Source organism: Clinocottus analis, unplaced genomic scaffold (genome assembly GCF_023055335.1).
Source record: "Clinocottus analis isolate CAN_PGR_092001 unplaced genomic scaffold, fCliAna1.0.p SCAF_23, whole genome shotgun sequence".
Lineage (NCBI taxonomy): Eukaryota > Metazoa > Chordata > Actinopteri > Perciformes > Cottidae > Clinocottus > Clinocottus analis.
Window position 1 is genome coordinate 6,845,698 of NW_027175965.1, and position 144,179 is coordinate 6,989,876.

Sequence of the window (144,179 nt, forward strand, 5' to 3'; positions counted from 1 at the left end):
TTTCAGCAGCTTGCCCGTTAGTAACACTTCCATTCGTATCCACGCACTCACACGGCAGCTCGTGTCCCTCGTTCAAAAACAAGCTGGCCATCAAGGATTATTTCTGGCACCTAGACTGTCAGCACTCATTAAATCTCTGCCAGCGATATAAAACATATTTTAATTTTAAACTGGATATGACCACTGAAAACACATGACATCTTGGGGCCACAGCGTGTAGCTTCAGAGAGACACACTATAGCTGGATGTAATGTGTTTTACAGGTTTATCCCCAGCACTACATTTATTTTCCACCATATGGCTCCGCACATTTGGAAAGAAAACCACAAACCAGCGGAGCAGACAGACTCTTTGGCATGCGATGTTGCTTTACAGCCAACACATATGTTAAAACAGGAAGGAGGTTTCAAATGACCTCACATCTGTGGCTGGATGATGTACCGTGGTTGAAATGGGTGTCCAGTGATAGATAGATGCTCTTCTTTTCTAAAAAGAATAAAACTTCAGAGGAAAAGGAATACGATTTTTAAAATGTTCCAACTTTCCCCGTCTTTAAGACCGGTCTACAGTGTGGTGCCGGCTTCATGGTGCTGTCTCTAAGCGATGGGGCATTGTGTGTGCATGATGTGTGTGTTGGCACAGTCTGAGCATTTCCATCGGACCAGTGTGGTGGAAAGTAGAATGAAAAGAAAGTGAAGAGGAGGAAGAGGACGGAGGACGGAGGAGAGAGGAAACACTTATTTGGCTCAAACAAATGGATGTGGCTGTGTTTAAAATCTGACTCTAGCTGCATATAAAGATATATTGACAGCTAGTTCTTGCAGAAAGTGGATTGATCGAGAACAATCCTGCTGCTTTATTTCCCTTATTTGTCTTCTTTTGCGCATGAATCATCAACTGGTGAGGATGCTGGATGAGGAACAGCTTTAGCTTCAGTCTCAGACTAGCTTGATATCATAGTCATCAAGCTCATATGTAAGACCCAAAGATTCTCCTTTACATTTCGAGTAGTTTTTTAAAATAAATATATCTTTACAGTGTATGAGATGTATGAAAAACGATGCCAGGACTGTTTGATACAACAGGCTGTGTCGGGCATCTAACATTAACCTTTTTTGGTATTAACTGAAATGTGTCCGAACTAAACGTATGGAAAACATCAATCGTTTTTTGGTATATAATCTTCACTAAAAGGACAGAGATCAAGGGAAACATTTTAGATTTTCAACTATAATGACTAGAGAGGGATACAGATGTGCATATGACACAACACTTTTAATTCACTATCAGCTTTTACAGAAGGTCATATATGGAAGGACAGAGGAGAGGGTAAGCCAAGCCTTTTACGGAGGAGGTTTATTTTTGACACGGTATCGTTACTGTAGCATTAAAGGTAGTATGCTCACCCTCCGCCATACCCCTGCAGCATTAACATGACTAACTGCAGACCGGTAGAGATGCAGTTATACTGTGATGATTGAGCGAAAAACGCTTTAAAACGTTTGGAACTTTATTGTTATATAAAGCTGCGCTCAGGCAGGCAGTTGACAAAAATATATATCTCTCTCTCTTACACACACATACACACACACACACACACGCGCACAACACACAAATCCTTTCCATGTCAGTAGTCTTGGAAACTCCTGAAGATCAGACAATATTAGATTTGCTGAGAAGAGGATGCTTATGTAAGCCACAAGAAAGGCTGCAAGAAGTATTGCTTCTCTTCTCTGATTGTTTTAGGTCTTCCACACATTTCTCAAAACGTCACCAGTAAAGCTCTCAGCTCAGGGCGTGCAACATCCACCCAGCCAATACATTTACCAGTCAACATTCACACAGACGGGTTGGTCTAGCCATTTATACACGATGCAAGCAGGCAAGAGGCAAAAACAATAACGATGAAATTAGTAAAAAAAGATTATCATAACAGCAGTGCAGTCGTCTCAGGAGGGAAAAGTACAGGCATATGTAGTTAAGGTTTACACCAATCAGGCACAACATCTGCTTAGAAAAAAGTACACAGATTAACATAACGTCAAAAGAAGAAAAGACAAATATTCAGCCATATTCAGTATTTGCCTACAACCACTCACGATTAGTACCTGATGCGCAGAGTAGCTGCATTGCGATTCAGTGAATATACAATATTGCAGATGGTTGGTTAAGCACTGAAGGTATTTAGCTCCACAAAGACACAAATGCTAACAGCGGGTACATCATTTCTCAAGAAAGGGAAGGTTTGACTAACCTCAGTGGTCTATCTTGTATTGTAACATGTGCTACTCTTTATTCAGGCAGCTAGAAGTTTGGGGAGAAACACGTTCACATGTTTTGACAAAAGGTGTTTTATATTTATGTTTTGTTAATATTGTATCAAGCAATACCGTCTATAACCATCAAGAGTTCAGTTATATTGTATAAGACAAAGAGTTTATACCATAAATTCAATTTGTGACTCATAATATAATGGGTTGACAGGGGAATACTTTGGTCTTTAAATAACTTAAATGCAGTATAAGCAGCTCTATCAGTGCTGTATTCTTCAGAGCAATATTCTTTGAGGGGCTTTTATATATATATATATATATATATATATATATATATATATATATATATATATATATATATATATATATATATATATATTGTGCCCCTGGGTTTGAATTATAGATTAGGTGTGGATTGAAATATTGTATTTTATGAGTATTATTATTCTGGATGCGTAGGTCAAATCATAATTGAAATCTTGTCATTAACTATGGTAAATGTACCATGTCAAACAATTTAATATCATGTTTCAGCTCTCCGGCGGATCATCTTACTGTGCTTTAGAAAATAAAAGAAATCAGGGACTAGAAAGGAAGACCCTGAGAAAAGATGTTTACGTTTTAATTGTGTGTGAGGCAACCCAGTTTGGCATAATATGGTCACAATCCTGAAATGTGCATCCACCTTAATACTGACATCAATATTTTATAGAAAGTTAGTGCAGTCACAGGAGGAAACAACAAGACAAAACTAATTATTCTTTGTCAGTCAAACCCAGTGTCTTCCAACAAAGGAAAGCTTCACGATGTGCATTTCACAACAGCAGTTCACTCTTCCTCCTTTTCTATCCAGCAGTGGTCTGGTCTTTGATGTTGCCGAGGAAGTCTCCTCTGTTATTATCCTTCTTACAAAAACGTCACGTCTTCTTGCGACTGCACCCACCGCCAGTGTGCGTCATACTCGAGATGCATTTTTCCGTTCATTTTGCAAGTATCCAAGTCAATCTTTCCGTTTTTGTACGGTTTGAGTTTGGGGCTCTGGCCGGTTCCTCGTTTCTCGTTCATGTCGAGGCGAGTTGGGCTGCCTGTTTGTGTGATCCTTTTCTCCAGGACGCCGTTAGCCTTAACAACTTGTGCCTGGGTTTTATCCTGAATAGCGGGGCTTCCTTTAACCGTCTCCGAAGAATCCTGCTCGGGGCCCTCGGACTTGGCATGGCGGGAGCTGACGGGAACAGCTGGTTTACCGGTTCCCGTTGCGGCGTCCGCTGTGACAGCAGTCCCCGCTTTCCCCTTCATCCCATTGCCAAGCCCGGTTCCATTTTCATTTGGCCGAATCCCGCTCCCAGCACCGAAACCAGGCCTCACCCCTCCCCCGGCAGCTGCTGTGGCCGCGGCCGCGGGACCTCCCCCTGTCCGCCCCCCGCCAGCGGCCTCCGAGACCAGTGGCGCGGTGGTGCAGATGACCGACTCCGAGCTGGAGGGGCAGTACTCATCCATGTCATCCGCCAGGGTGTCCAGGTAGCTGCCGATGGAGATGTTGTCCAGCTTGTCGTTGGGGTCATGCAGGCTGCTCCAGGAGCCTCTCCAGGAGGAGTCCGGGCCCTCGCCCAAGCTGTACTGGCTGCTGGTGAGGCTGCTGCAGCGGCTCGTCAGCGTGCTGCGCTCCTCCAGCAGCCATTTCACCGCCTCGATGCCTTCGTGGACCGCCAGCAACTGCTGCAAGATCTTCACGTCCACCGAGCGCAAGTGGATCTGCGGAGGAAGAAAAATAGGGGTTTATGGATGATGTTCAAAAGTTTAGGACTTTTTTTTGATTAAGTCCATGTTTTGATATTTTTCAATATAAAAAACAAATGTTGTTCAGGAGAACCAGACAAACTATAAACCTGGGGAACCAGCATGACTCTGCAGATGTTTATTTAAGCATTCATTCTTGGCTTCAGAGGCAAGCGCAAACACCCTCATGAACACTCTTAAACCTTTGTAGATTACCATAATTGGAGATATAGTATACTGGTACGCAGCATCCACTGTGGAAACAATGAGGTATAAGGTAGAGCGAAAAAGCTGAGAGATGGAAATATAAGAGAACAGAAAGAGATACAGAGTGGAGAAGTCTTGTTTTAAACTGTTTTAAAGGGACACGTGGCCAACACTAACTCTTCAGGAAAAGTTGCTGAGAGATGGAAATGTGATACAGTGGAAAGTACGACATTTTAAAAATAAAATCCGGAAAAAAAATCTTTAAAAAGATGTCTGCATGTCTTGAAGATGGTGAAAACTACTCATGCATTTAGTTATGATGTCGTCTGGTGAAATACATCAAGTGATGATAAATCCCAAAAAATATCCACTGGTGTCTTCTAACGTGGTGTGTGTGTGTGTGTGTGTGTGTGTGTGTGTGTGTGTGTGTGTGTGTGTGTGTGTGTGTGTGTGTGTGTGTGTGTACGTGTGTGAGTTTGAAAAAGCTAAATGATGAATAAGAGGAATAAGACAGCTGCAGTCATGGAAAATTCCTCCCCAGAATACATTAGCAGAGGTCTGCGGTGAAGTGCAGGGCCAAGAGGTGATATATGGCCCCGACATTCAACGCTATCCGCCCCTTTCTGCAGATAACCAGTCTCTCTCAAAGCTTACACTTTTAGTCTATCAGTATCTCAGGACCCGCCACCTAATATTATTTTTCTTTATTACTTTCTTCTGCCTTTCTGTGGTCAGTTAGATCTCGTCCAACTCGATCTAGTCTCTTTCATTCTTTCTGAAGGCGTCTGTGGCTCGTTTTTCTGGAGTCATAACTATGTATGTGTATGAACAGCGTTTGTTGCCAAACCAAGTTTGTGCCTTTTGTCTCACATCATTAGAGATACTTTCAGATGTCTTTCATACAAGATTACACTTTAATTTTATTTTAATCTGTCGTTTCTTACCAAATTACATTTTATATACATATTAGCATCAATGGTTATGTCTTCAATAAGCGTCATGCATCATTGTAGATGTCGTCTTTTGTATGTTTTTTTCAGGATCCCGAGAACAAAAACACAACTCACTGTCGTTGTGTTTAAGAGGGTCCATCAACAAGGAAAGCTGTGTATGTACAGAAAATAAAACGGCTCATATATCATATGTGTGGGAGGTGGCTGACCTTTGTTTAAACCATTCACCGTTCAAAACATTCGGGCTTTGAAGGGTAAAACTACTTTAGCACATGTAGTTGTGTTTAACCCTCGACCTTCTCAGTATCAGGCCATGTCATACTGTAGACGGGTGATTTGGATCAGTGGTTCCCAAACTGAGGATTGTAAGCTCCTGAGGGGTCCAAAACTGACATTAAGAAAATCTGTTGTGCTTTTTTATGTGAAGTATTGGATACATTCACCACTTTAGACTTCTAAAAAAACCTTCAAACTATACAATCATAGAAAGAAAAATGCATCTTTGTCCAAATGAAGGCAATGACCTTTGTGAGGTCACAAAAGCTGCTTAATGTAAGGACGAAAAAGCCTAAGGTTGGTAACCATCCGTTCAAATACTGCATCCTTATATGTTGAATATGGGTTGAATATTACAGCCTATAATGTTACCCATGGATATGTAATATAGGTCAAAGATATTGACTCCCCAAACCTAAACCGTAACCACGACATGCTTAATCCCAACCCTAACCCAAACTTTCACCAACGCAGGACTTTAATTTGACCCCAAAACAACTCTTAATCCAAACAGACATGGATGGTTAAGCTTGTGGGGACTAGCTTGTGGTCTCCACAAGGCTAAAAAAATAAACAATCATTTTTCCAGCTACACCCCATGCTAGCGCTTAGTGCCACCTCACACTGTAGCTCTCTTAACATGCCATGAGCTCAGGTTTCTTCAACTTTAAGTGCACTTATTTGGACAAAATCTTAAAACAATGTAATGTAACGTGTGCAAAAAGATTGCTGTCTCCAAATCGATGAATACAGGAACACCCACAGGCAACCACACGTCACCGAGGATGAAAAAAATGGACACCTGGAACAAGTGAGATGTAGCAGAATGTAAATAAATGAGCTGTGCGATCAATGTAGCGTAGATCTGCTGATGCCAAACTCACGCTGTTAGCGTTACATTACAACTGGCAGACACAGCTCTGACATCATGGAGGGCAGATAAATAGTGAGAACAATATAGAAGATGAATATATAATATATATATATGGTTATTTGTGCAACTTTTCGGTACTTGAACTACAAATAAAAGCGCACATTGCAGGGAGGACCGGCAGACAAAGACTATCAACCACCACAGCTTTCTGCATGTGTGCGTGTGCGTGTGTGTGTGTGTGTGGCTGTAAACCGTCTGGCGTCCCTGGGCACAGTCAGACATTTGGGCGGGGTTCAGGTTTGAGGTTTGAGATCTGTTTCAGCTGGCGGGGGCCGAACCCTAACGAGGGTGGTAGTAAAAGTAGCTCCATGCCCGTCAGCGCTGAGGTGGCACATGCTGACACGCTGAGCGCTCCACCAGTCTGCCCTCACTCTGCTGCCGGGCTGTCTGACATCGTAGACGAATCCGTGGTCGCTCTCACACTTCACTGTGTCATTCTTAATTAGAAAGGCTGCGTTTGACTTTCTATCCTATTCAGCAAAAGACAGCGATTCGTGTGTCACAACCAAACCAAACCATTGAATCGACATGGAGACTTTGACATATGAAATACATGCCAGCACTGTGTATTCGGACTGTATTGTTATATTCAACCCATCAATAAACATGCATGTCAAATTAATTGGTACTGTAGATGCAGCTGATTCGGCTAACAGAACAACTCATTTGGTAATTTATTCATTCATACAGTTGTGAGTATTTGTTTTGTTTTTTATGTGATATTAAACTGTGTATCTTTGGGTTTGGACATGTTGTCCAGACAGAACAAGCATCTCAAGGTGAAGCTAATCAGATCGTTCTCTCTTTTAGGGGAATGTGTACAGTACGAGTGCATTTTGAATCAGTTATTGACAGACTGAGTGCCTAAAAACAGACATTCAGTCACGATACAGTGCACTCTGATGACGAAGCTGAAGCCTGATCGATGACGCAGACTCTCTCATGTGGGCAAAAACAGCTTCCCAAAGTCACACAGGTAGCTGACAGACTGCTGAATCACTGCCAGCAGGAGCAGCACAAACACACACGCGTTCTGGCGTACAGCAGCAAAATAAACACCCCTCTCTCTCTCATGTCCCCTGGTGTCACTGTCTGACGTTCCACCTTCCCGATTTAACTCTGTAGACGTCCATCGTCCTTGCAGAGTCTCTACAGTCTCAACAGACAGAAGGTTGGCCCTGTCTCTCCGTAAACCTCCCGCTGCTCCATCTGCCTGTGTTCAGCTCTGATCGCTCCGTAAAATGTCCACTCATTCATGTTTTTTGTCTAACTTTCTCTTGTGTTTCTGTATTCGACTGATCAAAGTATTGTTTGTGTATCGCCTTTGTTTCGTTTGTCATTGACAAATTGTATGTTTTACGACAACATGCACAGTACAAGTCGGACCGAATGAAAATGTGACAAAATGTAAATACCGCCTGAAAAATATGCTAAAGCGATGTTGTTTTTCTCATAGTTCTTCAGTGCTGCAGTTTCAAAAGCTGGTGTGAAAAGACTTTCTGCACAGCAGCTTTAAGAAGCCGCTGTATTGTCCTTTTAGTTTAATGTAAAATGAAAAGAAAATCTAATGTAAGTAAGAATATTAACACAAAACATGACACTTCCTTCACCTGAACAAAAAACACTTCCTGCTAACGTAATCCAGCAGCAATTGTGCTTTCTCTTAGAACATATTTAAGCTAATGTGTAGTACATAACATCTCATAGGCAGGATAAAGGAGCTTGATCATCCAGCAATAATTTAATTAGACAAAGTCTTTGAGAAGACAGCCGGTAGCCTAATAGAGAAAGAAGGCTGAGATTAAATAGACTAGATTTTGATTCCCCACAGCTCAGCGCTGCACTAAAACATGACTTTGCAATGTCATCCGTCTGCCCAGAGGAGGAAGAGAGAGATAGAGAGCAATGGGGGGAAAAGCTGCAGAGAGATAGAAACAGACATGGAGAAAGAAGAAGAGCGACAACACAACATTCACTCTCCCGTTGATAGCTGATCATGTCTTAAATACACAAAGCAGTTAGAATACAACAGGCCTTTAGTGCTTGTGTGCGTGAATGTGTGTGTGTGTCTGTGTGTGTGTGTGTGTGGCTGACGGCCAGTCTTGTGTGCTTTCAAAGGAGTGTCTCTGTATCCAGTAAATCTGTTTCGATCAGAGGAGAGCGTGTCTTCTATCAGAGAGCTGCAGACAAATGCACCAGACAGAAGCTTTAAAACTGCTCTCACACTGATATACAGCAGCATTAAAATCATTAATAACAACATTTATTTGATTTCAGCTCACAGTGCTGTAAGATGCTCAGAGGCGGTGATGTTAGCAGGCAGCCTAAAACCAGATATCTTGACAGCTTGGAAGATCAGACAAAAAGCCTTTTCACTAATGAAGTACGCTCTCTACACGTGTCTTTATTGGATCTTTTCTTCTCTGACATCAGAACAATGGTCAAAGTGCCAGAACATTAGTTGATGAATCAATTTAGTGGGATGACAGAAATCTAATCAACAACATTTCTGATGAATCAATGAAATGTTTCAGCTTCTCTGAAGCAGAAATGCCATCCTTGCATCATCTGGTCCCCAACATCTGGTTTCCTGACGGTCTTTTTAAATGGCAAACTGACCATCACGTTTTCAAACTCGCAGTCACAAGTCTCATGCATCGCCATGTTTTCTTGGTGTTACCACCAACGGTTGATCCATGAAATACAGTGATTTGACGATGTGCCCAAACAAATCGGCACTAAACAATTACTCCACAGCACTATTAGTGGTCCAACCCGACACCACAGGGTATTTTTGATGTATAAGCTAAACATGCAAAGAGAGAGAGAGAGAAATTGTACAACAATTGCCTTACTTCTCATAAAAATAGTAACTCTGGCTGATGAATGTGTCTTTATTGTGTGAAGTTTATATAAAAGTTAAAGACAGTGTAAAGAGTACAGAGACAGTTAACAAGAAGCAGAGCCACATCATGGCCCACACACACATACACACACACACACACACACACACAAACATCCTTCATCGTATAGCATGCAGATGGTGCAGTTCACCGTCACCATGTTGCGCGGTGACAGGTACAGTAGAGTAACAGATGGCTGTGAAACACAGACCCACTCACAAATATGTGTGTGTGTGTGTGTGTGTGTGTGTGCGCGCACGTGAAAGCTTTTCCGTTTGGCATTACTCTGCCGACACTCTGCACATGCTCAGCACATCTTACTAAGCAGATTTCTGATGAAAGTGCAATGCTCAGGACTGCTTTTCTGTTCTCCTGTTACATCCCACCACTCTCAGAGATGACTTAGGCAACCACACACACACACACACACACACACACACCTACACACACACACACACACACACACACACACACACACACACACACACACACACACACACACACACACACACACACTGCTCTGTGTTGAAAGTTAGCCTCCCCTCTCCAGTTAGGAAGAGGCTCTTCATCACTTCTCTCCCAGTCCTCCCTCGTTTGCAGCAGAACTGATTAAACTGTTAACAAATCAGTCTGGTACTCTGCTCTCGACAGATTTATGGAAACTCTCTGGATGCTTTGTGAATCCAAACTGGGAATTTTAGTCAAATATACACATTGAAAATGGCTGACATTGAAGTCTGCAGCTTACAACAGTTTCTTAATTTCTCTTCAACATTGCAATTCTGATCGTCTAATAACTGTCATAATTCTCTACGAAATGGATAGGATGATGGAAAATGGAGACTAGATATCAGCTTGTTTTTGTATTCAGACCGAACTGAGGGGGATGATGTCACTGGAAGGATCCAAACTGATACCACCAATATAATATTCAGATGTTCTTCTGATCTTGGATTTGATAAGGGTTTTGTGATGTGACTGTCGAGACTCAACCTCCACCTCTACGTGGAGGTTGATGGAGGTCCTTGAAGAATGAATTCAATTGGGAACTTTATGGTAGAAACATTCAATATGTAACTTTTGCAGAAAAGGTTTTATGCATGGCTGAAGGGGGGAATTGTGAATAAAATCTTCCAACAACTGCAAATTAGAGGCTAAAATGAGAAACTGGGAGCGTTTTGATCCTTTTGATTGCCTCTCAACGGCTCTCAACATGGCGATGACTGCAACAGGGCTGACGGGGCTTCAGTGCATTTGTGTTACCAGAGGTTGAAACAGGAGGTTAGTGCTACGCTTTAGCTTTGGCGCTGTCGGTCAAGACGGTGCAAACTGAAACAGCTGTTTGAATCGAGAGCGGCGGCCCTGAGCGAGCCAGTGGGATGTTATGTGAGCAAAGCACAGAGAAGCTCTGACTAAAGCACAAAGAGGCACAGCGACTTCATTCTCTGCTCAGGTACACATTTATTTGTACTTAGCAAATTGTTGTTTGCTATTATATTACATATAATATAGCTTCAAACAACAATGTGCTATTATATATTGGAGAGAGGGCCAAATAGTATTTATAAGCCTTCTTAAAAGTGTAGCTGGTAATGTTTGATTAGGAAAGGTTCAGTTACAGCGGGGTAATCTCTGTTTCCTCTTTCAGGGTAGGGTTAGGGTTAACAATGTACTAAACTAGGTTTAAGGTAATTTACAGTAGAAGCACTGTCACCATTGTCCACCAGAGAGCACTGACATGTTGATTTTTCCACTGAAAAGTGCTCCCACTATGTCTTATGTAAAAACAAATCACAAATGAATTAAGTACATACTAAATAAAACGTTTTTACAGCTATTTCTTATTGAAAATATATTGTTTCTTTGTTACAGATAAAACTGTAATGCTGATAAATGTGTAATATTCACAACAGCAGTCCAGTGGAGCAGATCTGGCTCTCAGATCACTAAATCACTCTGATTTCTCATTTACTGTGAGGACTTCATTAAATGACACCATGACTGTAGGAAGGAATGCCACATCCTGAAAAAAAAAACGTTCAACAGCCTGTCACACTCAAGCGCAAGCACGTACACACACGCACACGCACACGCACACACACACACACACACACACACACACACACACACACACACACACACACAACAGCACTCTTACCATTTCCATCTTCAATTTCCTGATCTTTTCATCCAAACTCTTCTTTCCCGTCTCTTTCCCGGTGTCATGCGCGGTGCTCTGCTTGGCGTCTCCCCGGAGAGAGGACGCATCTTCCCGCATCCACCTGAGCAAACCCTCGGGGGTCTTCCGTCCGATTTTCACCTCTATGTCTTTCAGATCTGGGATGGTCTCGTTGGCAGTGCCCTCATCCATCGTCTTCGCGTGTTTAAGGCAACAAAGATCCCCAGGATTACGTCCTTTTCGCTTCTTGGAAAGTGTTGCCTGGCAGGCTGCGAGAGTCACTTCCTACGGGATTGTGTGGCATCCTCCAGCTCCAGCTGAGTTAGACTGCGCCAGGAGAGCAAAACAACTGACAGCATCAGCACAACAATTATACAATGTTCTCACAGGAGAATAATGCTCAGATGCTTTCCTAATTCAGCTGCAATGTCGTCAAACGGATGAAGCCCGTGCGTGTAAAGAAAGCTACGATCACCAAGTTAAAGCTGTTGTTTGTTGTTTTTTAAATCTAATTTTCGGTTTATTCCCCGTGTCTTATTGTTCGGTTCCTCCACAGCGCTTGACACAGCCTCCCGGTGTCCGCTGTCTGAGCGCTGCAGGCCGGTTACGTGTCTGCTTGGAGATCCTTACGCGGAGCCACATTGCGCAGATTCCACCTGCATGATGACAGCGACCAGCAGCCGCAGAGTGGGAGAGGAGAGGAGAGCCCAGACTGCAAAGTCACCTGCAATGACATCATAGAGCTTCTGGTGGGACTTTCAAAATAAAACACGTGTAAAGGAACACGTTGGAGTCATATGGACTACCAAAATAAAAGTCACCACTCTGCCGTCCAAACGGAAATGTTCACTGAAGAACTTTTACAGGGGTGGATTGTCACTGAGAAGATTTACTGGGCTTGGATGTCCTGATTTAACATTTTACTTAAGTAAAACAATTACATACTCAAATAGACTCAAATCCAGCAGCTCAGAGACACCACAGTTTAGTTTTACACCATAACAGTTTGTTTGACAAACCCCAACCCATATCAATAATTATCAATGTCATGTTTTCCATTTCAAAGACTTTTGCTGGAGCAGACTATAAAATCCAACGTTTATTTGCCAATTTTTCAAAATCTGAAAACTCAATGCTGCTTTCAGATAATTGCAGTTTAAAGTCCCTGTGCAGTGGGATGGATGGAGTATGGCAATGGTCTGAGTCTCTAAAGAATATCACATTATCTCAATACAGTTGCACACACTCACACCCTGTGGCTCTACGGGACAACTTTCGTCCAGCCTACAAAGACTTAGTCCAGTCAAAATGGTCCTGGATCTCCTTATGTGGATCTCATGTGGAAGTACTGTGGCTGCCTCACCACATCATTATATATGCATGATGAAAAAGGAATACCATTAGTCCTCAATCTTGGTGAAATTGTCTACTAAGATTTCTTGGAAATATTATGTGTTAATGTAAAGCTAATACACACAGAGAAGGAACAAAGAGACATTTAGTGTGGTGTAATTTGCAGTCAGAGACGGCCTCTGGAGAGCTGAAGAGTTGCTTTTCACTGCAAACGCTCACTCGGGCTGCCAGAGAGAAGCTGACTAAGAAAGGAAATGCAGTCTTAGACAGTGATGGGGTGGCTTAGAGAGGCAACGGCCTTTCAGCTACTCACTAATTACATATACACGTTTTCCTTGAGGAAAAAGGGGATAAATGGGGAGTCCGTAGTAAAAAGGGAGGTGGACATCTGCATTGAATAACAATATGTTAAAAGCAGGATTCATGATCAAAAGTGGATTAGTGTTGTCTCACTGGGCCTGGATACCAGAGAGAGGCTTCAGTTTGAGAGATGGAGAGAAAAGCTTAATGTATACTTAGTCATTAAATCCCTCTATTCTTGATACGGCTTTGGACCAGACAAAAGAGTGAAGGTGTATCAAACACACTGATAACAGAGGAGAGCTCAGTCTAGAGAGAAGGTATAAAGTCTGGATTAATGAGGCTTTTCTGTGATCCGTTGTAGTCGGTGTCACATCTCGTGAAGGGCCCCCAATGTCCTGACTGTGCTCCTGTCAATGTAAATGTAACTTCTCTGCAGAGAAGGTTTCCAGAGAACTTTGATGCTGCGAGGCGGCCATCTTGGCTCCCGTACTGTTCACAGGCAGCCTTACCATTCTTATCCCTGAATGTCTATTCATCACAAGTTACATGCTGTTCTTTGTACCAGAAATGAAGACAGACACCAAAACAATTAAGTAGGTTAGCAAAGGGTTAGTTTGAAAGCCAAGTGGACCTTTAGCAGAATATGGGACACATATCCTAATCCCCTTTACAGGGGAGTACTGCTAAAGCCATACAGATTATTAGGGGTTAACATCTTCCCCATAATACCTTTGTTTTGTCATATAGGATGTAAACTCCGACAACAAATATCCCCTTGGGGATTAATAAAGTATCTATCTATCGTTTAAACTGGAGACTTTATGAGCAGAATGCTGTTTAGATCCTGTCTTTGGCTTTGAGGGTGCACAGCTCCACAAACTGGCATCTGTAACCATCGTGTTACCACGCAATCAGCCCGGTATCCACGCTGGCCACCATGGCAACGCTTCTCGAGAGGAGAAGATTTTCAGATTTCTGCACACCCACGTGATACAAATCGAAAAAAGCCGGCCCACGAGGAGGCAAATGTGCAGTACTAAATACAAATGATGCAACACACTCTGACAGTAGGTGTTACACAACTGGTTCAGTGCGGCTCAAACCTGACCGATATTTGTCTGTAGCTCTGCATGTTCTCTTCTTATTTGCATTTCTTTTGCACAAAGGGATCACATTTCTTACTATGTCAAAGTGCTGGATTGTTAGAAACACTCCTCTGGTTGACCTGCGTGGTCCTGGTGGTCCACTGTTGCCAGCTGGCACCCGTTCACGCAAACTGATGGTGTTTCAGAAAGCTCTGGCCTCCATCTTTGAGAAACTTTGACTTTGTTTGATTAATCTAACATCCTCCTGCCGCTCGCCCTCCAACCTGGGCCCCAAAACTGTGATGAACGGCTATGAGACTTTTTAAGGTCCCCCTCGAGGTGTTTTCTAGATTGTTGCTTCATTTTTGAGTGTTGGACAGTGACTGCGCAGGTTTTGGCGCACACATGTAAATCTGCTGAAAGCGAATCGTTCTGTGTGCTCACATTAAATATATGATTAAGACTGGGATGACTCTTATTTGACTCTCATGAGCCAGTGTGCAATTTACACACGTGTGATGTTGAAATGTGATATGGAAATGAATGGAAATGCAACATTTTAATGCATATGCCAATATGATCCATGAGTATTTCCCTACAATATTTGCAGAACAGTGGGATGAATATGAACGACTGCAGCAGTTATTTATAAAAACCCATTTTTATGAATCCTACGAAAGGTAATGTACAGAAGTAACATGAAGTTTCATTGAGTTTCCTTCAGCACTGCGACAGTCACACTGATCCTGATGGTTCACATTCTTCGGTGGCCCACAGCTGACGCTGAACTGAAGATTTCTTCAAAATAAGACTTCAAAACCTTTTTTAAAATACTCAAGACGTGGACAATATCATCCTGTCAGAATAGACTTCAAGGAATGTCAGCTGGTAGTTCTGTGTAAGACTCAAATAAATAAAAAAAAACAACGAAAAAAACAGACAAATAGCCAAACCGAGTTATACAATCTCCTTTTTGAAAAATAAACAGGAATAGAGATTTGTTTATTATTGAACTATAGTCAAAAGAGACAGTTGAAGTGGGAGTATCCATAGTTATGGTCTATTTCCCCATACACTAGCTATTCCACTCCTTAGTCACTCCCAAGCCCAACAAGCTCAACCTGTCTGAAGCCGGGTGTCGAGAGTTGGTGACAGTTGATTGAGCTGTCGGCTGAAGAGGAGGGCGAGGTGTGTTCTTGCACAGGATCGTGGGTTGAAATACTCAAATGTAGTGTTTTTTATTGTCTCTTGTCTTTTTTTAAAAAAGCAGGTAGAGTAGGAGGAGAGCAGGAGGCCATGGAGGCAGACGGCACAGAGGACATCGAGTCCCTCATGGAGGACATGGACTACATACCCGGCCACTTTCACCTGGATCTCAACCTTAACTGTGAAGCCGTCGGGCCTGTGAAGCTCCGACTCAGAGACATTCACTTCAAAGAAGAGAGCCTGCGAGCCGAGCTGGATGATGAAGTGGGACATCTACAGTATGCTGGTCAAAATCTGCTGGGTTTTCTGGCTTTCCACCAGGAACACTTGGACACAGCTGAGGAAATATTCAGGTGATGACTGAAATCCTTTCCTCCTTTGCATATTCTTTTGCATATTCACAAAGCAAGAGGCCTTGTTTCGAGACATTGTTAATGCAAGATTTAGTGATGTGTTTTTTCTGTCGTTACAACAGAAGCACCACACAAGTTAAAACGTGTCTTGCCACCTACACTTATATTAAGTGAGCTGTAACCACAAACCACCACACTGAACTGATTGTCTTCATATCAGGAGAAAAAGCAACTGCCTTTCACCAGCTACAGTCAACCATTAACCAACATCAAGGCCACCCTGTGATAATTTCACAGTAATGTCATGTGCTACTTGGCAGATTGAAAAAGGCTCAGCTACAAACACAGGATGCTGCATAAACATATTGTTAGCATGAGCACACACACATTTGGCTTGTTTGACAAGTTTTATACGTATTTATCACAATTTATCCTCTAAAGCAAATTCCTTACACTTCAATAACAAACTAAATGTCGACCTGATGTTGATTTGGATGTTCAATTGGATTAATCGTCTTTTGGAAGTCTTTTCAAAATGTCATGTCAATCCAATCATATTTTTGCCAAATAAGAATAAAACATGATAGAATATTTTATAATTACTATCTCTATGTACCTTTCAGAAGCATTTGTAAAGAAGACCCTGGTAACCTCAATGCCTGGGCCAATCTGGGCTACGTGTACGACAAGCTGGGAAGAGAGCTGGATGCCGGCGAGTGCGTGGAGAAAGTGTCCCACCTCATGGGGCTGGACGCTGGAGAGGCCTTCCAGGATGAGGCCCGGCTTCTGGCGGCTCGCTGCCTGGCGGAGCAAGCTTACGTTCATCCTTACGACGTGGAGCTGGACGACGAGGACAACCTCAGAGACAGACTGATGGCAGCATTGACGTTTTACAACAGAGCCCTGGTCTATGGGGATCAGCTGGTGAGATGCACATACAGTGATGTGATGACATGAGACCACATGCAAAGTTGTGTTCATTTGGAAAGATTAGCAATTCGCCAATGTCTGCATGGCATGCAAGTCTAATATTTATTCCTGCAGAATAATGTCATTGTATGCCTACTGACAAGACCACTAGTGAAGAATATTGTTGTTTTTTCAGATACCAATAGCGGAAAAACGAAGCTGGTATTTTAAAATGGCGTTCATCTATATAAGGTACATCACAAAATCATCAAAAGTTCACCACTCCACTACTTACTGTGTAGTTTGTATTAAGTAATGTTCTCTCTGCAGACTGGACGACATAGTAAAGACCAAAGCTGACTCTGAATACTCCAGACTTCCTCTCTACAATAAGGGACTGAAGCTTCTCAAAGAAGCTCTAGAGTTGGAAAAAACACAACACAAAGGTAAACATGGTACAGTACATTTCTCTAATAAAACATCTGCTCTGTAGCTCTTTAGAGGTATTACGTTGAATGTACAACTCTACCAGTGATATTTGCATTAAATGCTGCAACCTTCTTTCATTCACACTGTTCATTGCATTCTTCATTCTTCAATCTAGAGGGAGACAAACAACAAATGCATTAAGTAGAACATAATAAAATCTCTGATTCTGCTCTCTCCCCTCAGCTCTCACCTGGTGTTTCATCGGCATCATGTTGGAGAGGAAGGACGAGTTCACCACAGTGCCCATGTCTATACATGACTGTGGCTACTCAGCTACTGATCCTCTGTCCTGCTATGCCACTGTGAGATAACACACACTTTAAGATCCATCACCAAATATTAGGCAAAGATCCACTCCTTATAATAAACTTCATATGTTCCTGTCAGGGTTCTGCAACCAGCATTTCCTTTATAATCAGATTGTTAGTACCACTATTGACACAGTTACAATGCTGCAGTTGAACTAACATTCACAATTCTGTCAGATTGGTGACTAAAAATCGACACACACTCACAGTTTAAACTAGAAAAGCCCAGTAGAGTGCAGATCTCCGCCCGGTGTGTCTGCAACAGCCACGCTAGTATTGTGTGACTGATTGAATACAACCCACAATTGGCCAATATCTAGACAGGAATGGGCTGGAGGGTGTCTTAAAACACACCTCAATCAAATGCAATCGGCTCAAAGTCGCCATATAAGACACTTCATACAGTTTTGACAAAAACAAAATTGAACCCATTTGGCCCAGAGTATCGGCTGGGGGTCGGAGATGCACTCAGCTGTGATTAAGACTAGTGAGTGAGGAATCAAGAGGCAATCGATGGCAGTAAAAACAGGCAATAACAGGTGTTTTGAGAGAGTGTGAGTCAACAACAACAACAGCTCCTTGAGCATGCAGCTATACTGGTCACCTTTAACGATTTCTATTTCTATATTTTCACCATAGCATGCACCATAACTGTGTGTGTCCTCAGGCTATACACTTGGCCGGTGGTGATACATTCACCCTGAACCTTCTGGCAACGGTCTTCATTCTGTTGGACAAACATGAGATGGCGACAGGGATCTGCAACATGGCCCTAAACGAGCTGCCAGACCCACAGCGCAACTGGGAGGCCTACTGCACCCGTGCCAAGGTACCGTAGCCAATGAAGTCGATGCAAAAACCAAGGTCGCAAAACCCAGTCAATTAGTATTAATTTAAACTGAGTGAAAAACACACAAAAATCCCATATTTGTACAATTAGTTCAAATAAGTGAGCTTTTGTGTACTATACATCGTTATTTGTGCACTATAATACGTTTATATGGTACAAGTGAACTTTAATACTTCAAATGCTGATTTAAAGTGATGATTTCCAAACATTTGATAAAATAAGATGTTCATAAAAAGATGTATGGTACAAGTTTTAGTACATGTTTTCCCTTTAGATCAATATGACGCTCTACGTCAGGGACTTGGAGAAGGTCAAACATGGGCAAGGTGGAATTCCAGACCGACAGAAACTAACTGAGGCCAAAAAAGACTTGGAAAAGGTCCTGGCTGTCCGTCAAAGTCTGCAGATTCACCTGGAGATGGCACAGGTAAAGACACAAACTACTATTGAGTAATGTAAATAGTTTTTTGTCACAACAACAGGATTTTCAGATTCAGTCTTTTCCTTTAGGTGTACTACTACATGGGCGTAGATGCACTCCAGGAGAGTCTTTTAGTGGACGAGGGGGCAGTGAACAATGCCTTGGTGAGTCTGTCCCTTGCCCTCCGGTTTAAGATGGGCGACAGCCTGCCAGTCCTCCACATGATAAGAGGACGCTGCCTCCTGCTGAAGGGTGAGGAGCAGAACGCCGCCGACTGCTTCAAACAGGCCCTGGAGTTAGAGAGACCGGGCAGCGCGGACACCACGGCTCTGCGCTGCCTCCTGCAGGCCCTCTTGACTTTGTTCATGCAGGGAGCTCCTCAGCCAAGCCTCGCAATCACCCAACTGGAGCTGTGGGTGAAAAAGGCAGAGGAGAGGTACCCTGAGGACACTGTGAGGTCCGTGCTGAGGAGCCTTTACAGGACTCGCACAGCAGAGGTCACCGAGTTATCCAGGGCTCTCATCAGGACCGGCAGACTGGACCTCGTGAGGAGTCTACTGGAAACGATGGTGCCCAAACAACAGGTCAAGAAGAGAACAAATACTTTATGAAGCAAATATGTGACTTGAAAACACGTGACCTGACCAGATCAAAGATGCAGCAATGAATGAACTTCTTGACAGCCTTTCACAGATATAAGCTGGAGCAGCAGTGGTGCACTGGAATTAAACTCTCTTTACTATAATTGTGTTTGTTTGTGAGCTGTTTCTTTTCTTATTGCGTTTTGCCCACAGTTACAGTGTTACAGCACAGGGGGATATTCCTTTTAAGCCTGCTTTACAATGTAAAATATGTTAAAACCTTTGAGTTTTCTGACAAAATGCCCTGTTTTCCCTTCTGACAGTGGCTGTGTAAACGACAGATTAGTTGTTTCCAACACAAGTTGTCTGAATGCTGCTGAGTAATATGTAAATCTCACAGTACCTCTTATCAAGTGGGATAGTTCAATGTTCCTCTACTAATGACCAGCAGATGGAGTTGTAAACCTTCAGGATGTAGCCTGGTTAATGAAATGTTCTGTTTGTGACTATGAATAAAAGACACATTTTTTTTAAATCTCTCATCATGTAATCCATGGTCTTGATGTACAAACAAGCGACACATTAGATGTAAAACTTAAGCTATTAATTAAACAGCGGACACGAGGTGTCACTGAATGGTTTGATGAGTGTGGATATGCTTTTGTCACTTGCAGTCATCAGATCGCAGCCACACCTGCAAAAGGTAACGACAAGGCTTAAAGCTCAATGATGCTTTATGATGCTTTAATGAGGAGGTGTCTACCTCCAAACACAAAAGTTACCTGGGCTCTTTATTTTTAATTCATTATATCAAAGTCCCGTTGTGGCCAATTCAACTCAAACGTTTAGTGCAGAGATTTTCTTGTGGAAGAACCAACATTTTTCAAGACATGTTAGTGATCTACATTGTTTATGATGCATACATACCATTGTGTAAGTTCTGATTCAGGTAAATATACTGCAAGTGTCTTTAGTTACTATATGTAAAATGTCTTTACTCTTCTTCAGCATATAGGAGTTAAAATCATAATATTTTGTTTTGGAAAACAGGATAATGGAGAAATACTGTAACGTCAAACAGGCTGCACTGAAACTAATTCAACTACTGTTTTAAAAAATAATAATAATTCTAGCGTGCAACACATAAAGTACTTTTGTGATTGTTCGACAGTCACAGAATTACAGAAGATGATGCCCAGGAACTTTGTGTCTGACTGGTTCGCCACTCCTGTAATACATCTAAAACAATGAGCACAATGCTCTTAATGGGCTCTCCCCATTTGCTATTTACACAGAGGTTCAGGTTATGCAACATTGTTGGAGCTTTACTCCTCAAGATGCTTCAGGTGCCACTCCTCACACAGGCTATATTCTTTCACAGACTGCGAGGTGACAACAGAGGCTCTCAACCTGACCAGGTAAGATTTTTAAGTTTGCTGATGAGATGTATCTTTCTTTTAAACAGAACAAGAGAACTTCATCTTAACATGTTGGGACAGAGAGGCAGTTTATGAAAAGATGGCTCCATTTAACAAAGAAAAGTGTGACTTCTGAAGGAAGCTGTTTAGTCAGAAGGAGGCAACGATCGGTGTTCAGCCGCTGTGAAGCACAAGCCTCTGACACTACGGATATTATGATCCATATGCAATACTAATATTAGAATTAACATATTCTAAAAAGGCATTGTTTGTACGGTTTTGGTTCTGATATCGGTGCAGATGTCTTAACCCTTGTATGATGTTCATTTTTTTGTTACTTAGCAGGTGTTGTGGGTCTGTTGGACCCTCTGTATTTAGAGGTTTTTAATTCAACACAATCAAACAATTTTATGTTAAAACACTCAATGGAAGTTTTCTTCATCCCAATTAGAAGCAATATAAACAGCCAATATGGGGACTTAGCTAGCTATTTGGGCTGAGCAGCTCGTTTTTTTTAATAATGAAAGAAAGCTCGGCCAGCACGACGTTTACACAGCCAATAAAAGATTTGAGGAGGCACTCTCATAAAGTCAATATGATTCATGCATGAACAGAACAGTAGCAATTCATTTGAAATATACTAATTGTCTTTCCAGTGTAAATGAAGTTATATGAAATTTACTCTTCACATGGAACAAGAAATTACATTTCTGTTCAGGGCAACTCAAAATACATTTTCTGATTGCGGTGTTCTCAGGTGAATTGTTCTCCACCTGAGGTAAAGCTCCAGATCCAATGGCGCATTCCTTAAACCAGTGGAACTCGGGTCTCTTTGACTGTTGCGAGGACTCAAGTTCTTGTAAGAATCAACACCACAACTTTCAATCACACGTATTCAAAATGCCTTCTTCAATCAGCATCATAAAGCCTCTTCGACTAAATATGACGTGCATATATATGTTTAGGTTGTTATGGTTTCTGGTGCTGCCCGTGCCTCGCCTGCACGGTAGCAGGAACCTTTGGAGAGAACCGTTGTCTGCCGCTATGTGACATATGCAGCCCGGCCATAACAGCGGCCGTTGGGCTGCCTCTGTGTGTGCCTCCTGCAGCCTTGTCTCTACGGGTTGGCATTCGAAACAGATATGGCATCAAGGTAAAACTGAGGGTGTTTGAATGCATGCTTCATATATAACTAAAACAAATAATAATACATTTTCAAGAATACATTTTACTTTAAAGCTTTAGACACATGAATTTATAGAATGTACTTTCACAGACATTCACACGTTTGTCCTTTTCTCTGTGGACGTATTAAAACTAAACACCATTGGACGTAATGATTCATATTAGATATTTCATATTGACAGTAATGCCACACAAATATCCTGATCCATGTGTTTGCTCTCCGCAGGGCTCTGCCTGTAAGGACATAGCGACTTCCTGTTTCTGTGAGTGGTGCTCCTATTGTCAGATGCATCGAGAGTTAAAATTTCGCAAGAAAAACAAGACCGTTGTTGTCAACATGCAGCCTCCTCCAGTGATGATGGCTCCCGGAGTGATGATGGCTCCAAATCCTGCTGGTTTTGTGAGCCAACCAGGATATGGTTAATTCATACTGAACCTGGTGTGCTCTGTCTTTCACAAGACAATTTGATTTCGCTCGGATCTATTATTATCTGTGGTGTGACAATGTTGTAGGTGTTCATCGTACAAGCTGATTATTGTGTTTAGGTGTGGGAGAACACAGTGTTTGTTTAGACAGTGGTATTAAAATTGTGATCATTTTGAATTGTGTTTCCTTGAAATCTGTGCTTGCTGGGTAAATGTCAGTCCCATAATGCTATAATATTGATAATCAGTTGATTGTAGGGTGGAAATTGAAAAGTCCCCAAGATAAAGAAAATTTAAGCTTCAAGCGTGAAATAGCACGAGAGCTCTTTCACGCTCTCGTGGTCTGCATCTGTTTCGTGGACATTATCAAAAGCGTCAAAATGGCTTTGTGAAGCATTTTAACACCCACGAGTTGTGTCATTATGTGTGATCTGCAGCAATAATCACATCAAAAATAAGGAATAATTCCTATCCAAATGATTGCATTTAGAAAAACGTTTTTTGTGCAATTCCTAGAATCCTGTGACATGATTATGGTAATTAGGGATAAGATATTTTTCTGTTTTTATTAAATGAGACAAACTCAGTATTGTATCTTTTCTTTTTTTAGTCAACTTTTTTTTCCGAAAATAAAAAAGTGGTCATAATCATACTAAAACAGATCTAGCTCCTCAATTACAAGGGCTATTTGAATAATTTAAAGTTATATAATACAGTAATAACCCTTGTGAGATTATGTGTGTGGTGCATACTATTTTACAGATCAAAACTTAACACAAAATTACCCATATCTCCCTCATACAAGAACCCAGATGAGACTGACAGCCTGTTTAGCTAATCAAAATAAGTAAAGTAACCCATTTTGCAAAAAAAAAAAAAAAAGGGGAAGATCTGTTCTCACAAGAAATTACCACATTTTCTTCCCGGACCTTGAACGCACCTGAACCTCCACGCACGTGAAATTACCAAGCAAAGCCTGGTGGGACATCGTTATAAGCAAGTATGTAACTAATATTTCAGATTTTCATTCGGGTAAAAAAACATTTGGATGGATACAAATGTTGAGGAAGTGGCGGCTGTTTGGCCCACAGTGGCTGTGATGGTGTAGGCGGACTCTTTAGACCCAGTAGCTCCTAATCTTTTTAGAAAGCTAATCACGTGTAGCATTATGCTAACAATTATACTTTCCAAAACTTTGGCAGCTCCCTCAGAGTCATTTTCGAGACATCTTCCTTATGGCTTATGCTCCTGCTTATTGTCAAATTATGTTAAAATCGTGAAAAATGTACTTTTTACTTAGATAACGCTACATAATGAACGCAGTGTTCTGAGCACGTGGCAGTATTTCCTTTGATTCAGGTGTTGAATGAATGAAAAGTACTTTATTAATCTCCAAGGAGAAATTTTCTCCTTGGAGATTAGCTTCATCAGTGTTCAACACACAAGATTAGCTTCATCAGTGTTCAACACACAAGATGCTTCTCCTAAATTCATGACATTGTTTCAGCTGCAGAGAGGCCAAGACAGTGTTTTTTTAATGGATGCTCATATTAAATACAGTATATATATATATATATATATATATATATATATATATATATATATATATATATATATATATTGTGTACTACCGTGTCATTTGCAAGTGCCTACATCATTTCAAGTGTTGATTGTAAAAAAAAAAAAATGTTATTTCTATATATATATATATATATATATATATATATATATATATATATATATATATATATATATTGTCTAGCTGTACGACACAAGCAAGATGCCTCTTCCAAGACATCATTTCCTTCCTTCACAGCTTCAGATTTGCCAAATAAGTGCTAACGAGACATCATGTACATCTTTATCCCATCTTTATCCTCACAGTTAAGATAAAGTGTAGTCTTCCATTCTGTAAATGTGATTTTCACTTTCTTTTGTAACAGTCCCACACAGCTGTTTTTGACAAGGTATATTAAGATGGCCACAAAAACAGAAGCGTTTCTAAACGTCACCAGATGGATTGTTTAAAAGCCTTTTTTCTGAAACGGAAAAAGTGGTCATACTCATACTAAAACAGGTCTACCTCCTCAACCCCAAGTTTCTTTTGAATATTTTAAAGTGATTTAACACTCGTTAAATAGTGATTTGACTAGTGATTGTACATACATAACTTAACACAAAATCACCCGTATCTCCCACCAGCAGTGTTTGCAGTTTTGAAATGCCAACTTTGAGACATTGAGTCCAAAACATCTGCCCTCACATGAAAAGCCACTCATTTACTTCCTGTAACTCAAACCACAATTTCTGCTGCAAACGAAACTGGAGCACATGCAGCTACAAGCAAAACCTGGTGGGATATTGTTTTCAACAAAAAGTATGTAATATTTCAGTTTTTTCAGCCGGGGAAAGGAATAGTTTTGATGGAAGTGGGGGGTGTTTGGCCCACTGTTGATTTGATGTTAAAGGCGGACTCAGTTTTGGAAAATTATATTTTCTAAAACTTGGGGAGCTCTCTCAGAGTCATTTTTGAGAAATCTTGCTCATACTTATGGCTTATGCTCCTGCTTATTGTCCAATAATTTACTTCTTATTGTAAGGCAAGGACTTGCTGGTTCTTTAGAGACCAACAAACAATACGTCTGAGATGCTAGGGACTTATGACCAGTACAACACAAGATATGAGCTCTTAAAAAAGCATAAACCACTGCCTATGGGTCATAGTCATTGTTTAGTACACAATTAAAACATGAAACCAGATCATCCGCCAAATCCGCCATATGAAAGTAGAGCTCCAATTCCCAATTTGGGGTTAAACATTAAGATACACAATATAAGGTGGCGTTTTGTCATTTTGATTTGTATAATTTTTGCTGAGTTGTTATTTGTGTGTTTACAGGTTCATTGTTTACAGCTTGTCGCTAAAGTTGTCCGACAGAAAATGGCGGCACGAAACGTGGAACACTGGGAGAGTGGGCTCTGTGACTGCTTTGAGGACGCCAGCACCTGTAGGACTCAACAACACAACGTTGACACACACTTATGTCTTTAGAGTTTCTTCAACTCAGTTGGTGTATCCGCGGGCTTTTTTTTTAGGTTGCTATGGTTTCTGGTGCCTCCCATGCCTCGCCTGCACGGTTTCAGGACAATTTGGAGAGAATCGTTGTCTCCCGTTATGTGACATATGCGTCAGGGCTTCAACGACGGTCCTCGGGCTGCCTCTGTGTGTGCCTCCTGCAGTCCTGTCTCTCCGGGTCGCCATGCGAAACAGATATGGCATCAAGGTATGAAGCTGACGGGATTCCACATGACAAGTCCAATAAAAGTGAAGCCATGTTGATTAACATATGTTTTTTTTGTTGCTCTGCAGGGTTCTATCTGTAAGGACATTGCTGTTTCCTGTTGCTGCGAGTGCTGCTCCTGGTGTCAGATGCATCGTGAGATGAAACACCACAAAAAAACTCTCACTGTTAACGCTTTGCAGCATCAAACAATAATGCAAATACAGCCTGCTCCGGTAATGACGGCTCCGGCATACACAGGAGCCGCGTATGCTCCTGCATACCCAGGAGTCACGTATGCTCCTGCATACCCAGGAGTCACGTATGCTCCTGCATACCCAGGAGTCACGTATGCTCCTGCATACCCAGAAGCATACGCGGCTCCTGGGTATGCAGGAGCAGTGGCTCCTGCATACCCAGGAGCCACTGCTCCTGCATACATGCCCCTAGTGGCTGATGTTGTGAGCGATCCAGAAGTGATCACTAAGGAACCCTGATCTCTGTGGGCCTTTTTTTCATAGTCTGTTGTGTCTTTAGAAAGACATATGTTTCATCTTAGATCATGCTGCTGTTTGTTTTGTATTTACCAGCGAAGATTAAAGATTATTTTGAATGGTGTCTCAGTGATTATACGTAACATTGCACAATATCATCTACATGTAATGTAGTGCGTTGGTCTGTCTTGAAAAGGCCACTAGGTGTTGCAGTGTTTGCAGTTTGAAGCGCCAACGACTCAAATCTTGAACACAAATAGAACGAAAGCCCCAAAGCTTCATTTGGCCGTCACTAAAAGTAATACAAATTACTTTGTATTACGCAGCGTCACCTCGAGACGTTAGCGTTTAACGTTAGCTTGCTGCCTTACAGCGAATTAAAACAGGCTCATTGACGTACACGTTGTCCCTTTTCTTATGTCATTAACTGATAGCTGCTACATGTTAGCGTTCTCTCCTCTCAGTTGTCTTCATTTAACTTTCTATAATTATGGATCTTGAATTTGTGATCAGCATTTGCTTTCAATTAAAAAATAAAGATAGTACAGATATGAATAATATGAGTACAGGCATGAATAAACACTGAATTCATTATTTATTATTTATTTATTAATATTTATGCAATTCATAAACAGACATAAATGTTTCATTCTTGATCAATAAGCTTGGGTTCTCATACTTTCTAAATTATGGAAGTATTAAGAATTTATAGATAAATAATAAGATTATTTGCAAAGTGTAAGTAACTGATTAAAAAAAAAAGATTAATTCAGGTTGTTAATACTCATTAGTTAAGTATTAGTTAAGTATGTTCTGTGACCTCATCTAAAATGAGGACTATCTATAATTCAGTCGTTACTACTCGTTAAGTATTAGTCAAGTAATATACAAAGGAAAACAAAACCGTGTGTTCAGAACAGTATGTTCATTAAGGTTTGATGACATCACTGTGACACATGTTACATTGTTCCCTTCAAACAAAGAAAACAAAGAAATTCCCGGACAGTTATTATAATTAAATTAGTTTTTCTACTGGTCAGTCAAATTAGAAATATTGATCAAGAATAAGTCACAGAGGAAATTTTAGTTGGTGCCAACAAGAATTATTAGTAGCACTTTAAAGCCATAGTAATCAATAATATGTATGTTCAACATGCATATTATAACAAACTATGGAACACTGACGGGCATCACCCCCAGCACCATCATATTAATGTTCTTTATTACTTTGTGTTGTCTATATTTCCCTTTTCTGTTGAGAAGATAGCTGAGAGCTTTGAGCCGCTGCTTCTAAAAGCTTTGTAAAGCATAGATAGTCTTCACTTTAGATGAGGTCACAGAACATACTACTTTATGAATTCAGTGTTTAGTCATGCTTTACTAATGCTCAATCGTGTGTACGTATTATAAAGTGCTACCAATAATTCTTGTTGACATGGACTAAATGGAAAAAATGAAACACCTTTTTCCTCTGTGACTTGTTCTTGATGGATATTTCTAATTTAACTGACCAATAGCAAAACTAATTTAATTAGAGTAACTGTCCAATGTCACATGTCAAAACATAATGAGCATACAGTTTCCTTTGTATTAATAGATTCAGGTTTTGCAGCTTCGTCAGATTTCCAACACACAAGTTGCCACTCCTAACCCATGACATATTGTTCCAGCTCCGGGGAAGCTAAGAAGGTTTCCAGCTCTATCAGGTAAAACATGTTACTATATATATCGATATCCTAACGGTTTAATGGAAGCTTAATGGCATACTGAAAAAGTTAATTTACTCGATGAAGAGAAGTGTGTTGTCTGCATCACAAAAGTATTGATTTTTCAACACTACGGCATCCTAAATGTCATACTGGAGCTTATACATGTGTGACATCATAATGTTGGATATTATAGAATATATTGTTTAGTAATAGAAGGCTGATTAAGTGAATGATGAAAACACTTTCTTATTGGATGGAGTTATGAAGATATAATGGGCATACTATTCTCCACATGGAGTTTCGTTTTCTTCCCTTGTGACGATGTATTCAGGTTCGACAGCATTGTTACCGTCTGGCTGTCCCGCAGGTGAGATGTAACTTCTAATCCAAGACATCTTTCATTCCTTCACAGCTTCAGAGTTTCCAAATACATTTTGTCCGGTTCCACCAGGTAAGACCTTTCAAGTTTGCTGTACATCTTTATCCTAACAGTTAAGATGAAGTTTAGTCTTTCATTCTGTAAACGTGGTTTTCACTTTCTTTGTCAGAGTTTTTGACACTGTGTTAATTTAGATGGCCACAAAAACAAAGGCAATTTACTGACCAGGTTGATTTGACACTGCGGTTAAGTGAGCCCACATCAGCCGAGATTTTACTGTACAGTTTTGGAGAAAATTGAATTCAAATTCAGTTTCAATGACAGAATTATATTCATAATGTCACAATTTCCAATATTCAAACTGTTATAAAAACAGATCCTTAAACTTGTAAAGTGAAACTTCAGTGCAGCCTTGTTCAGGCTGATCTCTGCCATGCACACGTCTGTAGCCTTGAGATTTTACTGTACAGTTTTGGAGAAAATTGAATTTAAATTCAGCTTAAATTAAGTAATGATATTCATAATTTCACAATTTTCAATATTCAAACGGCTATAAAAACAGATCCTTACATTTGTAAAGTAAAGTTACAACGCTGTCTTGTTCAGACTGACCCCAGCTATGTCCATGTGTATGGCTTTAAGATTTGACTGTACAGTTTTGCAGAAAAGTGACTTTAAAGTCAGCTTACATGTAATAATGATATTCATGACGTCACAATTTCCAATATTCAAACAGCTCTAAAATCAGATCCATAAACTTGTAAAGTGAAATTACAATGCAGCCTTGTTCATGATGACTTGCTGAGTTGTTATTTGTGTGTTTACAGGTTCATTGTTTACAGCTTGTCGCTAAAGTTGTCCGACAGGAAATGGCGGCACGAAACGTGGAACACTGGGAGAGTGGGCTCTGTGACTGCTTTGAGGACGCCAGCACCTGTAAGACTCAACAACACAACGTTGGCACACACTCATGTCTTCAGAGTTTCTTCAACTCAGTTGGAGTATCTGTGTGCTTATTTTAGGTTGCTATGGTTTCTGGTGCTGCCCGTGCCTCGCCTGCACGGTTTCAGAAAAATTTGGAGAGAATCGTTGTCTCCCGCTATGTGACATATGCGGCCCGGCCATCACAGCAGCCTTCGGGCTGCCGCTGTGTGTGCCTCCTGCAGTCCTGTCTCTCCGGGTCGCCATGCGAAACAGATATGGCATCAAGGTATGAAGCTGACGGGATGCCACATGACAAGTCCAATAGAAGGGAAGCCATGTTGATTAACGTGTGTTTTTCTTGGATCTCCGCAGGGTTCTCTCTGTAAGGACATTGCTGTTTCCTGTTTCTGCGAGTGCTGCTCCTGGTGTCAGATGCATCGTGAGATGAAACGTCGCACAAAACATGTGACTGTTGTCACCGTGCAGCCACAAAACATGATGCAAACGCAGCCCGCTCCAGTCATGACGGCTCCTGCACAGCCACACCCAGCTGGATTTGTGAGCTATCCAGGAGGGATGTCCTACTGAGCTTTGGGGCCTTCTCCGTCGTCTGTGGAGTCCTGAGAAGGACATCTTTCATCTGAGATCATGCTGCTGTTTGTTTTGTTAAACCTAAATGTAAATACCAGTGAAGATTAAAGATCATTTTGAATGGTGTGTCCCTTTGGTATCTCAGTGATATACGTAACATACTGCACAATATCATCTCCATTGGTTCTCAACTGGTCTGACTCCGGGACCCAACATCAGCCCTTATGACAAGCCGCGACCCGAATCCAGGCACATGCTCAACTTTTCACATTTATTTCATGAAAAGATCGTTCAGTTTACGTACAGAATACGTATGCCAACATAAAAACAAGTTTAATTATCAAACCAAGTGACCAGCTGGTGGCGATGCTACAGAGGGAACTATTCCCTGTTACACTCAATTAGCTGCATTTGAATTAAAACCCAAAAAGTGCATATTCAGGACACAAGCTATTACAACATGCATAATAAAAGCCAGCGTACCTCGGCTTCTTCTTCTTCTTCTTCTTCTTCTTCTTCTTCTTCTTCTTCTTCTTCTTCTTCTTCTTCTTCTTCTTCTTCTTATATATTTGTTTAACTACTGTGCGCAGGACAATAGCAGGTCTTACCACTGGTGAAGTTTAAGTTTAACAAGAATAGGTGGTCCATTGTAGGTTTATTTATCTCAAAGCTAGTAAGTTAAATAGAGCTTAGTCACTAGTAGAATTGGATTACAGAACAAATACTTCAACTCTAACAGGTTTTCTTTTGCATTTTAGTCCCTTGAGTGAAATCAAGGTCTCGGCTCAATCAGTAAAGATCAGAAAAGACAGTACAGACTAATGTGTCTTCACTTAACTTTGTATTAGTATACATCTTGAATTTGTCCTCAGCATTTGCTTACAGTCACACAATAAAGATTGTACAGATATTTATTGTTGGCGCCGACTGAATTGAAAAAATCAAACACTTTGTTGCTTTATTTTTGATCAATATTTTCTAATTTGATGGAATTTGACTTAACATGGGTCATAGGGATGTAATCAAAAGGTAATACGTATTGTTCTGATCACGTGGTTTTTGTGTTCCTGTGATTCAGGTTTTGCAACTTGGTCAGTGTTCAACATACACGATGCCACTCCTAATTCATGACATATTGTTTCAGCTGCAGAGAGGCCAAGAAAGTGTCCAGCTCCATCAGGTAAAACATGTTACATCTCTATCCTAACGGTTTAATGACAGCTAGATGACTTACTGTAAAAGTTAATTTGATGAAGAGAAGTGTGATGTCTGCATGACAAAAGTATTGATTTATCAAAACTACAGCATCCTAAACGTCATCCTGGAGTATGTACATGTTTGACATCAGAGTGTGATATACTGTTGGATACTATAGAATATCTTGTTTAGTAATACAATGGTGATTAAGTGAATGATGAAAAAACATTCTTATTGGATGTAGTCATAGTATAGTATAGTATGCCATGCCACGATGTCATAAGAGATGAAATGAACAGCTGTTTTTATCCTGTGCCAAGAGAAACCGGCCTCTGGATTTGACACAATGTGTCCGCTTTGTTTCGCACCAAGACAATAGTTGCGATTTGCCACCCGAAGACCGTCTAGAAAAAGTGGACGTAGTTTAGTTGTTGCCATCTTGTTTTTTGTTTTGTTTTTTTGTAACCAAAAATTGGTGCAATGAATAAGACATTACTGTGGTGGAAAGCTGACAATAACAGATATCCCGTGTTGGCGAAGCGAGACACGACTTACATATGAATCCCTGCCACCGCAACGTCATCTGAGCGGCTGTTTTATGCCTTCTAGCATAGAGTGAGCCTGAAATGCTCCCATATTTGCATTGCAATGCAAAGTGTCTGAACATAGGGAGTAAGAGAGAGTGAGTGTGTGTGTGTGTGTGTGTGTGTGTGTGTGTGTGTGTGTGTGTGTGTGTGTGTGTGTGTGTCTAAGTGAGAGACCTGAGCTGTCAGAACTATAAATAATTCATTAAAAAAAAATCAAGACAAATCCAAATCCAAAAACTTAACAGGATAAGTTTGAACATCACTTTGAACGCACACACTCACAAACACTGACACTTAGACACACACACTCACTCTTTCTCACTCTCTTTGTTCGGACACTTTGCATTGCAATGCAAAAATGTGAGCATGTCCACATAATCCAGCGGCTGTTTCCTGCAGCAGAGAGCAGCCACTCGCATGGCGTTGAGGTGGCAGGGATTCGTAGGTAAGACTTGGCGAGCCTGGCCAGTGGGATATCTGTCATTATGAGAATCCATAACAATAACGGGTTTTCTTTCTCAGCTGAGGTCGACAACTTTAACCCCTTGCAGCCCTGTAATGGAGTATACATGTGTGGCATTATAGTGTGATATACTATTAGATATTAAATAATATATTGTTTAGTAATATAATAGTGATTAAGTGAGTGATGGAAAAACTTTCTTATTGGATGTAGTTATAAAGATATAATGGGCATACTATTCTCCACATGGAGTTTCGTTTTCTTCCCTTGTGTCGATGTATTCAGGTTTGACAGCATTGTTACCGTCTGGCTGTCCTGCAGGTGAGATGTAACTTCTAATCCAAGACATCTTTCATTCCTTCACAGCTTCAGATTTCACAAATAAGTTGCCCAGTTCCACCAGGTGAGACCTTTCAAGTTTGCAAATGAAACATGCACATCTTTTTTTTTTGTAGAATAATTCCTGTGATTTTCACTCAAAATTAAAAAAAGATTAAAATAAAAAAAAAGCCATTTAGTGACTTAGTATTGTGCTACACCCATTTTGCTATACCCATATGACTTAAACATGTTTACATATATTGAATATTTCTTTACTGCTACACAATTACATTTTCAGATATGTGCTCCAACTCCCAATTAGTGGTTAAAAATGAAGATATACACTGTAAGGCATCAGCGTTTTGCCATTTTGTTTTGCTGAGTTGTTTTTGCTGTGTGTCTACAGGTTCATTGTTTACAGCCCGTCCAACAGAAAATGGCAGCACAACCCTTGGCCCACTGGGAGAGTGCGCTCTGTGACTGCTTTGAGGATGTTAACACTTGTAAGACTCAACAACACAACGTCGACGCGTCTGTATTGCAGTGGCGGGCCGTGGAGCTTTACCTGTGCACTCAGTGCCTTCAGATCAGCTGTTTTAACAGCATCAAGCTGTGCAATGAGAACATAAGTTACGAGGGAAAAATAATTATAATACATGTAGTGTATTTGTGAAAAGAAGGCCCGGACGGCCCGCCACTGGTGTATTGTGTTTGGATTGCAGGCCTTATGTCTTTAGAGTTTCTACCACTCAGTTGGTGTATCTGTGTGCTTTTTAGGTTGTTATGGCTACTGGTGCCTCCCATGCCTCGCCTGCACGGTTTCAGGAAAATTTGGAGAGAACCGTTGTCTCCCGTTATGTGACATATGCGGCCCGGCCATAACAACACTCTGTATCGGGGTGCCTCTGTGTGTGCCTCCTGCAGTCCTGTCTCTCCGGGTCGCCATGCGAAACAGATATGGCATCAAGGTATGAAGCTGATGGGACAAGTCCATCAAGTCCAATAAAAGGGAAGCCATGTTGATTAACGTGTGTTTTTCTTGGATCTCCGCAGGGTTCTCTCTGTAAGGACATTGCTGTCGCCTGTTGCTGCGAGTGGTGCTCTTGGTGTCAGATGCATCGTGAGATCAAACGTCGCACAAAACATGTGACTGTTGTCGTGCAGCAACAAAACGTCATGCAAATGCAGCCCGCCCCGGTCATGATGGTCCCTGCGTACCCAGCAGCCCCAGTGGCTGGTTTTGTGAGCTATCCAGAAGTGGTCACTGTGTCACCCTGAGCTTTGTGGCTTTTCCATAGTCTGTTGTGTCTTGAGAAGGACGTGGCATCCATCTTAGATCATGCTGCTGTTTGTTATGGTAAAGGAAAATCCTAAACGTAATTATCAGTGAAGAATAAAGATCATTTCGAATGGTGTCCCCAAATCTTTTTCAATAGAATGAAAGCCCCAAAGCTTCATTTGAGTAATACACTAAAAGTAATACAAATTGACTAGCGAGCGGATCAAGTTATTTTAATTTTAGACCAACGATCCATGTTATTAAAAAAAATTATAATTTCAAACCTCATTCCTGATACCTCTTCCATCGCGTCTCTGAGGTCGGTAGAGGACGTGACTGTGACTCACCTCCAACGGCCTGTCATGCGCTGTCGCAGGTAAAGGTGAAAAAGTGGATTGTTCCCACGGTCAACTACATTCCAACATCTAACTTGGCAACATGTCAGACTTGTTCGTCTCTGGTTTCCACTTCTCACTGAGACTTTTAGAACATCTGTGAAGAATGACGTCCAAACTAATTTCCTTGATGGATCCTTTTAGATTACATTGCTTTTTTTGTTGATTTACAGACTTGTAGCACCGGGAAGAGGCTAACTTTGATTTTATGTTTACATACAAGCACTTACATCACTTGTTTGTACCCATTACATGTTCCGTTTATTTGTAATACAATATCACAATAAACAAGGCATTTTAATCTGTGTTCTGATGAATTGTTTGGTCAATTCGTTGAGATAAATTTATTCATTTTACCTACAGACAGAAGCACAAATAATACACGTGAATTAATTGTATATCCATTTATTATTGATATTTGATGTCAAACATTTGTTGTCCTGCTCTTGACTACAAGAACCATCCATATCTTCCATTATGTCTCTTTCAAGGGGAAACGCAGTCCACTGGAGTTGAATAGCAAATGTTGTCCATTAAAGTCTGAAGATTTGAAGGCCAATGTTTTTACAATCCTCGTATTTTCTTTCCTGTTAAAAACTGCTTCCAGAAAGACGAGCTCCGAACCAGAACGATGATGCTGGGAGTGCCAGACTTGACAAAAAACCTGCAAAGAGAACAAAGAACACAGTTAGTCAGGAAATGAGTGTAAATGGTTCATGTCAAGGAAGTTAGATTGAAGAATCCATGGTACAAATATGCTGTAGTCCTCTGAACTCTTATGCTTTTACACTTTTAAAAAAGGGGGGCGTGGCTTATCTCAGTGAAAAGGACTAGAGCTATTGTTCCTGCTATCGACCAAGGAAGAACTAACCACTTTCTGCGTTGTACTAGTTGTGGAAGTCCACAAAGCGTCTGGCAGAGCACCAAACTCGTGTTTGGTAGGAACACAGCAGTAGGCTGCTATTTCTTTTTTTTTTTTTACACACACAATATCAAAAATCTGAACTATTTTAGGCTGATCAAAACAAAATGGAGGTCCAGGTTGAATATATAAAATACAAAAAAATTTAAACACCTGACAGTTAATCAAAACGGAAAATTCTTGTTGGTATAAATGAAAATGAAATCACACTGTAAAAGCAGACGTGAGCTCCACGGACGTACCTTTTATGCTGCAACACCTTTAGAAGTGACGTCTCTGGGTTTATTTGGTAGAACGTGTCCTTCTCCTCATCTTCAAAGTACAGCTAGAAAGTGTGTGTGGAGGGGGAATCAAACGTGATCAGGATTAACAATTGATTATTGTCACGTCATCTGTTGATATGACCAGTTCTTGATCATGAAATATGATATTACGTCAGACAGTTATTCTTAAATAAATATCATAAAATATCAGTAGGCTGAGCATTTATATTCCACAAGTTTAAGGCTGCAGAACAGGAGCTCAGATATACCGTATGTGTCATAAATGACAAACAACGTTTAGGAAAAACACACAAACCTGCAAATTGTTTGGGTGGTATTTTCTGTCCGCGTCCCATGGTGGAAGTTCTTCTCCAAACATAACGGCCAGGTGATCTATGAAACTGAACCAGACACATTACAGCTGTGTTTCTAAATTAAAAACACTTAAAACGTTTAAATGAATTGAGTCAAAGGAGACGTAGAAACGTTGAAGTATGGAAAATCCCACAGAAATACACCACATTGAAATATATCAAAGGACAAGACAAAAAGGACAAGAGGAGCTTACCAGTTGTTCTCTGAGAAAGCAGAGATGAAATCTGTCTGCTGGTGCTCAGGATAGAGGAAGAGAACAGGCCAGTGCAGAGTGCGCTGCTCGTCCAGGAAGACCTGAGCCCCCGTGGCCTCCTGAGAGCCGAGGCCGTCCAGGTTCAGCTGCGCGATCTCTGCTGTGGAGCCTTCGTCCTCGTCCTCATCCTGGGAGTCTGAACCGCTCTGACGAGGCTTCACGGGCTGGAGGAGCTTGATGCCTCGATCCTGCGTAAAGCACACACACACAAATGTTTTACAATCATTTTAAAAACAGGCTCAGATTTGATTGGTTCACAATATTATCAATTTCCTTCCTACAGGTTTGATGCTTAACCGGGAGCACGTTAAGGGTTTCATTTTCTGTTTTAAATAGCACGATTACCTTTATAGCAGCCAGAAGAGCTTCTTTCTCAGCAAGAAGCTTTTTTTCTTTGATCTTGGATTTCCTGGCATCTCTCTCTGTTATTCTCTAGCATAAAAAAATGTACATGGCATTGTGTTGAACTGGATTTATTTTAATAATAATACAGACAAATTGTCACAAATCTAATTCAGTAAACCGCCCGCCCCCCACAAAAATCCCTGAACTAATGTATTTTTGTACCTTGTGTTTATCTGCTGCTGCTCTCAGCTCCTGCAGCTTCTTGTCAGTGGGATGAACCTTGAGCCCTTCGTCACACCACTGGACGGCCTCCGCAAAGTTACGCAGCGCTATACAACTCTGTGCACCTGCAGAAACACGTAAAATACATAGGAGTGTTTTGGTCATTATTCTATGCAGAGTTTTACTTTGGTTAAGATTAATATATACTACTATTCTGCGATAATATTAGAGAATATCTAAGCATATTCATGCTGATATTCTATGGCTAAACAGGCAGATATAACATACCTCTGATCAAGGCTTTAAGGTGGTCTGGTTTGATCTTTTTTGCAGCGACAGCGTCGTTCAACGCAGAACGCATGTTACCTGAGCGACAGAAAAGAAGATGAAATGAAGAAGGAAAGAAAAACATGCAGATTTAAACATTATTCTGCGAAATAGGCACACTGTAAACAACAGTATATTTAATTGTATATTCACATATTTTAACTACTGCACTATTCTATGCCTTAAGTTTCACGTATGTGATGTACTTGTAATGCACATTCTATGAGCACTGTTGGAGGGAGAAAAGAAAAAAAAAAGAAAAGACTTGTCAACAACTGCTTCACTGTAATTGTTGGGCATATACCAATAAATAACTTGACCTTTTTCTTTGTAAACCACCTTAATGGGTTCATGCACAACACACCATGTGTATACACGTGACAGAGACATCCTCACCCAGGTGAAAGTTTGCTGCAGCCCGGTTGGTGAGGAGGAGCGTGTCGAGGTCCTGGTCTCCACATTTCTTCTGCAAACCTGCGGTGTAGGACAGTATGGCCTTCTTGTAGTTCTTCTCCTTGAAAAACGCATTCCCTTCATCTTTCAGGCTCTTTGCTTGCTCTGGGGACGAATACGAGGACATGAACCGACGCGTTAACACATGATAGAGTCTACCAAATCTGTTTTCACCGAAGAGAAACTCCAGCAGGTGTTTCAAGAGGGACCAGCCTACCTTCTGGGGGTCTGTCTTCGTCGTGTATGATGGCCTGCAGACAAGCTAGCTCTGGGTATTTTTGTGGGTCAATCTCTTCAGGGGCTTTTTTCATGAACATAGGTACTCTGTCAAACTCCTGAATGGGACAAAAACACAGACCTCTCAATAGATGGACAGAAAACGAAGCGTTACCTCTAGAAGTTAGCGTTTCACGTTAGCTTGCTGAATTATGACACATTAAAACGCCTCATTGACGTAGACAAATTGTCCCTTGTTTTATGTTATTAGCCGATAGCTGCTACACGTTAGCGTTACCTCCTCCCAGTTGTCTTCACTGAAAGCATTTTCATATTGTTGGGTCTTGAATTTGTCCATGAACGCGTCCATGCCATCGTCGCTCTCATGTTGCCCCTCCGATGACGCCATTTTGGATCAAAATATATGCCAAAAGCGCTATTTTGTTGTTTATTAATCTTATATAAACAGTGACATGGGATTACAACCAGCAGCAAATCGGCTGTGTTAACGTTAACCACTTCCACAAGTTACCCAGCTTCTTGTTTATACATGTGCGTTAGTGGTCCCACTCGAAGAAAGATCCGTGCGGAAACAAAGTGCCAACCGATACATTTGGTCCGCCACCGCCCGAACAATAAAAGATGAATAATCTTTAACAACAATAATGTTTCTTTCAATGTGGCAAATCTACATTTTGAGATAATTTAACTTGGTTGTACGTTTTCTACACATCGTTTTGTATTTGTTAATGTAGTATTTTCATATTGGGGCATGAAAGTGGGGAAGACAGTACATTTCAAGATAAAAGTACTTTTATTTACATTACTGATACGCTACTTTACACTCACTTTATTTAATAGTCCATGCTCTACTTTGTATTTTGATTGTTTTGACAGCTACAGATTCATGCGTTATGCACAAATCAGAATGCAATTGTAAATAGTTAGTTACCATATTGAATTGTACTGTAGCGGTCAGATGCAGATATCAAGACACAACAGGAAATTGTAAATTATTTCTGTTCACCACTTCTGTTTGTATTTTCATGGGAACATAAAAGACTGTAAACAATGAAATTGAGTAATTATTGTTTATTACAACAAGAACCAAATGCAATATAATATCCTAAAAGGTTCATTATGAGGCTTTTGTTGCCATAATTAATTTATCATCAATTTCATTCATTAGGTGCATTTAAGGTTTACATAAACAAACTCCCAGTCCTTAGACAAAAAAATGCATTATACCCACAAACATCAAATAAAACATGTATTTTCACGTTCAGAGTCGTTATTCATACAGTTTCCACTCTTCCCAAAAGATCTAATAGTCCATCTTTACTGAGAAACATTGTCTCATCTTTCTCCTGACAAATCACCTCAAACGTGGGCGTTTCCTCCAGAGCTCTCGGTCCTACTACAATAACATACGGGTAGCCGAGTCTGCTGGCATCCTTCAGTCGCTTTCCAATAGTCATTTGTGTGCGGTCGTCAAGAACAACTTCACCTCTCAAATGAGGCCTGGTCTCTCCCAAAGTGTGAACCAGTTCTTCAGCTAAAACCGCCGCGTCCTCGACCTTACTGCCTTTCTTTGGGGGTAAAACACACACCTGGTAAGGGGCGAGAAGGCCTGGCCAGCGAATCCTCTCTTCTGTTGACAAAACTTCAAGGGCTGCAGCGAGAATACGGGTTACCCCAAGACCATAGCAGCCCATCTCTGCAATATCAGACTTGTTCTGTGCATTGCTGAAGCTGGCACTGAATATATGAGAGTACTTTTTACCCAGGTAAAAGGTGTGGCCGACCTCTATACCTTTTGACTCAACCAGTGTGCCAGTTTTGCACTGCGGGCAGTCAGTTGTGTCTGATGACATGGTCTCCACATTAGCAGAGAAGGAGCAGTGTCCACAGATTAGAAGCCGGTCCTCGCCGATGTCTGCTGGGAGCTGGAACTCGTGGGATAGTTTCCCGCCGATGTTTCCCGAGTCCGCCTGCACCTGAACACACCGCAGACCCAGCCGGGCAAAGAGCCGGGTGTAAGCCTGGCACACAGACTCGTAGGTCTCGTGCGCTGCTTCTTCACTCGCGTCGAACGAGTACATGTCCTTCATGTAGAACTCCCTCCCTCGAAGCAGACCAAACTTCGGCTTTGGTTCATCCCTGAATTTACGGGTGATCTGTTGATTAAAAAAACATGATTAAAAAATGGCAGCTTATTATAATAAATACACAAGATGATTAAAGGCTACCTGATAGAGGAGCAGAGGGAGCTGTCTGTAGGACAGAGTCGCCTGGTGAGCGACCAGAGTCGTCACTGCCTCCTCATGCGTGGGACCCAAGCAGTAGTCGGCTCCGTGCCGGTCTTTCAGGCGGAACAGCTCCTTTCCCATCAAGTCCCAGCGCTCACTGGTTTTCCAGAGCTCAGCGGAGCACAAGCTGGGCATGTCCAGCTTCTGCCCACCGATCACCTGCATCTCTTGGTCAATTAGTCTCACCTGTAGATTTAGGTTTGCAGTTATTACATGCGTATACAACAATACTAAACCAAAAGACTTTACTAAACCAAAAGACTTTCTAATATTTTATTATGTGTTATGGATACTGGACAATATATCTGTTCAGGCCCCTAAAATAATATTGAAATAAATTAATCTGAAAAGGAAAATATTATTTATATCTTGTTTATCTGTGTGGATTATAAAGCAGAAGATAAACAACATGCATATGTTTTTCTTTTAGTCTTTTGTTGCTAGTTTTCTAAATGTTAACAAATAACAGCAATTAAAAATAACATTAATAATTGCTGAAAACAAGACAGACAGACAATAAAAAATACATTATATACTTGTAAGATTCATCAGTCTTTGAATCAATCTTTTCTAGTTTTAATTTGTACAGCTGGGTCACAGATTAATGTCAGAACAATCTAAGTTTGTGGACATGACAACCAGATTCACCATGATTGGTTGATGTGTTTAATTGTAGAACAAAAACTAGTCTCACCAGCTTCTCCATGGAGCGAACGAGAACAGGAAGGTAGTAGTAACAGCCGGGGTTGGACGGGTGGATGAGGCCGGCCTGCTGCATGAGCTTTTGACTCTTAGACGTCACTTCTCCCTGCAGCCGACTGTCCTGACCCACGTCCCGCAGGTTGGAGGGCTGGTAGAGGCGGGACACCAAGAGTGTGCGTTTGGAGTAGGTGGAAGCAGAGACATTGGTGTGCTCAGCACATCCTGAATGGGTCCTTCTGGGAAGCATTGAGGTTCTGTAGAGCCGCTGGAAGACTCTCTGGCTCATGCGATTCATTATGGGCTCCATGGAGGATCCAGACCTACGAGAAGAGACAAATCAGGAAGCGCTGAACTTACTCAGTTCATAGAGAATAAATATGATTTTATTTTATAAATAAATTGGTTGATTGGTAATGGTAATTTTTCAAGTGAAAATGCCAAATACTCTCTGGGTCAAGGTTCTCAGCTGTTTTTATGACAGTTTCAATATAGAAAATTGGGACATTATAAATATTATTATGTCATTGAAGCTGAATTTGAATTCAATTTTCTCAAAAACGGTAAGGTAAAATCTCAAGGCCATACACATGAACATAGCAGGGGGCAGTCTGAACAAGACCGTGTTGAGACTTTACTTTACAAATGTAAGACTCTGTTTTTATAGCCGTTTGAATATTGGAAAGTGTGACATTATGAATATCATTATGTCACTGAAGCTGACTTTGAAGTCACTTTTTTCCAAAATTGTACAGTAAAATGTCATGGCCATACACATGTGCAAGTCAGAGGTCAGCCTGAACAAGGCTGCATTGTAATTTCACTTTACAAGTTTAAGGATTTGTTTTTATAGCCCTTTGAATCTTGTAAATTGTGAAGTTATGAATATCATTATGTCACTGAAGCTGACTTTGAAGTCGCTTTTCTCCAAAACTGTACAGTAAAATCTCAAGGCCATACACATGAACATAGCAGGGGGCAGTCTGAACAAGACCGTGTTGAGACTTTACTTTACAAATGTAAGGATCTATTTTAATAGCCCTTTGAATATTGGAAATTGTGAAGTTATGAATATCATTATTACATGTAAGCTGACTTTGATGTCACTTTTCTCCAAAACTGTACAGTAAAATCTCTACATGTGTATAGCACAGGTCAGCCTGCACAAGACTACATTGTAAGTTTATTTTACAAACTTAAGGATCTGTTTTTATATCAGTTTGAATATTGGGATATTGGGAAATTGCGTTTGAATGCTTTTTGTGCTGTCTAAGCCACCGTAGACCACCATACCGTAACACCAGGAAAAGACGGTCATTTATTTTCATGCGTGCGGCTCACTCGGCGGACGAGTTCTCACTTTGTGCTGCTGCACAAAGGTAGTAAACAGATGACGTCAAGGTCGTCAACACTGAGTCATGTTCTATCCCGTGTTGAAATAAAACCATCTGTCGGTTGAAAGCCACCGACAGATGTCCAAAGTGTCCACAACAGTGACAGACCCACAGATAACATTCCGTGTCATAAGTCACCTGAGGGACAGTTCAACGTTAGCAGTTTAGCTCACTTAGCTTCTCTCGGGTCGCACATTACGACGTAGCTACGTCACACGTTAACAAAACTCACCTGTGAGCGACGACTCCAGTCTGGTTGATCCGAGTAGATTATCTGAGTTTATGAGCAAAAAGGGACATTTGTATGAAGTTGACAGAGTGCACAACACAGAGGTCCTTGCAACATGCTGTTTCCATCCGCTACGTACCCGGAGCCTCGTCCGCTTTAGTGCTACAGCGCCACCTGCACGTGTGGAGGAGTAAGTGCGCCAAAAATATAATTTAAGAAACATTTGAAAAATATGATTATACACTGTAAAACAAACTTTGCATTGAAAATGCAGTTGTCAGAGTTGAGTAAACTTTTTGTTCACCCTTGATCCACTGAGTTGAAACAAATAATTGTGTTACATCATCAGTTCACGAAAAACGTTTCTTAGTCGAACAAACACCCATTTCTGCTTTTTTTTTGTAATTCACAGTTTCAAGTTTTGCTATGTGTGTGTACACATTGCCATTTTAAGTTAAGATGATTTACATTCCATTTGTTTCAACTTGCATTAACTTGACTGATAATTAATTAATAATAATGCTTTATAAAAATATATGACCCATAATTCATACTTTTGTTCAAAATATACAACATTTATTTGAAGAAACTATACACAGGTACATCTCAACACACCCAAATATAAGTGTTTAATACATTGTTCCCACACACATGTGGAGGCTATCTGACGGACATTTCATTTCATACATTTCATGAAAAAACTGAGAATACTTGACTGTCTGGACGACCTGGCAGTGGGCTTTGAGTCAGTTTGCTTTTTAGTGTGCAGACTATAAGTTGTGTGTTGTCTCCGTCAAAAGATAAAAGAGACAGAATTATCAAGCAAAAAGACAGAAATCATAAACCTCAATCCCAGTGCACAGCATGACGGTTACTTTTATATTCAGCAGATGGAGCTTTAGGGCCTCAGGCAATGTTTTTTAAGTAAAATTGAGCTCCCAACAGTTCAACCACAAATCAAATAATGTTGCTACGTTAAGATAAAAAATGATGTTCAAGACGTCATCTGTTTTACTTGCAAACATTATCTTGGGAGGGGACATAGACGAAAGACATTTTAGAGTGCAAAAACGTAAAACTAAGGAAGGGGTATGATATACAGTTGGGCAGACAAATAATAGCATTTCTTCAGATATATATGATTATTATATGAAACAATGTAAAACATCTAAAAAAAAACAAATAGGAGAAAATTGGAGACGAAGAGAATGCGTTACAATTGTTTTACTTGCCTCTGATTTCATTGTTTGCTTCATAGGAAGAAGAAAAGTGCTTTATAAATAAAGAAAAGTGTATTTTGTGAAAGTCAAACACAGTGGAGTGGACAGTATCTGGTACAATTGATGAGTTTTTATTGAACACTCATGTAATCTTTCCCTTTTGTTGACATTATACTGTACTGCTGTCCGTGTCCGTGCACCGTTGCGGACTTTAAAGCGTTTTATGTCAGCAATTTGAAACCATTATTCCCAGTGAGTCAATGACACACGATGGTCAGCTCACACTGCAAACAGAGTGGGCTCTTGCTCTCAGGTGGGCACTGTGGGGGACATCGCTCAGTCTGCGGTTACACACACACACACACACACACACACAAACATACACACGTATATGTATTCCTACGTCAATCAGGTTTGTGCTTGTTTCATCCATTTAGCTTGAGGCTCTTGTTGTAAGATTTGGTTTTCAGAGACTGAACGTCTCCTGGAGATATGAATAATCCAATTAGAACAGATCTTATCTGCAAACCTCACGTTTCTCTATTTGGATAATTGAAAAACTTAGTTCAAGGTTTCAGGGAAATGTAGTGTCTGTGTGTATATATATATATATATATATATATATATATATATATATATATATATATATATATATATATATATATATATATATATATATACTTAACATATACTGCAGTGCATTCACATGGAAGCAGAGATAACGCAAAAGAAAAGGTATAAAACATGTTAGCTAGCAGACTAAATGAATAAACCAGCGTCTGCTGATACTGCTTGATAACCTCTCCTGAGGAGAATGAGATCAGGAACATGTTCAGTCTGCAGAACATTTCCAACTGAAGGTCTACTTAGTGGCTTTTTGCAGAGCTTTCAAACATCTCACAGAGGGAACTTGCTGGGGTACCATGATGGAGATGAAGCTCAGCTGTTCTGACGTATTTGAAAAGTCAGCAGGTTGTTTAGGTCTGGAACTAAAAAGAGTCATTCAATTATTACTAATTTCACCTTTCAGTATTCCATTGTCTCAGCGGATGAAGTGGGCCGATTGGTTAATATGCAGAAGTCCTCATTCTTAACCTGTAAACGAGACAGAAGAAACACCTTTTAGTACTTTACTTTATCAGGGAAGTCTTTGTCAGTTCTTCGTGAGGTTTGGTCGTGCTCCATCGATCTGGTAAACCTGTCAATCAAGTTTTCTTTTGTATTATTCCGAAAGAGGAAAATAAGCAACCAAAAGACTTTTACTATCTTAGAAGTTCTCCATTATATTTTTACATCGTTGTTTTCTGCAACCATATAGGAACAACCATACAGTCCAGCTAAACATAATATCATTTCATTGACGTTCTGGGATGGATCCTCCGTTAATGTAACCATAATGACCGGCGTAATGACCCGGTCAACATTGACTCTTTAGCTCTCAAATGACCCAAACCGCAGTAAAGACACAGACAACCACGCCATCCCAGTGCTGTAAACACATGAAACATCTGTTTGGACATCACTTTGCATCACTTAATTAGCCATGTGGTAGAGCGGAGGTCAGTGCAATCGCAGCCTTAATTACAGAGGAGGATGCACTCATCTTATGTGATTGTCAAACGAAGGCCGTAAAAAAGGTTGATGGTTGTCACTCTGTCTCTCAGACGGCTGAAGATGGTGATGTGAAAACGACCGGAAACATAAAATGACTTGAATGTCATGACAGAGTGACGACTGTCTATGTGTGTGTGCGTCTTTGTTTGTGTGTGTGTGTGTGTGTGTGTGACTGGGATGGGCTTAAGTGTCAGTAAGAGGCAGGAAGTGGAGAGGTACTCAGCATTGATGAGCTGAAAGGTGGACGGTATATAACACAAGGAGGTGCAAGCATCGAAGAAGACTCGGAGACAAGCGACTGGAAACAGGACAGAAGCTTCAGGACCAAACCGGATCGACAGAGAGAAAACCCCCCGCCAGGCATCCAGCATGCGCGCTGCTCTGGTGGTCTTGCCTCTGCTGTTGTGTGCAGCGGTGTGCGGCGTCCAGGTGAGAGCGGAGGTGAAGGCGGTGAAGCTGTGCGGGCGAGAGTTCCTGAGGGCCGTCGTCTACACCTGCGGAGGATCCCGCTGGAGGCGATTCCTCAGTGAGTCAGACATGGACGGTGAGACTATTTCTGTTTTTCTTATCAAAACAGCAGACATGGTGGTCAGAGTTTAATTGAACACTTTTTGTGAGTCCGCCTTTTTTTTCTCCTTCTTGGTTCAGGAAGACGATTGTTCTTAGAAGTGTGTGCACACGGAGGAATAATGCAGATTGACATATCCATATATTTTCCTGTCTGTGAAGATTTAGCCTTAAAGAATGTATACATACTTGTTCAAGTCTTTTCTTAAAAAAAAGGTGATATATATATAATATAATCTATATATCTATATAATATATAACATTAAAACAAGGTTACAACCTTTTTATTTTTCTCTTTTTATTACTATCCCTCCACTCGAGCTCAACAGGGAAACACAAAGAGGGGATTTCTCACTAAAAAGACTCTAAATTGGATTATATTTTTGCACAAAACTATGTTAGAAGGGACATAATAATGGCCAACATAAACAGGAGGAATAATTACAGCAGAAAGAAAAATAAAATGTTTAAATCTTCATGTTTTAAGATGGACTTGAACACATTTGAACCTCTATTCTTTAAACTAGAGGATGTTGGACACCACAGGGTTACCAGCACAGGTTGGTTTCCACTCATTTGTACCCATAACTATTACTATTTACATATCTGGATGAGACTTACTGAATACAAAGTCTGAGCATATAATTGCTCTAAAAAATAACATCCAATTTATCTGATTGAAACTTATTTTAACATTATTTCTCATACCAAGTATGTGTTTTGATGGAACGTTCACTGACTCCCCATTTCAGCGCTTTGTACTTCTGCCAAAGGGCAGCGTAATGTTTTTTTGTTTTTTTTTGCCATGCAGATTTCCACTGCTGTAATTCCTGCCCCACGCACCGTCTACTATTAATGGTGTTGGCGTGCAGTGGGTGTACAGACGGACAGGTGCCCCAGCGCAGAGACATCTGGGCTGTTTTACCTTGTTAGGCTCCAGGAGCCCACATGTCACCATTAAATGCTGCAGCGGTCGCTTTCGCCCGGCAGCGGCTTCTCTCTCCGTCCGTCACACACAAACAAACCCGGTTAGCCTCTCAAGTCGTGCCGATTAAAAAGAGGAAAGTGACACTGGAGAAGACAAATAGCGCCGAGTTAATTTGTGCACTCGTTTAGAGTTTCCTCATTGAAGGGGACCACATGACCTCAATTACACAAGACTGATCTGCAAGGTGGTCCTTCCTTATTCCATTTGAAACCATTCTGACCTATTGGACTGAATTAGAAAAGGTCTATTTTCACATTTTTGTTGCGTTTGGTTGTTCCAGGTTCGCCCACAGGGGATCAGAGCAGTTTGGAGAGCGGCAACCGGGGCTCCGAGCTGAGCAGACGAGATATTAACAACATACTGACCACCGTGTGCTGCCAGGTGGGCTGCAGGAAGAGCGACCTCACCTTCCTCTGCTGAGGCCGACCCCCCATCTTCTCTCCCCAAAGGACTCTGCTCTCTCCCCATCTCGACTTAGTGGAGACACAATCTGAATGAGAAATGCTGATGTCTTAAAATAACACGATCGCTGGATTATGTGCAGTGATAATCAAACCCACAATGTCTCTAATTGCTTTTGACCTTGATATTTTTTTGTGTTATTACTTTGTACTAGATCTGTGAACCTGTTTCTGAACCTCAGCTGGATGTGTGCAACCATGAAAATATAATCTATAATATAAATACACCTACTGAGGGGTGGAGGACTATACCGTCTCCGGCTCAGACATCGGTCCAGATGTCTCAGCCGGGGTTTGTGTCCTGTATGCAGTCAGAATCCACACGTTTGCAGGTTTATAAAATGTCCTTCTTTACTTTCATGTAGTTGCAGTATTGGAAACTATAGTTTTATTCGATAATTTTGCTATTTTTTGGTCAAATAAATGTTCTTGCAGGGGGCTTACATTCATTCTGTGAGGTTTTAAATGTTTTGAATTGCACACATGGACACCAAACAATACTTCAGCAAACATTTAGTCAATAAGACCATCAAAACATTAGCGTCCTTATACATAATATATAGACAGATAAATACACACACAGAACTACCTTTCTATATGTATTCATGACAAAAACAAACAAGGAAAACTTCAAACATTGTTCCAGTTATAACTTTTATTGGTTTTGGAAAGAAGCAAACTAAGTTTCTCAGTTCATCTTAGCGTTGTTATGTGCTGTACAAACAGCTTGCACATGTGTTTTGAGGTTAACGGGACAGAACCAAAAAGCATTCTGGCTTATAGCACACATAAACACACTCCCTGCTCTCTTTTCAACATTAATACAGGGAACTGACACTCAGCACAACACGTCAATTCAGTACTATCTATCATCATGGACGCCCCACCTTTGACTTCATGCTCTGCATGCAATAATTCATCACTGCAGGACAAATTCACCACAGAGATGAAGATCTGTAAAAGCTTTGAATCCATTTTATTAACGAGATGATGCAACGAATGATCCGGCAACAGGCGTGACTTTCAAAGTCATGCCGGTTGCCGGATCATTCTGTCGACTAACACACTCGTAGTGTAGTAATTTAAAACCGATGCATGATGGCGGGTGGGTGTGGTGGGCCTCTGTAGATAATGCTGTAGTGACTGTTGCACTGAAAGCTTCAGGTTTCACCCGGGTCACAGCTTCCTGTCAGACATGTCCATCATCCGCTCAACGAGAAGGACTGAAACAACTGAGAGGAAACTGTTACCAAAGTAATGTGGGAGCTAAATGCCACCGATCATCATCACCTTGCATTGATACATTAAATGCAACCTCAGAGAATGCCACAATGCTCTTTTAGACTCGAGTCTGCACAGGAATGAATCAGATTCAAATCGATCTTTTTAGATCTTTCTACAAGCCAAATAAGATGTTTCAAACTAGGCCCGATCAAAAGTAAAATAGTATTGTTGCCTCCAATGTTTCGGCTCTGAGAGGATCACGATCGGCTGCATTTAGCAGAAAGCCGACACACAGTACAGTACGGAGCTCTTCGGCAACACTTCGCACACACTTTTTGTTCTTCGTGTCGAATGTCAGAGCATTTAGGAAGTTCAACATCATCAGCACAGTGTTTATTACACATTAAACAATATAATATTTTTTCATTTTTATCCGTTTAAAAAATATTCAGCTTATTCTCCTTAACAGAGGACTGACTGTCCGGGGTACACACACATTTAAAAAAAGAAGAAGAAGAGAAACAAAAGAGAGAAAAGCATTTTGGTCAACGTAACCTCGCTCCACAACCTCATTCCACTCATGTCATCTCACAGAGACCGTTACAATTATGCAAAATAAAGCCATGGATTCAAGCGTTGGTTGGATGATCAGAGGTTAGCTCGTGATATATTCAGGGACTTTAGGTTCCACAGAGGGGAAACAAACAGGTCAGACTTGTGGTACAAGTTCAGGAATAACTGGCCAGGTCGATGTGGGGAAAGGAGAATATTGTGAAGTGTTTTCTGATGACGGTTTGAATAATATAAATTAAACAAGCTAGTCCCCGGTAAACACATCCTGTTCCAGTACCGGTACCACAAACGTCCTCACTGCTGTAGAGGAAAACCGATTGCTTTTGTAGTCATTGTCTTGACCTTTATTAAAAAGGAAACATTAAACAATTTCAGAAATACGCTGAATCACTATCTTGCAGAGTATGTTAAATGATCAGCTGGAGTCACAAGATGGTTAGCTTAGCTTAGCTCAGCAGACACCGGGGGAAACCGGTTAGCCTGGCTCTGCCCGAAGGGAAGTCATAATCCAAAATACTGGTAACATTTTGATCTGATGGCGACGCTACTGGAAAAGTGCAGGAACCGCCAAAGTCAGAAATTAATTATGTTATATCTTAATAACGCCCCAATAAAACCAGGCTAGCTGCGGACAGTGTTTGTACCAAGATAACCGACTTCTGGCTCCAACCTCATGTCGAACAGACATATATATACGAGTGGTATTAAGTCTTGAAAAAAAAAGAAAACCAAAGATGTCAAACTGACTCTTCCCTCGGGATAACGAACTCTACATTAACACTGCTTTCACAAAGCATGACACAGCATCCAGGAAGATATTTATCTTTTTCTTTAAATTACCCCCCTCACCCATATAGATATATATATATATATCTCAAATCTTCCGTTGCACTGGAGTTAAAAAATTATATCTGAAATAAATTGAAAAATTATACCTTATATACTGTACACAGGTTACCCAACTACACAAATGACAAAAAAGAGAGAGATTTCAAATATTTATACCTTTCGGGTTTCTGAGTTGTGTGATACCATTCAAATTCTATTTGTATACAGAATCACGTTTTATACAACAAATCATCGTCATCAATAAATAAAAATAGAATGCTGTCATGTCTCTATCACTGCTGTCATGGGAACAACAGAAAGGCTATCTGACAATACGAGGAAAACACCAAACGCCCTTTAAGATATATATTATTGATTTAAAATGACACTTTGTACACTTTTTTTGTTCTGACAGGAAAACGGATGTTCTTATTTTGCAACCAGTAAATGGATTTATCATTGCAGCTGCCTAACTAGCTAAAAACCTCTCCATGTCTGCGTATTACAGAGAAGCTAAATGAACAGTTTGATTGACTCATCAGTGCATTTACATTAAAAAGGATGCGATCCAAAGTCATGTGACTCTGTGGTACCAGTAGGCAATGCATGATTATGTAGTTTTTTGTCTCTCTTTGCCGTAACTTAAGAACGTTTCAAGCACCAACAGGAAACATCTTTCTTTTATCGGCTCGTGACAACGTGGGTCGAAATGCATCGATGTGTTTACTTCCTGGTAAAAGACACGTACTCGGCCACCGTCAGTGCGAGACAGTTGGGACCGTCCGTCTCAGGCTTTGAGCTCAGACTCCGACAGAAGAATTACTTAAAAAGACGATTTTTCTATCTGCTAATGCAGGTGTACGACGTCCAATGTGTTATTCTAGGCCCTGCTTCAACTTAAAGTAGTCTCGCTTTGGGAAGTTAGACTTTGTGTCAGAGGCTGAGGTGCGTCTGACCGTAAAGATCTTATTGGTAGGTTTTTTTTTTTTTTTACAGCTAAATCTTCCTGGACTCTTGACAACAAACAGCCCGTCATCCAGAGTTTAAAAAAAAACCTCCGAAAGCTCTTTCTGTCCATGTCTTACGTCAGGCAGCTGCAGTGAAACGTTACAACAACACCACCAACACATTGACCAGAGGAGGAAAGAGACAGAGGCACCGACTTCAGAGGGTGGAATAACCCCCGGTGTCTGACTGCAGCAATACAGATGTTATGAAATGAATACAAATACGATAAATACATGACCTAAAACAGTTTCCACGATGCTATATGCAAGTTATACAATACTGCTGGGTAGGCTGCGGACCTGTCGTGAGGGTTCATAAAAGGTGGATGGAAGGTGGGCTGTCTGGCGTCGGCATGTCCTCCGTCCTCTGTGTCAACCTCAGTCCACTGAGATTGTTCTGTTCAGCAGCTGTTCTCAGTAGTTAGTTGTCGGCCAGGTATTTTCCTAAAAAGAAAAAAGAAAATGTTTAGGTGTCGTGTTTCAGTGGTTGAATAGACCCGTTGTTAACCTACATAATTACATGGTGATGGAGGTCATGACAATGAACCTAATTCACAAAACTAAGTAGTGCAGTCACTGTCAAGTTTGATGTTTATCCTTTTTTATTTTAATGAAACACTATTTAATGCGTTATTTATTATAATAATCAATCTGAAGTAATTATAGTTTAATACAAAATGAATGTCATGCAGTTGTTAAATGACTACTTGAAACAAATAGTACCATAAAAAAAGTTTCCACCTTGACAAAAAGTATATTATACCATGATACACAATAATAGACATATTTGATAGTATGACTTTTAAAAAAAAAGTTTTTCAAAACTGAATGAAACTAACTGATGAAATAATCTTCCATAACTTACATTGATGTTTGACATCAAACAACGACGACGATTATGATTTTTTATGTCGTAAATAAGTGAATTTTACTTGAATATGGGAAGAAAAAATAAATAAAACATGAGTAGATTGAGAAAGGGTTTGATCTACTGGATGAGTTAAGCTAGTACTCAACACTCGTGACATTTGGTTTCCATGTGGTTGTTATCAAAATGCCAAACTGACCTGCGGCAAACCTCTTCTTGACGAGAGAGAAGCGGTATCCCGGCCCGGCCAGCTCGATGTCGCAGCCCGACAGGGTGCTGCCCTCGCTGGTGAACTGCACCGCCAGCGCAGCCGGTTTACTGGGACCTTCTGTGAGCTGAAAGCGGGCCAACAAAGACCCCACACCTGAGGGAAGACGGGGACTTTAGAAAGATGTCAGCCGGCCACAAGGGATGATTTCAGGGTGGAGGAAAAAAGGATCTAATTCCCAACATTTCACAGAGTGAATTCAAGTGTAAGCAGCTTTTGAGACGATTGATTTGTTGGCTCGGATTTAACTGAATGAAAAATGCAGTAAAGCAGCTCTAGATGACGAAAGATGTTGCAATTTCAAACCTTTTCAGGCCAATTCCAAAGATTTCAAGAAAGCACCAAATGAGACTCAATTGATAGAAAATTAGAAATCATATAAAAACTTTTAGAGGCTATTCGAGAGTTACACTTAAAAGTAATCTATGTTTAAAAGATGCCTAAAAGATCTGGATCGTTCTGTACGTACCTCCGTTTTCAGATTTCTTTGAGATATCAGGAATTTTCCAAAGGATTCGTTGCTGCTCCGCATTCCTGTCGAGATCACACGAGGAAAGACAAACGACTTGAGGGAGCTTCTTATAACGAGGAGACCAATTTAAAGCCAAAGTCAAACCATCTTAGAGGGAACACCTTTGTGCAGGTATAAATATATACAGAAAATCCTTTGTTACGAACAAGCGAATCCTGTAGGTCAGCAAAACCAACATGAAGGTAAGTGGAGTAATGATGTCTGTAATTGCTAATATACATGTATGAATAATGAGCAATCTAAATGGTTCTTAGTGCTGAAGTTTAGACTGTACCATGCAGCAGGCGGTAAGACAGCCTGAAGTTTTGAAACTCCTCCATCGATCGGGACGAGGAACTGGACGTTGTTCAGGGCCATCGGCGTCGTCATGGCCTCCCCGTTGTATTTGTAGTCTATCCTCAAGTCAGTGCTGGCGGGCTCACATCTCCAACTCACCGCGAGATTCAAAGGAATCGACTGGAGCCCCTCCGTTGACACCTACACGCGAATAGGAAAAACGTTTGGGATTCCAACATAATGTCACGTCGCTCCTAAAATCTATAAAAGCACTTCCTGATTTTTAAGCGGCAGTGCATCTCTGGGCTAAAGTTAGGCCAAGTTATAATTCACCCACGGGTGTCGCGCTCACCTGGTACTTGAGCATGTCCACATTGTAGTAGGTTGCCTGAGGCTTCTGCTCTGCCACCTTCTTTAAATGGGAGATCAGGTTTGGCATGTTCACCCAGAAGTCCTTGGCATCTGCCTTGGCTTGTGTGGTGGTGTCGCTGGTAAAAGCATGATTGAAACAGGACATTTTACATATGATCTTGTAAATACATGATGAAGCTGAGGAATCTGATGTTTCTTCATTTGTAAAATGAATGTATCACCAGTGAAAACAAGCCTCTTTTGGCAATAATGACGAGTTTCACAGGCTTTGGTCAGCATTTTCATTTCACAGTGAGCAGAAAAAGGTCAAACTTTACAATGTTTTAAAGGAAGACGAATTAAATTTTCTAATGAATCATATGAAAGAGCTATTGATTTTCAGATCTTACTTATCCTCACCATCAACCAAACTTTTACACATGAGATCATGAATGTTTTACGAGCCATATCTCAGATATTAAGGTCCTTATTCCAAATATATGCATATGCACATCTTAAGTTTGTTACTTTTGTTGTAAAAAAAATGAACTGTAAGTTTCTAGTTTCTTTTATAACATGTCACGCTGTTTCATATATTATATATTTAAATTATAAACAACCTGACATTTTCCCTGTGTGTGAACTTTTATAAACATACCACGTTTGCTCTGTTACTGTAACATACAGTTAGTGTGATACATAGGATTTGTTGTGTGTGATAACATTATGAGGAAGAACACATAATGAATCGCAAACAAAGTTGATTAACTAATATTTACATAGAAAGGGGACTCATTTTGATTAATAATGCAGCATGCTGTTTAGGTGAAATTATTATTAATACAACTTATATGCACAGTGAGTGTTTGATTTGGTTGTAATGAAGTTTAGTTGAATTATAAACATTCGTAACATATAACAAATTTGTTTAAAATCATTATAATTAATTCCAAGATGGACAATCAAGCATTCAGACTTGATCTACGCATGTAAGGAGGAGCCAGTTAGAACATCTTTTCATTTCTTCTCTGCATCTATTATTTGTTTTGGAGTGAGGTGGTGAGTTCAGGGTGGTGTCATTACCAGCAGAGGAGCTGGGGGTTAGGCAGCACATGCTCCAGTCGGCTGTAGTTGGTTATGCTGAAGGTTAGCACAGCGGGGCACGGGTTATTGGCAAAGTGCCGCGTGATGCCCGCCGGAAACGACAAAACCATCTCACCTATGACCTTCACAACACACCTGAGAGGAAGACAACAAGTGTGTGAGAGAGACAGAACCTGGACAGTGCATACTTCATTTGTCAATTTCTCAAAAAAAAATGTTGCAAGGACAGCTTCATGGCCATTTTTGTTTCACATGCAGTCAAATTATACTGGCCATATCATAACATTTAAAAACCCGCTATTCATATCATAGTTAAACATGCATATAAACACTTAATAACAGCTGAATAACACATTGATTGCAACTATGTAAAACCATGTCTTCAGTCAGTCATATAGTGTTTAACTACAGTTACAGATGCTTCATACGAGAAGTTAGAATTGTTAACAAATACAAAGAGAAAGAATGTCCCCATGTCCGTTTAAAACCAAACAACTCAAATACTGTGAAATAAACTCTGCATTTTCCTTTAAGCTTGCTGCTTTAGCTGAATTCCTGAAAGAAGCCATGAAAATGGCGATCAAGGAATCCAGTCTCTTGTCATGTCAGGATATGTCGTAAACATGCAGAGCCGTTTGTTGACCTACTTGCTGGGGTCAGCTCCTTTAAAGAAGGCGTTGACCGTCTCTGTGAACGCGGCTGCAACAGGAAGAGTGTCCTGAGCCCCCATGGTGAGAGGACTGGGCCCTCTGGAGCAGCCTGGAGGCAACACACACACACACACACACACACACACACACACACACACACACACACACACACACACACACACACACACACACACACAATAGTCAGAACATGGCAAGACACACACTCAACCAATGTCAATAACTAAACATCCAATATGCTGACATCGTTGCCATTTCCTATCTCTTCTGGTGGTTAGAGCTAGTCAAGGTTACATGAAACATCAACGTATAGTAGCTTCAAAACGGTTTTGCAATACAACACTCAACTGACGTCGATAGATTAAGAATAGATACATAACTCCCAAACCAGGACCCTACACTCTTCTCTCTACTCCTCCTAACCAGTAGTGTGTGGATGAAATGAGAATGACACACAGAGGGATAAAATGACACTTCAAAACTACTTGAGAGGAGGACAATATTTGTGTTAGTAAGGTGGCATGAAACAGCAGGTTATGTGTGAAGAGGATAGACATTTCTCTCTGTTCTTTGACTGTGAACTAAACACAACAGTTAAACATTACTTCAAATAAAACCCCTTCATGATTATTTGTATAGTATGTTACACTCTGAATTTTGATTGAATAAAGCACAGATAGATGAGAAAGTAAGGAGGCAGACAGAGAGAGAGACTGAGAGAGATGTGCATGCTTCTTCCAGACATGCTGTTAAAGCTGAATTATTCTGACAAGATCAAAAAGCCCGAAGATCCAACCAAAAACCAAGCGACCAAAAGTGACGACAAAGAGATTAGTAAAGTACACAGGAGGAACGGTGAACCTTCAGGGAATGGAAGGCGGTCAGCGCAGACGAAATGAGAATGAACAATGTCAGGAAGAGAAGGTAGAGGAAGATATGACAAGACTGCATAGTTGACTGCATATGAAGGGAGAAGAGGCTGGAGGGGGGAGGGGGGGGGGGGGGGGGGCTCAGCCAGAAGTTAGCATGGCGTGGGTTAGGGTGATGGAGGGCTTGAAAAGGGAGGAGAGAAAAGGGAGGAAGGAGAGAAGGGCCAGGTCAGAGGTAGGGGTGCGAAGCTTGCACAAATGAGCCTCAGCAGAGTGTGTGTGCACGCTACCCTGGTGCAGAGAAAACTTACCTTCAAAGGTTAAATAAAACTTCCCTCTGTCAAACCATACAAGGGATGGCTGGTCATTCTCTGTGTGGGGTTAAGGGGTGGAGGAAGGAAGGGTGGTGGGGTCCGGAGAAAGGGAGGAGGAGGGAGAGGGATGACAGGGAGGGGAGTGGGTGAGGAAAGGTGAGAGGGGGGGTGGGAAGGAGAGAAGGACAGTAGCGTGAGTCTCACATGGCAGGTCTATCACACGTCACAGTGGGGTGAAACGTGGAGGTGGAGGGCCGAAGAGGGACGAGCCGAGACAGAGCATCAGACAACACGGTGGATGTTGTTTTTTTTGGTGAGTGCTTGCGAGCGTGAGGAAAGACAGGAGCCAGGTGGAGCGAAGGTACAGGTGGGTACTACTGGATGCTGGCAGTGGGTCAACTACATGGACAATGAGGAATAGAGGAAGACAGTTGTGCAGTTGCCGGTGTTTTCTCCATTATGCAACATGTTAAAATGGTAATTCTCTATCAATATGTGGCAATTTCACTATTTTCTTCATATTATATTGGCCTTTCTCTCTCTCTCTCTGTGTCTTACTGTGCTCACATTTTTTATGTTTTTCCTCCAGGCCTCCACTATTCAAATGGAAGCAGACTGTCGTGTTTAATGACAGTCTGCAGGGGGCAGCCATGAGACGAAGACCAGTGAGCAGAGAGAGGGAGGAGGGACTGTGGTGGACAGGGAGAGAGATGCTACATCCCAAGTTCAGGGGTTGGATCCCACAGGGGACAGACTAGTCTCACAGAGACGACAACTAAAAGTGCTTTCAGAAGGTCCTGGTTAACTTTCATGTATTAAGTGTATCACAAAGACTAGAGCTAGACATACATTTGCTAATATTAATGCATTGATAGGAGAAAAACTATGTTTTTTTTCCAACTGATATCTTTTTTACATATTTTATTTTAAAACACTGGATTGTTTCAGCCTCTAAGGAATATAATAAATATCTAAACAAAAACATTTAAGGAGGGGACATGATTGCACTCCAAGGAGCCAAGTGAAACAAGTGGACATTGCAGGACATTTTAGGCTGCCTCATTTCTCTGCTGTTTACGTCGTGTTTTTTTCTTAAATGATCATTTTTGCAAAAACATTGCTTTTCCAATGTCAAATTCGTGCCTTGAAGTTTGACACAGAGAAGAGCAGGCTCGTTCTTGTCCACGCATGTTCTTGGATGCAGCGCCTCAAGCGGTGAAGGTGTGTTGCCGAGTGAGTGGACTAAGAGCTGTTGTGTGATGGAGCGATGAGAGCAGCGCGGCGCTTCATGAAGAGAACAAAAGGGCAGTCGCTCAGAGAGGGCGGGGTTTAGGGGTTGTCCTTTTCTATGGCTTGAGAGTGCAAGAGCGACAGGTGGGACAGGTGGGGGCGTCAGGGGGGTCAAGTGTGGGAGTCGACGAGGCTTTGGGGGCCAGGTGGAGATTGGCTGAACTCGAGGCTGTGTCGTGCTACTCCAGCGGTAGAGAGAGGATGCCATGAATACCAAACAGCTGCTGCTTGTCTAATTCAGCCTAATTCTCATGCCAGACTTCAAACAACTCTGTGAGCAGCAGCAGCTCTGAATCTGACAGTATGTGTGAGAGTGTGCGTTTGAGTGCGAATGTGCGAGAGAATGACTAACAATATGGATCTCGAGGGCCCACAGATAAGCAGCTCTTCTGACACGCTCATTGAACACGCACACACGCAAACACACTATGGTGCTGCAGACTGAGAGTAAAGGTATCTGGGAGGGACTGCACTGCACAAACACAATATGATGTTGTTGCCAAGAAAAGACACAAGGTTGCCATAGTGACATGGCGAGACAGCCACTGGTGCACAGTCATAAAACAGAGAGAAAGGTCTGATGAGCGGGCAGATGGGCAAAGGGAATGACACTCCATTTTTTTTTTTGGGATAAAAACAAAACAACAAAATGTTATGCAATAGATGAAGCCTTTTGTGACACCACTGCTATTTTTCCTGGCAGATTTTGTCTGCGGGTAACAAGAAAGCTACAAGAGAGACTGAAAGAGAGAGAAATAAACGCAGATAGAAGACAGAGAGAGAGGCTATCCTATCTATTGAATACCTAAAAAATGTGTGGCAAGGTATGAGTCGGCCAAAGCAAAACCGTGAAGAAAAATGTCTATTTTACTGAAATGCTGCCACATTTTAAAAGAATAAAACGAATGTGTCCCTAAGCTGAAGTAGGCGAGTCAAATAAGTAGGTATTGGGGTGATGACAAAGAGATGCTTTTTTAACATTATGTTTGACATGTACAATGAGATGAAAACTGAGCCAGAATGCGTCTCACTGTCCTAATACCTGCACACTTTGACTGACATAAATCGAGAAAAGACAAAAATACTCAATGGAGGATCGCGTCTATGTGAACGCCCCTCGCAAAAAGCCTCAAACAGATAAACATCGCATCGCTTCCCCCCCCCCCAACCCGTCCCCTTTCCTCTCTGTGAGGGGATCTTTACTATACCTGCAAACGAATCAAAGTGTCTCTCAAAGGTGGGCAGTTTGTCTACATAAGCATCGTCTTCTGACAAGCCAAAGGACAAATAAAGAGACAAACAAACGGCAAAACAGAAAAGCAGAAAGCAATCAAACCAAGGAAAAGATAATAGAATGTAAAAATCTGAAAGGAACTGTCATTAAATTAAATTATGTAAAATAAACAAAAGCAGCTTAAAATGAAAACAAGATGAACATTTCAAAATGAAAAAGCACTGAAACTGAAATAGTGTCAGTGACCTTTATAATACTGCTTTTTCATTTATCAACAAAACCATTGTGAATAAATGATGTATGAATTTAGGGCGACACATGTTCCAGTCTCAATCTAGAGAAACTGTTTACTTGTTGTTTTATTCTAGTAATAAAAGAGTAAAAAGATAAACTCCAACCAGGGACCATATTAGGTTTTTATGCAACTGGTTCTGCCTCAAGAGTATGTGTTTATACTACTACTAAGCCAAGTAATGGTCTACTGAGATTTGCTATTATCAACTCACAACTGTGCACTGCATGTCCTTCAGCACTGATTCAAAAGTTAGATCAAGCAGCATCAACTGTTGTTTTCTGTATAATTTCATAAAAAGAAGGTTGGTTTGCGCTTTAAAATTAGCAACCTGCTTCATGTCCCACTCATTCTGACGCTTGTGAGAGTGTAAATATATAAATGTGTCTGTGTGCGTCAACCTTAACCAGACATACTATATATGTAAAGTTTAACAATTCACTATATCAACATTATCTTTAGGAGTTATTCATTCATATTTTATATGAATATAAATCACATTGATTTCAGTCATGTTTTACATAATATATCTTCAGATAGAAACTGCTGACATGCAATGGGTTTAATAATGTGATGGGACTGTATTACTGACTGCATTGATTAGTAGACAATCATTGCCAGGAAACTGTCACAATTTCCACAACAAAAAAAACATTTAAAAATGAATAAATAAATACAAAACTGCATGACACATCCAAAGAAAACTCTGAGCACAAGGAAGGACAGGGCCAGTGCATAAAATCAATAATGAACTTTTAATCTTACACCCGGAAACGGTAAATTCTGCTAACACTTCTCGCCTGTGAGCACAGCCGTCAGAGGACAGGCTGCACCGCTCGGTGACAGTTGAGGGATCACACACCTGACACCGACACGGAGAGCTCTTTATTGACGGTCGGGGTGGTAGCGGCACTCATGGAGTTGGTGGAAGAGATGGAGGAGGTGCTCTCGGCCCGCGCCAACGGGGCGATGGGAGGCGGGCTGGCGGAGTGGATCGGCGGGCTGAACGGACGACTCTGAACAGATAAATCAAATATTTTTGATTGAAGGTTTTTGCATGTCGTACCATTGCTCGACAACCAGAAATTCAAGTAGTTAGATTAGGCTAGGATTGTCACAACTTTGTTATATCTGGAAAACTTTTGTCAAAGTTTATTTGACAATAAGCAAGTTGTACATTGGTGTTGGGCTCTGTTGGCTTTGCAAAGAATGCTTAATGCTAGTCCATGCAATGTACCCAGTCCTTGGCAAAATACCAAAACACAACCATCTGATTCAGTAGTGAAAAGGTCATAACTGTTACACTTACTGCATCTCCTACAGCTGGTTTCCCTGGTGGAAGTTTAGGCCGTGAAGGGGGGCGAGGTGGAGGTGGTGGTGGGGTGGGGCTCACTGTCGAAGGAGTGGCAGGTCGCACTGGAGAGGAGAAGCCTGCAGAGCAGCACAGAGACAGATAAGGATTATATAACAAAACTGTCTTTTAAAACGCTGAATAGTGTAGAAACAGCTACACTAGAAATGCAGAAGACCTGCAGCATCGACATACTCCGACACATTGGCAAAACATATTTCCTATTTCTATTATGGAAATATATTTTCATGCAAACAATGTAACTGTGCAGTGTACTGTTTTAATATAAACATGGGATGGGAATAAAAATGAATCCTTCTGACTGGTTGATAACTTCTATAGAAGACACTGTATGTGCAATAAAAATGAATAAGTTTGAAAAGAGTGAAGTCTGACCTTTAAATACGAGTCAATCAGAACAACAACACATACCAACATAGTTCATCTAACTGGGCCAAAACATGACCTCTTTTCCAGGGATCAATTACAATGTAGATTTGGGATTCATTATGTACAAGTTTAAAAACAAAGATGGCGTAATGCACTAAAAAAGAAGTTTTACCATTGTTTCAAATCCTTCCCTAACTGCATTTGTATGGATGCTCTTGATATGGATGGTCACCTGGCTGGCGTGATGACCGGGACATCGATTTCATTATTCCATTTATGTTTGAGTGACAATCAATCCAAGCTCTAAAGAAGCCTGCCCTCTATAGACAAGACAATATCTCTCTTGACTACTATAACTCCCTCCTGACGGTGTACCTGCTAACTTCCAATGGTCCTTAATGTCTCTTACTGATAACATGTTGTAGTTTAACTTTCTTGAAGAAATTGTGTTTTCTTGATTCTTGTTGTTCTTAGTTTGTACTCACGATTGAATGCACTAATTGTAAGTCGCTTTGGATAAAAGGGTCAACTAAATAAAATGTAATGCAACAAGAATCATGGACTAATACTCACCACTATTTGAGCCACCAGCTCCAGATGTGGGACCTGGTGACGACACCACAGTCCGATATGTAGGGGGAGGAGGTGGAGGAGGCGTAGTCCGGCTCCCCTGGCTGGCATCGTTGGGCGAGGTGACGGTTTCGCTTCCATCTTCTTTGGATTGGATGAAGTCTGTGTTCTTGGGCTGCTCCTCTTGAGACAGAACAAGAGGCGGTGGGATGGAGCTTGTTGCAGGCCCATCAGCAGGAGGGGTGCTTGTTGCAGGTCCATCAGCAGGAGGGGTGCTTGCTTTTGGAGCAGGGGCTGGCGGGACGCTGGAGGGGGAGACAAAAGGTGGGGAAGAAGGAATGGGAGGAGACGCAAGCTCCTTTGGAGGTGTAGTTGGTGGAGAGTTGGAGAGATTTCGGACCTCTGGGGGAGGAGGCGATGAGGTCGCGGGAAGTGCAGTGAGCTCCTCTGAGGAAGACGGGGAGGTTAAATGAGGGGAGACAGGTTCTTCTTTTGGGGGAGGGGGTGTAGGGAGAGGTGGTGCAAGGTCTTCTGGAGGAGGTGGCGATGTAGGTAAGGTTGGAGCAGGAGATTCAGGTGGAGGAGGGGAGCCTGGTAGGGGAGGTGCTGGTTCCTCTGGAAGAGGTGGCCGGTTAGAAGATTCTGCACTGAAGCAGACCCATGAGTCACCCGTATCCTCGCCAGCAGAGGGAGGCTGTTCTGGTCCAAAAATGTTGTCCAAGTCAGCTATTGACGGCTTCCTGGTGGAACCGTCTGCTTCTGTTGACACTTCTGAAACACAGACAACCGGTGACCAGGCAAAGGCAGAGTTTGAAAAGGTGCTCAGTAAGTTTATACACAGAGATAAAAACCAGACTGACAGAAAGATTGACAGAGCCAGAAAGTTGGAGATGAAGGCACTGTTGAGATCAAATGTAAAGGTTTTATCCTGAGGTGTGATATAACAGAAGGCGGAAATAGATGAGAGGAGCTCTTACCAGCGCCATCTGCAGAGGCAGGGCCAGTCGAAGTGGTTGAGGTCGGGACATTCTTGGGTGGAAGTGGAGGTGGAGCTGCAATAAAAAAAGTGCGAAAATGAATAGTCCTATAACACAGGAGATTATTTCCAAATAAATTGATAAAGTGAATTCATGTTGGTCAAGATTTTTCTTTTCACTGAAACTTTTGGTGCGCTGCATACAAATGCTGATTATTGCAAATAAAAAAGTATATTTTTTCCGATAATAGCCTAAAACACATGTTGTTGCAACATTAGCATTGAAAGTTTGGATCAAAACATGACAATTTTACCACACCAGCCAAACCCAACAACGTCAACAACTTGAGGAGGGATCATCCCACAAATCATCAACCATGCAGCAAAGCACATTCAGTCACCACCATTCCAGATGCAAGAAGGTAGCAAGCGAGGATGGAGTGGTGGAGAATGGGAGACAGGCACAGAATTCTCCCATAATAAATTACAACCAGCAGTAAATCCTTTGGGTGTGATGAATAGATGACGACATGAAACATGTAATGAGAAAGCAGAATGTTATTGTTTGATCGGGTCAGTTTGCAGGTCTGTTTGTTAGTCGGATGATGATGATGATGATGATGACGAGGTTCATGAGGTGTCCAGTCATTCCAAGGAGAAGAATATGCACAGAATTATAAAACTTACTTCCTGTGGGGAAGGATCTTGTCATAGAGGATTCAGGCTCTGACAGGGGAGCCCCCCAAGGATCGGACTCAGAGAGACCCACTACGTTCAGGAGGGGACAGAACAGGCCAAGTCAGGTGCATTAGAGCCAAAACATGTAAAGGTTGCTGACCCTTTGGTTCTCAAAGAAGCTTTAGGTCCTCCTAATGCTTCTTTATTCTGTGTATTAGTTTGTTGAAGCTGTACCACCTTGAAATCATTTGTAAAATTACATGAGTTCATTAATATTACACACCCCTTCTCTTTATGATCTTGTGAAGATGGAACCAAAATGAGTCAGAAAGTAAAACGTGACCAGTTGTCCCACACATGCTGTTTTTTGTCTAAATGAATCTATCAAGGGAATTTGTGTCGAGTTAATGTAAGTTATGCCTGACATGGCAGTTGCATAACAGCTAGGAGTTCCCTCACAGCCTGTATCACTAAATCCTGGTTTTGGATTGGCTAGAAGCGGGTGACAGCAGAGTCTGCATATTAACAAACTGCACACGAACATGACCAATTTCAACTTTGACCTTCGCAAAGACAGATGGAGTGAATCCACAACTGCACAGTAGCCTGAGGGAAGAACAATGACGTTAGAGAAATAGGTGAGAGGGGGGAGGAGGAGAGTGAGAGAGGGTGTGTGCTCCGACAGCCAAGCAGGGCTTAGCTGGCAGCTTTAAAGAGACAATAAATGTTTGTTCAAAAAGCCTTTTGTATTGTGTTGCTATCATAGTTTGACAAAACAACAACACTGGTAACAACTGTTAACACAAACATATTCTAACAACAGACACAAAGACGTGTAAAGAGACAGAAACGCAGAGTGACAAAGACACAGCGAGGAGGCTTACCTTCAGCTTTTGGTTCTCCAAAGCCTGTTTCCAAGGGAGGCCCAAATAAGTCTGTAGTGTCTTCAGAGACTGGTGTTGGCTGACGGCTGCAACAGTCAAAAAGGTCAATATGAGAGAAGACATTGAGAGAAGACACAGTTACGGAAGTACATTTCAGGAAACAACATAGATCAGGTATAGATTCTATCATAAAACAGGTAGAATACATTTTAATCTTCTCATCCCATCTTAATTTATACATTTCCCACTTGGTATGTGAATATAACAATATTACATCCCTTGAACTGGGCTTCTGTAGAATAGAACAAGATACCAACATGTATTTTATTTAAATAAACACACTGACAGCTTTGCAGATTCACTGAAGCTTCAAGTGGCCGTCCAACGGAATAAACACAATGTTTGTATCAAACGTCTGGGATGGCAAAGGTTGGAAGTTCAACATAATTAATAATGATAATTAAGCGCCTTTGAGTATTTAATAAAGCGCTATACACAATTAACTTATTATATCATCACAGCCTTTGGTTATAGCTAGAAAATTAACTAAAGAAGTTTCCTTCTTTTCTTTATAGACTGTATATCAAAGTAACTCCACACTACTAAGGGTCACTAAGATAGACACCTGAAGGTAGAAAGCAATAAGTCATGTGCAGAATGTTTCAGTAAGACAACACAACTTTAGAGTGATATTAAAATACTGTGAAATAAAGTGAAGTTAATAAATTGAAAAATGATGCAGTTTTTACTAAACTAATAGCTCCATAAAGTCGTTGGTTGGCTGATTGATGAGTTTCAAATGCCAGGCCTATCCGAGCATAACGGGATGTATCATGGTTGAATGGACCAAATTATGATACACATAGCTCCTTAACATTAAGCCCGTCACTTGTCAGGGAACAGCGAGGTGCGTACCTGGGGAGCTGTGGTGCTGGAGCTGGAGCTGGTGTGGGGGCCACTGTGGGTAAAGTAGGGACGACACGTCTCGGTCTGGCAATCTCTTCAGCTGGAAGCATAATTAAAATAGCATATGGGACCCTTGCATCACATTCAATTCACAATTATTAAAAAAAGAACCTGGACCACGAATGATACTCACTGGATGTGTTCCTTTTCAAACCCTGTAACAGGAAGAAATGACAGTAACATGTAAAAACAAAAACACAAAACAGCAAAGATTCACTAACAAGTAAAATCGTGCATCAATTCTAATTACATTTGTCTATAATGTTCCTAAAATCCTACACGTCAAACAGCTGCAATTACACAATACGATGTAACTGTATGGCAAGTCAACAGTTTACTTTATTACAAAAAGCAAAGTGGTTTAACCAGAACACTGATGGAGACTGTACAGTGGTGAAGGTCAGAGGATGAACTTCAGCCTCAGGTTGATTTAATCTGAGGAGACCCGTGGAACATTGACCCTGTCCAGCTACAAACTACAGCGGTGCAGGCTTTACAGCAGTATAAGGTTCTGCTACTAAAAAGAAGTTTGCCTTTATTAGACAGCAGAGAGAAGAGACATGAGAAGAGAGAAATTGGGAATGAGTTTTAGCAAAGGTCAGAGAGCTGAACACAAACCAGGGCCCGCAGTCCCAAACCCCCAGGCAACCCCCAAATGGAAATACTGTTTGCAGTGTACTGTAAATAGCATTTCTTATGCTTTTAAGTGATTGATTTAACACTGCACATTCAGTGAAATATGACAGTTCTAACAAATCACCTGTATGTATATGGAACAGCAAAATATCCACGGTTAGGGATACATTTTAAATCAAGGAGACTTAAAAAAATGCTGACCTAACTGTGCTGTGAGCAGCGGTTTGAGGCGTTACAGCCAAACCTAAATATTGGAAAGCTTTAAAAACATGCTTTTGAAGTCTTAAGAAGCCAACCCTAGTACTAGAAAATAATTGAGTCTGATACAGTTGGAATGCAAGACACTTAAAAGAGGAATGAGTTTTGTTGTTGAAGAGGCAACAGCACCATAATATTGCCTCTCCAGCTGTGACACCCGTGTCTATGTGAGCATATGTATGAGTTCGCCCTATGAGGGACACAAGAGGCCAAGAGAGGCAGAGGGCAGATGAGAAGAGGGGGAGGGAGGGAAAGAGAGGGGGGGAGACGGTAGCTGTTCAGATGAGAAGACACGACGATGGGGAGTGACTGAAGTAAGACATCAAAGGGTCCAGCTGTCAAAAGTGCAAATTTTCTCCCACTACAGAGACCAAGCATGAAGCCATTCAAAAAGAAAAACAAGCACCTTAGCAATCTTGGAGATCTGGAAAAGAATATTATATATTTATTTGTTTGAATATGAACGTCAAAACAAATTAGCAAACAGTTTTGACCCATCGCCTCACCTAGAACCCACCTACGCATTGTCTTATTCAACTGACAAGGTGAAGAGCAAAAGGGTACAAGAAGCATGCGACATATTTGTTTGCCTGAACCCAGGAAGCTGAAAAGAAAAGGACACTTACCGGGCTACGTCTCTGTGACCAGCAAAAAGGAAGAGAGAACAGACACCTGGTCAGAGAGTGACAGATCAGTAAAGCAGACATCCTATACCTGAGGAGAAGAAAACGTTTGGCCTGGCCGGTCAGATTTGGGGATAAGGAAGAGTACATGTCCGTGTTCAGGGCGCTATGTGCTCAAATGATTCACATACATATATCTGTGTTAATGCCTTCATCGCTCTCTTCTAATGATGACAATATATGTCTCTATTGCCATCTATGAACCTGCTGTGACGAGTCATCCAACAACCAAAAAGCTTGACAAGCTGGTGAAATATCTCCCTTCTCTTTTCCCCCCTTCATTTTGTATCTTCATCTCTATATTTCTTTATGTGATCATTTTTGTGAAAAACAATATAATTATTGCTATTTTGTATTTTTTTTAGCTATTACTTTATTAGTCCCCACTCTGCCCTTTTTAATTTCTGGTGAAATCTTTCCATTTGCCTTCGTCACCTCCGTCTCGCATCAAGCCTCCATCTCCCCTCATCTCTCACTTGTGTGCTCGATCCAGTTGTGCAGTGAGCCGTTAGTGATTAAAGTGATGCAACAAGGGGGCGGGACATGCTGGAAGAAGAGATTCAGTTCATTGGCTAAATTGGTGCAGGATACAGCGCAACACTGTTTGTCATGACACCTTAGCCAATCATTGTCTCTCTGCTGTAAGTAAAGAGGAAGTTCAGTCACACACTGTGACCTTTTAGCCTCTGTCAGAGTCATAGCTCTGGTCTTCTTACACACAAGTAGTTGTGTATACTGTAAATGACGATGTCTAAAATGAACCACTGAAAACAATAATGTGATTTGATGTAAAAGAATCCCAAGATTAATTTTAGAAATTCAATATTGCACCTTTTCTTTTGGAGTAAGGACACATTTATATTTATATATCTGAACAAGGTGACTCCCTGTGGCTGGCTACATTAATGGCCCTTGATACTTTTGTCTTTTCAATTAAGCCCTTTGAGTTTAAATGCTAGTAGGCATAAGACAAATGAGAAATAATATGAGATTCAATACTGCTTATTTTTAAGTCTCTCACATCTTAGCTCCAGTTCTGACCTTTTTCTCGCCTCCTCTACTGCTTCATTTGGACTAAGAACTGGAAGCTCAAAACTCCTGAACTAATTAAAATCAGATTTTAGACGTCTTAGTCAGTGGAAACAACTTTAAAAGACAGCGCAGTTGTACTCCAAGTAAGTACCAGGGCAAACAAATCAACATGTGCCATGAAAATGCACTCACACGCATGCACATGGAGTATTCTGCATAAATCACAACAATGAAACACACACCCACCAACAGAGAAAGCACACAACATTGCTGTATACATGCTGTGCTAATAATAAAGCCTATAATTATTACACTCTAGCTATTTGTAGTAAGCCTATTCTCAGAAACACAGAGCTATAAACACAACAGCATGCAAAGCAAAGGCTTACCGGACTTCTCTACAGAGGTGAGTATCATTAGAGGCAGCCAGAGAACGAGAGAGACATATATAGAAGAGAGGGGTGGAATAGTTAGAAGACTAGAGGGGGGAGTATATTAATGCTGGCAAAACACAGCAAAGCATCCAAGCACAATGTAGGCAGCCACTACTAACACAGCTAGAGCTGTAGTACTATGGCTCCCATCATACACATTACCCACTACTCCTCCTGACATGATGTGAACACCAAGGTTTTATGTGAAATAAGCTCTTAACCTGCATCGTTGTTTTCCTTTCACAAGCTAATGTGCAAATGCATAATTCATGCAAAATGTGCCAAATTCTTTACAGAAATTAAGCTCATGCAAACCACTAAATTCAAAACTAAGTATCAATGCATGATACTAGGTATACGTTCCAAAGCTGGGGTAAGAGCTTGCCATATTAATATATGGAAAACCAACATGAAGAGCAAGAGCACTAACATGCAGAGTCTCAGGTATTAGTCGAGGGAATCTCAATGATTATTCAAATGGCTGTGGGCTCTTGTCAAGTGTAAGTCTTGTTTTTGAAAATAAGAAGTCTGGAATAAAGTTGTACTGGATCAGTTCAAGGAGAAGGAAAGATGTGGAAAGGATCAGTGTTTGCTTTTGGAGGCCTGTTAACATTTGGACCCTCTTCCTCTTTTCATCAGACCATTTCATTGTCAGTCCATAGCCAAGGTTACGCAGAGTTGCCAGGGACTCAGAGTTACTCTGGGACTCATGTAGTTTATTTGTGAGGGAAAAGCTGTGCCGAGGCAAACGTGACGCTAATTTGAACTACGAGAGGTGAAGGTGGCAGTTGCGTAATTACAAGTACAGGCCAGCATTACAATGTCGTGATTTTGGTTAACATTGATTTTACTTAACTGCATTAGAGAGATCTCAAGAAGATGTTCAGCGAAACTTATTTCAGATACCTTTTTAACAATTACTGCTTTGTAAAAAGTATTTTTGATTAATTGTCTGTTGAACACAAATGATCTTAGAGTCGTATTTGTGAGCAAAAACCTCAAAATGAGAAGAAACAACCAATGTTTACCATCTACTACACACGTGAACACAACCATAAACTATTTAACCATTATCAACACCTGATAGATGAATAGAGCCAGTGGATAAACACAGAGGCTGGATTAAATTATTAAATGCAGAAGCTCAAATGACCACAAGCAGTCTCGCTGAGCAGCACACTGACACACAGTTTCACTGTGCCCACTTTCCTACGTGAATTATTCAAGATGGTCACTCAAGCTAACTGTCCTCGCTGGGGAAGAAAGGGATTGTGGGTAGGTAGGGGAGGCCTGTTTCGGAGTGCCTCTGTTGAATACAGGCTGTGTGATGGGAATGTGTGCTTGAATTTGGACTCAACGACAAAGCTGCTTCACCTCAAACAAGAGCTTCACACCTAGCTGCTGTTGTCGTGTTAAACAACACCGGCCTCAATGTGATAACACTAAACAAACTAGTTTGGTTGTTATTTAAAAAAAAACAAAAAAACAAAATAACAAGAAGTAGTGACCCGTGAAGAGCTCCCGTCCTTAGCTAAAACAAAACAGTGATGAAGTAGGAAAGATAGCAGCACACACAACATCGTGCAGCATCTCTGTGGGAAACACACACATGCACGGCCGCATCCCACTAAATCTCTCTATACGTTGAAATATGATGGAAGAGGATGGCGATAAAAACATGAGTGATTCTCACACATTATCAACATCTAAACACTGATAGACAGCCGCCTGTTAAAGAGAGGGCAGTGATGTCAGAGCTACTCACCATAGGAGACGGGGACAGGGCGATGTTGCCTATGGAGGCTTTGAGCTCGTCGACTGAGGGCACACACGCTACGCGATCGGACGGCAGTGGCTTGATCTTGATTTTGAACTTTTTCCTGTGGTCCTCCTCTCCTTCCGACTCGTCAGAGGAAAAGAAGTGGGGCTTTTTGATGGTTGGCGGTGGTGTAAGCGTCAAGGAAAGTCTCCAAAGTTAAATTAATGTTGTCCAGGATTTGTAGAACTGAAAGTTTGGTGCCACAAGAAAAAGGTGCATCCACCTCTAAATCAAATAAAACCTTCAACATAGGGAGGAGGAAATTGCAAAGTGATAAATATATTGGCCTGATAACTTTATATACATATTTATATATATATGTATTTATTTATATGATAACTTAACCTTAGGTAAATGTAAATTGAATACTTCTTTAAAGAGCAGTTGACAGACTTTGTCATCACTGTACCTGCAGTCGATATCTCTTTTAAAAGCAGGGATATTTGATTATTAAGATTTTTTGCAGACTCAGCTGAATTTGAGAGATAATTAAATGCATCCTCCTGTGAACACAATTGCATACGAACTAATTTCTTTTTAGTGTGCACCAAATTTAACAAATCCCGTACTGGATTTCAGATGCAATCCATTTTTGGCGAGCCGAGGTAACTTAGCAGAGAAAAAGAAAACATGAATCCCGCCAAATGACAAATCAAGCAGTGCAGAGGATATCTCCCTCTTCTGACTCCTCATCGGGTCTCATGCTGTAGCCTTCATCATCCACCTCGGGAGAGTTCTGAAACACAAATAGTGACAGTGTTAATCTCTTTCTACGTTTGTATGATGTCATCAGTCACACACTACTGTGACATTAGTTACATAAAGCTGTTGGTTAAAGTAGAATCTTGATAAAAATGTGCTGAATTGGCGACTCAGATGGTAGGTTTTATGTTCAATGCAATATGACGAAATGCATATCCATAATGGCCATAATCTGGATCTCAAATGCAGGCAATTTAATGTTGCAAATGATAAAGGTTAAACCAACTTCATTGCCTGCTTTGATCCCAAATTTGTCAATAGCACACACATTTTTCAAAAAAATGGATCAATAATATACACTCATTCAGGGCAGTAGTTTTGCGGGCGAGTCGTTGACGTTAAGGCTAAACTACTGTTTGAAAAACAGCATAAAATAACAATCCTATCACTTACATATCTCTCCCAGTCGATATCTTCGTAGAAGCCATTAGGGGCCCCGTTGGTCTTCTTCTGAGACTGAGAGGAGAGAGACTCTTTGATTAAAATCCCAGCAGTGAAGGTACAGTATATTCTGCTCTACCACTGGATGTGTTTCTAAGTTAGCTGCTGTCACACAGATCCCTATTTTTCTCTTACAGGCCTTATTTATTGTTTGTTTGGTCACTAATGATTGTATAATAAGGATGATTATTGGTATTATCCCAACATGCTGCTAATCATCCAACAGAGCTGGATAATATTTCAAGATTTAAATCTCCTCAAGCTTCTCCAAAGGACTAAGGGGGGATATCCTGTTCCCTCAAAGCCTCCACCAAGAGACTGCTAATGAAACTATAGATGAAGCTGGAGGCTGACTGATGAGCAGAAGAACATAATGTGATGTCTACAACCAGTCTAAGCGACTATATATTAACTATTCTAGAGATTAATCTACTCCACAAGGACTAGGGATCAGAGGTCAGTACCGATTCAACCTCTTGGGGTTCCTGGCAAGTAAAAAGAGCAAAAAAATAAACAATGAACTCAAAATCACATGTCTTGATTTTCTCCAGTTATACACATGTAGAGTAGTAGTAATTTACAAATTAAATAATGGGCTGATATGACGTGTTTTATGTTACTTACACCACTGTCTCTGTCTGGGGACCCCCTGTGAGGATTTAAAGAAGCAGAGAGAAGAAAGGACAGCATGAAAATGAAGTGCTTTGCTAATTATTCAAGTCAAAATATTTAATCGGGATATTTAGGAAAACCTTTTCATGCCACGCTACCACACCCACACACTTACTCATTCGTACGTCAGGGCACAAATCTTTTATAGAAAGTGTCTCATGCAGCGTTACAACCATCACGATTACAGAGATTCAGCAAACTGACCAAATACTTCTACTTCTATTTAAGTGATCCAACTGATCACTTAAGTCTTTGATCCTGCTGTATTTGCAAAATTTCAGAACATTTCTGCAAAGATTTTAACAGAAATATCATTGGCTGGTGGCAAACAAATAATGTCAGATGCACTGGATATGGGACGCTTGTTGCATGCTTGTATGTATAGAATCAGCTCTGATCAACTGGTATTGGACTAGACCTGTACTTAACACTAATCCTGTATTTGTTCAAACGTATTTTAATAATTTCATTCTGCTCTACCTGCCAAATATAAACATTTTTTTTAAGAAAATATATTTTTATTTAGATGTTTCTCTTTGGATATGTACTTACGTGGAGTCATTGTCCTTCTCTTTCTTCCGTATCCCGAAGGCCTTCCTGGTACGTTTTTTCAATCCTAAGGAAAGGAAGAGAAAAAGTACAAATTATTGCATGAAGGGACACCAAAGGCCGACCGAAAAGCCGCTGTGCGTGGATGGGTTAAAGGGTAGATGGGGTCAGCTGTGGTGCATCTATCGTCCAGGCTCAATGCTTTTATGCATTATTGAGTGACTGGCTGCTCCGCTTGAAGCACACACACTGTCTTTCCACTCTGAAAATGTGTTCATGGTCATCGCAGATGGACAGACAGCCTTGCAATACTCAAGGCCTCTTCTGGAAATTAAAAAATCATTAGCACTGTGAAAATCAATACGGCAATAATTTGACAAGAATAGCTTAAGAGCGCCGATGAGAAACCCGTTATAGTTCACACAGCTGATAATACACAAAACTTCAATCAATAATGCTGCAGAAAGCGTGTGAGATCCAATTCCACATGGGTTACCAAGGCAATGGATCAACAGCTGCTCCAATGGAGCTGCTCACTGACCAACAGCACAAACAATGCCTGTGTTAAAGTGGGAAACTGTGTCTCAGTGTCAAGAAACATTGCTGTACCTTTATGAAAATAAAAGTCTCAAATGCAAAATCATCTTTAAACATGACATAATTAATCCTGTAAGGAAAGTGGGCAGTGAGACACATCCAACCCCCATCCCTTAGTTTCATCTTCATTTTTTCCAGTCAACAAACTATAGTTTTCACCTCGTCTTTTACAACAACTCAAGCTTTGCAGCTCTATCAGGGTGCACTTCAGACTGCATTGACAACGGGGGTTTACAGCAAATGGTTTGTACAAAGTAAACTCAAATACCATTGTACATAACAACAGGATAGCACTATAGTACAGGTGTATAGGTTATATTTCTCCTAAAGACGTAATTCCTGCTTTAATAGAGTTTTGTATGATTCATTTGCTCAATCGTACTGTACAAGTATCCCAAACAAACTCAACCTAAAAGCTACTGGCGTATTCTTACCCCATATAAAAGCCCAGTTTTCCCCCTCCATTTATTTTCTGATGAATCCTCGACTCTCATTCTTCCTCGTCTGGTCGTGAATTCATCACATCATCTTATGACCGAGCCTATCTCTACCTCGTACCACATGCGGGTACACACACTGAGCCTTTGAGCAGTAACCTGATGCCACACACATGCTCGCGCACACACACACACACACCTACACACACACACGTCTGGTACTCAAATTCAACACCACTGACTTCACTCATGAATTAAAGACAAATGTCATCATTTCTTACATTTGATGGATTGTCTTTACTACTTTGACATTTGGATCAGCTTGACCGCAGCCAAAATAGTAAATCGATCCAGAGGGGCCTGCTGGCCACGAGAAGTCTCAACCAGAACTATCCTCTCACTGATCCTGCTCACTATTCCATCTTACATCCTGTAGACAGCTGTTGTCACATCAAGTAAATGTCAAACGTCAGAGGAAGTCATTTTGTATGCATACAAAATGACGACACATTCACAAACACAAAGGATTGTCCCTATATACATGAAGGTAGGCTCACAAACCCCTGCAGCAATTTCAAAAGCCTATGCAGAGACAGTCAAACACCTTGAGAAACAGCGCTGGATGAATATTCATGGTCGCCAGAGGCGATCAGCACCTGTTTCTATAAAGGTTTCCGGTTCTTCCTCAGAGACGGTGGATAAAAATGAGATATGCATACATGTGAGATGCATAGAGCATTTTTTTAATTGGGTGTAACTGAAGGTGTAAAACTCCTGCCTTATAAGAGGCTTTAATTCGTTAGGTCAATTCAGTTTGCAAATTGCACACGGTGTGGCCTTGAGCGAGGCAATGCAAAGGAAAGATAAATACTTTTTGCAGTATCTTTTTAAGAACAATACACTTGTGACAAGGGTGCTTGACCCATCCTACTGTTTGTGTGGGTGCTTGTAAGTTAGTATGTGTTGTTTGTTCATTCTGTTGTGCACACTTGTGCTCATGTACAGACACCTCCTGCCGATAGCGGCGATCAAGTGTTAGCCCCAAAGTACTGACGGTTTAATTCATGTGAAGCCAGACGAAAGATCTCTTCTTTCATTATGTGGCTTGGCGGATTCCCTATCTCTGATCTTGGTGAGGCATCTGCCGGACTTCTCAGCGTGAGGACACAGTGTGCTCTCTCGGTCTGTCGCGTAAGAAGGGAAGGGAGCTTTAATTGTTCCTTCAAACAGCTGTTCTGCAATGCGACCAAAGTTTAAACACTTCAGTTACAGTTTGCATTTTGAGGCCATTCACAAGCGCAAATTTCTTCAGTATTAGTGCTATCAGGTTTTCTTCATCCTTTTAATGCAACTTGCATCATGGCAGCATCTTCTGTTTCACTTCAGGCAACATTAAGGAAAACCACCCATTGCTTATTCTGAATAATTACAGATTTATTTTCAAATATAATATCTCAATAATGTAATAAATTACTTTTCCATGTTTAAGGTACAGCAGGACCTAAATCTGAGTGGATGACAAAGTGAGAGATTACACGAATGTGTATGGCAAGGGTTAATTAATGGAGTAAGAAAGAACACAGCGAGTGGCAAACACTGTTTAACGACTTAATGGCTTCCGTTCAGAGGGATGCTAGCACAAGTGCTAACATCATTAGTGGTCTCTTCTCAAGACAGTAATGTAATTCTAGGAAAAGCCAAAGGACATGGAGCAAAACAAGACAGGACACTGCCAAACAATATATATATATATATATATATATATATATATATATATATATATATATATATATATATATATATATATATATATATACTTGCAAAGGTTTTGCTCTGCAAGGAAAAAAGTCAATGTGGTCTCTAAAAAGAGTTGAGGATAATCTTGGAGTGGGAAGCTAACTTCATAAAGAGTCCCAAGTGAAAAAAACTCACAACAGGAGTAACACCACTCAAAGCAGCACTGTGTTATTTTTATAACTCAGTAATGTCCACCCCAACCTACAGAAAAAGGTTTGCGGAAACACTGCCTTTAATAAAAAGGCCAATCTTGAAACACAGCAATTACAGAATACCCTTCTCCCGTTATTAAATTGAGCAGATGTCTACAAGAGCTCATTCCATGCTCGATAAAATTAACTTATACTGCACTTAAGGCTATTAAGAAAAGGCTTAAAATCTAGGCTTGTCTCGACCATCTGTCATCTACAAAACTCAGAAAGGACCTTTAGATTCCCTATATGGTAGCATGCCCTGCTGTGTTTGGAGGTAAAATTTGTCCTTATAGAGTCACTGATGAACAAAGCAGGAGTTGGTTATCTCAATGAAATCTTTGAGAAACTACAAACAAAATGTAACACTGCAATCTCACATAAAAATTTGATTTTTGAGGTAAACTATTTTCAAATATCATCAAGTTAACCTTCCTGCAGCATCTGTCCAATGAATCAAGTATTGCTTTAAATGAGTCACGTCTTAAACTAAGAGCCTGCGTTGTGTGATTGGGACTTTACTGTGGGCGTGTTGCCTATGTCTGCTTCTCCCTGGGGTCCCCGGTGTATTAGCCCAGAAGCTACATTAGCGTCTGAGTCAGAACTAAACTGGAAGGCACACCTTGCTCTTAACACAACAGCACAAAATCGCAAATCACATGAATTCTGATGTTCATGGCTTTAAAATACTATGTTTGATATAGAACCATTAGATTAACTTTGTAATTTTTATATTCTGATTGGGAACCCATTTGTTAAATCTACTAAGAAGCTGATAAAAATGTCTAAATTTAATTCAGAGCCTGTATAATCCATCCATCCAGCACGCTCAGGTGGGGAAAAAGCATGAGAGAATTAAAAGTGTGAAGGCATTGGGTTGTTATGGGTATTGAGTCAAGCTGTTGACTAAGCTTGGAAGAAGCATGTTGATCCACTGACAGGCGGGTAGACAGGTTAGCAGACAAGGAGACAAGTAATTAGTACAACAGGACGAAGGCTGGCGGGCGTATAAACAAGCAGACGAAGAACAATATGCAGACAGAAGACAGTACAGTAAATAGACAAGGAAACAGCACGCACTAATGCAAGCATACTGACATCCTGGAGACAAACGGCCATATTGCAAACACTGAGTTTAAAAGGCTTTTTTGTAGGAACTTATCCATCCTTCTGACCTTGAGGGGCAGGTGTGCAGAGAAAAGCTACTCAGGACAGATACACTCACAATGACCTCGCAATGCTGCAATGATGCTGAGACAGAAAAATGCCCAGATTTCATGGGCAGACACATGATGTGGAGAGATCTGAATGCAGCCTCCATCTTATATCATGCACTGATTTTGCAGACGTGCAAGGAGCTGAAAATCTCAACACTGAAGTATATCGTTAAAAGAGGCAGAGCAGAGTTATTATTAACTCGGGGTGTGCCGACAAAGGATATATACAGCAGCTACTGTGAAACACCCTCACAATAAGCTTTGAAATATGAAGCAACATGTCTTACAATTTAATTCATGTAGAGAGACTAATTTCATAACCAGTTTCCTGGAATGTAACACGAACAAGGCAACAGGAGATGAAGGCAGTCTCCCACTGTTGGTCACAAAATATCTCGACTGGCACAGGAAGGAAGAACGACATTTGGTCGATCTGTGCCACCTGCGTGTTCTATGCTAGTCACCACTTCTCGAACCTTCCGGTCTATAATCTACGATGAAGCCGAGAGGACAGAAGCTGTCCGTGGAAATGTCCCAGCTGTCTCATTACCTGGCAGCACAAACGGAAGGCTAGGCCGTGGACTTTACCTTCAGCCTGGCTCTGTGTTTCAGTGAAAAGGCCTGTGTCAGTGTGGCAGAGGAAAGACAAAGAGAGGGTGTCAGTTTGCGTTTGTGCTTGTGGATGCTAAAATTAGGCCTCGACTGTACTGTCCAGGTGGCTGCACTGTGAGCTATCAACTGTAACAGCGCACGCGCACAGACACACACAAGTCTGTTTTGTTGCACAGATGCACCATTTGAAAAAAATAGATGTTTCATCTCAAGTGACGTCACCATCCTCTAAGGAAAGTGGGTCAGGGCTAGAAACCATATAGCAGCGTGCCGGCAGAGCAGAGATGAACAAAAGATGTTTGAGAACGCTAGAATGACGATGAATCATCAATATGTGCACTGATTCTGTTTCCATTCTATACCTAACATTTTGTCTATTTAAGCTTCTTTCTTAATTTTTTACATGGACAGATAAATAGCATAAGCATGTAATGAACTGTGGAATATATTTGATTATTTGATTTATTATCTGGCCGGTGAAATCGAATACCAAATAGTTTTACAGAGCCGAATCTGACATTTTCAGTGTTTTCTCTTACTAAAATAGATTAGTTAGTTGGAAAAAAAGGTTGTTCTGCAATAATTTTAATTATTGATCAAGTCATTTTGAAACAATAGCAAAATACACACACCACAAATTTATAGATGATAATATTTGCTGGTTTTCTACAACAGTGAATGAAACAATGTGGGTATTTTGATTGTGGATTTGAGAAAAAAACAAAAAGCTAATTGAATATGTCAGCTTGGGTTTTTGCAAAGCGTATTGAGCATATTTTGAGCATAGTTTTGATCAATAAAATATTTGAAAGACTAATCAATGAGGACAATAACTTATCGTTGCAAGCCCAGCTGGAACAGTACATATTTGGCTAACTGATTTTAACTTTGAATTGAATACTGAAATCGTCCCATAATTACAAAATTATTTCATCACTGCTTCAGTCCAATGCCCCGTTATAGCATTTGCCGCAAGATTATATGATGCACTATCTTCTTCCACCCTCCCAATCGTTGTTTCATCCCTCCCTCCCTCACTCACTCACTCCTGTCTCGATAAATAGCCCGTTCCCATCCCCCAGCTCCAAATAGCATCCACCAAGGCCTGTGTGGCAACTGACCCTGCTGCCAAGCCAACAAAGTGGTTTTTAACATGGAGTTTTGGCACAAAGATGCAAGAAGAAGATGTTATTTCTACCAGTCCGTCCATTTATTGACACAAGACTTTTAAAAATCAGAGGCAGATAACGAAACTAAGGGCCCTCTCCACCTCCAGCTGGTGCTCAAAGCGCTCCCACTCATGTCAGTTTGATACTGCTATGATTTCCTACAACTCGTCACAAAAAGACATCAAATGAAATGTTATTTCTTACTTGATGATGCGATTCATAATGAAGCAATGTCTTCAATGCGTGACAGTTTGCGAGATCCAATCAAGATACACGCTGTGAAAGTTTAGGCATATCTCTCAAAGCATTAGCAAATAACTAATTTAGGCTCTTGAGAACCAGCAGGGAAGATTGCTCGAAGCGTTTTAAAAACATCCACAATTCAATGTTTTGCCATTTATAGGCAGCTGTTTTTATACAAGCTCCTTCAAATGTCTGGATGTTGTCAGACTACAGTTGTCAAAAAATCCTATTAGGCCTCCAACTCTCCCCTTGAGACAGGTCCCCAGCTATTTCAGTCGCGTCCTCCTACATCTTTTTGTCCCTCAGTGGTGATGTGTTCTGATAGAAATCCTCCCTTCTTCTATATTAATATGGCAGTACCCAGACATGTCATTTGCCAAATACATAGGAAGATGAAACTGGCCAGGCGAGAAAAGTATCCTCTTTTTCTTTTTGTATGCATGCTGCACTTCATAACCACAGTGACTGGCACATTGGCTCAGGTTTGGAGTAACGTTCAAATATCAGTTCATCCTGGGCAGCGGACGCTGAGGAGAAATACAGCCATTCGGCACCTATGAGCGTCTTTTTCCAAATACAGAATCACCTCCATCACAAGCATGCTGTGTGCTCAATAAATTGACATGCTGTCCCTTATTCTACTGAGTTTCCATAAAGATGCATAATACCAAAATGGCAAACCAAAGTTACAGATTCAGAATTGCACATACAAAACAAATACACAACACTTTTTCTGCACAATCCAAAATAATGAAATTATATATTTTTAAATATCAATGTTTATCTGTTAATAGAAATCCTACATGATGTATATACAGTATGTAATCATATTTACATGAATTTAATTACATAATAATCTAGTGTATGTATACCCATATATTACCATAATATTAATTTAAAAAAAATAAGCTAGCGGTCCGATCTATTCTTGTTGTTTTGTTATTTGTCCAGCTCTGTAACCCTATATTTATGTGCAGTAGATAAAGATATATGCAAAAAACTGAATCAAATTTCTTCATTATGCACGAGTACTTTGCAATCAAATCAAATTTCTAAGTATTACACACGGATTGCCTCGATTGACAGAATGCAATCTAAGACCATGGAAAAGCAGATATGCTAAATATATAAAATGACTCAACTGTTCAGTGAGTTTTGCCCTTTTAATATCAAATGTAGTGATTCAGAATAAATGAGCCAAAAGGCAAAATACAGTGTGGGTGTAAAATGTGATTCACAGATGAGAGGATGTAGTTATTTTTCTTCAAATCTGAGATCTTTGTTTGCACAGTCAAAACCCGTTATTGAATTGAGGAGAAGGAGATAGCTTGGAGGATCTGTGGTGAGAAACCATTTCACACACACTCTCTCACACACACACACACCCACAGTATGAGTCAATGATGCATCAATTTTACAATTGTACAGAGCAGACTGGCAAATAATGATTAAGAATAAACAGCTACTAAACAGAGCCCCTAGTGGCTGTTATCACACAGTCATAAAATAACATAAGGATGTTTCTTCCATCTCACATTGCTGAATTACTACCTGAACAAATTACTTCTGAGGCCCCAGCACTACAGGAGTAAAGTGAGAAGAATAAGGTAAACCCAAAGAGTGTGTGTATGTTCACACAAGCTTATTGGTGAGTTTTGTCACAAAAAACTATTAAGCCCCAGTGGAGTGTGTCACTGGCCACATTAACAACAGCACACAGATTAAAACACAGTGGGGAGGAAAGGAAAGAAGGAACACCAAGCAATCCTCTGAAGATATTGATGCATTTACTGAGCATAATTAGCATCAAATAGTGACTTTACCAACTCAGATCAATACATGTTATCAAGTAGAGAAAAGCAGCAACTTGTTGCATCAATATAATTTTGCTCATAGCACAACTAAACAGGAAGCGGATCTGGAGAAACTAAGTCTCCATTCACTGTACAATTGGATCAACTTGACGCACGCCCACACGCCCACACACACACACACACACACACACACACACACACAGTTTGTATTGTAGGGCCATTGTGTGCTAGATAGCATAAGAAGTGTTCATGATGTTATTTCACAATATCAAAAGCTACATTTCCAGGCAAAACTGTATGGATGGATAGAAGAAAAAACATTATAGGGCAGTTTTGTGGCACAAATGACTCAGCTAGGCTTTGGTCCAAGGAAACGTCTGGGCCACCATTAAGATCTTGGAACAGCAAAGCCACTTGATAAATTCCACTTGATAAACTCTTGTAAAAACTTGAGTTGGGGTTTTACTGATAACAGAGCCGATTCATTCATAAATACTGCTATTAAATCATACACGTAGCAGCGGTGCTTAGCAACCCTTTTTTCCTTGAGTCGCTCTACCGTGTACTTTGATTCATGCTTTCTTGTTCCCTTTCTTCTTCTACTCAATGTGTGCACATAAAAACGTGATGGGAAAGCAGAGTTTAATTAATAAATTGCCTCTCCTCCCACAAGTCCTGTACGTAAGATAAGTCCATTCAGTAATGTTCGTCATAGGGAAGCACTGCTTCAATACTCTGAAAAGAGCACATAGACTGAGCACACAGTCTTTAGAAGCCCACTCAACAAATGTAACTTTTTGTATGAAGAATTTGTTTTGATTTCCTCTCTTATTCCAGAGGACATTTGGCTCAGATTTTGGAGTGAGACAACACTTTGGGCTTTGGTAGCTCAGTTGTAATCGGTCTCTGACATTTTAGGACTACTTACACAAGTAACAGCTGGAACAGTGACAGTGAGTCCCAGTGTTTGTGCTCCACTGTTGGACCTTAAGCTGTTAGACACCAGTGCAGTAGCCACGTTGAGAGCCACCTGAAGACAATCCCTCAATCATAAATATGCTCTGGAATAAATTTTTTTAGCATCTTTAGGTGTGTATGGGAAATAACAAATATTCAAAGGATCCGCAACAACCATATCGTGCTGCTACTACCAGAGATCTCACCAGCAACTTTCCAATTGCTTTATAGGTTTATTCAGTTTCTGTGTCCCCAAATGCTTTGTGTGGGTTAATTAAACACAAAGTCCTGTGTTTGTTTGTTTGTTTGTTTGTTTGTGTTTGTGTGTGTGTGTGTGTGTGTGTGTGTGTGTTTTGTCCAGATTAGGCTTGACAGAAAATTGATATGCATCAGAAGCTCAGATGCTGCGTGGTCACGTCCTGCTTCCATGTGCCTCGGGGGAGCACAGGAAATGACTTTGTTTGAAGGAAAAAACAATTATAAAAGATGAGGACAGAAAAAGGAGTGAATGAGAGAGAGAAACATAAAACACATTCAACTCTGCACACTCTGAAGGGACACAAAAGTGACCATCCTTACATAAAAAAAGGGATGAGATCAGCAACAAATGTTCCATTTTGGAATCCATCTCTTGTTCCTCACGTTGAGGTAGCATCCAAAAAAATAAAAACCTTAACCTCGGTCCAAATTCCTGTGGATTACATCAGCCTTATTCCCTCCTAAAAATCTAATCTCAGTTCATTTTGGTTAAGGCAGGCGACTGCCTCCGCCCCTTCCCTTTTCACACCCAGATTATAGGTTTGGTCAGCTTTTGGTTGCCAAAGGAATGTCCTTTCTGACTGTCTCTGGTTCTATCTATGGGTTGATTAAAAACCTCTGACATCATCAAAAAGTGCAGCGCTGTTTGTCTCTAACAGCGCTGCCGTAGTGAACGAGAGAGTGACACATGGAGGATGAGAGGCAGAAACACGATGAACCAAAAGATCTGGAAACATTTTCAGAGAACACACCATTCATTCCAGTGTCACTATGATGGCCAACAATCTGGTGTTATGGAAAAGCTTCAATACCTGCATAAAAACACAAAAGGTTGACTGTAAAGACACCCTTATGGTCGAGGTTGATACAGTCAGCTCCTGATGATATAATCTCAAGATGTTAAATGACAGGACATGACATTGGTCCTCCTGCTGGCTCTGTCTGGTTGCGTAAACACAGCACGTGCAGCATTCGCAAAGGCAAAACTTTAAATTATGACTCTCACCCTTAGCTATTTTTGATAGTGTCAAGACATGCAAAAAGCCTAAGAAATAGGTTCAAGATGACGATAAATGAATACAAATGTTTAAGCCCATATTTTCTCTAATTTATGGAAGCTTATAGATTGTGCACTACCTGCTATGTACACTTATCTATGTCTCAAATGGTACAAAATACTTGTGTCAGTATATGCTACTAACATTGTGTACACATGTCACACTGTGCAAAAGGTACCGGAGAAGGGGAAAAAAGCAATTGTTCCTAGTGACTGCATGTTATGTAACATGCTGGTACTTCTAATACAACAAAAGGGGCCATTGCAGGAAAATCTTGCTACAACTGCTGCACCAAAGTAATGCAAAATGGAGGACAGTGTGACGGTACTATATATCAAGCAGCTGTACTAAAGCAGTTGCTTGCATGAACAAGCAAGCACATCATAATGGCACAGAAGCTGCAGAGCTCCATTGACGTGCTCAAATGAGACAGTAGGAGTTAAAACTGCTGGATTACAACCGGCTGCTCACTCCCTCTCTGGCTCACACTGCGATTAAAAACAATAGGAAACACCCGGTCTATTGCTAATGTTTTGTAAGAGTTTAAATGTTAGGTCAAAGAAATGATGCAGAGGGCATGCTTTTTAAATACTTTATTGAGGAACAAAAGAGATAGCTTTTGCGGATTGCTTTGAGGCATGATAAGAAACTCAAACCAGTAAAGTAAACATCTCACACACACCAGTTTCGAAGGTACTTCGAACAAACACAAAAGCTGCTGATTTCCAGAGAGCCGTTCAACCTTGTCATGCTGGAGGGGAAAGCCTTCAGCATGGGTGGAGAAAGATGTGTCAATTCTCCTGTATTTGTGTTGAACGCTAATCAGCCTAAAACAACTTCAAAGACCTCACATTCTTCTGATGTCTGAAGGCCTTCTTTCTTTTCTTTTTTTACAACGCCAACGCTCAATTTAGGAGAAATGACAGGAAGGGATTATTATCAATGTGTTGCTCTCTCCACCTATAGATAGCGGTCAACACTGTGGTAAATGTGGGGAATAACTTTCTGTTCTTCCAATCTCTCTTTCTAATTTGGCTAAATATTTATAAATTATCGACATGGGATTCAGAACATTAATATAGCAGCAAACAACTAAGCCATTAAAAAACGCTGTAAAGACCAAATAGTTGACATAATGTATGTTGACTTATTTAGCCACTTGTCAGTAAATATCCTCTTGTGAATTCTAAAACCAGACATCATCTAACATCTAATACTGTAGAACACAACTTTAAAATCACGTGTTACCAGCACTCCTTACGTCAGGCATCTAACCAAAAACCCATTAAAAAAACATTGACTTGGAGACAAGGGATCCGGAAGTTTAAAAATGCAATCTGGTTATGATTAATTAATCATTCCTGCAGCACTCGATGTGAACAAAGACAAACAATTAGAAGGCATCACTTATTTCATACTACACTACATGATCCACTGTGTCTTTTGACGTCACATGACACAGCATGGCTATGAGTTGGTTTACCCTCAACTGGGTTGACACTTAAAAACACTTGAAGGTTGCACTTACAACTGATATTTATCATTATCCTACCACTCCCATCAATACGTCCAGGCAGACAGAAAGTCACAAAGTAGTCAAGTACTAGTCAGAAAGTAGAAATGAATCAGTTTGAGACTTATGTTTATGACAGTGCTTAATTATTATACAACCACACAAAAAATGGAAGCAATTGTAATCATGAAAAGTTAAAAGGAACAGTCTGGGGGTGAATGTGGAGGAACCCCACAACAATCACATTCCATCTACCCTGGGGACTGCGCAGCGGCCTCAGAGAAGACGAGAGGTGGCGGCGGCGTCTATGTGAACAACAGGTGGTGCTCGGACGTACAGGTGGTTGAAAGACACTGCTCAGCTAGTGGTGAACTGTTGGTGGTGAAATGTAGACCCTTCTACTTGCCAAGGGAGTTCAGTGCAGTGTTTATTCTGACAGTTTACGTCCCGCCACGAGCAGACTGCGCATGACGTCATCAGTGAACAAGAGACTGGACAGCAGTTTTCAGGAGAAAGAAGACTCCCGCTCTATCCTCCTCTGTTGTATTTTAACTATTTGCTGAATGTATTGGTATAGAAATGACTGACGAATATCAAAACTCCTTTGTGGCCATCTTTCACTATAGACACAGTGCAGTACTCCTCAGCAGCGTCTAACAGTGGGACTACTGATGACAGGTGCTTTGTGCCGTGTGGTTTAGTTTCACTGATGTGCAGTTTTCTCTCTGGGCCTCTAACTCCCAGGTCTCCCTGCCTCCCTTTTCTCTCCTTGCTGATATGGTGAAAATCAATGGCTCCTCTATTCTGTGGAAGGTCTAATGTCTGCTAATGAAATCCTATCTGCTATGAGTCAACCATCTGATCGCTTAATGTATGATATCACACAAACACACACACACACACACACACGCAATTTATTTATGTAAAAATTAATGTGTTGTGTGCAAAAGCAAACTTGATAATTTAGGTCACGTTCAAATTAAACTGCACATATTAAATTGACAGCAAAACAGTCGGTCAGTGGCTGGACTCTTCCTGTCTGTGGTCAAAGGATTTCATACAATAACCAGTGACTTTGTGCTGAGCTTGCAACAGAAAATGTCATATCAGAACGAAAATAACAATGCACGATATTAAGGAGGTTGCTTTTTATCAATGAAAAACATGTATGTACATAAATACTTAATCAAGGTTAGGGTGTGGTTTTAAAAAGTGTCCACTTATGGAAACATCAAAGGGACATTTTTATGTGTATAGCCAAATATTAATATTCTATAAAGTCATGGTGACCTCTATATAGACCGAGTCATTGGCAGTAGCCCAAGTTCGATTCCGCCCCGAGGCCTTTTACACTAAAAACTCTTCATAAGCATAATGCGTTTCATCTGAAAGCAAGCCAATAATAAATATGAAGTCATCATGCAATTCTCTTATCTTATTAATTCCTTGCCTCAATTATAACATTAATAAGTGCTGATCTTATTATTAGAGCCTGGAGGATAGTGTTATTTTTTTTAGGCTGAAATCAACATTTAAGTGATTGTTTTTTGCAACATAATAACAAAACAAAAAAACTGTGTTACCCACAATTCATATGCACACACTCAAAGTGACTGCTTAATACTCCAAGATAAAAGTTATCTCCAAAGTATTAAAATGCCTTTTCAGGGATTTTTATTTTTTTCAAATCAGAGGGATTTTTCACACAAGCCCGAATGTTAACCAGGCCTAAAACCCAATGTACACAGAGAGTACAGGAACATAAAGCCGCACACTAACACGAACACAAACAGAAACTGTCCATGCAAACGGTGCAAGCCTGAAAACATGCCACACACAGCTGGCGAGAGAAAGTCTACAAATGCTGCATTTCTCTCTTTAATCACATCCTCAAAACACTCAGTGCATCCCTCTTTCATGAATCTCACATCTCCCTCTCCCTCTCTCTCTCTCTCTCTCTCTCTCTCTCTCTCATTTCAATCCCTCCCTCATCTCTCATGACTACATTTCTCAACCCAACCAGTATCAATCCAAACGCTGCTAATCTCTTCCTGGAGCTGGGTCTCTGCGTCACTGTGCTAGTGCATCCTCTGCTGATTTAAACTGACATCTGTTTGCACTGGTCTGGCTTGTAGCCATGAAGTACAAACACACACAGAGTGCTGGATCCGGACACATCCACAGATACGACATAGCTAGTGCTGAAAGATCAGATTTATGAACTGGAAGGAAGTAATGAAGGCACATAAAAACTGAAGCCTAAAAAGAAACAGAAATAGTTATGTCATCTTGTATTTCATGGCCAGTTTTGTTCTATGCACCAAATGTTTCTTACTCCCACAGATCGTGAGGTTGAAAATACTTAAATAAAATATCCAGGCATAAGTAAAAGTAAAGACTTCAGCTGAAACTGAGTTAAAATAAAAACATGAGATGCTAGTTTAAGACGTGTTTAAATTAATCATTCATACGCATTTTGTACTCTTCTAATTCTGCCTTACAGTAATTTCACATGTAACCCATTATATAATATGTTGTGTGGTTTCAATGTGGCTTGATGAAAGGTATGCTGGAAACTCTGAGAAAGGAAATCACTAATTGAAGTCAATGATGCAAGTTCAGTACACTAAAATTATTCAGCCCCCGTTTAAATTCCACGTCTTAAATCTATCTCATTTCACCGCTTTCATTGCGGAATTGAATCCTACGCATGTTTTTCAATTAATCCTAAAATGTGCTGCGCTAAAAACAGGTTACATTCAGTTAAAAGTAATTACAAATAAATATGTCAAATTCAATTTCCAGAAGCTCTTGCACTGAAGTCTATCCACAGGTCTCAGTTTTTGGAAAGTAAGCTAAGTATAACCATTTGTAGATTACTTGTATATTATCGTTATATCGCCGCAGCAAATTGTCGCCATCGTTCAGTCAACACAATGACAGCAGGAACTTAACTTTGCTTCCTGTAAGGCATTAGTCTAGGATCACCATAAAGGGCTTCAATAAAGTGGAAGTAATCACCAGATTGTGTTTAGTGATAACAACAAGAAGTAATAGTGTCGTGGGGTCACGTAAGCAGATGTTGTTGACATTGTGGATGTCTATAATAAAGTTTAATATATGGCCGAACCATCTACTTTTTCTATAAGTTTCTATAAGTGTTGAATAAATGATGAAATGAAATAGGCTGAATTTACTTAAGAAATTCTGATAGAAAATAAACATATTTTATGCAACCACTTACCTAAATGAAATTAAGTGAATCCAACGAAACACTTTTTTGTGTGTAAGTGGGTACTCAACAAGCACAACAATGCGTTTCATCAATGCATAAATGATCGTGTTCAGATTATCATACAAATAAAGAAGAAGAAAAAAAGATCCCACAAATTTAATACATATTAATAATATATGCATGTTACTTCATTAATCAAGTAGAATTGAATGAGATTGAGCCAAGCACTAACAATCATCTTGGGAGCTGAATACATTAGGCAGACCAGCACATTAATATTATATGGCCAAATAAATTCAACTTCCCTCAGGGGTTTCCCTGCCACCGCGTCTATCCACCCCGGCTTCCATAATGTGAGAGAAAGTGCTAGAGGACAAGGTGCAGGAAATGAGAGAAGGACGAGACATGAGAGATACTCAGGGGAGGAATAGAGGGAAGGAACTTTTAGGAAAGAGCGGCACTCAGCTGGAGAATGGAGGCTCGAGGCGGACAATGGCGGGAACAGCAGAGGTAAGAGATGCTGTGTAATGTGGCTTCGTACATTGGCCAGGTGGACGAGCTCATACCTGAACAGCACGACACAACTTGGCATGAGCAATGCGTTAATAAACTATCCCCTACGCAGTGGATGGTGTTCACGTTGTACACACAATACTGGTTCAATGAGGATGTACCTAAGGCTGTCATTTAAAAAAAAAAAAAAAAAAAAAATCAAATCCAGACTCAAAAGGGTAAAATAAAATCATTACAAAACAAAAACAAAATCTAGGCCTCCAAGTCTACGCAGCTCCCTTTAATAATCACTTAATTCCCCTCCCTGCCACATGAGCTGATCAAACACCAAAAATGCCACTGTCGAGGAAGTGACTCAACAAAATACAGGCCTTTCTCTACAATTGCACGGCCTGCCTCATCACTCCAAGGCTTTGACACACATTGCTGCTCTCTGTGTATCTCTTCCTCTCTCACGCTATCCCTTTTTGGACATTTTAGCTCACATCATCTCCTTTTCCATCTCCACCCCTCATTTTGTTTATCTGCTTTTTCCTGGCTATGGCTTTCTAGGGGATTCTTCACTCTCCCTTTCTTTCTCCAAGCCTGTGTCAGCGTATTTCTGTGTGTGTGTGTGTGTGTGTGTGTGTGTGTGTGTGTGTGTGTGTGTGTCTTTCTGATTTCTCTGTCTCCTCTAATTGGGTACTGTACATTGCTCTCCTAGTTGCACTGCTATGAACTCTGTTCAAGACACTTTTATGAAAGCAGTAGTTTTTTTTGTATATATGCGTGTGCCTTAGGACTTGGAGAGAAAGACAGGGAGACCTTGTAATACTCAAAGTTAGGCTCACAGAGGATCTAGGCTATGACCTGAATTCATCCTTGTGCATGTGAGAGGACACACAAATGATGAATTAGTCAAACAGCCACAACACAAGTCCATCTTTTACGTTAAAACTGGAGCACTGATTAAATTAGATCACACATCTTTGACAGCAAATCACCTACTGTTTTGACAGCAGGCTGCTCTAATCTCTGCGTAGGCCCCGTCAGGATGAAAACAGCATCTTTACTCTGTTAGTTAACATGCCGTTCTACTTACGGCTTGTTATTATTTTGCGGTGTAACATTTCATCTAAAATAAACCAGTAGGCACCGATGGGATAGTAAGAAGCAAATATTTTCAAAACTATGGAAACATTATCTAGTCAAGGAAAATAATCTGCCGAATAAATTTTTATATTCCAGTTCACCATTAAAGCATGATCCTTTCCGACGCACAAAAACACTTGAAACAGTACTGTTTTTATTTGATGATATTTTGGCAAAGACATTTTTTAAAGATGAACCTGATATGTTATTTAAGGAAGACGTTTGATTATGCTGTAAGATAACCTCATCTTCCCCAGCTGCCACTAGATTACACAAACATGTTTGTTTATCGGGCTTTGAATCTTGAGCATCATTACATAAGCTTATCTGTGTGTGTGTGTGCGTGTGTGTGTCCACAAAAAGCAAAAGATAGGATTTGGCGGGCTGTTGTGAGGATGTTGAGCTGCTGTGTCTATGAATAAACATGGTGGAAAGCAGAACCTGAACAAGACCGAGTGGATCGATTCTGATGGCTTTCCCTTCTCGTCTCCTGGCTGTGTCCCCAAATGAAAAGTTCCTTTAGATCTGTCAAACTTATTGTCAAGCATCGTCACACGTTTTGCATGCCAGCATTGTCGGATGTTTGGTTAACGTCTGTGTTCAGACTTATGTTATTAATAGAAAACACCAGTGACTCAGCCTCGTCACTTGTCAGAAGTAGGCTTGTCTATTACTGCTATATCTTCTATACAGATTTCAATTAACAAAGTCTCACATTCATTTGTGGCGTTTCATTATTGTTCTAAGGCAGCATGTCTAAGGAACAAATTAGGAAAATCAGGAACAAACTGGGAAAAAAAAAGAGTGTGAAGCTTTGTTTTCACCAATTGGTGCTATCCTTACTGACTTTCAGAAGCTGCTTGTATTGAAGGTCACCTCAAAAAAAAAAAGGCACAGATTACTGTTTGGGACCCCAAACATACTTTACACGTGGAATTCTAGCTGCATCCATTAGGCAAAGGTTTAATCTCCCCAAAGGCAGCGCTAACACAGATTGTTCTGCGTTTCATCTGCAGTTTGTTTTTTTAAACAAACTATAACTCCGGCTGTCATGTCATTCCTTGCATCTTGTTGTTGTTTTATGGAGACAGGGTAGGAGTAATGGACATCCTGCTGTGTTGTGTTTGATGTATTGTGTGGTTTTGTTTGGGCTACCGTCTGTAAAGTATCGTCTCGGGGCATTAACGTTTATTACAACCTGACAGTTAATATTTGGACACAATCATGAACTACGATCACATGTTAATAAAGGACCAACAGACCACAGCTAGTGTGCTCTATTGTAGTAATTTCTACAGATACAGATCGAGTGTATTGAGAGGGGACAACTATCAACCCTCTGCACTCTTCTAACCCTTTGTTATAACTCCAGTGTTTCCTCTACCGTTATGTTAGGGGGGCAACCCAGTTTAAAAAAGATTTGTAGAGGAAAGCAGCTCACTGCAGCCACTAATACTGATTACAATTTTTAAATTGTTTTGGTCTGAAGGCGCAATCTGATTTACTTAAAAGTGATTGTAATTGGCCACATTCTGTTACTCATAAAAGCACAGATAGTCACAAAGAAAAAAAAGTAATTTGTTTCTCTCCATTGACTTGAGGTACATATTTTTTTAGGAATTAGGTCCCGAAAGTTTGCCTCTATAGAAATCAAAGCCTTCAATACATGCTAGCATTAGAATAATGTATCCGGACGGTAGAATAAGCCACTACAAACCTAGACAAAAGCCAAATCTTGCAAAAATAAATAAATACAATGCACTGAACTGTGAAACCAGCAGTATTGTATCAATGGTTATATGATACAAATGTGTGGTCATACTGTCCAGCAACTAGACTGTACATGGCTGTGTCTATGGAAGACCAGATTAAACCAATACCATGAGAAGTATTTAATATTCAGAGACGGCGGTCTGCTCTGTTTAAGTCTGAAATTTCTGCTAGGCCACTGAGGGCTGTGTGCAACGCATCAACCCACATGAGTTATGCGTTTGGGCCAATGGCAAGACATTACATTACTCATTTGGGTCTGCAACGGGAGCAGCATAGTTATCCTTGCACAGAGGTCTTCATACCATTAACAATGTTTTCACAAACATGTACAGACCTAGTGCAACATCCATCAGGTGTTTGTGCCCACTTCAACCCACCGAAAAAACTATTTATTCAGAAATCAATGAAAATGTGCATTTGAGAGCCTTGGCCTAGCTCATTATCAAAACAGACATGAGTCAGCCTCATGGCTGTTACCTAGGAAACCATATGGCAGCAGAGGCCTGAGCCAATTGAAGGCCACGGTAGATTGAGCAGAGTTGACCAGAGATATGACTGTTTGACATGGCCAATTGTGGTTATACAAAGAGACTGGAAGGCTAATACAGTTGCATGTTTTGTTAGTTTGTATGGTTTGGCTGAACTAAACATTACCTATACAATCCAATGACTTTGAAAACATTTAAAATGTTATAAAATATAATTTAAATATTATATGAGTGTGTTTGTGTTGCAGAAAAAAAAAAATCCCTGATGGAGGTTATGGCTTTATAAGAGAATAAATGGAAGATATGAAATCCAACCCTGTTTTGTTTTTTTGCTGAAGCTAGCAGGCCTTGAGCAGTAAGTTGATAATGGTTATGGGTTAATGTTAAACTGGTCCAAGTGCTGGCACTGGACCAATAAGAAACATACACTGGTCCACTTCACAGGTATCTCAGCTGCAATATCACAGGATATCAGCTTCCATTACAACTCATTTAAATGAGATGATATTTTATGCTAAGATGCTTTTGACAAGTCAGGGTATGCCAATTGTGTTTTAATTTTATCATAACAAAAACAATATAAATCATACTGATACAATTAGATTTTTGAGAATCCCCCAACGTTGTCATCAAATAATCTTCACGTTTCACTTTAAGTTAGTTATTAGACCATTAAAGAAATTAAGGGAGGTTCACCATATGGCCTTGTGTCCTCATCTCTGCAGCATTCCAGTCAAGGGTTTATCCAAGTTTCAGCCGGGCAAGCTCTAACTCCTGGGCCTCCCAGTGACAATCTGATTCCTACTGCTACTAACTAGGATTAACAAGACCACAAGTTTGAAGCTTTGCGTGGCCTGCGAGAGGCAACAGTGTTCATTACAACCCACAAAATGATTGGCTGGAGAAAACTCTACAACGTCATAATAAAGAAATACTAACTACATCCCGATAACTCTATTCTTAGAGCTTTGTCACTGCCGGGACTATAATGTTAACTTTCTCCTTACGATAGTGGTACAGGAAATACCAGAGGATTATTAAATTCAAAAGAGTTTTCCCCATTGGGAGCATCATTGTGCACAGCTAATTGTATTCCTTTTTGTGCACATAGTGTACAATTTGAGGTAACGGGTAATGTCTAAAATGCAAGCATGTTTAGTCTCCAGGAGCACGAGCTAATGTCATGGCAGTCACGCCGTTACAGTTAGATCTTGTATTTGTGTGCAAAGGGGAGTTTAACCTTGATGGTATACTCTAATACATTGAGAAATGTAATCTATTAAACTTTACTTTTGCTTTAATGGTATCTGCGCCACCTCCATATAGCGCCTACCTTCTAAGTCGAATGGGATCAGAAATCCCATCCTGCACCAGAGTGATTATAATGAGTAGAGAAACCCCTACTAGAGATTTGTTGGATAAAATGACATCCTTGTAGTAATGGTGTATACACTGCACAACCACAGATGCAATAACCCTACTGGCAGTAAACCCTGGATTCATAGTGATCATGGTAAGTGCTGGGAGACAGTTACGTAAAATATACGGCATATTTTAAACTATAATACATTATATTGAGTCTAAAAGGAAGGGGGTTGTCATCACTAATACTAATGCAGCCTGTCTCTATTTGAAATAAAATAGCTGTAAATAACTCCATGTCTACTTCCCTGTGTGTTACCCTGGGACAACCATGCTGGCCATGAAATAGGGCTTTAAAAAGCAGAGCTGACAAGGATTAGCATCCAATTTTAACACCTGACTGTAATCCTGCCCTCACACAGTCCATGCTAAGCCTGTGCTAGCCATGCTAATGGTCGGGGAAGCGGTTTGCAGATGGTCTATTTCTTTCTTCTGAACTGTTACTCAACAACTTGGCTCGTGACAAATGCAGTGAATGACAGGACAGCATACTTGCTGTGGAGGGGGAGCAGTAGATCAGCTTACTGTTTAAGTGAAGTTGGAGAATTCTTGACACTGGAAAGATGACTTATTGTTGGATTAATAGCTTCTGTTTTTGTTCAATTCTGTAACAATTTTGTTAACACAGGACCTAGATTACCAATCAATACAATTGTTATAGCACACCACTATCAGTACATATTGATCAACTCTGTACAGCTAAGCTTGGCCATTAGGAGACATATTGTGTTATAAACCAAATACCAAAGGAAAAACATTGAATCACATTGGTTAATCTTAACTACTGTTTATAGTGTAATCTGTTATGATCATCCTGTGAGATTCATTATTTATATTTATCTATGGTGCATCTGTACCTGCACAGTCAGCATGTGCTTATTAGACATTATTGTGCATATGGAGGCTTCGTACTATAAATGCAGTTTGGCAGAAAGGGTGTTGATTATGTATTATGGTCAGTTATCATCTAAATTATAACCTACTGAGCAGTATATAGTTTGTACAATGACGTGTTGGTGACAAACAGTGATGCTGTTATGGTTTTGGTCATTACAACCTGTTACAGACTGTCAGGCAGACTTGTTGCCTTTTTCATCATTATAGTAGGATTGGAGTAATACACTGTTATCAAACCATATTGTATCAGTCCCTTCAACTGATTAAAATAAAATGTATTCAATGTAAATACAGATCTCTGACTTCACATAGCATGAAACAAACAAAAATGGATTAATACTCTGGATTATACACCACTAGAAACATACAAATCTGAGAGCTTTCACCTCATAATCAATATATAGGCTCTGCCTGCCATTCAAATCCACTCTTAACTTAATGGTAACATGGTACTATGTTTGTATGACATGATACTATATTGTATGGTGTGAGATTGCTAAGAGCCAACAACACATGACTGGGCAGCAATAACATCATTCCTTTCCAAAAACACTGACAGACAGACACATACACAACCAACCAAATGATATTACGCTAATGTGAGTTTTCCTTAGCAGCAGACCGACACACTGGCACTGAGTTAATTTGCTAAATGCACTAGAATAAACAGGCTTGAGTGACATCGTGAAGCTTTTTTTGGAGCATGGACAAAAAATATCCACTTTGAGGAAACGCACAAAGCTTCGGAGGGTAAATATTGGAAGCAATAATGACCGACACATATTTCCCCATGTTCACTGCCTCAAAACGTTGCCTGTGTATCGCGGGCTATGAGAGCTTACATAACCCAAGGTTGATTCAGTAAGAGTCAACACATTTAGGTTGTTCTGGTCAAACAAATGGCAAGTGGTCGCACACATAGGATGCTTGCAAAACATTAAAAGATAAGAAATAAGAGATATCATATGAAGCAGATGGCTGAATGGATGGAGGCTTTCGTGTGCCAGCTGCAGAGCTGGAGGGATTCATCCTTCGATCACTGGCCTTCCCCCTTGATGATGTCATCAATTAAAGGGACATGAAACTAAAACAATTATCAGTTCTCTTTTCCCTCACCACGCTCAAACCCAACAGAGCTGGATTAGTCCAGCTCTGGGTGTGTGTGAATGTGCGTATGCGCCCACCGGTACAGATACACAATCCACACACGAGTGCTGAGTAAAAATGGCAATGTAGTGTGAGTAGATACACAGCAGAGTCATACGGTACTGTGAGTGTGTACGCGTGTGTCAGTGCATGCGTTTCAGGGAACACCATACAAAGAGAATTTATACAAGTGAGCCAGCTGGGCACATAAGCCCTCCTGCACAATAAATCCAAATAATCCTTTACCATGGGAAGCGGGAAAAAGGGGGGTGAAGGGGGCACTCATACATACACACACACACACACTCAGTCACAAAAGGTACACACGGTTCAATTAGCCTCGCCATTGTGCCTCTGTGGTAGACATTCAGTGGCTGTGCCCTTTTCCTAAGAATAACATGCAAGTCACCAGAATGTATGCACTCAAAATAGCATGGCAGCTTATGACATTTGAACCTCCCAAAGACACACACGCTTGCCAGTGGACGAAGCGCTGCAGGACAAGGACATGAAGGGGGATTACCCTGATTAACAGTAGAAAAGGGGACAGCAAAATAATATAAAAAAAATGTAAAATCATCTTACCTTCCATCATGGTTGCAGATTTGCATTCCTCTATCTCCAAAGAGCCTGAAATGAAAGTAGGTGGCGTGGGGAGGGGTGAAGACAAGAAGCCCCCGGTTACCAGAGAGATACAGTAGAATTGATGGGCAGCAGAGCTGCCGTGTGCATGTGGCTAACGCCCTAGCTAACTGTGAGCCTCCGACACCCCCAGACGTCGCCTGTCAACTAGCCCAGGAAGGAGAGAGAGAGAAAAAGAGAGAGAGAGATACAGAGTGAGATAGAAAGACAGGAGAGAGGAGGGGTAGGGCCTGGCCGGGCTAGCTGCCGATCAGAGCTGAGGCTTAAGCCATGGATGCTGCTGCTGCTGCTGCTGCTGCTGCTGCTGCGGCGGCTCTAACCTACACATTCAGTGGAGGATGCTGAGAGGTGGGGGGGGGCAAACCTAACTGGAGGAAAATAATAAATAAAAGAGGTAGGGTAGAGAGAGGGAGGGAGTCAGGCAAAGAGACTGAGAGGGAGGGCTGTGTGTGTGTGTGTGTGTGTGTGTGTGTGTGTGTGTGTGTGTGTGTGTGTGTGTGTGCCGTTGGCAGGGGGAGGTGATAATGTTGAGGAGAGGCGGACTCAGTTTGCTGAGGTCAGAGATGGTCTCAGCCAATCCCTGCAGCTCTTTTTTGAGTCACATGGCTTACAGCTTGAATCTCCTGACACCATGGCCCAAGAGAATTCTACATTAGTAATCGCTCTTGCTTGACAAATACTTCTGTGCGTACACTAAATACACAAAACGTGTTTACACCTCCGAATAAAAAGGCACAGAAAAAGCCACTGGACATGTAAAGAGTAAATACAGAGGATACACACATCTGCCTAACAAACACACACGCACCACTCCCCTGCACCCTACCTTATGTCAGTGCAGTATGAGTCGAGCCTGCTCAGCGGTGAATGACATTAATTACTTGCTCGAGGAGAGAGCAAGGTGCAGGTGTGAGCCGAGTGACAACCCATGCTGAGGACGTACACATACGCAGACTCTAACAACACGACACTGCACAAAACGTGTTGCCCTGTAAAGTGACTATTCCTGTAGTAGCTGTTTGTGTGTTGCTGCGTGTGTTCCGCCCTCCTTGGAAAAAAGGTGTGGTTTCACTCTGCCCTCCCCTTCTCTACTCCTGTCCCCGTTCCCTCCCACCTTCCCCTCTCTCTCTGCCAGCCTGTTTCACTCCACTGCCCTTTTCCGTCTCCGTGCTTTCCCAACTGCAGAGGGGCCCAGGATCGATCAGCGTGACGTCATGGCAACGCAGGCTGCGATTGCGACTAACGAGCAGGAAGGGCCGATGACAGAACAGCCTCCGGAGAGGGGTGTGCGCTTGTGTTTGTGTGTGCGCCGACTAATTTTCTATACGAGGGTGCAGAGAGAGAAAGAGAGGAATGGAAGGAGGGAGGGAAGGAGGGAGGGAGGGGGTGAATGTTTATGTGGAGAAACCAAAGAGCGAGAGGAGACTGACAATTAGGCAAACCTACAACAACAAATGAAACACTAAAGTGATACTTCACAATACAAACAATCAGGAAATGATAGGAATGATACAGCAAGGGATTTATGTGTTTAGTAATATTATTTGTTTTGTAGTAGTAGTGATCATAGTATTGTGTATCAATTTTGCATGGATCTATTGTGATAAACACAGACCTTGTGGTTTAAGCACACACATGAGGACAAGGGACTTACAACATGTGATGTCACTCCCACACAGTTTATGCCGTCTATGGTTACATACCATCTATGGTCAGTGTTGTATGGATTTTTCAGTTTATTTAAGGTAATAAATATTCCTTTTATGTATTAAGATAAACATTTTTTAAAGCCACTGATCTATATTCTTTTCATTTAAAGAGTGAGAGTGTGGATGCCTCACTCGGAAATCGATATTTATAGGTGTGACTGTGCCGAAAGTGTGGTGAACATTCCTTTGGAAGCCGGTCGTCATGCTTTAAGAAAAGACAGCCAGGTGACAATCCATGTTCAAGTAATCCTCCCAGTTACGCTGAAACCCATGTGACGGTGATTCCGTCCCTTCAAATTGCGTCGTCATTCATCACTCTCCCCTTTCATGTACGGATTTTTCCCTTTTTCGTTTTTTGTTTTATCGAGCTGCCTCTATGTGGCTCATTCTGTCACTTGCCTCCTCCCTCCTTTCATCCTTCAGTCTTTCCTTGCCCAGCTCCTCAGTTTTAACACCCAGCAGATGCTCCCAAAGAGAGGGTGCCCCACCCTCCCACCCAGCTTTATTTCCCTTCCCCCTTGTCCATCCCTCTCCCCCTCATTCCAAAGCTGCATTTTGTGACTTTTTTTCTGCCGCCTCCCCTTCTTTTGTCTTCTTATTTAACTCATCTTTGTTTGTTCTCGCCACAATTTCCCATCACTTTCCCTCTCCTATATTCTTCCACATTAGTCCTCTTGTCTCACCTCTGCTCACTTTCTTGGCAGCAAGACAACAAGCATCTTCTCCTGCACTGCCATCTAGTGTTCACTGCCTTACTGCTGAGGAGGTAATATATTGTGGATATTTGATCAGTGTACTGTAGTACCATCAATATACTGTTGTAGGCATGTCTGTGGCAACAAGGCTGATAATTTACCAAACAAATAAAGTGATCTGTATATTGATTTTGCAGCTGACAGACGCTGCCACGCCAGCCAGTGTAGAATAGAGGAGGATGGGAGGGGGATTTGCTATATAAAGCCTAATGCCCTGTAAGCTCCATTTTAGAACTGCCTGAATAAAGACACACTTATGTCATTTACTATGCAGAGGATTGGGTAAGAGGGCATAAGTACCAGAGACAAGTGCCATTTATGACCACCTTTATGAGAGATTTTTAAAACATGCTTTTAAATAAATAAATATATATATATAAATCCCATTTATATGCATGCCGACACTGTCCAAATTGCAAAAATCCAATCATATTAAAAAATACCTCCTTTGATACAGTATTCTGCTCTGCGTCACCCTAAGTGAAACAAATGCAAAAAACATTCAGTAGTATATTTTAAAATAAATAGGTTCAGCCTTTGCTTGAAGTAAATGTTGTTACATACAGTTATAGATTAATGAAGAAAAATGGTTAAATTCAGTTGACCATACGTCGTTCTCTGCGTTTTATGTGGACATACGTTCTATTTTGTTTATAATATTTAAAAAATGTATTTGCTTGGGTTAAGACAGTTGCTACTGGGAGTGATGATTTATGGAATAATGGGGTGAGATGGATAAAAAATATGGGGATAAATAAAATAACATTAATATATAACTTTTGAACTACAGTGAAATGGCACTAAACAGAATGCAGCCACATCCCAAATTATTGTCAGTGCACCTCAAGAAACATCACATGACATTTACTATTAACCCTCTTAATCTTTCTCACTCCAGCTATTCTCTCTCCCTCAAAACGTCGGTCTGCCTTTCTCTCTTGTTCTAAATGACAGCACTGTTTCAGAATGTCTCCTGATGCACCTTCTTAGAGAACATACGGCACAGTAAACATGCAAACACACAGCATGCATACAAATGTGCCAAAACACACAAACAACCATTTCCACATGCTATAAAATATCAGTAATGTCCACAGAAAAGCAAAGGTTAATGGCTACATATAGTGCATCCAGCTGAAAGTACACACTTTTAGTAAAGTCCATACACTTACACAAAACCCATGTTACCACAGGGATCAGATAAACTAGATTAAACCCCCTGAGAAAAACGGAGAAAAAAATGACCTATATCCCTTACTTTCAGGTAGGCTGACAATCTATGCTCTTAATGTTTAGCTGTTGCTGCACCGACTTGACCGTTTTGACCGACTGTACCTGCAATGATGCGAAACCAGCCGGTACACAACTCCTCAGCCATCGAAAGCCCTGTCCGTGGACTCACTCGTTCTCACCCGAGCCAGACAGAGGGACGACGGGAGAAGACGAACAGAGGACGAAGATGATTCACTGTAAATTTTGAATGAGAGACGAGAATAAGGACTAACCACGGACCCCGTCAGACGGAGCTGCTCAGAGGTCATACACGCATGCAGATTCCAGCGCATTCGTTAAGAATTGCAAGTGCACACGCGAAGGCATCCACACGACCACACAGGATCCCAACATGTGGGAAATAGTAATGTCTCGAGTAAAATTGGCCTTTGAAGGTCAATATGTCCTATACTGCAGTACAGACACACACACACACACACACACACACACACGCATACACACGCGCACAGAAAGATACGATACAGTTATGTGTCCACTTAGTAATTGACATGCGTTGCAGAATCATTTTCTGCCAAACTCAAAGTTTCCGGGATAATATGCCTCCCAAGACTTGACAAATTTCCTTTTTAGTTTTCATTTCGGTTCATCTGGTGCTTTGTCAGTTGTGATCGGTTAGTTGAACTTTTCTTCCCTCAGTCAGATGACATGAATTGCTACACCACCTCTCTAAAACAGATGCCTGTGCACCAAAGCATGTGCAGGGCTGTCGTGTGAAGCTTTTTCTTTTTCTGGTTCTGTAACACCAACATTTAAATCACGAAAGCAACAATTAATAAAAGTGTTTGCTGGCCCTACGTTTAATATGTGAAAAAAAAAGTGTCAAGAATTGCTTGGCCCTGCCTTTGGAATTATAAACAAACCAAAAAATTTAGTTTGATTAAGTATTGTTTTATAATCAAATAATTAGATGCCATACATGACATTCACCATTGGCAAATACAGAAAATAATTGTTGATATATTTACCAACAAGAACCAAACGTTGACATGTTGGCACCATCTACTGTTCTGTTTAACACAGTGCACTTTTCCCTGCCACACAGCATACTTCTCCCACACATCTCACTATTTCTACAGCTGCTCTCAGTAACATTATCCATTTTTTATGTCCCACTATCCAGATGCAGCATCTGCACAAATACCTCCAATTTTGAATTACAATTTTATTTTAATAGCCCAATACGGCAAATTACAAATTTGCCTCAGAGGCCTTCACAATCTGTATTCAGACTGGTTCACTGCAATATTAATCCCAGTGTATGCAATGACATTCAGGTCGTTAAACTATCAGCATGATACCTGCTGCGACACCAACGACATTTCATTTCATTGTCACATTCAAGCACTTTGCTACCCGTTATCTCAGTGGAACACTCTCTCCTAAGAGCAGCACAGTCTCCGTGGCATTTACACAGACACTTACTATTCAGAAATAGACAATGGGCGAGGAAGCCCTTATTCTGGCACATTTCCTCATCCCTGATGGCAGAAACTTGTGAAAAGTGAGCCTGTTCCCTTCAAAAGCAGTAGAAAAGAAAAAGCATATCTTCTTCTCCAGCCCAACCCATCCACCTCTCTTCCACCCTGCTCATGTCTTTCACCTGCGGGGTGCAGTGTTGCTTTAGGTTGGCAATTATTCAGTGATGTTTCTCTGCATCTGTTTGCAGGGCCAGAATTGTTTTCACCACCAGCAAAAATGCAACACAAACTCAAATGGGTCATCACTCTGCTACTGTGTGAAGGCAGCTAAGAAGGTAACGCTGCATCTAGCAGCAAACGACCGCTATCATCTGGCAAGTAAAGAACCAGAGGATGGAGAATGAGGTAGTGATGCCACTACAATCCCCAAATGTGTCTACAATCCCCTCCTCAGTTTCTACATAGAAATAGCAAATAGCAAACTCAAACAAACTGTGCTCTTGCCTTTGCACCAGTAACAGCTACTATTCTTTTGATCAAGTGATGAGACAGATCAACAACAATAAATAAATAAATGGCAATTGATACATTATTGCTCAGGGGTATGTATACATTACATTATCAAACACATCCTTGGCACCTGAGGATCTGCTACTTTATTTATATGATACAATTTGTTATAATTCATACTCAATGTGACCCCTGTAACATTGAGTGTGTGTATAATATATTATACACACATTTTTTTTTTTGGTCTATTATTTTTGTTTCATTACACACCATTAAATAAAGCATGAATAGAGATTATTGGATCTATGATGAATCAATATTGCACCCATATTGTTTACTTTGTCAACTAAACCCTGACTTGCCTCTCATAACCTGGTGGTATATCTACACAGTAAATTTGTTTTACTGATATGATGCCTCTCATTAAAACGTCATCTCTATATCGGGACGTCTCATGGCTCATGTCGCAGTTGTCACGTCTCATGTCCCAAGGCGTCATGCCATTTCCTGCATACTGCCAAAGCAACATCCCTGTAACCCTCACTCTGCTCCAATTCTCTTCACCCACAAAGTGCCTTGATGAGGGATGCTGATTAAACAGCAGTCATTAAATGTACACAAACAGCCACCCCCAGATTAGCCAGCAGTGAGTGCAGTCAACTTAAAACAACTCACTCTCCACTCAACGGCAGGGGAAGGAATTTGGGCGATAAGGAGTGGCGGTGGCATGGTGCCATGTCGAAGGCCTACGTGCCACCCAGCCACTCATGATAATCTGTCTGTTAGTACTGCCAGACAGACACACTGTTCTGTCATTACCCTACTTTCTGTCCTACCCAGGGGGCACACACAGACACACACACACAACATAAAGTATCAAGGCTTTTGGTGTAATTAGCACCCACTTCCTAATTACTTGATGCTGCTGAGGAGGCTAGCCGCCCCGATCACAGGTGGATTTGGATTTACTCTGATTCCACAAGGAGGATTATTTTTTATTTTGATTCATAGCTCTATGTTCTTATAAAGAGAGGGAGTTGGAAGGAATTTATTAGGGCAAATAGTACTACCATGTTATACGTCAGGTGACACGTTAGGCATTGAGCCAGTGGTGAGTTGGTTTGCTAGTTATCAAGTGTTACAGCAGTAAAAACCGTAGCATAGTCGGTCACATTGGAAGATATTCAGTCAGACTTTGTAGCAGCCATCCGATACCAGTTAAAAGAGGGCTGTTTAGTACAAAATGAAAATCAACTTAACATTATCTTTGTGTGACTACATTCACATGGCCCACTACTTCGCTGCCCTGTAGCACCAGTTTCATAACAAATACGGTCAAGCTGGACAATTCTCTGACCTAAAACCACATCCAGAGTCAAACCCTGTAAAAAGCCCCCTCTGAAAAACCAGCTCATCCAGGGGATGGAAAAGATGAGCTCATCCCTCTGATACTGGGCCGGTCTGGTCTGTGGTCTCCCTAATGGACTCCAGGATGTCAACACCGGTCCAATAAGTCCCCTCTTACTCACATGAATTACCACATAGGGTATAAGCCTAAATAAACAGAGCCCAAATTTGTTTTACAATCAGCTTATATCTATAAACAGCGGAACAGTTTAAATTAGGCCATTTCCAAGAGTGCCGGCTTTGCTTGGACTGCATGGCTGAGATGAATGGAGCCAGATGAACTCACAGCAGGGAGTATTTTAAAGACAACACGAAAAACACAGGCATGAGTTCAACACTGACAAATAGCTGATTTAGGTAAATCAAACACAACATTTTAATACTATGAGAAATATGTTTAACTTGATAGTATTTGGGATGAGGTTTGACTCTGAACACATTAAGCTGAATGCTTAATGAACTTTTCTGCCTGGCAACTGGTGGCAACAGAAACCCCCATAGCAGAGTTAGTTTTGTACAAAATAGGAGAATAACTTGCCTACACTTGCTTACTGGCTTGCTCTTGGCTGGAGACCAACAAGAATGTTGCTAATATAGTTTGTGTATGTGTGTGTGACGACGTGCCGGGAGGAGCCCAGATAAGCCTCCTGATGACGCATTTAATACTGATCCCATAATTCATGAGGCATCTTAAAATAGGAGTGTTGATTTCAAGGATCTGCTCTGACAGCAGGAAGAACAATGAATCTGCCTCTGACATAGTACAAAAGGTCATGAGGCAGATTTAAGCCATGTTGTAGGATGTTACTATGTTTCACAAAATGACTGGTAATCATGGTTTATCAGTTCCGATTGGTTCATGGTTTATCAGTTCCGGTTGGTTCATAGTTACTGTTCTCCCTCTCTTTACAGGCTTTTTAACTAAATGTAGTGAATCTAAATAAGGCTGGAGGAGGGGGATCAGTGACGCAACAGGACTCTTCCAGAGTGCCGCAAAATGATAATTGTGCTTTTGCACCTGCGAGTGTCTGAAAAATTTTAAAGTATTCAAGAGAACAAAAAAATGGTTGCATTAGAGTGTTGATATTGCAATATTGCAATGCATTACCCCTGGTTCGCACATCAAGTGTGTGTTACAGTACATGTAGAATAGCTTTTCTTCTGACACATTGCAGTATGTCAGACTGCAATGTGGCCTTCTGGTCTGCCCTATGTTGAGATGTACTAACTACTAAGAGGACCCACTCGGGAGTATGCGTATGTAGGGCATGCCCAAATATGCTCACACATAAAATATTGGCACTGACACATCAAAGGCCTTCTGTCCATGACTCTTTTCCCAAATGCAGCAGCAGATAATATCCAAATATACATCAAACCACACACTACAAAATCAATGTTCATGTACACATACAACTAGACGCACGACTACCTATAAGGCACAACATGCCCTGCTCCTTGTTACTCATTGCTGACTTGTTTCACGCCATCTCCTCAGTGTCATATAATAAAGCATATGTTCTCCTCTCCTCACAGAAAGGTGCAGCTCACCCACGTACACAACAGACTGACGGTAAACTCTCTGCTTTAAAACCAGCTTCATGACGCTGACAGATGCAAAACTATTACACAACACCTTCATTTTGTCATGTTTTTGTTTCATATTGGCAAATTACAAATTGCTTTTATAATCAGACCCACCTCAAAGTGAAAAATAAAACATTGATATCAGCTGATAAAGGGAATTGTAGTTCGATGATGTTCTGCCCTCTTTCTTTTGGACCTTTAGCCAGCTACTGTTGCACAGTTAAGTCCATTTGCCACCTGCAACACACAAAAATAACATTATCAGACTAAACCCCTAAAAATGTATCATCAGACATAGCTATATAGGTCCGAGAAAAGGTTTTAAAAGCACACATCTAGCCGGTGAGTCACACACTAACTGACTGACTGGCCAGATGTATGAATTATTAATGTATTAAAAGAAAAAACTTTTTTACAAAAACAGAAACGGGTTGTTTGGCTATGTGGTTGGTGTTTTCGTGAGCATCCAGACAGGCCTGAATGACTGATACTTTGAGGAAATACTTTGCTCTTCCACATTAGCACCTACTGCAATGCGAGGCTTCCCCCATGCACACGCCAAGGGAAAAAAACAGCATGAATGACTCACCCCGTCTCCAACAGCAATAATAACACATTCTTTATTTAAACATGCGATTCAGTTGAGGTTAGATTCTTACCTCGAGATTTATTTCTATTTGCCAAAACATTCAGGGAAGATTTGGGGCACAGGGAGATAATACACAAAAGATTATCAGACTTTGGGAAGGTGTGGAAGTGTGTTGCTGGGTGAAATCTATTAGATTGTATGACACAGATGATATGGGACTGAGTGTTGTCATAAAGGGGAGAATACATTGTCTAATAATGCTGCATTTGAGGGTTTTCACAGCTCAACACAGGAAACAAGGATTGAAAACTTTCCCAGGCGAAATTCCCATGCAAAGTCCACCTCAAACTGAGACCTCATTCCTCATCACTCTCAGGCTTGGCAATCCTCTCTCTCCCCCACAGCTTTTCCCATATACTACGAATGTGAACTCCCTCTCCTTGAACTCTCACTCGTGCAATAGACCTCTGGGATATAATAGTTGTTCCAATACAATACCCCCAAGCCCAGAGTTACGTCTAATGTCTGTACTGAGCTTTTGTGAACTGTAAAGTCTGTCTTAAAAGATTTGTCAGGGGTAAATGTGTACTAAAAACACTTCAACTTTGGAAGATATCTCCTTGGACTGCCGAAACCCTATATTATCTTTAGATAAACTGTTGAATGTATTTTTGCACAGGAGGCCTGAGCATTTTTCCCACTGCCCTATATATTGAAAGGGTATTCAATATCACAATGGCCAGTATGATGTGACTATTGTTTTAAGATAGACTTAAAAAATTACAAACCTCTACTTTCTGATGACATTTGTTTGAATAACAACCCAGCTATGTCAACAGTATCTAAGCTAATAAATGCAATCAATACACAAGTGGGTCAGCTTAATGTGCTATTATAAAGTGAACCTGGATGTGATGAGCATGACTCAGACTGCAGTAATCAGACTGTGGTTGATCCATACGAGGACCACCGCTGATACATGATGGAAATGTTGGAATGGAAACCAGACACACAACTCAGATGTAGCTCCATGGGAATAATCACATGCAACAACACAGGCTTGATTTAAGCTACACAATTAAGGACTATATTCTGAATGGACACAATATGCTTACATGCTGATGTCGCAGTCTGGCCTCTGATATTTTAAATCAACCCACCCTAGGCAGTTAATAGAAAACAAACTCAGTGTAATTAATCAAACTGATTATTAATTTACCAAACACATTGTCATTATTTGTCTGTGGTGCCAAACCTCGTGAAGCAATGAGCTTTGCCTATCAACCAAAATGAATTGACTAGAATATACGTGCGTCAAAACCTAATTACTCAACTGTTTCAGATGACAAAAGCTGATTGGTCTTCTATTCCAGACTCCTTTCTCTACTCCATACGCCCTTGGTGACATGTGCTTGATTGCGTAATAAACTTAAATGATGAATTACATTATCTCTTCATTGTGTTTTCAGTATTGTCACGGCTCACATGATTTGACATGCATGAAAATGGCTTCTTCATAAACTTATAGACCCTGAAGATTGATCAGAAACCAATCATTTGGAGTCTTTGATCCGAAAATTTTAAATTGTCTTTTCATCTCATATCTTGTTAACATGTTAAAACTGTGTGAAAGTTTGTTGGGTTTTTTAGTCTTTTCACAATTGTGATTTATTTTTCCAAACAACAGCACACCACCTGGCAAGTGTAAATAATAAATAATAAAGGATTGTCCCAGTTACCAAAGAAATGCTAGTTTCTGTTCATTTCAAGGATGTGAGCATTTTTAACTATGATATTCTTTACCACAAGTGATTGCACTAACTTTCAATGATTCGATGTTCTCCAATTACGAAAGCTGGCAAACAGTGATACAGTACATTTCTATACAACATAGGTTTGGTTTTAGCTCTACATTTCCTAACAAATGACAATGTTTCATTCATACTGCTGTATTAGTTAATTCTCACTTGTGGCTTTTATGTTGATGTTTAGCCAAGTTATATAACTAACTAACTAACTCTTTAAACATTGGTTTTGAAACTAGACCCTGGCCTGAAGGGCATGGATCTAGCCACACTACAGCTTCTTGTAAAATAGGTTGCGTTGCCACAGTGGACCACTAGCTGTATTTGTACAGCAAGATTATACTGGGCTAGCTAACTTCATACACATACCCAGTATGTCAACTAGTACATTTATAACTAGCAAAAACTAAACAAAGCCTTATACAGCAGTTGAAATACAGTGTGGTAAAATGGCTCGTACTGTTTTCACACAGGCAGAATGTGGTCGGTAGCTCACCGACGTATTTCCGTTGAAGATGTCCAGTCACACTTCTGACGTTAACTAACCGCTAGCTAGCCGTTAGCTCTGTTTTTCCTCAACGATAAACACTATTCTTACCGAGGTTTGACAACGTGTCGATTGTTTAAAACTCCATGTGTTCAGGTGGTGAAGCCAATGGTATTACGACTTCTGCTAAATTATGAAAACTTTTAATTAAAACTCTTTCGAAACGCGCGACTGATTCGCTCCGCCAATAAAGATGGATGCCGGAAGTGACATAACTTATCAGTTAGATGGTTGACACATGACATATGCTCGTCCCACAGAGCTGACGTGAGTACTGAATATTGAATGATAAACGTTTAAAACATTTTAATTGATATAATGTATTATACAAGTTCTCTAGAAAATAACCAAATGTATTTAAATTATGAATAAAAGAGCTGAATGTCTTGGCTAAATGCATTTGACTTTACTTGACTTATCAATTGATAGACCAACATTGTTGCAAATAAAATTACTGTTGATCAACTTAATTGAATTATTGTTTCAGTCCTAAAAATATATATGATATGAATGATATTTTTGGATTGTGTCGTCAAACACTCACACACAGGTCTGATAATATACTATCTAAGGCTGGGTACCTTCTGTGCAGTAATAGACAGTTGTTTATGTCTGTTGATGTCCCTGATTCAGAGAAAGAGTTTTGATCGTTCTTTTCAATGGAGTCCAAGTAGGTTACAGTCAGTGATTTTTATTTAGGTCAAGAATCTGTGGAAGCATAAAAGGCTGTTGATGTCACCTGCGCCGCTAGTATGTCTCTTACCCTAATATTTTGTATGTGTGAATTTCCTTGATGGGCTTGTGGCATATGTCTATGGCCTGTGTTTCAGCACCTAGCAAATCCTATCATCAATTCAATTATCCATCTTTGCTCTGGCTGTTCAAAGAGGTTTCTAAACCTTTGATTGAAGGATTTGAGCTAAACTGGACTTTATAATACTTGTACTGCAGTAAACGGATATGATATTTTTGAATTGGGTCATCAAACACTCACACACATGCCTGATAATATACTATCTAAAGCTTGGTGCCTTCTGTGTAGTATTAGTGTATAGCTGTATTTAAATTATAATCTTTAGCAGCATGAATTTGTGCATCTGAGCGTGTGTGTCGGCGTCTGACTGTGTCTGTACCTGCTGTACGAGACGTTGCCTTGTGACTGCGGCGATGTTATCCCACAGTGAAATGTCTGGAGAGGGTTTCTCAGTATTCATCTCAAGCACAGTTGTCATAGCAACCTGTTCGACGGAGGCAACTTGGTCATCCCTGTGATCGGATGAGAGAGGAGAAACTGTGTCGCATCCCACCTCACTGCATGTCCTCTCTCTCTCTCTCTCTCTCTCTCTCTCTCTCTCTCTCTTTCTCTCTCTCTCTCTCTCTCTCTCTCTCTCTCTCGTATTCTCACTCTGCACATGTACATATTCACTTACACACATGACCTAAGCCTAATCGATGTGTTGGGGGATCGTCGCTTGTCTACCATGGGGCTTAATTGCAGTAAAATGTTCCCAACATATTAACCTAAAAAACAGGTACAATCCTTATTGTCAAATAATACATCCACAACACCCTAATTTGTTAATTTTATTTATACCTATTTAGCTTTTTTCGGGCTGGGTGGGAGGGGGATAGGGAGTATTTATGAAGTTATTGCCGTTTCCTCCCTGCATCTTTGTCAGTCAAGCAGTGTAGGTTATATTGAGGTGTACCTTAACTTATTAAACAAATACGTTTGTTTCTTTAACTCGCTTAGAACTATGAAGATGCCACTGCTGGATACATAAAACATCACTCATCACTTCAGGCTCTCCATCACGTCCAAGATGTCTTGACTTGAACTTGCCCATTTTAGTTCGAAACATTTGCTCTTCTCCTCTCACCAGTGAGGCCAGAACAGGCCACTGCACATGCTCAGTCCAACCTGTCGGAACAAATCAGAGCTGATTTAAATAATTGTGGCAAAGGAAGGGTGGCAGAAATAAGACATAATGTATGAGAAGAAAATAGCATAGCAATAGAGGAAAAAAATATATATATTTTTGTGTTTTACTTACTTGTGTGTGCTATTTTTAGTCCAGCATTGAGTAATGTTTTAACTTACTGGTATTGATTAGGAAAACCCAAAGTGAGTAATCATAGGCAGCAGAACATAGACCTGCATGGATTTTGTTTTATTACTTCTCAGAAACAATCAAACAAACGACAAACAAAGAGTTTATTTCACTCTCATAGCATATATGACAATAACACTGATACAGACACATTGAAAATATTAGCATGGACCACAAAACCCCCAAATCTATCACAGACACTTATTACAAGGTTTTCTGTCCTGCTCTGTTGCAACTCCTGATATTTCCCTCATTCATTTTCCCAAGAAAAGTGTTGAAGTCCATTTGATAGATAGAGTGTAGCAACACCAGCCTTCCTTATTGGTTGTAATACATTACAAAAGACAAACATATATATGATTTGTTATGTGTTCTTAATGAAACAAGATGATCCAGGTTCAATCCCTGTAGCTGACCCTTGCGTGTGTGTCATTTACTATAAATGCTCCGAATTAAAGGATATTACACACGCTTGTGTGTGACATCACACAAGCTAGCACGCAAGTCAAAGAATTGTTCCCATGTGCCACAGACCTCTATGGTTTGGGAAGGGTGCGTGAGAGCAACAAATGATTTATAAAGTTGAGAGTAACAGTGCCAAAGGGCTTAGTGACACAGCTGTGGAAGAAGTAGAGAAAAGGGAAACAGAAACGACTGTTAAATTGGTCACGCTACGGGAAAAAAACACATTCCTCATTCTAGCTTTCTGCAAAGTTTGTTTTCTTCTCTACTTGTTTCTAGAGAGTGAGCAATTGAGAAGATTACTCACTGTTATTTATGTCTGTGCATGTCTCTGATTCAGAGAAAGGGTTTTGATTGTTCTTTTCAATGGACTTGTGCAGGGCAGGGAGGTCACACGGCTTCGCACTTCTTCACTTCTTCCACTGAGTCAAAGTAGGTTGCAGTGATTTTTATTCAGGTCAAGAATCTCTTGATGGGCTTGTGGCGTATGTCTATGGCCTGTGTTTCAGCACCTAGCAAATCCTATCATCAACCCTTTCAATTATCCATCTTTGCTCTGGCTGTTCAAAGAGGTATGATGTACGAGAGCTAAACTGGACTTTATAATAATTGTGCTGGAGTAAGCTGGTGACCATGGTTTTGACACTATGTTGTGTGCAAACTTTAACTGTTTCCTAGGATCAGTGTGACCATGCAAAGCTTTTCCAGGAAGGGAGAGCATGTTTCTCTCAGGAAAAAGGTGTTGGCTGTGGTGCTTTCAACCCCTGACCTCCACCATCCCACTGTTCCTACCAGACTGGGTCCTGTGGTAAACTTAGAGCCCTATTTATCCAGTGTACTCTTGGATGTCTCTGCAGACATTGCCAGTGCTCTCGTTGCGTCCTAGAAGCGGTGGCTTATTTCCCTCAAACACTTCCAGCTGTGTCCACCTGTTCACTTCACGCTTTCGCAGGAATGATGAGGACTCGCCAAGGTTCTTTAAACAGGCTGTCGGTGGTGTTTCTCTGCAACCCCAGCAGCTTCATCATCTCTCCTCTAATTGGCTAAGGGGATATAAATAGCCACATGTATCCATCATGAGACTGATTTACTTGCTGCAGCCTCGAGGGACATTAAGAGGCGCATCATGTTGCCTTTTACCTGGAAGTCACTGTAGCAACAGTTTTATTTGTTCCTCGTTATGAAAAGTGGTCTCATTATTAAAACTACTACTGATATGTTTCTGAGCAAAACAATCTAGCAGTCCCCGTAAGACAGCTCGATAACTCTTCATGAAAATTGAAGTCATTGCCAGGCTTGTCAATTTTAACAGTGTAGTCCTCTGGGAGCAGCAGCAGCAGTGTTTGACCCAGCTGGCTCGACAGTCGGCTATAAAACCCCAATGACGCAAAAGCTGGAGCCACATAATTTACATTAAAAGAGAGGATAATTAACCCTTTGTGGCCATGAGAAATAAATGATGTTTCATTAAGTCTACGCAGGAAAAATTGGAGAAAAAAAATGTGTTATCTCTTACTTAGAGGTGGCTCAACTAAGGAATCTGATCTATGTCAATCTATGAAATCAGTGCAACGTGTCAATTCCTGCACACGCACAGCAGTGGGTCCCCCTTTTGTTCATGCAGGGTGATGCAGGACTTTTCTTAGTTTGCACGCGTAATGACATTATGTTACTGTCTGTAGTCCCATAAAAGTGTGTATAACGTATGAATTAGCTTTAATACATGTTGTTTTTACTCGCTGGCTTTTGTATCATAATGTGCTCTCATTCTACAGGTAGCTTTAAAATGCTAGCGACATGAAAACAATTAAACCCAGTTCAATTGATGCGCATACCCTGATGTAATGACATTCATATTGACACACCCACAGTTTCATCAGATGTTTTTATTCCCACCAGCTCACACAGCTGTTGTCTCTACTGTTGCTGGTTGACATAGCTCAATGACCAACCAGTGTGTTTTTGATGACATCGAACATTGAATATTGGGAGGAGAAAATTAGCTTTGTCCCAATTAAGCACTCCAAGCCTTTTATATTGCAGAAAACGGTGCATACGTAAAGCATTTTCTTTGTCTTAAGATGATAATAGAGAAAAAAACTTTCACTTTTGTTTCAATAAAGATGTTGGCGCAGTTCTTCGTAGCTTCATAGAATAACGACTCACAGACAGACAAAATTTGTGACAGCACCATTGTGAAATAATAACAGTGGTCTCAGAAACCTTACATTTTAATTATATGACATCTCAACAAGGCTTTGGTCTATTCAGCTTCAAGGTGTTATTTCAGCTGCACTCCTACTCTGCCTCTATATCCTGTGTGCGTCTCTTTCTCCTCAAATGCTCAAACTTGTGCCTTAAGTGTTACACCAAGTTCAAATCCGACTGCAAAAAGTGTTTACCAGGCTTTTTAAGACTTGGTTGGAAATATCGAAAACAATCATACTCTTGTTTATAAGAGTTGAAAGTGTAGTTTGTGTAAAACTGATTCTCCATTCGAATAACCTTTCCTATATTTGGGAGGGAGTTTGTATTTGAAAGAGGTCAAATGCTCATATTGGCATTTTTTTAAGCTTATTTTTCAAAACAATTTGTTGAGACAAGAGATTCATGAATGGTAAGCATACCTTCTCTTGTCTTTCCCATCTCTCATTCAGAAGATGTAAAAGATAAAACGGAGAATTGTTCAACCAAATCCCTATTTTCTCACAACCTAACCGTTTCCTTTCCTTGACTGAAAATATCCTCATCTGCTTTGTGCCGCAGGGAAGGAGTTAAGTGGTGCCCTTTTCCTTGACTAGTGGGAAATGCTTTGCTCTGTTTTTAGTTTCATAAGATAACTTCAACATCCCCGTGGACATCCATGCCTCTGTGACGGAGTCGGGGAGGCCATCCTCCCCAAATGCCGATCTCTCTCTGTCTCCTTCCATCTTTCTTCTTTTCTTATATGCATGCAAGTAGTTTCATCCAATCAAATCATTTGCCTTTACAAGGTCATGTCAGAGGCAAGAAGGGACAGAGATGGAGGGAATACGAGGAGTTTGGAAAATATTTGAGGAGAGGAGGCATGGAAATAAGCCTACGACCTAAAAGATGAGAATATCCAATAAGAGGAAGCATAAGATGATAGGCTCTTCACTCATGAGGCTCCTTTACATTAAGGTGAATACAAGGGCAGACAGCCTCAGATCTTTTATCGTCTGTCAAATTGAAATTAGATAAGAAAGGTCATGGATTGAAATGACATAAGCCTCTTACATATGTCGTTGAGATGTTTTTAATGGTTCCTTTCCAGACAGCAGTTTACAAATAGCCACTAAGAATTTTGGAGAAAGAACCCAACATTAATTATGGTTGGGCTATTCAAGCGTTCTCATTTGTTACGACCTAAATACTCATATCCGGTTTTTAAACTGCGTCTCTACTCTTTTGCTCAAAAGCCACAATACATTTTATAAGAGCGTAACACCTGCGATCACTTTGCAAAACTACCCTCATTATGTTTTTAAAGACGGAAGTCGTTGCGGTAAATACAGTAAAAAGGTAATTACTGCCTTTAGCATTAGCTAGAAATGTTGTGTTCCATGAGATTCTTTTTTAGAGCCTATAAACCCTCCAGTCAAACCAGTCACTGGGGAAAATGACGGGCTAACAGAATATTCCTGGAAATAACGCTTCATCCAGCCTTTTTGCCTTCTCACGCTGGCTGAGCGTAGTCCCACGTGTTAGATAAACCAACTTAACGTTGGAGCAATAAAACAACTAAACAAATCAGCATCTGCGTCCTTCCTGAGGTGTCTCTGCAGGAGGTACTGTAAAAGAACTGGAGTCAGGCTGAGGTGAGGTTGAGACCAGAAAGCACAAAGTTTATAGCAAATATCTTATTTGTTATTGCATGTTTTTGTGAGGGGTTGTTTGGTCTTGAGAGGAGTTTTGGTCAGGTTGGATGTCAGCAGCAGCACAGACCTCGAGAGGCCAAGAGCAGGGATTTTAGCTTCCTGTTCATACTGTTACACATAGCAGATATTTTTTCAACACAGAATCCAGCTGCTCAGTCTACACTTTAGTGTTTAGTACACACAGCGATATGAAGCGTTACAAACCCACGAGAAGCATGACTGTGACCTTTTTTTTAAAAAGAAAAGTTTTTTTTATTTTTGAACCTAACATACAATATATTGCAAAATGTGTGTCTGTGCCTCAATCATAATGTGGACCATGCTAAAAAATACATAACTAAACTAACCCTTCTGCAAGCCAAACATTTCATTCAAACAGCTGCATTTTCAGAAACAAGGTGTGAGGAAATGGAAGAGGTTTCTACTCTGTGAGGGAGATTAAGTTCACTCATAATTTTAAATTAAAGTCCCACTGTGTTAAGGAGATGCATGGACTTTAAACTAGGGGTCTCAAACTCAATTTATCGTAGGGCCACCGCTGGTATTATGATCTCATAGAAAGGCCCCAAAGCACAATATTTTTAAAAGTTTACTTTTTATTTACTTTTACATTAATAACATATTTTTGTCATACTTAACAAAGAAAAGGCAACCAGCAGTTTATATACATTTTATATTCGCTTTTAACATTGCAAACATATTGGATTTTTTTAAAATAACTTATTGAAACATTGCACCGGAACCAACAAACGCAATCCCTGAATACATTTGTACTTTATTCTATTTCCTGTCAGACACCTGCAGCGCTTCTGCTCACACAGCTGAGCCACTTTGTCCCCGATGGAGGTCACAGTGGAAACCCTGAGTGCAGCTTCAAGATGGACGTCACTATAAGCCTGGACCTGCACTTGCATTTATTAAAGTTCATTGCCGAGAAAAGTTCCTCGCACAGACGTGTTGCTTCCAAATAGGCACATTGCCCGAATGATCACTGTCGTCTGCTCGGGGAAGGATGGAGGCGATTCGCTCATAAATTGCACAGTCATGTCCGGTTTTCTTGTGCCGGTCTGAATTTAGCTTTTAGATTGCTGTTGCTCTGCAGGTCAGTAAGTTCTTTTTTGCAACATTTGTTCAATACTGCCCGGTCATGTGCGGTGACCTTTTTGACCTTTGTCATTATTTTGAGCCAAACAATTATTATTATTTTTTTAATATTTATATTTTTTTTTAATTTTAATTGTGTATTAAGGGTTAGTTTGAATTTATATGAAAGAAGAAAAGAAATACGACCCTGAAATATGATAATCTGGCATTATGTAGCGGGCTGGTAGAGGGGCGGGGGGTATTTAAGACTCCTGCTTTAAACAGTGGATTAGCAGTAAAGTGTTGCATTATTTTAACAGAACATTATTGTTCTGTTAAAACACTGTCAATGAGTGTGATGATAAAAAAAAAATGTGTTGACAGTTTATTTAAAAAAAGAGGTTATTACTGCTGCAAATTTTTCAGTGAGTTATGAGATAGAAAAATAAAGCATAAACAGAAACAGTATATTCATGCTTTGCGTTTAATCACTTAATAGAAAAAGTATTTCAGATTTATTTTTGAACACAATATACAATATAATACCATACATTGTGTGAAACATTGAATAACCCACCAACTGGCAGAACATATTGACAATTTAAAAAAAAAACATCTCTCATGCAGATAGTGCTAAATCTGGCTAACCATTTGGACACAACTAGGACCAAAAAAAGCTTGAACATAGATAAACAATGTTAATACTGACAAATTTGAATTTCAAAACTGCTAACAAGTTTGGTCAGAAAGAGTTCACACATTAGCACAATCAGTTACATACGATCATGTTTTGGTGTTAATTTCAGAACGATTCACGTCAGTGCCGGGCGGATTGTAGCATGCTACCAATACCGTCCCTGTGGTATCTACTTTTACATGAAGTGCGTTAAGTGTAAAAGGAGTGCTTTGTATCTGTCCGTCGAACCTGTATCTATCTGGCCTCCTATATCAGCAATCTGCATTCAAATGCCGGATGGAGAAGCTTAGCTTGTGACACGCCTCCGAGAGGAATTGTGTACTTTGATACCGATCATCGCTTTTGTGTTACCTAGCTAGCTTGCGTGTATCCGATATCCAAGCCTATGCAGTTTAACATGTCCTCTATGTTGCCTATGGGTTACCAAATTGCTGCTGTCAGATGGAAAACTTGTAGCTTCAAAAATCTGAAAAACGGAACAATTTAAAATTCTGGCTATTATTTAAGAAATGTGAGCTGAAATTGAATTGAGAGAAACTTACATTTTGAGCAATGCAAACAAAGAAATTCAGAAATTAATTAATGCCAAAGTGAAAACATTTTTGGTTTAATATTCATGCATAATAAGCTTAATATTATGTTTATCAAATAAAAAAAAAGGCTATTTTGGAGTTACAAGGTTCTAATATGACAACAACAACATTTCTCTTTAGCTGCTGCTCTGCTGGGCACTCAAAATATTGTGCAGATATATACTCATATATATATATATATATATATATATATATATATATATATATATATATATATATATATATATATATTACACATATAAAAAGACTCTAATTCAGAGCCTTCTACACATTAGACACCACCACTTCCAGGTAATGCAAGTGCATATAAATTAAAATAGATTTTACACTGAACCAGTATTTCTTATTTACAAACTTAAAGTATAGAATAAATACACACTGTTATAAACAGCAAAAAGGACCGACTTGAGCTCCTAGCAACAAACAGTAGAGACAAAGGCGTGGAGTGATGGGGGTAAGGCTTGATGACAAAGTCAACACATCCAAACACACACACACACACACAAATACAAAACCTTCCATACATACATACTGCACACAAACGATTGCCACTTATGCATGCTGGGGTGAAATTAGATGAAGTACCTTTGAGTATATCAGTAAACCAATATGAAAATGGGAAAAATGTGGTTATGGATTGCTAAAACACCCTTTAAAAATATAGTTGTGGAAATTGTGAGGTCGGCACACCATTTTAAAACTATTTTCAGAAGCAAAAATAGGTTTTGTTTTAAAACTAGAGCACCTAATTATTGTTCTATTTTTATAAAGCCATACTGAATCCGGCAGTTCTACCGGGTTCTAATCACCCGACTGTCCTCGAAACCCAACACAGTCGTTGGGTGGACGGGGGGAATTGACGTCAATGAGCTGAGGCGGCACGAGAGTGATTTCTTTCGTGCCGAGGACGAAATAGCTGGCCTGATTGTTTTGGGGGGCGGGTCTATGGAGCCCAGAAGGGTTTGTCAACCATGTGAATAGTGATGCTGATGAGGGTCCGAGAGCGCCTTTCAGGCAGCCGTAAGAGGACCTTTAATCATCTGGTCTGGGCTCTGATTGCAGCGCGGCAGAGGGGCGTCACATCAGAAGGGTCCGGGGTCAGGACCTGTTCCATATGACGGGATTATTAAGACTGCCGCATACCTGTGGGCTAAAAATAGACATTTTGTCCTCGGTAGACTTCATTTCTGACCGTATTTTAGATCTAGGCAGAAGCTTGGTGTCATGGGCTTTTTGCTTTTAGCGCTGCTTATATTTCTGCTGATTTTATCTGGTGTCCGATGGAAGGTTATCAGGGTTTGAACTTGCATAACCTATTGTACAAATTGTACAAATCAATTGTCCCATTGATTTTACACTGGCATTTTAGAGGGAGTATCTGACCCCACGCTCGCAAGTGCAGGATTCCATATCCAGGGTTGAACATGTTGCATTTGAAGTCAGGTTTTGGTGTGAAAAGGGAGGAAGCCCCAAATGGTCTCCAGACCGTTACAATGAGAAAGAGAAAAGAGGATGTAGAAAGAGATGGAGCATGAAAACATATGGTGCATTTCAGTGTGACAATCGTTGACCGACGTCTGAAACAACGCAACATGTAACGAGAACCATGAGTGAACATAAGCGTTTGAAATCCACAACATATTGTGCTCGGGTTGAAAAACAAATGTGACAAAAAAATGTGCGTATAATTTGTGTGTTCATGTTTCTCTATTCAGATGAGTTTGTCCAAGAGTTGTTTGTCGACGTTTGTTTGGATTTCTCTATTGCCCAATACATGGAAGACTGTTCTCTTTGTAACATACAAAAAAGAGTTTGCTCTTTCAGATAAGAAACAAAAAAACATTTCACAGACATACTAGAGTGTTCAATAAATAAAAAACTATTATAAAGACAATAGTAAAAAAGGCACACGAAAGTCCTTTGACAAATGGTACAGGAAAAAAGTAAACACTTTCTCTTGCTATACAAATGTGTCCCCATCAGTAGATCTTATTCTATGCTACTTCTAGATCATAACATATTTGTAAAAAAAAAAAAAAAAGGTACAAAACGTCTCTCAGTAGTGTCAATGTCCATTTAATGCCAGTCCAGAAAAGGAAAGTAATCATTTCCCAAACTGGCCAAAAATCCTTCAAGTTCCACCCTCAGTCTCGCCTGTCCATCAAGACTAAAATGTTCGCAGTAATTATTTCCTGAGAACTCTGAAGCCGCCTCACCGAAACTGTCCGTCCGTGTCTAGCTTCAAACACCCAAGTGCAAGACGCCTCCTGTGCGGGACCTAACTAAGCCCTTGCTTCTGTGGGCTTATTACAAAGCACAGCTGCAAAAGGAGTTCCCCTCTTTTGCCAAAAACTTTCAAATCACCGCGTGAGCCCGACGATGGAAAGCCCTATGTGTCTGTGGGCGACGCCTCGTGGGTCACGATCTCTATTGCTGGCTCCATCATGAGGCCTTCCTCCAGCTCGTGACCGTCCAAATAGTCCAGGGGAGGAGAACGAGAATCCCCGAGACTGTCCTCCTCCTCTTCCAACTCTTCCTCGTCGTCCTCCTCGCCGTCGCCGTCTTTCTCTATCCCGTCCAGGTCCTCCTCCTCCAAGGTGAGCTCAAACTGAAACTTCTCCCCGCCTCCCTGCACTCCGGTCCCCCCGCCGTGTCCGTGCGGGCCCTGGTCGTAGAAGGGCGGGGAGGGACTCTGGGGGATCATACTTTGGTACCAGTTCCTGTTGTCCTCCAGCGTGTCCAGGATGTCCTGGGCGTCGGGGTGAACCAGATCGGCCCAGGTCTCCCACAGAGGGTGCACGATGTAGTCGATGAATCCCACCTGGAAAGGAGTCAGGAGAATATTTTAATTCATCGGTATATATAATGCACATATGATACGCGCATTTCTTTCTATATGTCCTTTGTTGCCTACCTGGCTCTTCTCCACTGATGCTGTGTGTTTATCACACATAGGGCTGATCTCCATGCCCCTCTCCCTCTCTCGGTCTCCCTGGTGGAAGAACTCGTCCATTATCCGATCGGTCCACTGGCGATACAGCTCCAGGGACTTGGTGGGGTTGCTCAGGTCAGCACAGTGCACCATGTTACGCAGCACCTACAAATAATGCAGAACGGCAATTCATGAAATTTCATTCCCTGTGTTGGGGACATCATTTTCAGTTTGGGTTATTTCCCCAAAAAATCCCTAAATTTATCGGAGGATATTTAGAGATGCAAAGTGATGAATAATGAAGGTTAAATTATACTTTTAGAATGTAATTTATTAATCACTTCATACTTTACTTTACCAAATACGTTTTTTAAAATGTTTTTAGAGGGAATCCTAAGAAAATAAAAACTGTATTCTTCTTTTTTTCTTCTTTTTTGAGCATGAGTAAAACCTGGAAACGACAAGCATCTCCAATGTACAATCAAACATGGTAAGAACAATACAGCCAAGTGTGGTAGATTACTTAATTAGATTGACGAGAAGTTAGATTTTCTTTAAATTTACGGCTAATTCTATAATGTTATGTGCTAATGTAATCTGTGTTATAAAAGGAGCTCAGTTTATACAACAGTCTAATGAAGGAGAAATCCAAGAAAGACCGTTAGAGGGGAAGTGTAGAGGGGGCACTTCAAGGTAAAAAAAAAAAGATGGATGGAGTAGTAAGTTTTTGTTGCCTACCTGTATCCTGTCGGTGTAATTGTCCAGCAGCAGCACTCCAGAGCTCGTCACCTTCTTGGTCTCCACCATGGTCTTCAGATCAGCCAGCAGACTCATGTGTTTGGACATGTCCGTCGCCAAAACCTGAATAAAAGAGCGAGGTACTCCGCATCAGGACAATCTGGACAGGTTTAAATTAAGCAAAGCAGAGACTATGAATCAGGAGATCTTACCATGTCGATGACCATCTTGCGCAGGGACTGCCGTTGCTTCTTAGTGAGGTTCTGGAAGATATCACAGTTGTCTTCCTGTAGGAGCTTGAATCCCACAGCTAAGTGATGGTTCTCCAGCACCGACTCGTCGTTGTACATCAGTGCCAGCTCGGAGTCTGCCGTCGCATCAAAAAGAGATTTTAATATTTCAGTCTTTGTCACGACTTGATGTTGAATGCACCAATGTATATGTTTTTAAAGAAGGCAACAAATTAACTAGCTAAGTGCAGCGTTGAGTAATGTTTTAACTTACTGGTATTGATTAGGAATTGGTTTGAGACTCCAGGATGGTCAACATCATGGATAGCTGCAGCAAAGATGGCTGCTAGGATCTCAAGATCTGTGAAGACCGCCTGTGAAAGAGAGAAGGAGGCAAAAAAGAACATTAAACTAAAAAGAAGATAGAAAAAGCATCAGGAAGGACAAACGGATGCGTATTAATAACGAGTATGGTGGCGATAATGATCCAGCCCCAAGGTTTTACATGGCAACCTTCCAGACTAGATTTGCAGACAATATCAGATTTCTAACCTTAATTTGACCTAAATAAATGATGTTGTTTCAGTTCATTTCTTCAATTTAAGGAACAGAGCGAACAATCCAGCTCACATAATGCCAGAGAAGTATTGCTTTACATTTTTTTCCTCAACCAAATGACAATCTGTCTGCTTTTTACGTAAAACTTCACGGTGTCTGTGAGAAAATGCAGGGAAAGTCCAACCAATAAGACATGGAGGCACAAGTGTTGGAGGAAAGAGGGGAAGTTCCCAGAGTAAGGTAGGGAAAGATGATTCAATGGAAGGATGATGAGCTTTTCAAAAACCGGGGTGTGGCGACCTAAAAAAGTAGCACATGGGCTTATGTAAGAGCTCCCTTATTTCTGTGGATTCACACTGGTGCCCAAGTCACGGGCTCCATTTTGTACCTCAGGACAGGGTCTCGTTACATTACAGTATCAACACCTCTCTTTATAAAATAACTTACATCCAGGGCGGGAGTGGAGAGCAGGATGTGTGTGGACTGGGCGACGTCCGCAGCATGCAGGCTGTTATGGTAGGCCACATCCGAATGGTAGTGATCTTCCAATGTCATCATGTAGGCCACGAACGTATCCACGGGGATCTTAAATGTCTTTAACAGGTCTCGATCCTAGGAAAACAAACGACATCGTGATGTATTTAGCACCAAGCGTGGATCATTTGAGTATCGTGATGAAGTGAAGAAGGAAACAGAGAGCCAGACACTGCATACCTGGAAGATGGCATACATGATGCAGGTCAGAGGCCGGCTGTGGGAGTACTCGGACACGGTGAAGATGTTCAGACCCCACTTGTTGAGGTCCTCCAGCTCCTTGGACAGCAGCTCCTCCTTGTCGGTCTTGACACCGAAGCGCGAGATACTGCTGCCGGAGATCGACGGCCCGTGGGAGACCTTCTTGACTCCACTGATCTGCGTCATCAGCTGCTGCTTCTGCTGCTGCTTCTTCTTCTCTCGCGTCTTGGATGTCGGCGACGGCATCTCCACCTCATTCTGTTTGTCTAAAAGAGGGGCGAGAACAAAAAAAAAAGGGTCAACGTTGTGAGGAAGAAAAGGGTGAACATTTCCATTTGTCCTCATACAGCAATAAAAAAAACAAGTTCAATGCGTAGGCTGCCTGAGGACCCCCTATAGAATCATCTGCAGGGATTTATTGATTCAGTCATTCATTCATCATCTGGGCCTCGATTCATTGGTTCATTCATGCTGCCCTGTCCTCCGCCTGCAGTCTTTCTTTTTCCTCTTTTCGAAGCTCCTACTGTTCATTTGTCTCCGTCACTCTGCACTCTTTTCCCCTCGTCTCTCAGCGGGTGGCTCACATTTCATCTCTTGCTCTTTTCACTCTCATAGGTCAGTCCATTGACAGATTGGGAGCTGGGGCTCTTACACACTTAAGGCCGTTCCATAAAGACTGCCATTCAATAAGCAGCCGCATCTTTCACTCCTTTATCAAATCATTTAGCGGAGAGTGGGACTTTTAAGTCTATTCAAACACAATTGTTCTGGTCGCAAATAAGAAGTCCAACAATACACACAAAAACCAGCAATATTCCATTGAAAAGCGTTCATCTTCAAATAATCTCAGGAGAGCAGCCATGTTGCTTGGCCCCTGTGTTTACTGCAATCACAGTAGAATTGAATGACATTCTTCAGGGACTGGCTATCGGCACGAAATGTGAGCTGCTCACTCATCTGTCAAGCCTCAACTCATCGTTGGCCTATTAGCCTTCCCCTGTGGAGGGTTATTCAATTACCAGCTGTAATTCAAATAATCACTTTCCCTCTCCCGCGCTCTCTGTTTTCTCTGCTTTTCCGTCTCTGTCTCGCCTCTCTCCTCAGTCCTCCAGTGGTAATTGAGAATGGGCAATTAGGCGCTCTAAGACATGTGCTGCGTGGGAAACAAGGGAAAGAGCAATGTATTGCCCTCTAATTCATTACAATCCATCATTACCACCACCGCTGTGTTGTGTTTGTGTGTGTGTGGCCTATTAGAGACCAGATTGGGAGGCAGTCAAGTCTACATTTTCATTTTTTATTATTAACTGCGATATAAGTAAGTGCAAACTGTAAACGCAATGCACTCTGTTCCACAGTTGATTTGATGACAGTAATAAACTGCTCAGGTGGTTTTTTGGCACAGTTAACGTGATCCTGAGATCCATATTTCTCTCCTTACCCTTCATTTCCTTCTCTGTTTAGACACTGATTTACACAAATTCAAAATGAAGCAGCTGAAGTAAAAAACACGTCTGTTGCTCTGTTCTTCCTCTCCTTTTCTTCCTCTCCTTTTCTCTCTTCTCTTTCCTGCTGTTCCGTCACCTCCCACGTTTATTTCAATTTCTTTGTCATCCTCCTCCATATGCTCTTCTGGGAGAAACGCAGGTGCATGAGGGAGGGTGATTTTTTTTTTTTTGGACCATTTCCCCCCCTTAGTGTAATGCTGCCGGCCGATCAAAGGGAATTATGACATTATGCAGCTGTGCGAGGGGAAAGGCACACGTCAATAGCCAGCATGCTGTCGGCCAACAATCCTTCATGGAAAGTCCGAAATCCTGGTCTGTAATTGGCCGATGAGGAACTCTGGGATCTTTATTTATCCAGGCCCCATCACTGTTTCATCAGTTAGGAAATCTGCCTTACCATCAGCTGAAAATGTAAAACCCAGTAGATCGACTACAAGAATAATCTGATTGTGGTGTGGATCTCGGGTTGACCTCTTCAGAACCAGACATATGGCAGGAAAGTTTTTCTGAGCCTGAATGGATCCTTCTTTTAGTCTAATCTTAATAGATGGAAGGATTAAACAGCACAGCTGGTCAGTTGAGGCCAAAGCAGGCCAGCTGCGCTGCGTGCCACCCTCCCACTTTTCATTAGTATTCACTTGTTTGTTCATTACATGGCCAGCAGGGTAATCCTGCTTTCTTTATCAAAGCGATATGCATCTCTATCTGGATTCTTAGGGCAGTGAGATGGGGAGCAAGAGATGGAGAGGCAACAAGGTGTACCTGCTGACAAAGATGCATTAAGACTGAGATGAGTCACCAAATCTGCCGAGCTCATCTTACCGCCAGCAAAGGGGGTTCCTCAGTCTGAACCTCTATATTCCCTCTCACTGCAGTCGGCTCCTCCCTCGCTTGCTTTTTCCTCGGGTCTCTCCTCAAACCCTCCCCTCACTCTCCATGATCCAGCGGTGAGGGATCCGTCAACAATCCAACACTGGCTCAGGATGCCAATCGATTCTCTATAAATAGTCTTAACAACCTTGAAGTGCATACTGTCTGCCTTCAAGTATCCTCTTTGTTTGTCACTCTATATGTCTTTGAACCCATTTCCCTGCCTATCAACTTTGTGCATCAGTCCTCTAGATATCATCAAGGTTCTATACGGAAATGTCACATTTATCAAAAGCCAACTTTGAACCCATTTTTAGAAATTGATTGATTGTCACTTGTGCTGTTTTACATTATTTCCCCCCCACAGTGACTTAAACATGTGGTTTGCTACCAGACTCATGAAACAATTTGTGCACTCCAAAAGAGATATTTACTGTATGTTTACGATCGCCATCTATTCTCAGATCCCGAATGTGCAACCCAAGCTGACAGCATCCAGTTCCAATCCACTTGCTCTGATTCTGGCTAACGAGCTCCCATGTCAGTCAAACAGCTTTTTTTTTATTTTTATTTTTTTACAATAGCAAGCCACCTTAAAGACTCCTTTTTCTCTTGATTATTAATGAAATGCACATTTCTTACTTCAATTTTTCTGGCCAATTTGAGCCCGATGCCACAAACATCTAGACAAAGCTTCATGGCGCAGTGTTTTATGGTACGCCCCCACAGAAAGGCCTGCAAGAGCAACTTGCACAGCAACATCATGTACTGAACCTCCAGTGCGGCAAAACAGAAAAGTGTAGATCTGAGTGAGGCACTAAATATTGTGTATATTTGTATTTTGGTCATTTATTTGTATGATTGGATTAAAGCCTTTTGTTATTCAGTGTGGATTATTAAAACCCACATTTGTGGATTTATCAGTGTGATTTTGAGTGCATGTACACACAACTTGTATTTACCTAGGAAGGTGTTGGAGATGAATTCAGAAACCTGATTCCCAGACCGACTCATCTCAGATAGGTGCGTCAACTCCCGATTCAACATTCTCTTGAACTGCAAGAGAGAAAGAGGAAGAGGAGGAGGGGGGAGAGAAAAACATGTCGTCAGTTTCCACTGAGGGAAAACCTGGAAGAAACGATGGCAAATGATAACGTGGAAAATTCAGCAGTATATACCACCAGCTCTACAAAATGATATTATAACAGTGTGGAATCTAGAGAGAGGAGAGGGTGGGGGACATTTTATTACCCCTCACATTTTCCCTGAAATCAATTAGGGTGCGGATAATTATTTGTTTTACCAGTGTGGAAGCCATCACCTTTTAATACCCCTCAATTCACCCGACAACCAATTTACAGTTTTAATACACTGAATCCCATTTCTTGGGGCCCATTTAGCTGTTTAATTTGCGTCAGTGTGCAAGAATTTCTATAATGTCAACAGGAAAATGTGCACACTGTTGCCTGCATTCATCTTTCTGCCAACAAATTACAATTTTCATGAAGTTTCCGATCATCATGAACCGTGTTAAATAGGTGAAATAGTTCTGCGAGGCTGAAGCGTTTAACAGTACACGGAGACCCAGGCACTGCAGTATAGTAGCTGCTTATGACAGACTGATGCATGCGCGTGCACACACACACACACACACACACACACACAGGCTAACACACACATACAGACACACAGAGCTCTGCAGAGGGCTCAAGATGGAGCCTGAGCCACAAAACAGCATTCTGTCAGACCACCATCACCACGATGGAAATAACTTTTGCTGCCGTTGGGATAATGCGGTAATCTGAAAAGCTCCACGAAAATCATTATTAAAATGCTGAATATGTTTTGGGACGTGCCCCCTAATGCAACAGAAACACAGCTCAGCGTGGGAATGAAATGGGTGCGTTATCCCAACACGCGAGGTAAATAAGCGCCACACACCTTAATGTAACCCCAAGACACCGACAGCAGGTAATTAGCTTCAGGCATTTTGGACCCCGTTTTCTCGTTCCTACACAAAGCCAGAACTGTAATCCAATGGGGGGGGGGAAAAATAGAGGGAGGCGAACAGGATTCTTTCAGCGCCAAAAAAGGACAAAAGATTCCTTCTTCTCCTCTCGTGATTCTCTTCTCAGCGGCTAAGAGAGCAGCTTGATGACGGCTCGCTCTCAATCCCAGCAGCAGAAAAAAAGGGCCAGCTTTGAGTCTCCATGCCCGGGGATGGACGCAAGGATAAATGGATGCCGGGAAAAGGGTCGACGCGGTGTAGCGAGGCCAGGAGAGGAGGCGGAGGATCCGGTGGCTGGAGCGGCGGCAGAAGCTGAAGCCGAGAGCTGGGGACTCTCGGTGCACTGATGAATTATAGAGAGGCGAGGAAGGGAGGAGGGGAAAATGACAACGATGGAGACAGGAGAAGGAGGAGGAGGAGGAGGGAGTGAGGCATCGATGTTCATCTGACTGGAGGGGGGGTTCCTCCACTGGATTTGTCTTGCTCTGCTGCGCTCACGCCCCCTCCTGCCCTGCTTCTCTCTCTCTCTCCGTCTCTTTTTTAGTTCCCTCCCTCCTCCGTCTCTCTCTCTTTCCCCTGCCGTAGTCTGCCAGCCCCAGCAACACGCTCGATTCAGAACACATGATTTGACAGAAAGTGGGGGGAGCCCTAATTCCAGTTTGGCATATATACGTTATATACATGAGGGTGCCAAGGGATGTTTGAGTGAATATCCACGCTTGGATTCGAGACGTAACATTTCCGCTCTTCTCCTGTTTTCCAGCCCTGCAAACACTGCATATACATCCCATCCTCTTCAATTTCCCGGCCACTGCATTTTGATGAAGTCAGCCATTGTGAAGGAATGCCATGCAGCCATACAGCTATGCCCTCCCTCTACAACACAGAGCGCGGTTTAAAGAGTGTAAATGCACATCGACTGTACTCCATTATCACCTTCTTCTGTTGTCTCCTGACATCCCGAGCACTGCGGCCATTATCCGCATCCCATAATGATACTAGATGCTATCAGGGTGTCTGTGGAAAGCTAGGCTCAACAACCCAGAGTGGAAAGGAGAAAGGGAAAAAAACAAGAAAAAGGAGCGATGGGAGATAATTGCATCCTTCCCCAATTTATGTGACAACAGCTCACGTTTTTCCTCTCTCGGCCTGTAAGTAAGTGTGTGTGTGCCAATTACCAGCACACTGCTACGCCATGGCAACAGCATCAGGCAGCCAGGGCTGTTTTGAAAGGAGGAAAAGGGAAGAGAAGAGAGGAGAGGAGAGGCTTCCCCTTTCCCTTCCCAGGCAGACATGTGCTGAGCTGTCACGAGGACACACCACACACATCGCCTCTGCTGGCATCCCCCCTCCCCTCCTCTGCTCTCCTCTCCCTCACTCTCCACCACTTACATGTCAATTTCTCTCTCGGCTGCCACTTGCCAACACAGTCATCTATCTCTCTGTCTGTCTGCCTCGCTGGCAGAGTCAATGGGCTGTCCTTGGAGCAGGTGTTGATGCTGCTGCAGCGTACAAGGCCGGGGCCACCTGACTGGAATGCACCGTTACCTCCGTGCCCGCTGGCCGATACTCGACGGCTGCGTTTGGGATTTTTTTTTGTTGTTGTCACGACTGTTGGTGAAACCCCTCGAGGGCGGCTGCAAGGCGACGCTAATGAGAACACATCCGTATAGTTCTCGTCGCTTCAGAAGCCGATCCACGGGAAACTGTAAACAGAAGTTCCCGGAGAATCTCGCAGTCTCATGTGTTTGTGTGCGTGTACGAGTTCGGAAAAAGATGAGGGGGAGATCAAAGCTTCCCTGAGAGGATCCCGGATTATCCTCCCACTGAGGGAAAGAACCAGAAGCAGGGAGGTGGGAAGCAGGAAATGAAGTAAAAAAAAGAAGAAGAGAGAAACCGAGGAGGCAGCTCTTTATGTAACAGCTCACTGCATAATATATAAAGAAACCTGAAATAACAGCGGGGGATGTCTCTCTGCAATGTGGTGAAGAGCTACGCTTCCCCAGAGGCAGGGAGAAATGCCTCAGTGCACACACACACACACACACACACACACACACACACACACACACACACACACACACACGCACACAAATGCTATTATCAACATTTAAGCACAGTTGATGCCGACTTTTCACATGTTTTACACTCTAATGCCCATGCTTCTGTATGATTGTGTTATCGGTGTTGTGTAGTTGATTTATTCTTCATTCAGGGGAATCCTCTTTATCTCCTGCTGACATTGAGCTGCTGGAGGAATATTAGCCTCATGGAGCTCTGAGGGCATCTCTTTCCAACGTACTGTATATCTATTGTTTGACCCATTTGCTTCTTCCCATCCTCAAGTGTCTCTTGTTGTTGTTTTGTCAACAATTTTACTGTTTTGAACCTATCGTGGTACCTTATTTCTAAATGTCCACTGTTGGAAATGCTTTAAATTACTACACTGGTCCAGTGAGGCCTGCATCATGAGCCTGTAGCATCTAAATGATTTGTTTTGAAATAACTTCCATCTGGACTGGTTCACTTTGAAGTTGTGCCTTTGGGCCACTAGTGGGCGCACTGCGCTCTGACTGCGTAGCTCAGCCTGCTTAGAGAGTGTTGACCTCTTAACCCTACAGCAACAGAAGTGCTGGATGAACCTGAATAAATCCAATTTTACTATGCAAACACATGTTATGAGGAAGTCTTCACAAATGATGGAAGTGTGACAGTTTTGAAGAAAAAAGTGAATTACACAATGAGGTTTCACCATCGTTATTATCAATTTATCAAGATAATCACATCTTTACACTATGCAGTTTAGCTGACTTGTGCAATATTTCCTTCTACACCAGAACACTTGCAGAGCTTGTGGTTTAATTTTAGCAAAGATATGACGCAGGCTGGTAACTTCAATGCAATGAAAAATACCCACAGTGACGTAGCTCGGTAGAGATCAGGGAACCTGCCTACGTACGGGCCGGACGTTGGTAGGAAGCTACAGACAGCCTCTCTTTTCCTCGCACTCACTCACGCTAGTGTGTGTCTGCATGAGAACGAGTGTATCCATGTGTCTCTGATGTTTAAAACAAAAGTAACTGTCGGCTTTAAGAACCAGAGACAACTAAGTGAGGGAGAGAATAAAGTAAGGAAGCAATTTCTCAGCTGAGCGGCTCACTCGCATCACTCCCAGCTGTTCAAGGCCTGAGAGTCAGATGTGGTGGGCTACACACACACCATTGCTGGCCGGAGGAGAACAGTAAGCAGGCTGCGCAGCTACGCTTGCTTAAGCTCTGGTTGCTTCGAAAGCAGAAGCACCCCCATGCACGATACCACAGAGGCAGTATTACACCAACAAATCAGGCACTTTTGAATCAACAAAACCTCTACTGCATTATCCAACACTGAAATTGAATGCACACATCACCTTGCTGTGCCTAAGGTCACTCAAATCCATGGTCTTTTTGCTCATTACCTCGATTGCTTTCCTCTTTTTAGACGTCACTATAGACTCTTTTCTTGCTTTGGGCTCTACAGGCCTGCTTTCCAACAGCAGCTACACAGTTGAACTACGTAACTATTACTATCGCTTATCGGTCACTCAACAGCCTGGGATGAAATCAGTTTAACATTGGAGAACATAACCGCAGCTGTCACAAGGACAGATCCAGAAGCTCATGCAATGAGACGTTACAACAAATCCATCGTTATCTTTCTATGAATCAAGAGATAGTTTTGAGAATGTCTGTATTTTACTTCAGTCTCCACACACTGGGAGAAATGTTTGAGTAATTCCACAAACTAAAGTAGTAACTGGACACAAAGACAAGTGAAAAATCCCAAAACATAGGATGGCATGTCTCTCGGTGTCTTACAATACAACATGTGAAGCAATGCAATGACCTGCACCACTGCCTCTTGCATGAAGCAGTGAAAGTACAAACATCAACAAGTAAAAAAAGACATCGCTCTTAACATTTTAAATATACATGTATGTATTAAACAGCAACAACAAGTCAACATCACATGCTTTGAAAAGGAATACGATCCCAAAGCACACATTCAGCACCCGCAGCAGTAAAATGTGTTTAAATTCCTCTGACGATGAGGACCATGAACACCACCAAAGCTCACAAAGGAGCAAGTGAAACTTTGTGAAATTCACAGCATGTTAAACGAGCCACAGGAGAAGTGTGGCACTCAACTGTCCTTTACAGGAGTACAACTCTTTCTGTCTCACTCAAACAAATCAAAGAAAACTCACCTTTCTCCAACCATTTAGCTTCCCTAACTTCCTCTCTTTCTTGTCAAAGCAGCAGGCTCCCATGTTGCTGTGTGAAGAGTGCAGAGCTGAGTGGGGCTGCCGTCCGTTACAGTGTCTGAGTCTCAGTCTGACTACAGCGTGAGTACAAGGACCAAGCCTCGGCTCTGTGACGCTAGGAAGCTCGAGTGACTCACTTTGGGCTTCGAGGTCTGACTCGGCTTTACCTCACACCCCGTGTATGTGCAGCAATGACGAAAAGAGAGGGGAGAGAGAGCGTGTTTGTGTGTGTCTGTGTGAGAGCGAGAGAACTCGTACACACTCCCTCTCGGGGGTAGTCCCGCCTCTTTGCTTGCTGTTCTTCAGCCAGTAGATCCCAGCTCTGAGGTCAACATCACGCTGATCAATCTAATGGATTGATCGCCTCCTGGTTTAATGAACACAGTGGTGTGTGTGTGTGTGTGTTTTGTATTTGTATTTGTACACTACGTGGAAACAAGGCCTCAACGTCTTGTTCTACAAACAGTCCAAAAACCTACAGATATAAAAAAAAAGCTGCAAATCCTCTCATTCAGAAAAGCATCAGTTATTTCCACTGATCGTTTATTCCGTTGGTTATTTTAGATTAATCAATTGTGTGTCTAGTTCATAACATGGAAAAATAACTAGATCCGAGGTGGGCTCAAACATCCAAAGCGGTAACAGATATACATTATGTAATGAAAAAATCTTCACATTTTATAAACTGGCCGCAGGAGTAACATGTTAATGACTTAAACGATTAACGCTACCAAAATGTTTCTCCCAACTGATCAATGGATTACTTGACTTATATTTTCAGCCCTTGTTTTAAAATAACAGATGGTTTACAGCCTCGACAGGGAGGAATATCCCAACCGGCTCCGTCGGCCGTACAGCACAGGGAGGACAGCAAAGCGCCGCAACCAACGGCAGCGACGACCCGCACTTCACCTTGAAGGTACAGAGCAGCGGCCGCTCGAATTTCCCTTCCCTCATACTCGTGTTTCATACAGCTAGAATAACATGTTTTCCATCTTAAACACTCCCAAAAGCTGATTGGCATGTTCTTTTAATAAAAAACCAGGTAACAGATCATGTGGCAAAGAGGCTGCAGGTGTTTTTAGTTTACTGCGAAAACAAGATCGCCATCAATAGGTTGTTGACCTATTGTACATGCGGGCATGCAGCCACACACACACACACACACTCAAACACACACACAGACACACATAGCTCATGCATACAAGACAGACATGTTTGTTGGAGGAGTCCTTAACAGATGGTTACGTGCCAGGACACAAAGTGACATCGGTGAGAGAGGATCGTGACACACAATAAGCAGAATGTGCCATTTGAGATGATCAACTGTAGATTAGTCACTCTTAACCTCTCTCTGTTTCTTCAATTGACTGTTTAAAGTTGTCTTGTTCTATGTTTTCTGTCTGTAACTATGTGTTTTTTATGCTGCTGCCTGCCTTCCCTCGAAAAATAGCATTTTTAATCTCAATGGGACTCTCCTGGTTGAATAAAGGTTTAAATAAAAATGGAATAAATGATTCTTTAAGGTCAACAGTTTGAGATATTTAATACATGTATCAGTCTGCGAAAATCAAACTACTGTCAACTGCTAATGGGGTGCGTCACATACAGTATTTATTGAAAAAAACGCTGGATCGAATTGTCCTTTTATTACTCCATAGTTTGGACATTTTGAAATGTCTCAAGCTGGAGAGGCTCATGAAATCCATCAGCACCTGCAGATCACTGTTGGCTCGATTCTACCAAATATTTCTGTGATTGCCCAAGTGCTAAAACTACAGTCTTGTGAAAATAATTTGTCCCATAAGTCCACAAATGTCGGGTTGATATGAACCAGAGGTTTTGAAGAAAACCCTCCACTCGCTCTATTGTAACAGACACACTGTCAGACTGTTTCCTCTCTCTAATCTCTCTCTCTCCCCCGAGTGAGTCTGTCGTCCTGCAGCCGTATCGACTTTGAAATGTCTGTTTGTTTAAGAGCTTAATAGTATTTATTCAGTCGTCCTCATGTGTCCTCGCTGAAACCAGTCCAGCTGACTGTCGGGGCTGGATGTGAGTCCAGATGACGACAGCGATGGGAAAAAAATAAACACGACCATCAACCATCCAAACGGACATGATGGGATGTCTATTGTCGTCTGGAGAGCGGGGGATCAGGAAGGAGACAGGAAAAGAGAGTCACTCTGCCCAGGGGTCTGCATGGATCTCACACACACACACACACACACACACACACACACACACACACACACACACACACACACACACACACACTCTGGTTTATTGTTTTTCACCCACTGCGGGATCCCTCGCATCCTGTTGTCCAATTTTATGAGAAATAACAAGCTTATCCTCTTTGTTTGCTGGCCTGACGGTTTTCAGACTCTCTTACACACAACTGGCTTCACGCTGGCTTTTCGGTGAATTTCATAACCACAAGCAAATCATAGAAGGTATTGAAAGTTTTGAGTCAACCCTCTACAGCAGTCTGAGGTATAATTACAACAAAAACCACTGGAGACACCAAACCATTTCCTCTTGTCCACTTGAGCATTTTTGCTTATTTAAAATTATATGAAAAAAAGGAAATGAAACTTCAGGGAGCTGTAACATTGCCACCATCAGGACGTTTGTTCCCAATATATATCCTGCATCATAGTAGGTGAGCCTGGACAGAAATGGATGTTTTATTCTACTAATGAAAGGGAAAATGTATCAAGCAGATTGCGGATTAGCCATCCTTAGATATGTTTACGGATAAGAGTTATAGTACACAATAGCAGAGTCAATCAAGTGATAAGTGATAACAGTGAAACGTTGTTTGACAAGGAAGAGGATAAGAGGATCACAGCAGGCCAACACACAGTTCCATTTTTTGCACAAAGAGAAAAAAAAGCAACGTTGCAGACATTAATGGCGTTTAGCGATGGTTTAAGTATCATCCAATCTTTTGAACCTGACGGCGTTCATGCCAACACTGCCTACTGCTGCAGCCCGGAACAAAGCAACCTCTTCTTACTGTACATGTGGGCACCTTTAATTCTGTTCAAGGTCACGCTAAGTTCATGTCTGTTTACAGCTTTCCAGTGTCTCTGGATGCTGTACACTGTCGTTCATGTGTATATTATGCTGAAGGACGGGTGCTTCTTGCTTAGATTTGAGAGCTCCTCAAAGAGTATTTTCTCTGTCAACATTTTGAACATTTTCTCCACTAATGAAGAAGAAGAATGGAATGATAAAGTTAGCAAACGGCCTCTCCTACCTTGTTGGAGGCCATGTCGCTGACAGAGCGGTAGGTCTGGATGGTCTCCAGCTGGTCCAGACACCAGTCCAACTCCTCCATCGTCTCCGTGGCCAGCTTCTGGTACGCCTCATCTGTCAACAAGCAGCCGGCACACACAGACACGCTGTCAGAACAGAGGTCGAACATGGAGCCCGAGCGCTGGCCCGCCACTCCTAGGCAACATCCACCCACAGGTCCCCGCTTGGGCCGCCTGGTGCTGCTGCTGCTGCTGCTGCTGCTGCTGCTGCAGTGGGACTCACAGCTGTCAAAAGGAAAGCTATAGGACCTCCTCGCTCTGTCACACACTTAACTTTCTCTCTGTGAGTAATTGAGTATAAGTGCGTCTGCGTGTGTGACGCCTCGCCACACACAGACACACTTCATCCCCCTCACAGGAAGCAAACAGACACCTGTAGATCGACACACGTGTGCACGCACGTACGCTTTTATCACGGCAAAACAACATTTTGTGTGATCTGTGAATGGATTTCACGCGTACACAAATACAGACTTAAACTTAAAGCCACGGATTCATCGGTGTCATCGTATCTTATGAGCGACTCTGGACGGATGACAGATAGCAAAACTGTTTTGTTTAAACAGGAGTTGAGACAGAAACATGAAAATGGACTGATCGGCCTTTGGTTGGGCCCCACTTGATGTTTTGTGTTTTAAGTCCATGCAGAGTTGAGAACATTTGTCCTTTTTGTCTTGTGCATGAATGGGAACAGCTGTTGTAAAGAAATGTGTGGTTACTGTTTTGCAGTTAATACACAGTAGGTCAAAGGCCCGACCACAGTACAGATAGAAATGCAGCCAGGAGACAGAATTACAGGAACTGGCTTTGATATCTATTTTACCAGAACTGAACAATATTTCCGTAACATTTTGCAACAGTTCACTGTGTGCACTTTATACCCTGTGCTGCCTTTTATTTGCAAAACATTTGGTAACTCTGTTTTTTAAGTCATTTATACTGGATTCAAATTACTGCAATAACTGATTATTTTCATTTTCGATGGAATCTGGAAATGATCCACTCCTGGAATGGACTCATCATTAGTCAATAAAATGTCATAAAACAGTGAAGTAAAGGTGATGTTGACAAATGTCTTGTTTAGTCCAAAACCCTAAAATATTCAGTTTAATATCAAGGCGAAGGAAAGCAGAAAATATTCACACATTTTGTCATTTTTGCCAGAAAAAAAGGTTAATACATGATTTCAATAGTGAGCTCAAAAAGTGATTGTAGTGGAACAAATTCAATACATAGAAAGAACAACTATTGTATTCAAGCCGCAATAACATCAAAGTCTGAGTGCGATAAACTCTTTTGTTACAGTCGTCTTGATTACTGAACCTACACGTCTCCAGTCTAAGTTCAGTCAGGAAGACGATACTCTTGACGCTCAGGCTGGAGTTTATTTCTCATGCATCTCACTCGTAATTTCATCGCCGTCATTGTTCAATGGGGCTGTCAAGATATCAGCTGTTCTGATCAGCTGGTCTCTTCTATCCAATGTTAGCGTCTCATCTTACTGCCGTCTCATTTGAAATACGACTGTCTCCTTCAGTACGTTCACGTTGCTGCGACGCAACCCTCCGAGTTCCCATCTTCGCAGATTCCTCATCATCCATCCGCCTCATCAACCACCACGAGTGTCTGGACTTCACTGGGTTTTTGTTTTTTTTATATAATCTTGCTGCTGCTCCGGGCAAATGACTACTTGACACTACAGAGTGCCAGTGACCAGCTACACAGAAACACAAGAGCTAAAGCTGCAATATTCTCGCACGAATGTCGAGTCCATGTTCCTAGAACTGAACTTGGAAAGCGGAGGGTGTGCGATGCGATGGCCAGTGGGGCTGAACTGACTGACACACACACACACACACACACACACACACACACCCTGCTGCCCCTGAATGGTGTATACTCCGGGTATCCTAGCTGCAGAGCACAACATGGCAGGAGGGTGTGCACTGCGGCGACCTTAGCGTGGCCACGTAGAATGTGTCCCCTGCTCTGATCTCCTCGCCATCAAAGACTCGCGCCTGTTTGCTCTCCCAAACATGAGAGGCACCTGGCGCTGTGCCCACAGCCTTCCTTCACTCTGATGAGGGGAGGGAGAGAATATGTGTGTGTGTGTGTGTTTAGTTTAGTTTAACTAGCAAGCTTCTGATGTTGAAACGGCTTGCACTCAATTGAGATGTTTCTTTCCCGTATTCTCAACACGTTTGAGGTGGTTTGTGTACTTCAGCAGCATAGAAAGGTCCTTTTCCTCCTCACAGTTCTTTCATTTGAACTTTTAAACTTTCTGCTTCGACTGAAAGTCGCACATGTGGTCGTTGCTGCCGTCTGGATATGTGGATGGATTCATAATTATGTTTGTATGCAATAATGGTAAAAAAGTCATTTTCACAACACTTTTAATGATATGTGATTTCTGCGTAAATGCGGAGGATGTTTTTGTTATTCGATACTTATGAGAATGGAAAGTGTGAGAATTATTATCGAGTAAAGTGGGGGAGTTTTTTATTCTTTTTTCATGGTATCGACGGCTTAGATGAGTATGACGCTCATCGTGAAGTTAGAGAGGAGTTGACGACAACTTTTAAAGGAACATTTTATTCAGAAATATCCAATTACAAAATGTAAACTTGCAGACTGCTTAAAAAGAGCGTAAAAGCTAAATCAGTTAACTTTTAGATTCTGGGTCAAAGTAAGATAAATTCAGCAATCCCGGCACAGTGTTGTGATCCTTTTTCGTTTTTAAACAATTAAGGTACTTTGTGGAGTTTTTCCTCTTCATGCAGGTGGTAAAACACAGTCTTGCCAATACTACCCAACAGGTCTACATGTGTGTGTAATGCGCCAAGACGTTCAGCAAATGCAGGGAAGACTGCAAGATATCCAACATGGACGTAAACAACGCTTTTTAAATGTAGGTTTCACGAGGGAAAACATTCAATGCTATTGTCACCTCAAGGAGACATATAACATCGTCAGGCATTGGACATTCACTACAGCTCAGACTTCACAGTCTGCGAGATCAACATGTAGAGCCATTCAACAAATTGACAGAAAAACACAACTTTAAGTCGTAATATCTTTTGCAAAACTAGATTAGTTTACAGCTCAGGGCAAGAGGCTTTGGATGTGATCAACAACAACAAAAAAGGTTTGGCATGATGGGTGTTTATGTGTGTGGTTGTGAGGCTGCACTCAGGGATCAAACTCAATTGCTAGATTTATTACTTGAGCTCTTAACCACGTGCATGACTTTGATTTTCAAAACCTAAAAAAAAATGAGTAAAGTGCTGTAAAATCGGGTTTCGCGAGTCAGGATCTAAAACTGCTCACAAGGCCAACTTCTTGTGGGTGCCACATCTCGGTAGGTGCCAGATGCACTAACCTTAACTCCGGCACTTGTATAACAGTGTTACTCTGATCTCTGCCCAGCGACCCAACAAAGCCAATAACAGTTACTCTTCCCTCCAGTACAGTTGCCCACCAGTCAAATAAAAAACAAGGATTAATGTGCTCAGTCATTGGACATTAACTCTCAGTTATTTCTCAACGCTAGTATGATCAAATCTAATCAAGTCAATGCTTTAAATACATCCCTTCAGAGGGAAATGTGTGTAAATGACTATCGAATAAACACAATCCAGTCTCTGTTTTTATTCTGCAGATAAAAGACAGATGAGTCAAACTAAATCATTGCGAGACGTGAACTGGCTTCACTGTTTCTGAGTTAACCTTAAAGGTAATTGAATGATGATCCAATCCTGTGACAAGTTGTACATACTTCTGTAGACAAGATCTATTGAAACAATAGAAATGTCGGTAAAGGCCAATGAACTCTAAAAAGATTAGTCTCAAACTTTCCAGGAATCATTTGAGTGTGGTGCTGGAAACCACAGTGAAGGAGTTCTGCCTTGATTTTGAACCAAACTAGTCAAAAATAATTATAGATATAGGGTTTAAATTCCCTGAATTTGAGCAACAAATACACATTTTATATTCTCACTTGTTTGAAAAGAAGAGGCATGTTGGCTGCATACTATTAATTACTTTAGTTACAGAAGTCTGCTCTGTGTACTCACATGGCCTCACACACACACCCACACACACACACACACACACACACACACACACACACACACACACACACACACACACACACACACACACACGCACAACACAATGTCAGAGGGGATTTCCACCGCCTCCACCAAGGACCTTTCTGATCAGCGCTTAGACCTTACAACGTCTGTCCCACAGCGGCAGAAAGGAAAACACACACATGTACAATCCAGCCAGACGCCAGTGGACCGACATTAGCTGAAATATGAATGCCAAACATGTACTTTCCAGCTGGGGGAGGCAGGGCAAAGAGAGATAATGTCAGTTCTCTCTCTAGATCCAAGATTCAGTTCAGTTTAAGCCGAACAGGCTTTCAGCACCAAACAACAACACAAAAACAGCGTCAACAATTAGGAACGATTGTCAGCTGGAACCTTTTAGTGATAACATCACACATGTAGAGGTTTTCTGTGAATATGAGCAGAAAGAGATGGACTAAAAAAACAGATCAATCCCTATATACACACCTCATAAAATCCTCAACACAAAATACGACCGTCCCGATGCATTGAAGTAGCTGTCCTGTACATATTGTACATGTGTTCATGTCATTGTCTCCATCAGCAAATTGTTTTTCTTTGATTGCATCTCAGATTAGAGATGAAAAAGAACACATTTCAATTATTAATCCCAATAGCAACTCTTTTTTTAGTCTGGTGTGGTTCATTACTTTAATATACAAAATCTCTTACAATATCAGTGTTAACAGTGATAGAGAATTTCTAAATGTCTGTTGCTCTGTCAAGTCATTGAGGACTTTAAAGTACTTATTTTTTGCAAAAGCAGGTGCAGGTGCATGGCAGAACTTGCTATCAGAATATACAAGTATACCCAGAAGTATACTTGTATATGTGTATGTGTGTGTGTGTGTGTGTTTCCTGCCTGTGTTGTGATGCTATAGCTGCAGCACAGTCGGTGCGCTGCAGCTTATTATCAGCAGACAAAGTAAATATGTCATTGTGAACGGAATAAGATGTCATCCTTTCATGCTCATTCCTGCTTTTAATGTATCAGGTAATCCTTCATGATATTAACGTGTCGTGAAGGGTGAGCTGCCACTTTTTCTGTGAAGTGGCACAAACACAGCACAAACACTCAAAGAGAAACCAGACTTTGACGTAGGCCGATTGGCAGTGACGCCAGGTTCCTGAATGACAAAGTCAGAGGATAAGCCATTCTTTTGTGACAACTACTGCTTTACAAGAAACAGAGAACAGTTTGATCTAAAACTCTCTGGGCCGTTACGCAACACTTCCGATCAAAGATCAGAGATGGTATGGCGAAGGGGGCTGTTGCACCGCTGCTTTTTCACGTCTTACAAAGCCAAATTATGACTTTAAATGAGCAGAATTGCTAAATCCACGACTAACTTGCAGTATTGTAAAAAGAGGGACGGAGGGTGGTGGAGCAGTTTGTGGTCAGGAGCATGCTTTGTGGCCCCAAAACACTGATTGAAACATTCTTGTAAGTTGGGTTCTGAGAAGAAATGACATCATGTTTCTGTGTTTTATTAGAGCTCATTTATCTGGGCGGCGGAATATAAATAATGTCTCAATCGATGGCATCAGGATTGTGTTGATCTGTGGTTGAGAATTATAAATAGAAGGGAGCAGATAATGGACGTTTTGTTGCAATGGAGGATTGACACAGGCTTCAGCGCTTATGAATTTGCAGCTTTATTAAAGCCATTGTCGGGTAAATGTGTTGCTCTCGCGTGCGTTAATAGTAAAAACATAGCGGTGCCATTTTCCTGTGGTGGCTGTCGAGAAGCAGCACGGTGACACACGTTGGACGCTGACTCACAGATTACCAATTCTGATGTGTTGTAACGAGGCAATCGGTCAAAAGCAGAACCGCTTCAGCTTGTCATACGCGTCTCCGTTAGTCACAGCAAGTCTGTATATTGACCGCTTCCATGTTCTCTGCTGCAGATACTCGTAATAATGTGCCGAGGGATATTAAATTGAGGAAAGCTGATAGCCACATTTAAGATTTGTATTTATCTCTGCTCTTAGCTCTTCTCAACCTTTGCAGCGTGGCTGTGTGTTTTGCTATTGCTTTGACTAAGTTTGCATTCTTTTGTCTACAACCTTTTAAGATGTTACCTTGGCCTGGTCGCCCTTGGACGTCACCAAACTCCAAAGGAGATTATCTGAGCATAAGAACAGTTTGACATGTTGGAAAATACATTTGCTTTCTTGATCAAAAGTTCAATGAGATTAGTTAGCTTAGCATAGCATATATATATATATATATATATATATATATATATATATATATATATATATATATATATATATATATATATATATATATATATATACACACACATCAGTGGTGGGACGTCAGCGGCCGAACAGAATAACAAAGTTATAGTATTATATAATATAATAATAATAATAATACAAATTTGGAGAGAAAAGAAAAAAAAAACAATTTGATTTTCCCAACAAGTCATGCCTTGTATATTAGACCATGTCTACGTCATACACACAAACTCATGATTCACACATGTACAATGTATTTAAACACAGAGCGATGCAGAGTGATTTATGCGTGTAGGAGCTGACTGTGAGGAGCATAAAGTACTGATCTGAGCTCAGAGACAGAAGTCTGGAGGTTCACGGAGGCCCGAGGCGTCTTACATACAGGATTTACTGCTATCTGACTGCTCCTCATCTTCTGGCGTAAATACCCCCAAATGTTTTGTTTTTACATCTCCCTCCGATGATACAGACAGACGTCAACGAGGCTGTTTGTATCCGTCCTATCAGCAACTCTGTGGACTGGTGAGTGGAAGACCATCCTGTCCTTGAGCTGCACTCGCTCCCATCTGTTTTGACTCCTGCGCTCATAAACTCTCACATCTTCTTTTCCCACATTTGGCTCCTTCTCACCACACTGTCTCGCTCTCAGCTTCTATACGCTCAAACATGTGTACACTATACGCACAAACACACAGCAACAGACCAGGCTTTGTCTGTGTTACCTGAGTTGAACTCCCACATTGGGAGCAACAGCACCGACTGGGCTGAATGGGACTCATTGTCCTGCTGACTGGCATTTGCCCCTCGGGTTGATTAGCATGGATCAGAGGAGCCATGAACCCAGTTAGCCAAACTTCTGTCGCTGTTGTTGATGCTTTTTTTTTTCTCTCTCTCTTAGGTTTCAAAGTGCTGTCTAGAGTTACGATCACAGAGCTTTACTGTTGGTGCGGGGGTGGACCTGACGTCTGGGATGAGGAAGGGTTTCTAAAAACCATCAGGAAAACTTCTGCGAAAATCTGAAGGGGCCAACATGCAGCTGCTGCAGCTGGACCCAACTCGGCTTCAAAGTCTGAGGAAAAGGTCTAAATCACATACTGAGTCAAACTCAATTTCTCCTCTTTGCTGCGTATATAGTTTAGACATTTAGCCGTAGATCCCAAAAGAGTAAAACACTTTTTCACTCTCACATAAGTATGTGAGATTTTTCGCTTTAATGTTCCAGTTTTTAGATATCCTATTCTCACATTTGTTTTCAAAATTGTAGAAAAAAATCATTTCATTGATGGAGAAATCCAAAAAAGATATTGCAAAAATCCTGAACTCTCAAACTATATGTGTTGCTGTTAATATATTTAACTGCTAGATGTGACGCTTTGAGCTTCACAAACACATTTCCTCACATCCCTGCTTCTTCCCAGAAATGTCAAACTACTCCTTTAAATAGCAAAAGCAACAAAGTGCCAGCATAAGACGAGTGTGGTGAGGGATGTACAGAGTGAATACACGGGAGATGATTCTGAACTGAGGTAATACGGTGACCTGACATGGAGATGATACTGTTTCTGAACCGACACCGTATGACTTACTTCATTTTATGATTTCTGAGTAGACCGACTGGCCTGTTAGAGGGAATGTGTTACCTCATTATGTTCCCATGACACACAGTGTGTTACTCTAATGTCATACATGTCACAAGACGGGTCAGAGAGCAAGCGGGTCCCGAGACACAGACACACAGATTATTTTTGCCCGGGGGGACGTCTCTGTGGATGGAGTATAACACTGGCCTTTGTGACACTAAATGGCCGACGAATTGTTGTTAGCGATGAGCTAAATCACGTTTTTAGGCTGCCAACCTTTCCCTACAGGATCGATCGGTATATATATTTTACATCCTTAAAATATTGAAGCCTTCTCCTTTCTAAACCAGGGGTGCGATAACTTTTACAGGTTTTGACTCATTTTACTCATAATGAGGAAGTTAACAACCTCAATGGGCTAACGTGCAACTAAACAAGACCCATCGTTGCCACGCTTCCTCTTTCTTTTTGGGTCTTTGATATCTGAATGGCATTTTATTGAGCTCAAGCAAGAAATCCTTTTGGTCCAAACATTTTTACAGCTTTGTTGAGGCCGTTGCCAATAAAAACATGACTGTCTTATTAACATTATCTTGACTGCATTTAGTGTGAAGACCTTGAAGGAGGCAGTAAAGGCTTGATGAGCGCAGCGAGGGAAGGCACCGGAGGGCTTCTGTGATGGAGAGGTTTGCGTGCAACGAAGAATCAGTGTCTCCAGTAACATATGAAGACCAGCTGAGACAAACCTCAAACGACCTTGAACAGCATGCCTCCACCATGATGGGTAAGCAGGGTCTGTCACTGTATCTGCGTTTGTGTGCGTCTCAAACCACATCACAAAATCTAATTGAGCCAATTTTTTGGCACTGGTGAGCAGGCAAAACCAGATTGATTGTGTTTGTCCATTTTGGATAAAAAAAAAAGGAAACTTCCTGATTGAATCAAGATTAAATACTAGTTTACGCCAAGTAACATCTAATGTTACGGTCTAAGATCAGTTTGATGAAAAAAAATATCTGGATCCGGCCTCTGCCAAAAAAAATCAGCCCCTTTACTGCAGAGTAATGATCACCACAACATGTTTTACTTTTTTTGGGGGGTCTTTGATGATAATAATTAGGGGATTTTAATTGATAGGGGGTATTTTATTGTTGAATTAATTTGTGAAAAGGCAGCTTTCTGCCCTGTACCACAAAGATGTGGTGGTGTTTTTTAGGCGGGGAAGGGAGGTGGAGGCGAAGGAGAAGGAGGAGGGGGGGGGGGGGGGGGTATGCTTCCCAAATACCCAAACAAAAGAGTCGGTCTGTGAAGCAGAGAGCGTTTGAATCCATCTGCGTTGAGCTGAACAGGCCTGCTGGCAAGGGAATACTTCAGGGGAAGGGCAGCCGTCTACTTTATGACTGTGCTGACGTCAATGGCATAATTCAAATACTTGCAGAGTGCATGCTTCCAGCTTTCTGAACCTGCAGTCTCTCTCTCTCTCTCTGTGGCAGGCCTCAGCTAAAACCCGACCTGGAATTGGACAAACTAAAACAACAACAACTGGAACGGACTGGTGTCAGGCTGGAATAGCACGTCACCACGTGGTACTCGTTAGCTCGCCCTGCAATGGTCAAAAAGGCGAGAGACAGATAGACGTGTCTTTGGAAATGTGTCGTATAGCTGCTGACACAACTGATTCAAGGGAAAAAGGTCCTTTTAGAAGGAAGCGTTTATTGTAGTCTCTATCAGTGAAAAAAGGAAGCGGACAACCAAAATGAAATCAATTAAACCCACTTCTATGAAGAGTAATTCTCTTTTACTGAAAGAGGGAAGTGACACTGATTCTGTGTGAAGTGACGTGTGTCGGTGGCAGTGTGCAAATGATTTCCACTGCCTGCAAATGAACACACTCGCATGCACAGTATTCTGAGTTGACACATCCGTCAGCTTGAAGATTAATTAATCAGAAGCTACTTTTTTGTGAATAACGGTTGCAGTCCAAAAGTACACGTTTTGTCACATTACAGCTTCTCAAATACAAATATTTGCTTTATTTTGTTCTCTACTATGAATTTTATGTTTTAGGGTTTTGGACTGTTGGTTGAACGAGTGATTTTAAGGTCACACTGTTTATTTTTCGCAAGGTATGTAGTAACAACTACACACCATCACAATCCTAATACATTTAAGTGAGCTATAGCAATACATTAAAGAGTGAATATTATTTTGAAATGAGTATCTATGTTTCGAACAATTGACAGAGAACCAAATCAACAAGGGAAATTCAATGTGAAGTGGAATAGCTGTTAACATCATAGTGAGTTAACCAGGGTTTGAGTTTCAAGCACACACACACACACACACACACACACACACACACACACACACACACACACGCACACGCACACAAGCCAGTAGGTCTTTTCCCAAAGCTCAGCTCTGGATCTCCCCTGGCTTGGAGCCAGTGGGAGTGTGTGCCAGCGGGTATAGAGAGCTTTCAGCAGAGTAAATACGTGGCACTGCAGCTTCTTTCTGACACAGGAGACGTGTCAGAGGCCCGTCGTTTCTAGCCGCGTATCAACACCAGGATTACTTTCAATTAAAGTAAGATAAAGCTTCTGTACCGGAACAGAAGCTATATCTGTCTGACTTTTAAAAAACTCTTTGGAGACAAAGAGACATCACATGTGACGGTCACTTTTTCAACCCTCTTCAACCCTCTTTAACCCTCTTAGGGCACCTGACTGACACCTGAGAGTTGGAGGGCGAGGAGACAGTGAAATGTGAGCTGATGCTGGCAGCTTTCTACATCTTATTTGAGTAGACACAGCTGTCAACACACACACACAGACACACACACGCACACACGCACATGCACGCCCGCCTGCACGCCCGCCTGCACGCCCGCCTGCACGCCCGCCTGCACGCCCGCCTGCACGCCCGCCTGCACGCCCGCCTGCACACGCACAACATGAATAATATGATGCACACATGCGGAGGTATTGTTTTAAAGGAATATGTTCAGTTTATTTCAAGTTGGTTCTAACGTTGTACTCACCAAAGTAATTTGAAAGATCTAGGAACACGGCGACATCGCTCTAAGAAAGTCCAAGACAACAAGGCAACAAACATAAGCAGTCAGACGGTTTGTTCAAAGTAAATGCAAAAGTGAGTGCGCTCTTGTTTTAAACCTGTATGATCAACTGGCTGCTCATGTCCCTGCCCACTGTCGGACGTCTTTTTTGCAATTTCGTTCATTCCCAGGCCTCAATTAACTTGTAAAAAGGACAAAAAAATTACCAAACAATACACTAAATTACCAAATAGTGTCTCATCTTATGTAACTGTAGTAAATAGAGGCTGTGGTAATGCAACGTATTGACAATTAATTACTTTCTGCAACAATCCAAATCAATAAAAGATAAAAGCAAAGCCCAAGACCACTAACGAGAGAAAGACTGATAGAAAGTCCAAAGGACAAAGAGAAGAGTTGTGTTGACGTACAAGCGTGTCTTTCCATGACAATCTGGTATTAACAAGAACTTAATCTCATGCAACAGATTTCCAGTGTACAGATATCTCTCTCTCTCTCTCTCTCTCTCTCTCTCTCTCTCTCTCTCTCTCTCTCTCTCTCAAACAAAGAAGAAAATTCCTGGAAAGGAGCATAGGATAGAAGGGCACATCTTCTTTTGTACTTAAATAACCTTTCCAGGGTTGTTTTTCTTAATGTTTTGGGACGGGTGCCATTACTCGATGTTTGCCAGTGGACTCCTTCCACCAAACAGATGAAACTCTG

The 144,179-nt window shown here is 41.2% G+C and overlaps 8 protein-coding genes and 1 long non-coding RNA gene across 17 annotated transcripts in view; 4 read left to right on the forward strand and 5 right to left on the reverse strand.

The window, feature by feature from the left end:
* Window positions 1–1,256: 1,256 nt before the first annotated feature.
* Window positions 1,257–12,225, reverse strand: lurap1 (leucine rich adaptor protein 1). Its single transcript, XM_068589729.1, has 2 exons — window positions 11,481–12,225; window positions 1,257–4,025 (listed from the first exon to the last, which is right to left on the reverse strand). The coding sequence occupies exons 1-2, from the start codon at window positions 11,691–11,693 to the stop codon at window positions 3,180–3,182; spliced, it is 1,059 nt and encodes a 352-aa protein (XP_068445830.1). The 5' UTR covers window positions 11,694–12,225; the 3' UTR covers window positions 1,257–3,179.
* Window positions 12,226–15,311: 3,086 nt separating this feature from the next.
* On the forward strand, window positions 15,312–19,478 carry ttc22 (tetratricopeptide repeat domain 22). 3 transcript variants are annotated; one of them, XM_068589726.1, is made up of 9 exons: window positions 15,312–15,430; window positions 15,510–15,801; window positions 16,425–16,725; window positions 16,907–16,962; window positions 17,041–17,156; window positions 17,383–17,501; window positions 18,175–18,336; window positions 18,632–18,784; window positions 18,868–19,478. In XM_068589726.1, exons 2-9 carry the CDS (start codon window positions 15,539–15,541, stop codon window positions 19,387–19,389), a joined length of 1,692 nt encoding a protein of 563 aa, XP_068445827.1. In that variant the 5' UTR covers window positions 15,312–15,430; window positions 15,510–15,538; the 3' UTR covers window positions 19,390–19,478. The 3 variants fall into 3 exon arrangements, with proteins under 3 accessions (XP_068445827.1, XP_068445829.1, XP_068445828.1); XM_068589728.1 differs by having other exon boundaries at window positions 16,428–16,725; XM_068589727.1 differs by having other exon boundaries at window positions 15,318–15,430; window positions 15,513–15,801.
* Window positions 19,479–23,326: 3,848 nt separating this feature from the next.
* Window positions 23,327–25,897, forward strand: LOC137793764 (uncharacterized). Its single transcript, XR_011078239.1, has 4 exons — window positions 23,327–23,388; window positions 25,288–25,396; window positions 25,485–25,672; window positions 25,759–25,897. It is a non-coding gene; the product is annotated as an uncharacterized lncRNA (long non-coding RNA).
* An 11-nt stretch (window positions 25,898–25,908) lies between these two features.
* On the forward strand, window positions 25,909–33,612 carry LOC137793785 (uncharacterized). Its single transcript, XM_068590141.1, has 6 exons — window positions 25,909–26,134; window positions 27,850–27,869; window positions 28,285–28,323; window positions 29,079–29,187; window positions 29,274–29,461; window positions 33,388–33,612. The coding sequence occupies exons 1-6, from the start codon at window positions 25,909–25,911 to the stop codon at window positions 33,610–33,612; spliced, it is 807 nt and encodes a 268-aa protein (XP_068446242.1).
* Window positions 33,613–34,265: 653 nt separating this feature from the next.
* ttc4 (tetratricopeptide repeat domain 4) lies at window positions 34,266–37,944 on the reverse strand. Its single transcript, XM_068589867.1, has 10 exons — window positions 37,683–37,944; window positions 37,386–37,503; window positions 37,112–37,273; window positions 36,677–36,754; window positions 36,389–36,513; window positions 36,167–36,253; window positions 35,762–36,009; window positions 35,510–35,594; window positions 35,173–35,255; window positions 34,266–34,672 (listed from the first exon to the last, which is right to left on the reverse strand). Exons 1-10 carry the CDS (start codon window positions 37,791–37,793, stop codon window positions 34,573–34,575), a joined length of 1,197 nt encoding a protein of 398 aa, XP_068445968.1. The 5' UTR covers window positions 37,794–37,944; the 3' UTR covers window positions 34,266–34,572.
* A 330-nt stretch (window positions 37,945–38,274) lies between these two features.
* Window positions 38,275–42,148, reverse strand: pars2 (prolyl-tRNA synthetase 2, mitochondrial). Its single transcript, XM_068589889.1, has 4 exons — window positions 42,019–42,148; window positions 40,388–40,715; window positions 39,634–39,879; window positions 38,275–39,561 (listed from the first exon to the last, which is right to left on the reverse strand). Exons 2-4 carry the CDS (start codon window positions 40,700–40,702, stop codon window positions 38,680–38,682), a joined length of 1,443 nt encoding a protein of 480 aa, XP_068445990.1. The 5' UTR covers window positions 40,703–40,715; window positions 42,019–42,148; the 3' UTR covers window positions 38,275–38,679.
* A 3,070-nt stretch (window positions 42,149–45,218) lies between these two features.
* On the forward strand, window positions 45,219–46,824 carry insl5a (insulin-like 5a). The gene is made up of 2 exons (XM_068590010.1): window positions 45,219–45,393; window positions 46,685–46,824. The coding sequence occupies exons 1-2, from the start codon at window positions 45,219–45,221 to the stop codon at window positions 46,822–46,824; spliced, it is 315 nt and encodes a 104-aa protein (XP_068446111.1).
* A 676-nt stretch (window positions 46,825–47,500) lies between these two features.
* On the reverse strand, window positions 47,501–106,590 carry sgip1a (SH3GL interacting endocytic adaptor 1a). Of its 4 annotated transcripts, XM_068590046.1 has the most exons (26): window positions 106,308–106,590; window positions 103,568–103,690; window positions 98,574–98,705; window positions 94,718–94,762; window positions 71,668–71,731; window positions 71,068–71,092; window positions 70,396–70,458; window positions 69,913–69,976; window positions 69,187–69,368; window positions 65,899–65,910; window positions 64,512–64,533; window positions 64,328–64,418; window positions 63,413–63,498; window positions 62,538–62,618; window positions 61,852–61,926; window positions 60,878–61,645; window positions 59,873–59,994; window positions 59,426–59,579; window positions 55,745–55,804; window positions 54,544–54,655; window positions 53,876–54,031; window positions 52,794–52,929; window positions 52,440–52,642; window positions 52,103–52,167; window positions 51,565–51,729; window positions 47,501–50,941 (listed from the first exon to the last, which is right to left on the reverse strand). In XM_068590046.1, the coding sequence occupies exons 3-26, from the start codon at window positions 98,614–98,616 to the stop codon at window positions 50,919–50,921; spliced, it is 2,817 nt and encodes a 938-aa protein (XP_068446147.1). In that variant the 5' UTR covers window positions 98,617–98,705; window positions 103,568–103,690; window positions 106,308–106,590; the 3' UTR covers window positions 47,501–50,918. The 4 variants fall into 4 exon arrangements, with proteins under 4 accessions (XP_068446147.1, XP_068446148.1, XP_068446150.1 ...); XM_068590047.1 differs by lacking the exon at window positions 55,745–55,804 and having other exon boundaries at window positions 106,344–106,590; XM_068590049.1 differs by lacking the exons at window positions 55,745–55,804; window positions 65,899–65,910 and having other exon boundaries at window positions 106,344–106,590.
* Window positions 106,591–115,483: 8,893 nt separating this feature from the next.
* pde4ba (phosphodiesterase 4B, cAMP-specific a) overlaps window positions 115,484–144,179 on the reverse strand; it is a 132,898-nt gene continuing 104,202 nt past the window's right edge. For 3 of the 4 annotated variants that reach the window (XM_068589577.1, XM_068589578.1, XM_068589579.1), the window contains 9 exons: window positions 132,384–132,496; window positions 123,773–123,866; window positions 120,412–120,698; window positions 120,145–120,309; window positions 119,414–119,513; window positions 119,122–119,276; window positions 118,910–119,032; window positions 118,154–118,336; window positions 115,484–118,060 (listed from right to left, as the gene is read on the reverse strand). In XM_068589577.1, coding sequence (XP_068445678.1) covers window positions 117,629–118,060; window positions 118,154–118,336; window positions 118,910–119,032; window positions 119,122–119,276; window positions 119,414–119,513; window positions 120,145–120,309; window positions 120,412–120,698; window positions 123,773–123,866; window positions 132,384–132,496 — 1,652 coding nt within the window. In that variant the 3' untranslated portion in view covers window positions 115,484–117,628. Of the gene's footprint in view, window positions 118,061–118,153; window positions 118,337–118,909; window positions 119,033–119,121; window positions 119,277–119,413; window positions 119,514–120,144; window positions 120,310–120,411; window positions 120,699–123,772; window positions 123,867–124,751; window positions 125,104–132,383; window positions 132,497–144,179 lie in introns of those variants that run through there. The other variant, XM_068589580.1, reaches the window with a different exon arrangement.

Excerpts from the sequence above, each read along its gene's own strand:
- lurap1 (XM_068589729.1), bottom strand. The coding sequence starts at position 11,693 with ATGGATGAGGGCACTGCCAACGAGACCATCCCAGATCTGAAAGACATA. Across the intron at positions 4,026-11,480 it reads GGAAATTGAAGATGGAAATG|ATCCACTTGCGCTCGGTGGA; the intron begins GTAAGAGTGCTG and ends CTTCCTCCGCAG.
- ttc22 (XM_068589726.1), top strand. The coding sequence starts at position 15,539 with ATGGAGGCAGACGGCACAGAGGACATCGAGTCCCTCATGGAGGACATG. Across the intron at positions 15,802-16,424 it reads ACAGCTGAGGAAATATTCAG|AAGCATTTGTAAAGAAGACC; the intron begins GTGATGACTGAA and ends TGTACCTTTCAG. Across the intron at positions 18,785-18,867 it reads TTCACCTGGAGATGGCACAG|GTGTACTACTACATGGGCGT; the intron begins GTAAAGACACAA and ends CTTTTCCTTTAG.
- LOC137793785 (XM_068590141.1), top strand. The coding sequence starts at position 25,909 with ATGACGGCTCCGGCATACACAGGAGCCGCGTATGCTCCTGCATACCCA. Across the intron at positions 26,135-27,849 it reads CCTAGTGGCTGATGTTGTGA|AAGGTTTCCAGCTCTATCAG; the intron begins GCGATCCAGAAG and ends GGGGAAGCTAAG. Across the intron at positions 27,870-28,284 it reads AAGGTTTCCAGCTCTATCAG|CTTCAGAGTTTCCAAATACA; the intron begins GTAAAACATGTT and ends ATTCCTTCACAG.
- ttc4 (XM_068589867.1), bottom strand. The coding sequence starts at position 37,793 with ATGGCGTCATCGGAGGGGCAACATGAGAGCGACGATGGCATGGACGCG. Across the intron at positions 36,010-36,166 it reads CTCTTCTGGCTGCTATAAAG|GATCGAGGCATCAAGCTCCT; the intron begins GTAATCGTGCTA and ends TGCTTTACGCAG. Across the intron at positions 35,595-35,761 it reads GCTTTCTCAGAGAACAACTG|TTTCATAGATCACCTGGCCG; the intron begins GTAAGCTCCTCT and ends TGTCTGGTTCAG.
- pars2 (XM_068589889.1), bottom strand. The coding sequence starts at position 40,702 with ATGGAGCCCATAATGAATCGCATGAGCCAGAGAGTCTTCCAGCGGCTC. Across the intron at positions 39,880-40,387 it reads TTCGCTCCATGGAGAAGCTG|GTGAGACTAATTGACCAAGA; the intron begins GTGAGACTAGTT and ends CTAAATCTACAG. Across the intron at positions 39,562-39,633 it reads TCCCTCTGCTCCTCTATCAG|ATCACCCGTAAATTCAGGGA; the intron begins GTAGCCTTTAAT and ends TTTAATCAACAG.
- insl5a (XM_068590010.1), top strand. The coding sequence starts at position 45,219 with ATGCGCGCTGCTCTGGTGGTCTTGCCTCTGCTGTTGTGTGCAGCGGTG. Across the intron at positions 45,394-46,684 it reads CAGTGAGTCAGACATGGACG|GTTCGCCCACAGGGGATCAG; the intron begins GTGAGACTATTT and ends TGGTTGTTCCAG.
- sgip1a (XM_068590046.1), bottom strand. The coding sequence starts at position 98,616 with ATGGCTGAGGAGTTGTGTACCGGCTGGTTTCGCATCATTGCAG. Across the intron at positions 94,763-98,573 it reads CTGGTTTCGCATCATTGCAG|GCTCTTTGGAGATAGAGGAA; the intron begins GTACAGTCGGTC and ends CTTTCATTTCAG. Across the intron at positions 71,093-71,667 it reads GAGAAGGACAATGACTCCAC|GGGGTCCCCAGACAGAGACA; the intron begins GTAAGTACATAT and ends AAATCCTCACAG.